General features: G+C 36.5%; 2 protein-coding genes across 9 annotated transcripts; one reads left to right on the top strand and one right to left on the bottom strand.

The window, feature by feature from the left end:
- Positions 1-33,581: 33,581 nt before the first annotated feature.
- On the top strand, positions 33,582-110,576 carry SMARCAD1 (SNF2 related chromatin remodeling ATPase with DExD box 1). Of its 6 annotated transcripts, none has more exons than XM_045791991.2 (24): positions 33,582-33,706; positions 34,354-34,562; positions 48,083-48,260; positions 56,692-56,863; positions 59,804-59,870; positions 65,110-65,213; positions 73,121-73,222; positions 74,306-74,387; positions 75,828-76,219; positions 84,953-85,152; positions 90,625-90,715; positions 93,073-93,172; positions 93,853-93,912; positions 94,017-94,092; positions 95,222-95,357; positions 96,076-96,213; positions 97,934-98,029; positions 98,125-98,242; positions 98,461-98,582; positions 100,269-100,457; positions 101,075-101,193; positions 102,643-102,825; positions 104,036-104,145; positions 108,762-110,576. In XM_045791991.2, exons 2-24 carry the CDS (start codon positions 34,373-34,375, stop codon positions 108,821-108,823), a joined length of 3,087 nt encoding a protein of 1,028 aa, XP_045647947.1. In that variant the 5' UTR covers positions 33,582-33,706; positions 34,354-34,372; the 3' UTR covers positions 108,824-110,576. The 6 variants fall into 6 exon arrangements, with proteins under 6 accessions (XP_045647947.1, XP_045647939.1, XP_045647956.1 ...); XM_045791983.2 differs by having other exon boundaries at positions 34,324-34,562; XM_045792000.2 differs by lacking the exon at positions 33,582-33,706 and adding an exon at positions 33,827-34,041.
- Positions 110,577-111,540: 964 nt separating this feature from the next.
- On the bottom strand, positions 111,541-139,826 carry HPGDS (hematopoietic prostaglandin D synthase). 3 transcript variants are annotated; one of them, XM_045792040.2, is made up of 6 exons: positions 139,785-139,822; positions 132,079-132,220; positions 125,306-125,398; positions 124,656-124,765; positions 118,529-118,627; positions 111,541-114,520 (listed from the first exon to the last, which is right to left on the bottom strand). In XM_045792040.2, exons 2-6 carry the CDS (start codon positions 132,209-132,211, stop codon positions 114,356-114,358), a joined length of 600 nt encoding a protein of 199 aa, XP_045647996.1. In that variant the 5' UTR covers positions 132,212-132,220; positions 139,785-139,822; the 3' UTR covers positions 111,541-114,355. The 3 variants fall into 3 exon arrangements, with proteins under 3 accessions (XP_045647996.1, XP_087720108.1, XP_045648003.1); XM_087863982.1 differs by lacking the exon at positions 139,785-139,822 and adding an exon at positions 138,898-139,060; XM_045792047.2 differs by lacking the exon at positions 125,306-125,398 and having other exon boundaries at positions 139,785-139,826.
- Positions 139,827-144,179: the final 4,353 nt, after the last annotated feature.

Below are 144,179 nucleotides of genomic sequence, written 5' to 3'. Positions count from 1 at the left end.
ACTCAATGTTTAAGACAACTAAAATGTACTAACAATTCAAAAACATGAGTTATTAACAATTTAATAATACATGTAATGAACTATTTCATAACATATATCATCTATTAAAAATTATTATTTATCTTGCCATGAGGAAATAGTAAATCGATTATTTACCTTATTGAGTTAGGAAGATTATTTTAAAAATATATGATATTTTGATGTCATACAGGCTGGGTTTGTTTCCTTTTTTTCTTGGAAGCATGTTATTGTGGAGACTGTCTTATAATTTTCAGGGTACTTGTACTGCCGTAATTTAAGTGATTTAAAACAAATTGTATTGAATTTTACTGTATACTGATACTTTAACGCTTTGGCCTCCGCTTGGACCACAATTATAACATTTTGCAGCTATTGGTTATTTTAATTACAAAATACTGCTGAATGATTTCATCAGAGATTGACGCATTACTTCAACAAGGATTGCTACGCATTAACATCAAGATGCCTCCCAGCCATTTGACAGTTCCTCTCCGCATCTCCCCAGGGCTTTTTACTGCCACACCCTAGGGCCGAAAAGCAGGTTTCCAAATCAGCCTTACTTAATTCTTCTCAGCAGCCTTTGCTTTTTATATATTCGCTCATTCAACAAATTTTTACTGAGCACCTCTTATGTACCAGGTATGGGGAATGCAACAAATACGTACTATCTCTAGAAGGTAAGAGTCTAGGAAAAATATATAATTAAATAAGTAATTACAACAGTGTAGGCATTGTGGGAGCAGAAAGCAGTGAGGCATCAACAGGTGTAAGTGTTAGACTAAAGCATTTCAAAGAAGGGTGTCAAAGTTGAGACTTGAAAAATGAAGAGAAATTAGGAAAGCACCAATTAGAGTAGTTGAAAAGAAAAAAAATATATAGGAAAAAGTTCAGAAATGAGTGACACCATCAAGCTTCCAAGGTAACTTTCCAGCAGTTCAGAATGGTTTAAGAATTGAGTGCAAAGGAGGAGATAGGGCTAGAGAGAACCAAACGGGTTTTGAAATGCCTAATGAGCTGTTCTATGGAATTTGGATCTTCTAAGGGCAATGGAAGTCTTTGAAGAGTTTTAAGCTTTTTAAAACAAGATAAGACCTGTGTTTTTAGAAAGATTAAGTAGGTATTTTTTTCCCTTTAAGGTACTTCTCAAAACCAGGCAACCTCCAAAATCCTTATAATCATGATTCCCATAAACTTCAGCAATTAATTTTAAATATTTGACCTTTTTTCCACTTGAAAAAGAGCTATCCCAGGGCAATAATCAGTCCCATCTGTTATCAAGTGATCAATTTGCATGAGGAGCTTTCTTGGCCAGGAGCTTCCAGAAGCACTGGGTCAAGGACCAGGAGTAAGAACAACTGTTTTTAAAAAGCTCCACTTTGTAAAATATTCACCTTTAAAGAACTAATGGTGCCTTTGCAGGCATTCCTGGGTGGCTTAGCTGGTTAAGCGTCTGCCTTCAGCTCAGGTCATGATCCCAGCATCCTAGGATCGAGTCTGGAATAGGGCTCCTTGCTCAACAGGGTGTTTGCTTCTCCCTCTGCCTGCTGCTCCCCTGCTTGTGCCTGCTCTCTTGCTCTCTGACAAATAACAATAAAATTTTAAAGAAATAATGGTGTATTTGCACCATGGAATGTTATGCAATCATTAAAAATAATGAATGAGAGCTATTGACCTGGAAAGGATTCCAGAAATACTTCTGAGAAGAAATGCAAAATGCACTTAAGTGCCTCCATAATGCCATTTTTGTAAAACCATGGCATCCCACCATGTATGTATGTGTATATTAATATACGTATGTGTATGTTTATATGTTTTAATATGATGACATGAGTCTTTATCACAGGATCCGAGCTGAGTAAATTCCCTCCCACAAACTGAGTTGCCATTTCCTTTTGTTATATATATATATATTTTTTAAAGATTTTATTTATTCATTTGACAGAGACAGAGACAGCCAGCGAGAGAGGGAACACAAGCAGGGGGAGTGGGAGAGGAAGAAAGCAGGCTCCCAGCAGAGGAGCCTGATGTGGGGCTCGATCCCAGGACTCCGGGATCATGCCCTGAGCTGAAGGCAGACGCTTAACGACTGAGCCACCCAGTTATATTATTACATAAGTACACATTGTTATATTTTGTTATATTTTTTTTGTTATATTTTTACGTAAGTACACATTTGACTACACAAAGCAAACAAAAAGAATCAAGTAAAAACCTCACCAACCAACTGCCACCAGGAATCTCAGATTAGTCCTGATTTTTAAAAAAAGATTTATTTATTTATTTATTTATTTATTTATTTATTTGAGAGAGAGAGAAGGAGATTGAGCGCACACACAGGAGCCAGTGGAGGGGCAGAGGGAGAAAGAGAAAGCAGACTCCCCACTGAGCACAGATCCCCATTCAGGGTTTGATCTCGAGACCCTGAGATCAGACCTGAGCCAAAATCAAGAGTGCGACACTCAACCAACTGAGCCACGCAGGCGCCACAGGTTAGTACTGATTGTTTAATAAATACGTATATGTGTCTATATATATGTATATATCCCCCTTAGATTATCAAATGACTCTGCTACCTTACTTATTGCATTCTTCACAGCTCGAGTCACCTAATTACTGAAAGTAGGGATCCAAGGTATTTCAGTTTGCCCATACATTTCAGAATTTTGATTTTCGTGACACACTCCTTTCCTTCTACAATTGCTATATAATATATATGAACATATTTTAATTATTTTTAAGGTATAAAAATTATTTTTGATATACTTATAAATCATGTTTATTAGAGAAAATGCCAATCATTTTTATGTTCATATCCATACACACATGTATATGATGCTTTAGAAATGCCTTAATTGAATCATAAACGCACTATTTTTTTCCCTAATGTTTACCGCTTTGTTTTTGTTTTTGTTGTCCTCACTACATCCCTCCTACATTTTATAGCAGCAACCAAGGTTATGGAATAATAACTGCAAATAGAAAAATAACTACAAATAAATGACTTACCATTACCAGAACTGTTGAGTGCTTTATGCATATTAACTTACTTAACCTTTGCAACAATCCCAGATGGTAGATACTATTGTCCACATGTAATAAATGAGAAGACTCAGGCATTGAAGGATAAAGTCACTTGGCCAAGATCACATAGGTGGTAGGTGACAGGAACACTTTTAAACTCATAGTTCATGTTCCACAGGCCATGCACTGACCACTATTCTAACCCCCCACCCGCAAATTGACATAGCCTTCCATTTTTGTATCCATGCTCATGCCATCATATGCAAACATATATACACATGTACATACATATACGGACACATACATACATATATGAACAGGAATGTATGGTTTTGCAAAAATGGGATTATGGAGACAGTTTCCTACATTTTGTATTTCTTGCATGCAGTCATCTTATTTTTATTACTGCAACATTCTTTTACATTGAGACCTTCAACCTGGCACTCCTTGTCCCCCTTAACTACTCTACTTTATTTTTTTCCATGAACTTATCACCTTTGAAGACATAATTTATTGTATTTATTATTATTGACCTTGTCCCAATATAATGTAAGCTCCATGAGGACAGAGAACATTGTTTTATTTATTGAAGTATCCCAATAGCCTGGGATGGTATCTGCCACATGAAAGGCACTAAATAAATATGGGTTGAATAAACATACAAAAGTGAGCATCAATTATCTATCTATCTACATACATATATCTAGTTTAAAAATAATTAAAAAGTAAGAAACTACAAACCTCTCAGTTCAAGAAATAGGGCATTAGCAGCACTCCTAAAAATTCTTTATATGGCCACCCCAGCCACGTTCTCCTCTGTCATCATTATTTTTTTTTCCTCCAATGCATTCCTTTTTTTAAGTAAAATTATTTAATAATATGTATATATTTTTTATATTAACTGTAGTTGACACACAATGCTACATTAGTTTCAGGTGCACAACATAGTGATTCCACAAGTTTATATGTTAATCTATGCTCATCACAAGTATAGCTACCATCTGTCACCATACAACAAACACTATTACAATATCATTGACCAGGTTCCCTATGCTGTACCTTTTGTTCCCATGCTTATTCTATAACTGGAAACATTTATCTCCTACTCCCCTTCACCCATTTTGCCCATCCCTTCACCCACCTGCTCTCTGATAACCATCAGTTTGTTCTGTATTTACGGGTCTGTTCCTGCTTTTTGAGTTTATTTGTTCTGTTTTTTTAGATTTCATATACAAGTGAAATCATATCGTATTTGTTTTTCTCTGACTTATTTCACTTCGCGTAATATCCTCTAGGTCCATCTGTTGTTACAAATGGCAAGATCTCATTCTATTTTATAGCTGAGTAATATTCCAGTGTATATATACACCATGTCTTCAACCATTCATCTATCAAAGAACACTTGCATTGCTTCCATATACTGACTATTTTAAAGAATGCTGCAATAAACATCAGGGTGCCCATACCTTTCAAACTAGTGTTTTCCTTTACTTGGGTAAATACCCAGTAGTGGAATTTATAGATCATATGGTATTTCTATTTTTAATTTTTGGAGAGACCTTCATACTATTTTCCACAGTGGCCGCACCAATTTACATTTCCACCAACAGTACACAAGGGTTCCTTTTCCTCCACATCCTTCCCAATACTTATTTTTTATCTTTTTTATTCTAGCCATTCTGACTAATGTGAGGTGATAGATATCTCATTGTGGTTTGACTTGCATTTCCCTGTTGATTAGTGATGTTGAGCAACTTTTCATGCGTCTGTTGGCCAACTGAATGTCTTCTTTGAAAATATGTCTATTCAAATCCTCTGCTCATTTTTTAATCAGGTTATTGTTTTTTTGGTGTTTTGTTGCATAAGTTCTTTATATATTTTGAATTCTAGCCCTTTATCAGATATGTCATTTGCGAATATCTTCTCCCATTCTGTAGGTTGTCTTTTAGTTTTGTTGATTGTTTCCTTTGCTGTGCAGAAGCTTTTTATTTTGATGTAGTTCCAACAGTTTATTTTTGCTTTTGTTTGCCTTGCTTTAGGAGACATATCTAGAAAAAATGTTGCTACAGCCAATATCAAAGTAATTACTGGGAGGAGTGTTCTTCCAGGAATTCTATGGTTTCAGGTCTCACATTTAGGTCTTTAATCCATTCTGAGTTCATTTTTGTGTGTGGTATAAGAAAGTGGTCCAGTTTTATCCTTTTGCATGTAGCTGTCCAGTTTTGCCAACACCATTTATTGAAGAAACTGTCTTTTCCCCATTGTATATCTTTGCCTCCTATATATTATAATGCCTGAACATTTTAAAATTAAAAAAAAAAACCTGGTGTAGCCTATAAAGTTTAGATATAACACAGCTGTGAACTCACTTGACCTAGGTGACTTTTTTAATGTTAGAGTTTAAATAATCATCTTTATGGTAATTGTTCTATTTCCGTGGTTCTTATACTTTAGCGTTCTTGTTAAGACACAGTAGTAAGCTCCATTCACAGAGTTTCTGATTTAGTGGGTCTGAGAATTCTACTTCTAACGAGCTCCTGATGATGCTGATGATGCTGATTGAGGGACCACACTTTAAGAACCATTCGTCTCCATAAATAAACTTTTTTTTCCTCGGTTTTCAAATTTGTAGCTATGAAATTTCACATAATGGTCTCATTATTTCTTTTCTACATCTTGATCCATAGTAATATCTCCTTGATCATGTCAAACCTCATATATCTTTGCTTTCTTCCATTTTTCCCTAGTCAGATTCTATTTGAATGCTTTTTTTTTTTTTAGAGATTTTATTTATTAATTTGACAGAGAGACACAGCCAGCGAGAGAGGGAACACAAGCAGGGGGAGTGGGAGAGGAAGAAGCAGGCTCTCAACGGAGGAGCCCGATGCAGGGCTCGATCCCAGAATGCCAGGATCATGCCCTGAGCCGAAGGCAGACGCTTAGTGACTGCACCACTCAGGTGCCCCTATTTGAATGCTTTTATGAAAGAAAAGATTTTGGATTTCTTTTCTCCTATCAAATATGTTTTGTTACTATTTCCTTAATTTCAGCTTTTGTTTAATTTTTTTGTTTACTTTTTCAGAATAAAGTTCCTTTATTTCTCATCTTTAGGATTATTTTTAAAAGTTTTTTCAGGATACCTGGGTGGCTCAGTCAGTTAGGCATCTGCCTTTGGCTCAGGTCATGTTCCCAGGGTTCTGGGATCGAGTCCCACATCGGGCTCCTTGCTCAGCTCTGCTGTTGCCCCTGCCTGTGCTCTCTCTCTCTCTGACAAATAAATATTTAAAAAATCTAAAAAAAAAAAAATTTTTTTTTTCAGAAAATGTAATGCTGAACATGGCAAAGGTGCATTCTAATCAAATCTTTCTGTAAAGGAAAAGTCAAATCAAAGATAGTCTCTTGGTAAAAACAGAAATATTTATTTGCCTAGACACATAGAAAAATCATTTGGCATAAGGTCACTAGACTCAAATCTGGTGGTAAGTAGATTGGTGACTAGTAATTAAATATATATTGTGGTAGCCAATGATCCAAAATGGTCCCAATGATCCCTGCCTCCTGGTTCACATATTCATGTATAGTTCCCTCCCACATTGTAACTAGGATTAGTTTGTGTGACCAATGGAATACAGCAGAAGTGACGGCATGTCAGTCTTTTTAGATCACTTACTCTGGCAGATGCTAGCTGCCATGGCCAGGCTCACTAGTGAAGAATCAAAGCCTGCATAGAACTGCATGAGTGAATCTTCAGTACTACTTGAGTATTGAGATAATGGTAGCCTCAGCTAAAAACCTGATTGCTATCTTATGAGAGTCCCTGAGCCAGAATCACCCAGCTAAGTCACTCCCAGATTCCTAATCCTCATAAATGGTGTGAAATAATAACCCACTATGTTTTGGAGGATAATTTGTTATGCAGCTATAGATAACTAATACACACATTTTCTACCAAAGTTTCTGGGACTTAAGAAAGTATAATTTACACCAATCTAAATAACTAGAAGAGGATGAAGCATGGAAGATTATTAGAATATTAGAACATTTAGGAATATTGTATGTTTTACTATGTTGGAATCTAGATACTTGTACAGGCAAAAGAATAGTAACATTGCTATAGAAACAACATTCATTACATACAGCCTTTCTTTTGTCTTCAAGAAATATGGTTATGCTGCTTTAAACATTTCAAACCTACTTTTCTTCCTTCTTTTATTTTTTCCAAATTAATATTCATGTAGAAACTCATCTGAGACTGACAGTCTGGATTCTAGTTTACAATTTATAGCAATGCAGAACACCTACTTTTAATGATGCCGAACAATCTTTGGGGACAGGTCCTAACACATGTGCTGCAAATGTTTCCAAGACAATAATAACTATGTCAATTTCAAACAGGAATGTGTTAGAATGGGGCTATGTGCCAATATTTGTTGAAAAACTTAAAACAATCATGAATCAATGACCAAAAAAATTAGATTTAAAGGAAACTGTCCTGACAGAAAACTACTATCTCGTATTATTACATATTTTTTCTTGTATATGCTAAAATTTTATTTTGAGATTATGTTGTATTAAACAAATCAATGTATTTTAAAATTTTGGTAATCCCCACATCATCAGATGATTTTGTAGATATCATATGGAACGGAAAAACAAAAAATTCTTGAGTTACAAATAGAAGTACAATAACTTTATGAAACCAAAGAACAAGGAATTTACAAGACAGCTCATTAGCCTCAAAATCCCAAAATGGATTTCAAGCACTAGGAATCATTCAACCTACGTTTTTATTTACAGATGTGAGCCCAAGTAATAATGATGGTAGGTAGTATTTTACTGAAGGTTTATATATGTCAAGCATATGCACCCACCTAATCACCCATCTCTACTTCTGATTTAGTCAATCTTATTTTATCCTTTTCTTTCCAAAAGCAATTATCACTTTCTAATATACCACATAATTTACATATTTATTAGACTATGTTAGGCTAAGTGATTTACCTACTTTCTTTTTTTTTTTTTAAAGATTTTATTTATTTATCTGACAGAGATAGAGACAGCCAGTGAGAGAGGGAACACAAGCAGGGGGAGTGGGAGAGGAAGAAGCAGGCTCATAGCGGAGGAGCCTGATGTGGGGCTCGATCCCATAACGCCAGGATCACGCCCTGAGCCGAAGGCAGATGCTTAACTGCTGTGCCACCCAGGCGCCCCGATTTACCTACTTTCATACAGCTTGAGCTGGGATTAGAATCTGGATTTCCTCATATTCATTTGAGTCAATCCAGTCAACAAATATCTGAGAGACTATCATGCATAATGGAATCCATCCAACAGGCCCAATTGCTCCTTATTTTACAGGGAATATTCTTTTTTTTTTAAAGAAAAATGTTTTAAAAATTATTCTTAAAGTTTTTATTACCTGAGCGCTTATTTAGAATATGAATGCATATTGTGAACTATTTTGTTACTTGAATGTGTCTTTTATTCTGACTCTCTTTCAGTATACAGAAATGTATGTAATGAAATGTCCCTTGCAGTATCAGTTCTTTTATCTTAAAATGTTGTCACGTTTATAGTTAGCTTTGTGATTAGGAATTGGAATTCAGGCATGGTAAAGACCTGTTTGGTTTGTGACTCATGGTGTATAGATTTTGGGTGGCTTGATGCCTCTGGCAGTTCAGACCTGTAATGACAAAGTCACTGCTAGAATAATGATTTTTTTCTCCTCATTTTAAAATCCTTCATCAAATGAATAAGTATACTTAAATAGTTTAACTTAGGTAAGCTGATACGGCAAAAATATAGATTTGGGATTATGCTGTTAACATGCCTTTCCCATCCTTTTCACTAAGAGCTCACATTTAACCAACTACATTTTGATACCTATTTTTCCCTATAATTTAATCTTAAAACTCAACCCTAAATATCAAATGTGTTTTTTTATGCCAAAGTATTAAAGTACATTTATATTTCTATACCACCTTACTTCTCATTTAATACAGTTAAACTTGACGAGTCTTAGTCTGAGCTCAAGTCATTGATTCCTTCATTCCCAAAATATTTATAGAGCACCTATTTTAAAAAGCACACTTCAGTAGGCTCTGTCATGCAGCTTAGAGTCCATGAGGGGTGACAGAGAATTATATAAGCAATTATGATACAGTATGATAATGACATCTGGGAGGGAAACCCTGTATGATCTAAGAACACTGAGAATAATTGAAGGAGGACACGAAAGGCAGTCCTAAATGAATGCGTTAAGACGTCAGAATGCGAGGAATAGTTTTTCAGAGCAAGAGAACAGTTTGTGTAAAGGCTAGGAAGGGAGAGAGAAAACAGTGCACTGGAGGAACTGAAAGTTCAATATGATTGGAGTAGGGGTGGAAGGGTCATGCTTAAATATGAGACAGGAGAGAAATCCAAAGATCAAGGGCCAGAACACCTAGAATCCTATGAGCCAAGCTAAAGATTTGGTACCTAAGTCTAGAGCTATAGAGTCATATAAGGGAGTAAAGCCGATGTGATATCCTTGCAGAATGGATTAGATATTGGCAGACCAGGCTGTGGAGGCTAAACCCAAAGAAGGAATTGAAGATATAAAGGGTATTATCCAATTGAGAAGAAGAAGTGTGGCATTTGGAATGGTATTGAAGAGTCTAATGATTTTGGTAGGAAGAGATGGAAGTAGATACTGCAGACAGAATGTTTGGAATTCTTGAATTTAAGGCTAGTAGTAATTTCATTTACTAAATAGGAATCAAAAGACTGTTGGGATATGTGGCAAACACTGTCGATTGGCAACATAAAAGCATTCTTAATCCCTCTTTCTCTTTGGCACCTCCTATATAAATCCAGGAAAACCAGGTTCTCATTTTCTTGGCCTCCCTTTGATCTCAGGGGTAGACACATGACCCAGTTCTGACGAACTGAGAGGGGTAATCTTCTGAGGGCTTTTTATCAAGGATATGGAAAGAGAGCTCACTGCACTGCTCCTTCTCTCCTTTTACCTTGAACGTGAATGTGATGTTTAGAATTGTGCAGCCCTCTGGCAAACAACATAATACAAAAAAATATGTGGATGAAATGCTGAGGATACTGGAGAAGAAGCTAGAAAAGTCTGGATCTTGGATGATACTCTGACCAATTCTGAGACCAACAATTAGTAGTCTTCTTGTAAAGAAAATAGGAAATGACCTTATGGTTTAAACCACTGTTAGTTTTTCTGTTTCTTCCAGGAAAAGCATTTCTGAACAGGAAACTGAAACAGGAAATTAGTTGAGGGAAGGAAGACAGGAAGGAATAAACTGGTACCAAATTAAGACTTCTGTGTCACGCAGAAATGGCCGTAGATATGGTTTCTGTAGAATGAAGAAATGTTCTCCAATTCCAGAACTGTTTCCTCATTTATTTGCTGACGTTTCAAATTCAAATAACTTCCTTGCTGCTTTGATCTTTCAAACCAGAGCCTTTTATTATGTAATTAAAGATCAAATTTAAACTGCAAAGATATATGGCAGAAATAGCCACTGACAGTGTTGATAGATTATCTCATTAGTTCAGACACCCAGGAAATGAGTCCTAGAAGCCTGAAGCTGGGGAGCAAATGCATGAGGACTGGAATATTGACCCTTAATCACATATACCTTGAACAGATAGATTTCATCCACACTTATCTTCAGCCCCCTTTGCAGAAGACACAGAAACATTCATGACTTAGTGCCTAAAGTGCAGATACAGCTTCCAGCCAGAAAGTCTTATCTCATCTCTTTGTCTGTCTTCTTTCGACTCCTCCTTTCGGGATTCAGCTCAATTAACTCAGTTACCATAATCTTAATGTAGGATATCTCCCAATAGCCGCAAAGTTAGTTTTATGGTTTCTGTGCCACCAAAGTATGTCACTTTTATCTTTGTAATAGCACTTACCCTGTGGTAATATTCTGTTGACAAGCTTGTCTCTACCATTTGATAATAAGATTTTTCCCTTCAGGGACTAGATTTTATTATCTCTGTATCCCTAGCATCAAGCATTGCAACTAACATATAAAACATACAACGATGGGACAAAAATCAAATCAGTGGCTGGCAGGAACAGGGGAAGTGGGGAGAAAACTGGTAATAGACAAGATGGAACTTTTTGGGGTGATAAAAATGTTCTATATCTTAGTTGTGTTTATTTCATTATTTTTTAAAGATTTTATTTATTTATTTGAGAGGAGAGAGAAAGAGAGCACAAGTGGGATGATGGTCGGAGGGAGAAGCAGACTCCCTGCTGAGCAGGGAGGCCGATGTGGGACTCCATTCAGGAACTCCAGGATCATGACCTGAGCTGAAGGCAGACGCTTAACGACTGAGCCACCCAGGCACCCAGTGGTGGTATTTAAATGACCACATATATTTGTCAAAAGTCATCGAACTGTATACCTAGAAGGGGTATATTATACTGTATATAAATTATACCTCAGTATAAACATGTATTGTAAAAAACTATGTAAGAATAAGGAAATGAACATGAATGAGTGCAAAACACATTGATACATTCACCAGAGACTTAATTCTCTCACTATGCTTAGTTTTTTTAAGCACCATCTAAAACCAAGGCAATGTTTAGCACCAATAAAACTTGAATGGTGGGCATTTTAGGAAAGCGAGTGAGATTTCTGAATGGAGGTACTTCTAGGAATTGTTTATTCTATATAATTTGCCTAAGTAGAAAAGTGACTGGTCAATATGTATCATTTAGAGACGTTAGTCTTGATTCTAGCATAGTATTGAAGTAATTCTTCCTAGTACACTAACTCAGATGTACTTTGCAGTCAGTCTCGGAAGTATCTTATGTTGATATTAAGAGGAGAGAGCAAGTGTACTATAGAAATTTCAAATGAAGCCAAACTCTGCACATGTAAAACTTACAAAATATTTTGTCTACACTGCATTTTATCACATTAGATTTCTGATCTTCTTACATATGTTTTAAGATTATCTATGTGTCTAGAGAGTTACCCTTACACACTTTTAACATGGTAGTAATCTGACAACAAATTAAACTGATGTTGAGTTAGAGTTATAATAGTTATTACTAACCTACTGGGGTGCCTGGGTGGCTCAGTTGGTTAAGCATCTGCCTTGGGCTCAGGTCATGGTCTATCAGTCCTGGGATTGAGCCCTGTGTTAGGCTCCCTGCTCAGTGGGGAGTCTGCTTTTCCCTTTCGCTCTACCCTTCTCCCCCCGCCCCTGCTTGGGCTTGCTCTCTCTCTTTCAAATAAATAAATAAAATCTTATAAAATTTAAAAAAAAAATTACTAACCTACCTTAGCTTCATAAAGACTTAAGTTTAGTTTCTCTTAGGACATAAATGTAAATGTTTACTACTTCTAATCACCAGTGAAAGATGGTATAGGACTATGCAGGTACGTACACACAGCACCCATTCCACCCTTTATGATTTTCAGTCTCTGCTCAGAAAATGCACAATCCTAAAATTAAAAGTGAAACTTTAAACCTGTATAGAGTGTTGCTGTACATTACCTGGAGCAATGTCTGAGATCACATAAAGTTCACAGTTGTTTCATTTCTTCTTGCTCAATTTTTTAAACCCAGCATCTTATACAGCACCTCTGGGGCAGGTTTGGCCCAAGTCTGTTTTCCAGTTCTGCTTCTTACCAGCTATAACATGGGCTGAATTATTACCATTTAATCTTTCCAAGAGTCAATTTCTTCATTTATAATATGTTAAAAATAACATCTTCATGATTATAATCAAGATTAAATGAAATGATATATGTCTTTTATAAACATAATATGTTCTATTATTTTTATCCTGGATTCTTATCTTAGGGCTTGGACAAATCAGTAACTTTGTTTTTTGTAACTAGTCATAGCACAAGCTTGTTTATTTGGTAGAATGAAAAGTGAACACGGGGAAATATCAGAGATGTATTTAATTCAACCCATATTTATTAAGCACTTACTATACACGTAAGTATTATGGTAGGCACCTGGGACACAATACTTTCCTGAAGTTTATTGTAATATGACTAAGTCTTTTTTTTGGCATAAGTAAACATTTTAATGTAGCATATTACAGATGGGGCATTTCAAGCCATTTATGAGGGGATGCGTTTTTCCAGTTGTTTTCAAATTACACCTTGCAGGGAGGTGGGAAAGGGGGTATGTGCTGCTGGCAAGTTGCAATAACTCTCATTCATTCCCATTTCAACCATATTGGTCTGTACATAAGTACATATTGTACTTATTGGTAAGTTGATCTAAAGGGTTCTGGACCAATCTCGTATGAAGGTAACATCATTTTTTGCATGGACCAGGAAGAATTGGGTGAGAAAATAACATTTGAAGAATTTGTCTTTCAAACATATTTCTTTTGAAGAAAACTTCTTCACTGAGAGTCTTTCATTTCCCTCCCCTTCTAGGAGTCGTGAACTTCAGACCCTCTGCTTCTGATACCCATTCCCTTTAATTCTCTAATATGACTAAGTCTTATTTCTGTTTTGCAATGAGGAACTAGGGCTCAAAGAAAAAAATAAACCAAATAATTATTTCATTGGACTGTGTAAGGATTATATGTGTAATGTATTTATGAGAGCCTAATATAGTTCTTGGTTTTACAGTTAATGGTCAACTACATTGAAACGTCATCTAGGGAAAAATGGGTGGCTGTTCCTGCAGGCCTCACCATGTTGTGGTTATCATGAGAATTTTGTAGGTCCAGAAATCCTGATTGGTGATTGTCATTATTGAACACTGATTTCACCATCTGACACATTCAAGTGTCAGACTAGACCCTCCCCGCCAAACACACACACTTCCTCCCCCCTCCTCCTCCTTCCTATCTCAAGGGAACCAACATTTATATCATTGTCCATTCCAGAATTCACCCCTCTCCTGGCCAACACCCTTACCACATGCCAAGCTATTGACAAATCCTGCCAGTTCCACTTCATTATTTTGTTTCAAAATCCATTCTATTTTCTCCATCTCCACTATCAATACCCTGGTCTAAATCACTGTTACTTCATGTTTGGAAGAGTACAACATCCTACCTGAAGTTCAGTAGGCCTTCAGACTTTTTATCCTCTCTCTCCCCAAATGTATAAAATATAATGTATAAAAAATAATGTACTTAGTTCCTACATATATCTCATTTAGATTCACCAGTTAACATTTTGCTACAATTGTTGTGTTTCTCTTTCTCCCTCTCTCTACATTTGTAAATTTTTCTCTCTGAACTTTCTCTCTGAAAGTAACTTGCAGACATCATTAACCCTAAATGTTTCAGCCTGAATTTCCTGATAAGAATATTATGCTATGGGACCCCTGGGTGGCTCAGTTGGTTAAGCATCTGCCTTCAACTCAGGTCATGATCTCAGAGTCCTGGGATGGAGTCCCACATTGCGCTCCATGCTCAGCGGGGAGTCTGCTTCTCCCTCTGCCTGCTGCTCCCCCTGCTTGTGCTTGCTCTCTCTCTCTGACAAATAAATAAATAAAATCTTCAAAAAAACCCAATATTATGCTACATAAACAAGGTATCATCATTACACAAAAATTAATAATTCCATTATATTATGTAATGTAATATGTAATAATCCATATTCAAATTCCCTTAATTGTTCCAAAAATGTGTTTACAATATGAAAATATCTTCCTTCTCCCATCTAAGATCCAATGAATATTTACATATTTCATTTATGTATTAGGTTTCTTTAATTTTTTTTATTTAGAATACCCCATCTCAAGATTTTTTGGTTTTGTTAACATATAGTGTTATATTAGTTATATTAGTTATTATATTAGTTATGTTAGTTCCACACGTACAGTATAGTGATTCAACAATTCTATATATTACTCAGTGCTCATCAAGATAAATGTGCTCTTAATCCCCTTCACCTATTTCATTCATCCCCCCATCCCCCTCCATCTGGCAACCATCTGTTTGTTCTCTATAGTTAAGTTTTTTATCTATTTTATTCCTTTTTTCCTTTTTGTTTCTTAAATTCCACATACAAGTGAAATCATATGGTATTTGTCTTTCTCTGACTGATTTACTTCACTTAGCATTATACTCCCCAGATCCATCCATGCTGTTACAAAGGGCAAGATTTCAATCTTTTTAATGGCTGAATAATATTCCATTGTGCACACACGTGTGCGCACACACACACACACACACTACATCCTCTTTATCCATTCATCTATTGATGGACATTTGGGCTGCTTCCCTAATTTGGCTATTATAAATAATGCTGCAGTAAACATAGGGATGCATATACCCTTTCAAATTAATGCTTTCATATTCTTTGGGTAAATACAAACTAGTGAGATTAGTAGATCATATGGTAATTCTATTTTTATTTTTTTGAGGAACCTCCATACTGTTTTATATAGTGGCTGCCTCAATTTGCATTCCCACCAACAGTGTACAAGCATTCCTTTTTCTCCACATCCTTGCCAACACTTGTTGTTCCTTGTGTTTTTGATTTGAGCCATTCTGACAAGTGTGAGGTGGTTCTGATTGTGGTTTTGATTTGCATTTCCCTGATGATTACTGATGTTGAGTATCTTTTCATGTGTCTGTTGGACACCTGTATGTCTTCTTTGGAGAAATGTCTATTCATGTCTTCTGCCCATTTTTAATTGGATTGTTTGGGGTTTTTTGGTGTTTTGTTGATTGCTTCCTTTGCTGTGCAGAAGATTTTTATTTTGACATAGTCCCAATATTTATTTCTGCTTTTGTTTTCCTTGCCTCAGGAGACATATCTAAAAAATGTTGCTATGACTGATGCAAGAGAAATTACTGCCTGCGCTCTCTTCTAGGATTTTTATGGTTTCAGTTCTCACATTTAGGTTCTTAATCCATTTTGAGTTTATTTTTGTTTATGGTGTAAGGAAGTGGTCCAGTTTCATTTTTTTTGCATGTAGCTGTCCAGTTTTCCCAACACCATTTGTTGAAGACTTTTTCCCACTACATTTTCCTGCCACCTTTCATAAGGTTAATTGAACATATAATCACGGGTTTATTTCTGGGCTTTCTATTCTGTTCTATTTTCCATGTTTATTTGATTCCAGTACTGTACTGTTTTGATTACTACAGCTTTGTAGTAGAACTCGAAATTTGGAATGGTGATATCTCCAGCTTTGTTCTTCTTTTTCAGTATTATTTTGGCTATTCAGGGACTTCTGTGGTTCCATATAAATTTTCCATTTGTTTGTTTTAGTTCGGTGAAAAATGTTGTTGGTATTTTGATAGGAATTGCATTAAATATGAGGTTGCTTTGGGTAACACGGACATATTAACAATATTTGTTCTCCCAATCCATGAGCATGGGAGACCTGTCTATTTGTTTGTGCCATCTTCAATTTCTTTTCATCAATGTTTTATAGTTTTCAGAGCACAGGCCTTTCACCTCCTTGGTTAAGTTTATTCCTAGGCATTTTATTCTATTTGGTGATATTGTAAATAGGTTATTTTCTTAATTTTTATTTCCGCTGCTTCATTATTAGTGTATAGAAATGCAATGGATTTCTTTACATTGATTTTGTATCCTGCAGCCTTACTGAATTCATTTATCAGTTCTAGTAGTTTCTTGCTGAAGTCTTTAGGGTTTTCTATATATATAGTATGTCATCTGAAATAGTAAAAGTTTTACTTCTTCCTTACCAATTTGGATGCCTTTTATTCTGTTTACTTATCTCATTGCTGTTGCTATGACTATGAGTACTGTTTAGAATAAAAGTAGGGAGAGTGTACATCTTTGTCTTGTTTCTGACCTTAGGGGAAAAAAACCTCACTTTTCCACTACTGAGTATGATGTTAGCTGTGGGTTTTTCATATATGGCTTTTATTATGTTGAGGTATGTTCCCTCTAAACCTACTTTGTTGAGGGTTTTTACCATGAATGGGTGTTATACTTTGTCAAATGCTTTTTCTACATGTATTGAAATGAACGTATGGTTTTTATCCTTTCTCTTATTGATGCGATGTATCACATTGACTGATTTGTGAATACTGAAGCACCCTTGCATTCCAGGAATAAATCCCACTTGGCAGTGGTGAATGATTTTTTTAATGTATTGTTGGATTTGGTTTGCTAATATTTTATTGAGGATTTTGCATCTATTTTCATCAGAGATATTGGCCTGTAGTTCTCTTTGTTTGTAGTGCCTTTACCTGGTTCTGATATCGGGGTAATGCTGGCCTCGGAGAATGAATTTGGAGGTTTAACTTACTCTTCTATTTCTTTGGGAATAGTTTGAGAAGAATAGGTATTAAGTCTTCTTTAAATGTCTGGTAGATGGGGCACCTGGGTGGCTCAGTCGGTAAGCATCTGCCTTCAGCTAAGGTCATGAACCCAGGGTTCTGGGATCGAGCCCTGTGTAGGACTCTCTGCTCAGTGGGGAGCCCGTTTCTTCCTCTGCCTGCCGCTCCCCCTGTTTGTGCTCTCTCACTCTCTCTCTGTCAAATAAATAAATAAAATCTTTAAACAAACAAGAAAATAAATAAATGTCTGATAGAATTCACCTGTGAGGTCATCTGGTCTTGGACTTTCGTTTGCTGGGAGTCTTTTGATTTCTGATTCAATTTCATTGCCGGTAGTCGGTCTGTTCAAATTTTCTATTTCTTCCCGATTCAGTTTTGGGAAGTTAGAGAGTTCTAGGAATTTATCCCTTTCTTCTAGGTTGTCAAATTTTCCAGCATAAAAATTTTCACGTTCCCTATTAGTGGGTAAACAATCCAATGCTTGGTGAATTCTGTTTCAAAATGATAGTAATGCGGACATCGAAGGATCAAAAAGCAACATCACTATGAATGCTTGGCCGCCACAAGCCAGTTATCCCTGTGGCAACTTTTCTGACACCTCCTGCTTAAAACCCAAAAGGTCAGAAGGATTGTGAGGTCCTGCTTTCACAGTCTGTATTCATGCTGAAAATTAAGATGAAGCAAGATTTTGCCCTTCTGCTCCACGGGAGGTTTCTGTCCTCCCTGAGCTCACCTTAGGACAAAAATTTTTCATAATAATTCTCTGTCAATCTTTTGTATTTCTGTGCTATTGGTTGTTATTTCTTTTTTTTTTTTTTTTTAAGATTTTATTTATTTATTTGACAGAGACAGCCAGCAAGAGAGGGAACACAAACAGGGGGAGTCGGAGAGGAAGAAGCAGGCTCCCAGTGGAGCATGGATCCCGATGTGGGGCTCAATCCCAGGACTCCGGGATCATGCCCTGAGCCGAAGGCAGACGCTTAACAATGGAGCCACCCAGGCGCCCCTATTTCTCTTCTTTCATTTCTGATTTTTTTTACTTGAGTCCTCTCTCTGTTTTTCTTGATGAGTCTAGTTAAAAATTTATCAATTGTATTGATTTTTTCCGAGGAACCAGCTCCTGGTTTCATCGATCTATTCTATTATTTTTTAAAATTTCTATTTCATTTATTTCTGCTTTAATCTTTATTATTGCCTTCCTTCTCTTGGTTTAGGATTTTGTTTTTTCTTCTTTTTCTATCTCCTTTAGCTGTAAGGTTAGGTTGTTTGAGATTTTTCTTGCTTCTTGAGGTAGGCCTGTATTGCTATAAACTTCTCTCCAAGAACCACTTTTGCTGCATCCCAAAGATTTTGGACTGTTGTATTTCCATTTTCATTTGTCTCTATGTGTTTTTTATTTACTCTTTGACTTCTTCGTTGTTTAGTAGCATTCATTGCTTAGTAGCATGTTGTTTAACCTCCATGTATTTGTGTTCTTTCCAGATTTTTGCTTGTTGATGATTTCTAGTTTCATAGTACTGTGGCCAGAAAAGATGCATGGTAGGACTTAGATTTTTTTGAATTTGTTGAGTCTTGTTTTGTGGCCTAATATGTGATCTATTCTGTCCTTGAAAAGAATGTGTATTCTGCTGTTTTAGGATAGAAAGTTCTGAATATATCTGTTAAATAAATCCTTCTGGTCCATTCAAAGCCACTGTTTCCTTATTAATTTTCTGTTTGGATGATCTGTCCATTGATGTGAGTGGGGTGTTAAAGACTTCTACTATTGTATTACTATCGATTAGTTCCTTTATGTTTGTTAGTAACTGTTTCATATATTTGGGTATTCCCATGCTAGGTGCACAAATATTTATAATTATTATATCTTCTTGTTGGATTATCCCCTTTACAATTATATAGCATCCTTCTTTGTCTCTTGTGACAGTCTTTATTTTAAAGTCTTTTTGGTCTGGGGCACCTGGGTGGCTCAGTCAGTTAAGTGTCCGACTCAGTTTCAGCTTAAGTCATGATCTCAGGGTTGTGAGACAGAGCCCTCCATAGGGCTCTGTGCTGGGCATGGAGCCTACTTAAGGTTCTCTCTCTCCCTCTCTCTTTCTGCACACCCTCAAAAAATTTTTAGAAATTAAAAATTATAAAGTCTATTTTGTCCAATATAAATACTGCTACCCTGGCTTTCTTTTCATATCCATTTTCATGATAAATGCTTCTCCATGCCTTCACTTTCAAGCTGCATGAGTTTTAGGTCTGAAATGAGTCTCTTGTAGGTAGCATATAGATGGGTCTTTTTTTTTTTTTAATTTATTCTGTCATTCTATGTTTTTTTATTGGTGTGTTTAGTCTATTTACATTCAAAGTATTGATAGGTATGTACTCATTGCCATTTTGTTACTTGTTTTATGCTTGTCTTTATAGTTCTTCCCTGTTCCTTTCTTCCCTTGCTCTTTTTCTCACAATTAGTTGGCTTTATTTAGTGATATACTTGGATTCCTTTCTCTGTATTTTTTGCATTGTATATAACATCTTCTGCGTATAGCAGTATATATTAAGTTGATGGTCATTAAGTTTCAACCCATTCTTTACTACTCTCCCCTCAACGTTTTAGATATAAGATGTCATACTTTACATCTTTTTATAACTCCCTTGACTGATTTTTACAGATATACTTATTTTTACAGCTTTTGAGCTTCTACTTTTCTTACTCTTACTTATTGTCTTTCTTTTCCACTTAAAGAGTCCCCTTTAATATTTCTTGTAGGGCTGGCTTAGTGGTCATGAACTCCTTTAACTTCTGTTTGTCTGGGGAAACTCTATCTCTCCCTCTATTTTGAATGATAATCTTGCTGGATAGAGTATTCTTGCAATTTTTTTCCTTTCAGCACTTTGAATATATTGTGCCACTCTCTCCTGGCCTGCAAAATTTCTGTTGAAAAAACAGCTGATAGCCTTATGTGGGGGGAGAGGGGGTTGTGCTTTTGTACTAACTGTATTCTTTTCTCTTGCTTCTTTTAACATTCTCTTTTTATCACTACTTTTTGCCATTTTAATCACTGCCTTAGTGTAGACCTCCTTGGGTTGATTTTGTTGAGGGATCCTTCTGCCTCCTGGATCTGGATTTCTGTTTCCATCCCCAGATTCAGGAAGTTTTCAGTGATTATTTCTTCAAATGAATATTCTGTCCCCTTTTGTCTCTCTTCTCCTTCTGAGATCACTATAATGAGAATGTTATAACGCTCTGGTGTCATTGAGTTCCCTTAGGCTATTCTCATTTTGTATTATTTTTTTTTCTCTCACCTGTTCAGTTTGATTGCTTTCCATTGCTCTGACCTCTAGGTTTACTGATCTATTCTTCTGCTTCCTCTAGTCTACTATCTATTCCACCTAGTGTATATTTATTTTCATTTATTGAGTACTTCATCTCTGACTGGTTCTTTTTTATGCTTTCTATCTCTTTGTTAGAGTTCTCACTGATGTCTTCCACTCTTTTCTCAAGTCCAGTGAGTATCTTTATGATCATTACTTCAAACTCTCTATCTGGCATATTACTTATCTCTGTTTCACTCAGGTCTCTTGCTGTGATTTTGTGCTGTTCTTTCATTTGGGACATATTCCTCTGTCTTTGCATTTAGTCTAACTCTCTGTGTCTGTTTCTCTGTGTTAGAAAAGTCAGCTACATCTCCTACTCCTGAAAGTTGTAGCCTTATGAAAAACAGGTCCTTCTAGTGTCCTGCAGTGCAGTGTCCCCTATTCACCAGAACCTGGTTCTTCAGGGGTGTCTCCTATGTGTGTTGCTGCACACTGCTGTTGTGTTTTGGCCACATTTCCCATCAGTCCAGTCATCTGCAGTGGCTTTCTTTGCCTGTTGTGGGCAGTGTTTGGTCCCTGTGGTGTTAACGGATCAGTCTGGGACTTGAGTTAAGTTAGACAAGACATTTGCCAGAGATGCAGTAGCACCAAAATGCAGGGCACTTTCCCTGTGTTGTCTCTGGAAAAGCCTTCCTCGGTGGGTGGGGCCTGCAGTCGAACCAACTGTCTGCCCCAGCACACTGCTGGGGGCACAGTCAGACTAGTGTGGTTATCCTTCCTTCTACCTGAGACAGGAGTCACTTTGGAGTAGTGCCGGCTTCTGTCAGGGCTGCTTGCACACTGTTAGACTTGTGTCACTGCTTTGGATAGGCTTTGGCCAAGAGTGTATTGGATGGGGCAGATCTGCAAAGTGCACAAAGGCAGGACATGCAGTGTTAGCAAGGTTGCATGCCTGTCCTCTGCAAGAGGGGACCTGCAGCCATGGGGACTGAGGCTGTCTTGGTTGGAAAGGGCAGATTCACAGATGTGCAGAGGGTAGGGAGAGGGTCACACAGTGTAAGTTAGGTAGTGAGTGTTAACACCTTGCTGGTTTCCCCAGGTGGCTGTGTGTTTATGCTGGGGGGTGGGGAAGGCAAATGGCACTTGCCAGCTCCTTTGTTCCTGGACAAGTCTCCCATTAATCTCTGCCCCTCCAGCACATCTTCTGAGATTAATAAAGAAACCTTCCTCTGGTATTCTCCAGATGTTTTTCAGACTACCATTTCTATGCTATATCTCTGCTTGCATATATCGTTACTTTGAAACATTCAGTTCACACATCCAGTCCAAATTTTCCACATCTGTACTAGTGGCATCTCATTTTTTTGTAGTAATGCTTACCACGAAATTATCCTTTTACATTTGCCATTCTGCAAATATCATTTTTCACCATATATTTAACTCAAACTGTATCGTTATAATCAGTTCTTTATATAATTTTTTTTCTTCTTGAATTGGTCTTTACAAAGATTTATCAAAATAAAATAAGTTATTCTTTTCCTTCAGCCATTTCAAATTCCACAAACACTTAACAAAATTCAAGATTCTTACTGCCAGATCTACTTAGGCTTAGTCAAAACACATTTCTGGGGATAAATTCCATTTTCACATTTTACATTTTTGTGTGACATATGTTGTCTGCAGATTGTTCCTACTTAGTTATTTGATAATATCATAAATGCTTTACATTATACATGTCTATATTCTTAAAAGTAAAAGCATTACTGAACTAAAGACATAGGTTTCAATAAAGAGACATGGTGATATATTTATGGTCATTTATAGGGAGTACAAGGAATTCTTCATAAGAAAGCAATTTCAAAATTATAAAGTCATTATGAAATTAAAGACACCTGATCCCATCTCTTCTGTTGATTAGTGGTGTGATATTCTTTCAATTTCCTCATCTGTAATGGAGTGAAAATAGTACCCACACTAAAGGGTTTCTGTGAGTTAAATTTGAAATAATTCATATTTAGGTCAGGGCCTGGCATATAGCTAATAGCAAGTAAATATTTATGATTTTTAAAGTGAAATTCACCTCATTTCGGAATTAGACTCCCAGTAAGCAAGTTTTTCCAGAAAAGCAATTATGGTAGTTATCACCATATAGCAGGTAATTATCAAAGGGTGAAGCATACTCAATATTTTTAATCCCCTAAATTGGTTAATAAGGGTTTCAACATAATAAAGTCTACATACAAAAAACCCACAGTTAATATCACCCTCAATGGGAAAAACTGAGAGCTCTTCCTCTACAGTCAGGAACAAGACAGGAATGTCCATTCTCACCATTGTTATTTAACATAGTACTGGAAGTCCTATCCACAGCAATCAGAAAACAAAAAGAAATAAAAGGCATCCAAATTGGCAAGAAAAAAGTAAAACTTTGCAGATGACATAATACTCTATGTAGAAAACCTGAAAGACTCCACCAAAACAAACAAACAAACAAACAAACAAACAAAAAACTGCTAGAACTGATAAATTCAGTAAAGTCACAGGATACAAAATCAATGTACAGAAATCTGTTGTATTTTTATATACCAATAATGAAGCAGCAGAGAAATTAAGGAATCAATCCCGTTTACAATTGCACCCAAAACAATAAGATACCCAGGAATAAACCAAACCAAAGAGATAAAAGACCTCTGCTCTGAAAACTATAAAACACTGATGAAAGAAACTGAAAATGATACAAAGAAACAGAAAAACATTCCATGCTCATGGATTGGAAGAACAAATATTGTTAAAATGTCTATATTACCCAAAGCAATCTACACATTTATTGTAATCCCTATCAAAATACATACAGCATTTTTTACAGAGCTAGAACAAACAATCCTGAAATTTGTATGGAACCACAAAAGACCCGAATAGCCAAAGCAGTCTTGGAAATTTATTTTATTTTATTTTATTTTATTTTATTTTATTTTATTTTATTTTATTTTATTTTTTTAAGATTTTATTTATTTATTTATTTGACAGAGATAGAGACAGCCAGCGAGAGAGGGAACACAAGCAGGGGGAGTGGGAGAGGAAGAAGCAGGCTCATAGCAGAGGAGCCTGATGTGGGGCTTGATCCCATAATGCCGGGATCACGCCCTGAGCCGAAGGCAGACACTTAACCGCTGTGCCACCCAGGCACCCCTGGAAATATATTTAAAAAAAAAGAAAGAAAGAAAAAGAAGGAAAAAAAAAAAGCAAAGCTGGAGGTATCACAATTTCAGACTTCAAGTTACATTACAAATCTATAGTGATCAAGACAGTATGGTACTGGCACAAAAACAGATACATAGATCAATAAAACAGAATAGAAAACCCAGAAATGGACCCACAACTATATGGTCAATTAATCTTCAACAAAGCAGGAAAGAACACCCAATGGGAAAATGACAAAGTCTTCAACAAATGATGCTGTGAAACCTGGACAGCAGTATGCAAAACAATGAAACTGGACCACTTTCTTACACCATACACAAAAATAATTTCAAAATCAATGAAAGACCAAATTGGAGTCATGAAACCATTTCAATCTTAGAGGAGAACACAGGGAGTAACCTCCTTGACATTGGCCACAACAAATTCTTTCTAGATATGTCTCCTAAGGCAAGGGAAACAAAAGCAAAAATAAACTATTCGGATTTCATCAAAAAAAAAAAAAAAACTTCTGCACAGGGAAGGAAACAATCAACAAAATGAAAAGGTAACCTTTGGAATGGGAGAAGATATTTGCAAATGATATATCTGATAAAGGGTAAGTATCCAAAGAATATAAAGAACTCATAAAACTCAACACCCCAAAAAATGAATAATCCAATTAAGAAATGGGCAAAAGACATGAATAGACATGTTCCCAAAGAAGACATACAGATGGCCAACAGATATATGAAAAGATGCTCAACATCACTGATCATGAAAGAAATACAAATCAAAACTATAATAAGCTATCACCTCACATCAATCAGAATGGCTAAAATAAAAAACTCAAACAACAAGTGTTGGTGAAGATGTGAAGAAAAAGGAACCCTCTTGCACTGTTGGTGGGATTGCAAATGGGTATAGTCATTCTGGAAAGCAGTATGAAGGTTCCTTAAAAAGTTAAAAATAGAACTACCTTAAGACCCAGAAATTGTACTACTAGGTATTTACCCAAAGAATACAAAAGTACTAATTCAAAGGCATAGATGCACACGATATTCATAGCAACATTATTTACAATAGCCAAATTATAGAAAGAGCCCGTGTCCATCAATGAATGAATGAATAAAGAAGAGGTACACACACACACACACACACACACACACACACACTTTGGAATATTACTCAGCCACAAACAAAAACAAAATCTTGCCATTTGCAACAACATGGATAGAGCTAGAGAATATTATGTTAAATGAAATAAGTCAGAGAAAGACAAATACCATATGATTTCACTCATATGTGGAATTTTTGAAACAAAACAAATGAGCAAAGGGAAAAGAGAGAGAGAGGCAAACCAAGAAACAGACTTTTAACTATAGAGAACAAGCTGATGGTTAGCAGAGGGGAAATGGGTGGGTGGGTGGATGTGTTAAATAGGTGATGGGCATTAAGGACTGCAGTTGTCATGGTGAGCATCAGGTATTGGGGGGCAGTGTTGAATCACTATATTGTACACCTGAAACTAATATTACACTGTATGTTAATGAACTGGAATTTAAATAAAAACTTTTTTAAAAAAGGCACATACAGGGATGGAATCACCATGAATTCCACTAGTTACAAGGATTGAGGACCTTTTTGTCATAATTTCTCAATGTAAAAAATAATAATTCTTCAATGTGAAATTCGCAGAGCAGGAGGAGTTCCATGAACTTCCCGAAATTATGTACAATCTCTCACATGCATATGCAGGTTTTACAACCTGCTATTTATTTATTTATTTGAGAGAGAGAGAGAGAGAGAGAGAGAGAGAGCACACATGTGTGTGCAAGCATGGAGGGGAGCAGAAGGAGAGGGAGAGAGAGAATCTTAAGGAGGCTCCCCGCCCAGTGCAGATCCCCACGAGGGGCTTGCTCTCAAGACTCTGAGATCATGATCTGAGCTGAAATCAAGAGTCAGATGTTCAACCAACTAAACTACCCAAGTGCCCCTCCATGTCTTTTTAAAGATCAGATTCTCAAGAGAGTTTCATGACCATCCCCTCTAGCTCAGCACACTAAGAATTATTACTCTGGGAAAAGAAGTATTTGCTTACAAACTGGTAATATTTGTCTTAGTCTTGTTACCAAGGAAGGAAGATCTACTTAGTTTTATGACTTGGTATCTTGTCTTTTCCATTTCATATTTGTGTGTGGGAGGTAAGAGTAGTTTACACAAGTTTCCATTACCAACTAGGTGTGGTTTACATTTTTAAGATATCAAGTTAAGAAGGGATCCAGGTTTGCAAATCCCATTTTTAATCTTTGCTTATTTTGTTTGGTTTCTTATTTAATTCAAATTTGGAAGAGTTTCTGTTTCCTTGAATTGCTTCATGGTTTTATTCTGGTAAATAGAAAACAAAAAGAAATAAAAATAAAATTTCCACAAAGTCTTTCTTCCCATTTAATGAAGAAATTTGAGGCTTCTATAAAACATTTTCACTGGGCCTATTTCAAAGCTAACAAGTAACAAGATTTTGGCAGCTGTATTAGTCAGGGGCCTATGGAGAAAGAGAACTGGTAGGATATATATATATATATTTTTTTTATATATATATAGTATACAGATTTATTATGAGGGATTTGCTTATTCAACTTTAGAGGCTAAGAAGTCCCTCTACAAGCTGGAAGTCCAGGAAAGCTGGCAGTGTACCTCCAGTCCAAGACCCAACTGTCTCAGGTCAAGCAGAGAGAGTGAATTTGCCCTTCTACATTTTTCTTCTATTCAGGCCCTTAAAGAATTAGGCAATGTTAACCTACATTTGTGAGGGCAATCTTCTCTAGTCAGTCTACCAAATCAAATATTAAACTCTTCCAAAAACACTCTCAGAGACACACTTAGAAATCTGTTGTACTAGCTAAATGGGCATCCCTTAGTCCAGTCAAATAGATACTTAAAACTAACCATCACAGCAGCTGTACATAAATATTTATTTTAACTTAAAAGGTGAATTCTATCCCCATAGGGATGCTTGAAGCAATCATTTATTTCTGAAATCTTAGTCCCACATTTGAATAGTTCTGTTGACAAAATTCTACTTTATATTGTTATTCTAGGAACTTTATCTTAGTTACCACATTGAATCACCTTATACAAATTAGAAATGATAATGCTTTTTTGTGACTAAGTATATATTTCTAAAAAGAGGTGCCTTTAATTTCATTTGTACTACCGAGAAAGAGAAATTAGATACTATTGTGGGAAATAATTCTTTTGGCAAGGAAGGCAGAGAGAAAGTATGAGGACACACAAACTAAGTATTAAATGTTGATTTCTGGACTCAGCTACTCCAAACTTGAGGTGAATAGGAAATGAGCCTAAGATTTCCAGACAGTTTCTCAGTGTAGGTATTTGGAGACAGGAAAATAAGTAACATTTTACTTCTAACTGGAAGAATGAGTATATTTGAGACAAAAATGTAGGGAAATATTTGGATATGTTCTAATTATTATCTATTACTGCATAACAAACTAACCCCCAAATTTACTGGTTTAAAATAATAGCCATTTTATTTCATCTTACAATTTTGTAGGTCAGAAATTTGGGCCAGGCTTGCTGAATGATTCAAATTTTATCATTTCTTTCTCACTATTTGGAATACTTTTGTAAAGAAACATTTCCTTCATCTATTATTTGATTACTTAGTAGAACTGTTAGAGTAAAGGCAACATAAAAGCTTAATTTTTTTCCCACACACATCAGTTTTCATGATACTGAATTGTTTTTTCCTTTCACTTTCCACAAAATCAACCACGTTTTTAAAAATACCACAAAGAACTCATGGACTTAAACATATTTGATGGCTTTCAAGTAACTGGAATTTTTAATCTTCTTCAAGTTGAAAGTGCTCCATCTTTGGCCAGTAGTAGGAGCCTCTTCAAGTTAGCTCCTGAATCTTCTTGACATAATGTTAGTGGTCTTTGATAACTTTCTTGCTTTTGGTATAGGAAGATATTTCCTGTCCTAGAATGGTATCTGTTCTTTTTCCAAGAAGTGTGTGAGTGTGTGTGTGTGTGTGTGTGTGTGTGTGTGTATTAAACCTCACAGGTTCCTACAGATATCTAATTCAAATAAAAGGCCACTCTGCATTCTAGGATTTGTACTCAAATCTTCTTCTTTCTTTCTTTTTCTTTCTTTCTTTCTTTCTTTCTTTCTTTCTTTCTTTCTTTCTTTCTTTCTTTCTTTCTTTTCTCTCTCTCTCTTTCTTAAGATTTTATTTATTTTTTTGAGAGAGAGAGAGAGATCATGATCAGAGGGAGAGGATAGAGGGAGAAGCAGACTCCCCACTGAGCAGGGAGCCTGATGCAGGACTCAATCCCAGGACCCTAGGATCATGACCTGAGCTGAAGGCAGACACTTAACCAACTGAGCCATCCAGGCACACCACACTCTAACTTCTATCACATCTGTATCTCCTGTCTTCTAGTTGAAAATCCTGTAGAAACAGGATATAATGGAGTTATTTATTTGCTTTATTCAAAAGTATACACACAAAAGTCTCAGAATAACATTACTAATATACTTACTCCAATACAATTACTGAAAAATTAAAAAAAAAATTTCATATGTTCCTACCACTCACTTCCAATTTTAAGAGGTGGGCACTGACAGATCATATAACCATGACATGCTACTCTTTCCCTTTTAAACATCTTATTGTCTTTGTTCTACAAATAACTATATAGCTAATGCTCAATATCTGTCCTTTTGTAATTGTTACTATAGACATTTTGGTTTTATGAAGTTTATTCTTTAATAAATTCTGTAGGAGGGCTCATGAAAATAATATCCACAGAGTTCTTGCATGATGTTAAGAGTCTGCTTTATATTTGAAAAGCACTTTTACTCGATAAAAAATCCTTGTATCACATTTTATTTCTTTGAGCCTCCTATATACAATATTCCATTTTCTTTCAGCATAAACACTTGCTGTTGAAACTGTGATTGTAATATAATTTTCTTTCCTTTATAGGTCACTTACTTATTTTTGTCTAAATGTTCAAGTAATTAAAAAAAATTTCAAGTCTTAATTTTACTAGACTAGGTCTTGGTATTAGCCATCTCAGTTGATATTCTCAGGTAAATGATGTGCTCTTCCAATATATGGTGTAAAATCTTTTATATTTTCAGAAAATGTTTTTTGAATTACAGTTTTTAGTTATTTCTTCCACACTTTTGCTTTGTTTTGGATTTCTTCTGTAATGATTCCTATTATAATTATGTTGGATCTTCTTTGCTTATCTTCAATATTTATTATTTTCTCTTGAAATCTATTTATCTTCCTATTTTTATGTTTTATGTTTTCCCTTTTCAACCTCTCTTTCTCTTTAGGCATTATCTGTTATATTTATTTAACTACATGTTACATCTAGTTTAATCTTCATCTCTATTTTTTTTTCTTTTACTTTTCTTCCCTTCTTGAGTTGGGAAGGGAAGAAAGCAAACTTTGATGCTTTCTTTTGTTTTGTTGTTTTGTTTTGTTTTTTAACTCTGATTTAAGGGGTGCCTGGATACTCAGTTGATGGAGCATGCAACTCTTGATCTCATGATTTCAAGCACTACACTGGGTGTAAAGCTTACATAAAAAAGTGAAACAAACAAAAAATTTAAAAAAAATCTGGTTTATATTGTTTTTCCATGATGTAATATTTTGAAGATATTCAGCTTATTTTAAAATTTATTTGTGGGGGTGCCTGGGTGGCTCAGTCAGTTAAGCGTCTGCCTTCAGCTCAGGTCATGATCCCAGCATCCTGAGATTGAGACCTGCGTCAGGCTCCCTACTCAGCCGGGAGCCTGCTTCTCCCTGTGCCTCTGCTCCTCCCCCTCACTCCTGCTCACTTGCTCTTGTGCCTGTGTGCTCTCTCTCAAAATAAATAAATAAAGTCTTTAAAAAATAATAAAAAAATAAAATTTATTTGTGGTTATCTGTATACTTAGGCATTTTATGTAGTTATTAGTATCATTCATTTACTTAACACATATTTATTGAGCATGTACTATGTGCAGACAGGCATTGTAGCTGGAAGTTGAACCACCCTAGCCAATCAAGATTATTGTTTGATGCAACTAAAATTTTGTGGTTGTTATGCAACAAAATATTGATGAATACAACATACTTATAATTATTAAGTCCTCATTGTGTTTAGTCTCAATAGAATACTTCTAAACCATGAATTCTACATTCTTGACATTCTCATTCTTGACCCTATCTCCTGGATTTATGTTTTTAGGAACAGTTTAATGAAGACATTATCTTCAAGGAATTAAAAGTTTGCAATTTTTTTATCCATAAATGAATAACATATATATAATCTAAAAAATTACTGAGTCACAGTCTTTTCCCTTCAGATCTTTGTAGTTGTTTCATTATTACCTTCTGGCATTTAGTTTATTCAACAAGTTTTTTTTTTTAAGATTTTATTTATTTATTTGACAGAGAGAGAGAGCAAGCACAAGTAGGTTGAGCAGCAGAGGAAGAGGGAGAAGCAGGCACCCCACCGATCAGGGAGCCCAACATGGGGCTTGATCCCATGACGCTGGGATCATGACCTGAGCCAAAGGCAGATGCTTAACCAACTGAGTTACCCAGACACCCCATTGAACAAGTTTTTGACTGATTTTTTTTGTTCCTTTGGAGGCTGTATGTTTTTTTCTGAAAAAAAAAATTGTAATACATTTTTTAAATTCTTGAAATTAAAAAAAAATTCTTTAGGACATTTTTAGTGTTTACTTTTCTTTAATTGCTTTTGTCTTGAATCCCATGAGTATTTTCATTTTCAGACTAATGAGAGCTCATGAACATTTTCTATTACATAGTTTCATTATATGTTCTGCTCATTTTGTGTGTTTTCTGTTCTTTGATTTTATTAATTCATCAAAGTTTGCTTCTCAGTCCTCTGAATCCTATACTTACCATTTCTTTAAATCTCACTGATTTCACCTCTTCATCATTTTCCTCTTCATTCTAGGGGGAGAGGTGGTTTTCAAATTTTCTTCCTTATCAACAATTAAATGTTTGTAGTCACTTTTTAAAAAAATGCTAGGTGTATTGAGTTGTAACTTATAAACAGTAAGATGAAACCTTCTTAAGTCTATAGTTGAGACTAAGATTTCACAAATATATTTGGTCACCACTATAATCAATGCACTCTGGGAAAGAGTAGAGTGAGATAAGCAGGACACAAAGGATTGAATTTTGGAAAATGATCCTTTTGAGGGTCAGAAGGAAGAAAAATCAGAGGACTAGTTTTTAGCCTCAATTCCTGCTATCATTCCAGAAGATTTTAAGTACATACAGAGAATCCTTCTACCCTTTTGCCCTCTGTTATGTGCTGAATTGTGCTCCCCCAAATTTGTATGTTGAAGTCCTAACCCCTAGTATCTCAGAATGTGACTACACTTGGAAATAGGGCCTAAATTTTTAAACATAAATACAGTTAACAAAATGTAAAAATAAATTATGTTTTATTGTCTTATTTTGAAAATGACCTGAAATTTACTCACAAGTACAGCAGGAAGATTACATACAGACATGGGGAGAAGATGGCCAAGTAGAGAGGCTTGAAGCAGATCCTTCCCTCATGGTCCTCAAAAGCCAACCCTACCAACACCTTGATATCAGACTTCCAGCATTCAGAGCTTTGAGAAAATTGAATTTCTGTTGTGTAAGCCATCCAGTCTGTGGTACTTTATTATGGCAGTCTGTGTACTTTGTTATACATTCCCTTAACCTTTTGATTCACAATGAAGCAGAATTCCAATCATGGAAAATTCCAATTCTCCCAGGTCAGTGAATGCTACGGAACCATCCCACCCTTAGAACTGGGTAAGAGTGGCTCCTGTACTGCTATTGCTTTATAGAACACAATTTGGCTCTTTTCCTGCTAAACCGAACCCCAAAGAGCAAGGAATCTGTGGGGCCAAAAAGACAGGTTCACTCAGAACCTATGTCTTCCATTTTAGACAATACTTTTGAGTAGCTGGTCTTTGAAATTTCTGCTCACAGTCCTTCCTGCTAAGGGCCAACAGTGCTTCCAGTATCTAAATCCTTAGACCCAACAGTATCTAAATCCTTAGACCCAACATGTAGTAAAAAACTCATAGGCCCAAGAGGTGGCGAAGCAGTGGGGTGGGAGGAGGCTTGCCAAATAAAATACAGGATACCTTGTTAAATTTGTATTTCAAACAGACACCAAATAAGTTTTTAGTACTAGCAAGTTCTAAATATTGCATGGCACATACTTATATTAAAAAGGTATTATTTATATAAAATCCAAATTTTACAAATCAGCCATTTTTTTTAAACAATATAGGAACCCTAGCTGGGGTCATAGTTGGGCATTTGAGCTGGGTGTCCATATGCATAAGCACAAGGCCCTTAATGGTATCAGACTGAGTGGGCGGACATGGTACAGGGAAGGCAGGACACATGCACCAACCAATTCTCCTTGAATCACCCATTCTGTCCAACACAGGAATTCTAAATTCAACCTGGCTTTCCAGGTCATTTTCAAAATAGGACAAGAAAAAATAATTTATTTTTACATTTTGTTAACTGTATTTATGTTTAAATATTCAGACATATGATGTTTGGGTCTCCATTTTCACTCTTGCCCCAGCTGTACAAATGTCAAGGGGTTAATATTGTGTTGCAGAAAATTGCCTTAAGAGGCAATGGTGTCATCAACCGCATTTAAAAGATGAGGAAACTAAGGCTTAGAGAAGTTAAATACAATTTGCTCAAAGTCATTCAGGTAGTGGAATCCATTTTCAATGTTAGATCTGTCTGAATATAAAGCAAATACTCTTCTTAAAAATTACATGTACTAAATGATTACTGTAGTTAATATTGTATTGCGTATTTGAAAGTTGCTGCAAGTAGATCTTGGAGCAAATATTCTTTATCACCAAAAATAATTTACTATATATAAGTTGATATATCTTTTGATCCCATCAGTTTACATGGGTGCATAAAGCTGGTGATATCCCATTTCATGGGATATCAAAAATAGTTATAACGAAATAGCAATTGTTCAGGCTTTGATCCTGAATTTTATGGATCTAGTCACTTGATTCTAAAGTGTGCCCACATTTGATAAAACTGTTGGTTCATGTTATACAGTTCAAAACACTGATTTATAAAATAGAATGCCGATTTGTAGTAATTTTTCTTTAAGGGAAATGCCAACCAGAGGATCAAATTAAAACACAGAAAACTGCCTGTTAGCCTAATGTTAGAAGAGAAAGGGTAAATATTCTCAAGGTAATATTTCCGTCAAGATAGGTGAATTGTCATATTCCACTCTAAGAATAATCCAGCCAACAGTAGGGAGGCAGTTGATACCCTCTGAAGCTCAACATACCCGGGTTTTTACTTCTTAAATTTAACATCTGCAGGCCTCAGTTTCCTTATTATGTAAAAAAGTCTTGTTGAAAGGGTTGAGATTATTCATGTAAAACTTCTAGCACAATATTACCATCATACCATGTATATATTATACAAAATAGTATACATTATAAATATCAAATACTATATTATTTATTAGTAGTATGCTATTTATTGGACTGTGCAATTTATCATTGTTCTATTTAACAACTCTCGCTAACCTGGAGAAACAGGCCATAAGCGCGCTTCCCAGGCGTAGAGGCGGGTACGAGTTACCATGGCAACAGCGCGCGCCTAGACATCTTCCGCTCGCGCGTCGCTGGGGAAGAAAAAAAGCCTAAGCTGCGTGTTGCGTCATCACCGCGCGCTCGTTTGGGCTCTCCGTGCTGTTTTGGAAGGTCCCGGCCCGGCTACCGTCGCCCCCCCGCCAGGAATTATTTTTTCTTTCAACCTTTGTTACATCGCATCGAGCCTGCAAGACTGTAAGTACTAAAGAAAGAAAGAGGGCGAGCGAGTGAACATTAAAAGAGATGCCGCAGCACACTTCCCACCTCTGAACCCTCCCTATGTTTTCTTGATCCTATCAGCTTCCTCTCAGCTGGGATCGCGCCGCGTCAACTTCCGGGCGGGTGCCCGCCAGCACGGCCTCCGCCGCTCCCCTTCTTTGGCCCCTTTGTGTCCCCGCAGTATCGAGGCGCGGGCCCTGGCACGTCCTTTCTCGAGGCAGGGAGCATCGTAGTGCAGGGAGCCTCTCACTGTGGGCGGGCGCGCGGCCCGCAGGGGGGTTAGAGTGGGGAACGTGCCTGCGCGTGCTGGGGTAAGAGGAGGTTGCACGAGGGTCAGCGTGTGGTTCGAGGAAGGCGGGGCGGGCGGGGAGGGGGGAGACGAAGGGTAGTAGAAAGAGCAATGGAAATTTTTAAAAAGATATCCCTGTCCACCTTCTGATTATTGTGGCCTAACAATGAAGCGCAGCCATAATAGTCATCCTGTGCCACTGGCATGTTTGCGTGCTCTTAATTGCCTTGGGAATGAACTGCTAAGGCTTTGTATTTTATATTGTTTTCATGGCCTCTTTTGTCTTTTTATTTTCTTCCTGCAGATAGTTCATTTAAAGCTCTTAATTCCACAGGGTGGTGGTTTCTACCAATATGAATCTTTTCAACTTGGATCGTTTTCGCTTTGAGAAAAGGAGTAAGATTGAGGAAGTGCCCGAAGCAGCCCCTCAACCCTCCCAGCCTGGCCCTTCTTCACCAATTTCTCTTAGTGCTGAAGAGGAGAATGCTGAAGGGGAAGGTAGCAGGGCAGGCACACCTGATTCAGATATAACTGAAAAAACAGGTGAGTTACAATGTTGCAATTTGATGTAGCATCAAGAGGTATTTTTAAAAGATGAAAGGCGGAAGAGATTCTAATATTCTTTATGTTGTGCATACTAATACATTGTCTTCCACCTTGCCCTTTAAAATACCGCTTTGGGGACGCGAAAGGCACCATATACCTACCGTCAACTGAGCATCCATGGCTTCTTGAGCTTTATATGAGTTCTTGGAATATGGCCCAATGATGGAAGTTGATACCTTAATTTAATTTAGGTCACCCTTAGGTCAGGATAGTTGCTACTGGAAGAGAAACTAGGTGATTCTGACCAGTGATGGAGACTTTGAGTCTGTTGTTTGGCCAGGTGTTTACATTCATCTCAGTATATTTTCAAAAAATATTGCTCACTTAATATGAACCAGACTTTACTCAAGGTGCCTGAAGACAGCCTCTGGACAAATGAAGAGCAGATCACATTCAGATTTTGCCATCATTTGACTTCCTGGAGCTCCCCAGGGTGTGAATGAGTAATTGGTATTCTTCAAGGTGAAAGAACCATTTTTAACCTCTTCAGGAGATTGTCACAGACAATGGGATTTGAGAGGAAGCCAGAAATTAGCATTTCCATTTTAGTCTGTGTTCTTTGAACAGTTAACAGGATATATTTGAACTCTTATGTTTTAGGCACTGTGCCGAGTGCTTCACATTCTCTCATTTAATTTGCACAGCAGTTCCACAAGATACTATCCATATTTTGCAGAAAAGAGACCCAGAGAGGTTAGGTTGTTAGGAATTTGATAGAACTGGAACTCAAATCCAGTCAGTCTAGTTCCTGAACATAAACTTTTAATTGTTTACATTACGCAGTTTCTTATGAAGGGTAGAAGGAATATTAGAAGCTTTATTTTAATGGTTATTTTAGTGATACCTTTTTTTTTTTTTAAAGATTTTATTTATTTATTTGACAGAGATAGAGACAGCCAGCGAGAGAGGGAACACAAGCAGGGGGAGTGGGAGAGGAAGAAGCAGGCTTCCCAGCAGAGGAGCCTGGTGTGGGACTCGATCCCATAACGCCGGGATCACGCCCTGACCCGAAGGCAGACGCCCAACCGCTGTGCCACCCAGGCGCCCCTAGTGATACCTTTTTTAATAAAAAACTCAGTATTTCCCAAGCAGCTTTTACACTGATGTGGCCCTGACAAGATTGGTCACATGTCTGTCTTTATCGTTGGTGTCTTACTTTATTTGCTAGTCTTCTATTTGTACCAGTGATGGCAGACTCCCTACACATTATAATTTGAATAATATTTAAAAATCTTTGGGCATAATTGGAAAATGGGGGAATGATTTGGTAGGTTGAATTATGTGGTAATGAGGAGTCATAATTTTGAAAGGCTTTGTTTGTATAAAAGGTTCTGAACTCGTCCAGATTCTGTGAGGAACCACTGAAGCTTAGGAGTGCTGTCTCTGTTCGTTCTTTAATAGGTGTTTACTTTGCATAACGTGCTGTAGTTAATGTGTAGACGTCCAGACACTTTAATATTTTAACAATAAATATATGAATTTGTTTCTTACGTAGTCAGAGAGAGCTGGGAAGGCCAGCATGTAGTCATGGGATTTTGGGTCCTTAAAAATCTCTACTGCTTCATTTTAGTTAAATGGAACATTGGACAAATTACTTAAAGTCTGAGATTAACATTTTTTTCATCTATAGAATAAAAAGCACTTTGTAAACTGGAACACAGTGGAATGTTTTATTTATCAGTATTAGTATGTGAAATTCTTAATTGTCTCTTCTGGTCAGAAGATGCTGCGGTACCTTTTTTTTTTTTCCTGTTTAAGGAGATTTCATTCATCTTTATTGGGATTTTTTTTCCTTCGTATGTAAATTCCTCTTATAAACTGAGATTGTCTTTAGGAATCACATGGTTAGTCTTAATGACATTGGGAAATAGGAAAATTAAGTTTGTTCTGGGAATGGTGAGAATTTGTCCTACTAGGAATAGAGAGCTTTAAGAAAAGATGATTGTAGATGGTACTGTGAATTTGGGAGAATCTTGAAAACGAAGGCTAGGTGTCGTCGGTTTTACATTGTAGTTACTAGAGATCCATTAAAGCCTTCACAGATAGAAGGGTAAAATGATGAAAGAAAGTTGTTTTGTTAAAAAAAAAAAATCAGTCTGACAGTCCTTAAGTTTTGAAGGGAGAAAATTCATTTACGAAGTAGAAATAACAGTAGAAATGGAGAAGAAAGAGATATGAGGGATTTCAAAGAAAGGGCTAAGTTTTACAACCAAATCTGTGCGAGGAGTGAGATAAATAAGAATTTTAGTTTCGGGTCGTGTGGGTGGCTCAGTAGGTTAAACGTCTGCCTTCAGCTCAGGTCATGATCCCAGAGTCCTGGGATCTAGCCCCACCTTGGGCTCCCTGCTGAGCAGGGAGCCTGCTTCTCCCTCTTCCACTCCCCCTGCTTGTGCGTGTGCACATGCACGTTCTTTCTCTCTCTTTTTCTCTGTCAAATAAATAAAATCCTAAAAGAATTTTAGTTTAGGTAATTGAAAAAAAAATGGTAGTTTTGTACATCAGAATATGTATAAAGTACCCATTCTAACCTATTGGGCATGCCTTTAAAAATTCAAATAAGAATTAATTGTTCTCTCCCCCGTTTAGCATGTTTGATGAGACCTAAGGCAACTTAACATAGAGGTGGGGAATTCTGAATTGAATGTTCGAGCTTGGGCCTCTATATGGGACGAGATACTGAAGCTGGTTTAGGATCCTCACTAGATACGGTGGGATATGGATTTTGGCCTTACTACTTATTCTACCATTGTGTGATAATGCTATATTTGCTTATTTAGTGTTAGGGTCTAAATCAGGTCTAAATCATCTATTTCTTAAATAGAGTAGAAATTGTAAAAATTACCTGTCATGACTTTTTTAGCTAACCCTTTTAATTTTACCAATATTTCCTGCCATTCTCTTTCAGTTACTGTGCCACAGCCACACCTTTTCTTAAATATGCCAAGGACAGTGCAATCTTTCCTTCTTCCTCTTTGCTCTTCTTCCTCCAAGACCCTTCCTGCTGATATGTGCATATGACTCTGGGCTTAGTGAAATATTTACTGTCTTTAGAAGCCCTTTCCCTGATCACACTCTCTGAAATAGCAACTTCTCCCCCCGCCCCCAGCTTTACTCTTCTGTGTTTTTCTATGTAGTACTTATTTCTACCCATGATTCTATATATTTGTGTCTCCCTTATTAGGGCATAAGATCCATTTGAGCGGAGACTGTTCTATTCACCATTGCTCAGAGCAGTGACTGGCGCATAGTAAGCTCTTAGTAAATCTCTGTTGAAGGAAGCGGTATTGGGTGATAAGTGGGCGATGCTAGTACTTTATACAAATTTTTAAAAGTAGCCTTCCTCTTTATGATCTTGAAGCAGTCCCATAGCCATCAGGCATTCTTCAGCCGTGATTACTTGAAACTGCTTTTGATGCAGGATGGTCTTCCTTCATCCAGCCTTTGGATATGAGGGCATACACTTAACTTGTGGGCACCTCTCCCTCCCGTGTTTATTTTGCCCTGTGGTGTCCAGTTATTAATGGTTATTGCTTGCTTACACATTGTTTTTTTCTTTTGACCTTTTTGAGAGCGCAGCGGGGTTTTGAGGGGATAAAATAATGGCAGATGAGTGAAAGAGGAGAGAGCTTCTTATGTTTTATGCATAAAGAGTAAAAATAAGAGCAAAGCTGGATCTTAAAGAAACACCAGGAGGAAGGGACTTATAAATATATATAGTTGAAATAGTACAATGTAATAATTCAGGAAAATATTAAGCAGTGTAGAATTAACAATCCAATACAGAAATGATTATTCTTCCTGGAGAGGATCAGGAAAGGTCACAGAGAGATGACTTTGACTGGATCCTAAACAATGAATCAGTGCTTATTTGGTGAACAAAAGATGAAAATATACATTGCTTAGAAGAGCGGTGTGTCTGTGGGAGGGGAGGTTATCTGTGGAAGAGGTGGTTTAGGGCAGGTAAAGATGAAACTGAGAAGATACGTAAACTGCTGGGTTGAGGGCGTTTATATGCTGTGCCAGGAAGGATGGACTTTTTGGTAGACACCAGAGAGCATTTCAGCATGGGAAGACCGTTGATGAAGTTGTTGAATTAATTGAAGCCTAAATGTAGGTAAATGATAGTGGGATAGAGGAGGCATTTTAGAGAAGTTTTATATTTCAGTATTTGATGATATTTGGTGATCAGTTAAATGTAGAGGGTTTAAAGATAAACTCAGATGTTTCTTGCTTAGACAGCTGGGTGATGGGCACTGTCGACTGAATTAGGCAGTGCATTTAGGAGAGATAATTACATTGAGTTCAGTTCTCCTGTTTCAGAAATGAGGTCTGGTAGAGGATTAAACATTAGTTTTGTAGCTCAAAGATGGTTGGAACCTGAGAAATCAACTTTGGGAGGGTCATCATTGTGGAAGTTAACAAAAAATATCCCCAAGTAAGGCATATAGTAAAAAATAACAACATTTAATGGTGGGCAAATGAAGGTAAACCAACGAAGATAATAAAGGATAACTTGAATAGTTCTAGAAAATGATGGTACCCTGAAAACTAAAGAAAGACAAGATTCCAGTTTTGTGTATAGTGCACACTATCAGATACTATAGAGAAGTCAGATTGGATGGGGACTGATGAGAGACCACTTTCCTTGAAAATTAAATGTTACTGTTGACCTTTAACAGACAGTTTCAGTAGAAAGGTAGGGAAATGAAGACTGGTCTTTCGAGAAGGAACAGAAAACAGTTTGATGGTACAGTAGTGTCAAAAGAAGATGTTTCAGGATTGTTGAAAATTGAGTGTATTTGTTGGCCTAGGGAAAGATGCTAGTGGAGAGGGAACGGATGAAGGGAGGGGAGGTATTTGAAGACAGGCACCTAGGGCATGGGAACAGGTGCACAGCTGGACTGTTTAACGTTGCAAAGGAATAGAGACACTTTTTGCCTGGGGAGGAAAAGTGATAAAAATACATGGGTTAATCAATTATTTTGAGGTTGGAATGGAGCAAAGTTTTAGTAAATGCTTAATTAATACCTTTCCCTGGTGAAATAGAATCAGTCTCCTAAAATGATTGCCATTTCAGTGTGGTGGTCATGTTGGAAGTAACAGTTGTTAATAAGAAAATTTTGAAATTATTCCAGTTAATCAAAAAGATTCCCCCCCCCCAAAAAAAAAAAAGCTTTCCAGAGAGCACTGCTCTGTCATACAGATTGTAGGATCTTGGGTAAGACACAGCATTTTTGGACTTCACCTCTTTTCCCTAGATGTTCTCTGAAGTCCCTGCAAGCAGTAAAATGGGTATGATCCTTTGAATAATGGAGCCAAGTGTATCATTTTAACATCATTATTCTGTAACCATTGGGTGATACTCAGGGTTTTTTTTTTTTTTTTAGTTGTGTGTGGCCAAAATGCATATCATCACTATATCTTTGGATAGTTATTCTGGTTTCTTAATGACTGCAAGTGTTAGTTGACAAGCAGTACTTGGTAGAAGGCTAAGTGCTAAATTATTCTAATAGAAGAAAGTACAGTGAATACTCATGCTTAAGTAAAAGTCTTAAGTACATTTACAGTGTATACTTTCATCTGCGTTTTCCCTTCTCTACCTTTTTACTCTCCATGCTTAGCTACTGTTTTCTTCAAAATAAAATATTATATATGAAAGATGCAGTATTGTATAATGAAGAATATTCTATAATCCTTTAGTTTTGGTGTTTATTTTCACATTTTTTTCTGCCTGTATATATTCCAGGTTTTTGTTTTTATGTATATTATATATTTATTTTTGCTGTTCCTCAGTTTTTTTTAAATGATGACAGTGTCTTATATAGATATATTATAATTCATGCAGTTTCCCATTAATGGACATCAGTTGGTTGGGTTTTTTCATCTTTTTTTTTTTTGCTATCAAGAGAAGGCTGTAGTGACCATCCTTTTACACAGATTTTTTAGGTTGTGTACAATCTGAAGAAAAATTCTTGGAATTGTCAGATTAGAGCAAATGTTAGCAATATTTTAGTAATTGCCAAGTACCATACACGGAAGTTTTACCACTTTGCACCGGACTACAGCTTAGTTTTTAGATGTCTCCTTTTTCATACTAGGCCAGAATATTGGAAACCTTTTTAATCTTTACCAGGGAATTAAATTGTTTTACTTTTATTCTTTACTTTTAAGATTAAGTATGCTTTCATAAGTGTATTAGCGTTCTGGACTTTTTCTTTGTTCTTTTTTCTTTTTTTCTGATAAATGATTTGTAAGTTTTTTATTCTTTTGATTCCTTGTTGTTTGTCCTAGAGAAATTTTACATTTTCACGTGGTCAATTTGTTTATTCATTTCTTTGATGGCTTCCAGGGTTTAGGTCCTGATCAGACTGGCATTCCTTACTATCACATTATAAATATTTTCATCTGTATTTTATTCTTACACATCTGTGTTAATTTTATTTTTAATTGTAAGATATACATAAAATTTACCATCTTAACTGTTAAGTATACAAATCACAAGAGTGTTAGGTACATTCACAGTATTGTTCAGTTAATCTTCAGAACTCTTTTCATCTTGCAGAAATGAAACTCTGTACCCATTAAACACTACTCTCCTATCCCCAGCCTGTGGTAACCACCCTTGTACTTTCTGTCTCTGAATTTGACTACTCTAGGTACATCATAAAAGTGGAATCATACAGGATTTGTCTTTCTTTTTTCTTTTTTTTTAAGAATTTATTTATTTATTTGACAAAGAGAGACACAGCCTGTGAGAGAGGGAACACAAGCAGGGGGAGTGGGAGAGGAAGAAGCAGACTTCCAGCAGAGGAGCCTGATGTGGGGCTCGATCCCAGAACGCCGGGATCACGCCCTGAGCTGAAGGCAGACGCATTACGACTGAGCCACCCACGCGCCCCAGGATTTGTCTTTCTGTGACTGGTTTAATTTCCCTTTGCATAAAGTCTTTAAGATGCATTCATTTTGTAGCATGTATCAGAATTTCCTTTTTAAGGCTGAAAAGCATTCTGTTGTATGTATATACTACATTTTGTTTATCTATTCATCTGTAGATGGATACTAGGGTTGCTTTTACCTTTTGGTTATTATGACTATTACTGCTATGAAGTGTGTGTACAAGTATCTCTTTGGGACCCTACTGTTACTTCTTTAGGGTATATACCTGGAAATGGAATTCATATAAGAAACCATCACATGTTTTCTTTCCATTAATACCTGCACCATTTTACTTTCCCACCAGCAGTGCAGGTGGGAAGGGTTCCAGTTTCTCCACATCCTTGCTAACACTTGTTACTTTCTTTTTTTGTTTTGATAGCCAAACTAATGGATCTGAGTCAGGTTTTGCATTGATAAGCAAAGTAATGGATATGAGTTAGATTTTGTGTTGATTTTTATTTTAATCTTGAATCTCATCTGGAATTTATATTATTATAAGGACTAAAGAAAGGTTGATACAGTTTTCTCCTTTGCTCATTATTTGTCATTTACTAGTCAATTGTTCCAGAATCATTTATTGATAAACCTTTTTTCTTATGAAACATCAGTATAGTCTAAATTCTCATGTATATTTGCATCTCATAGGCCATTCATCTATTTCTCTAGTTTTATATTTGTTTACCCCATTATTTCAATTCTTGTAGTTTTAAGGTGTTGTTTTTTTCCTCCTCTCTGACCTGAAACTTCAAAGAAGTGGTTTCTTTGGCTTTTTTTCCTTTCTTAAATTTCCAAGTGGCTGAAATTTGCTTCAGTGTTCTTATTAACATTTACTTCTAATCGTACTGTTTTATGACTAGAGAATGTGGTCTATAGTATTTCTGTTTTGGCTAATTTACTGAAATTTTCTTTGGGGCCTAATTTACCATTAATTTCTGTGAAAGGTCTAAGACTACTTGAAAAGATGACATAATCTAAGTATAGATTAATTATGTACCAAATAACAGATGAATTTTATTTATATAATTTTATTCAAACTGTAGATCACAAACCTTGTGTCATAAACTCAGTTTCTTGGATCCTAATTACATGCAACTGTTTTTTAATGGAGTAAACAGAAAATTATCGAAGTATCACTGATAGAAAGCCTCTGAAACTTTTATTTCAGTTATATGTGTTTAATATCATATTTAGGGTCATAATCTAAAATGTGTCTCTTACGGTGGGTCCCAATCAAAAATATTTGGAAAGCAGTATTATAAATTGTCTTATTTTTGTGCTGTCTGTAAAGAGCTTGGAAAAGAGTTAAAGCCTCATATTTGTCTCTTGAGTTTTTGCCTATGTATCCTGCAGTGTTTATGTTGAGATAATATGTTAGTTATATTTTTGTTGTGGATCTAAGTTCTGTTATTAAACAATGTGTCTCTCAAGTTAAACACTTTCGCTTTGTCCAGTAACAATAGCATGGCTTTGTTTTTTTTACATTTTTCCCTTTTCTCTTGGCTTACACCTGAGATGTTTCAGAAGTTACTCTTCAGTCTTTTATTAGTGTATTCTTTGTCTTCTTTAGAGCTTTCCTCAGAGATTTATTTTTTAGAAGATGCTATTGGTATTTCTCTTTCTACTGTGACATTCAGGCTGCTCAGATTTTACTATTTTGGTTACCTTTTAAAATGGTAAATCAGTGATGTGTTTTACTTAGTATTCAAAGGAATTGCCTTGAAAGTTAGTTGCCATGTTAGAGAATTGAACCATGTAGAGCAACACAACTAGACGATGACAAGTGACACAGTTCTGTAAGTCTTCAGGACAGATATAAAGGTTTATGTATTTTCATTCTACTTTGGAAGATAATTTTTATTTACGGGCTCTCAAATTAATTTGGACTACTTTGGTGTGAGCTCATAATCCTAGTACTGATTTTTGTTTGTTTTTGAGAGGCCCTTGATCTTGGACCCTTTGGAAAGGTGAAACCACTGTCAGACTTAAATCTTCTTTTGTTTTATGGTGGACTTAGATATGAGAATGGGTACAAGCATACTGGAAAAATTTGGGATATAAGATTGTATTCTCTTGTGCATACCATTAATAGGGATTTTAGTTTGGAAAAACTCCCTGGAATCTTGGTGCCTTCTTGCATATGCTAGTGATGTAGGTTCCCATTACCTTTTGGTAATAGAAAATATTGATCTTCTGTCTCTAAAATATGATATGCTTCTTTGTGGTCTTTGTATGAAAGAATAGACTGTTTTCCCTTATGTTCCTGTAGCATTTTGTTTATTCCTTTCTCATGGCACAAATCATATTTCATAACAGTTATTTGTGTACATGACTACTTAGCTCTTGTTTCTCTAGGGCAAGTTGAAGTTTTTTCCTTTAATATTCGCTACCTCCTGGTACAGTGCCTTAAGCACAGGGGCAGTCAGCAAATGTCAGAATTTAATAGTAGCTGATGCCTTCATAATTGTTGCAGCGTTTCACTATTCTTTCATTTGTATTTTTCTGTTTCCTCTCTCCCTTGTGCTGCTGCTTAAAAGTGCTTATTTGGCTTGGGTCAAAAACCCATCACTGCATAGTTTTGGCCATTGCCTCTTAGCTATTTTTGGTTTTGCTTACTTCACAAAGTGCAAACAAACAAATCTTAAGCATTAAGCATTCTAATTCTAAATTATTCACTGTATTGGGAAGTTGATCTTTTTATATAAACAAGCTCTTACTGTGTCCCATCAGTTTTCAAAGTGTGGTTTGTGAACCTTTAGGATCCCTAAGGGCAAACTACTTTCATAATAATACTAAGATACTACTTGCCATTTTACTATGTTGATGGTACAAAAGCAATGGTAGATAAAACTGCTGGTGCCTTAGCACAAATCAAGGCCAAGACTCCAAACTGTTCTAGTAGTCATTATATTCTTAAAATTTTTTAAATGTCAGTTTCACTTAAGAATGTTTTTGATAAAGCAGTAAAAATTATTAATTTTGGTAAATCTCAACTAAGCAGTAGATGTCTTTTTAATACCTTTGTGAAACAAAATGTGAACCAGCCTTTGCTGTATACTGCAGTGTGTACAGGGGTTATCTCAAGGGAAAGCATTTGAACAGTTGCTTGCAGTTCTGATTTGAACTTGTCATTTTTTTTCACCGTTTTTACTTAAAAGAATGACTGACAAACTGTAGTTAAGCAGACTTAGGTATTTAACAGACATTTTCTCAAAAATGGACAGTGATATCAAGGAAATAACTGGCCGTATGTATTGCTAGTGATAAGATTCCAATTTTCAAAGGAAAGTTTGGATTTTGGACTGTGAGTTTGACAATCCCCAGATATTTCAAGATCAATGGTGATATTAATAAACCTAATTTTTTTGATAAAATATCATGAAATGTGTCAACATTTGGAAGATCTGCATTAATCAGCAAGTGAACTGGTACTTCCAAATGACCAGTGCACACAATGTTACAAAATAATGCATGGCTTAAAGGTCCATTCAAGTGCAAGATAGACCGGTGGATTTAAATGTAATAGAACACGAAAGTTTATTCATATGGTTTCAGATTCCACATTGCAACTGACCTTTAAAAAAAACAACTACCACCTGTCAAATTTGGGTTAAGTATCAGAGAATATCCATTGTATTGTAAAAAGGTTATGAAAATACTCTTCCTTTCCTAACTGTGTAACTGTGTGAGGCATGATTTTCTTCATAAACCTAAACAAAAACAGTATATTATAATAATTGAATTGCAGAAACAGATAGAACCTAGCTGTCTTACGTTAAACCTAAGGTTTTTACAAATATAAAACAGTGCCACTCTTCTCACTAGATTGGGGGGAGAGGGATGGGATGAGGGGATATAGTTTTCATAAAAATTTGTTATTATGTAAACAGTTTAATAAAGTTTCTTAGTTTCTACTTTCTAATATGGTAATCCAGATATAACCAACATAAGCAACATAAGCAAAAGCTCTTTAGGGTCCTCAGTTTTCAAGAGTGCAAAGGGTTCTGAGTTTGAGAAATGCTATTGTATTGTAACCTTCCCTTATCCTCCGTATTATCAAACTACTTCCTCTGTTAGTCACTTACCAGTTGGGCTATGGGGATGTCACTTGGTTCAGAGCTGTGTACATGTTTAAGGTATATTTTTAGGTAGAGATAATATAGGTATGTTTAATGTATAATCTATATAATATAAAATATGTATAATATATAATAAAAATATAATATATAATACAATACAAAGTAATACATTGTATGTAGTATATGTGTGTGTATATGTATAATGTATATATTTTGATGGTATATATTACATTACCAGTAAAAGCTCTGAGTAATTGAGTACATGATGGAGAGTAAGCCAGACGTCTTTATTTTTTTTTCCTGTCTTGTTAACTAACCACATTAAGCATGAGTTTTAAAAATTGGTATGTCTTCAGTGTATATTTTGTATTATCTGTATAAAATAAGAGAAAAAAAAAGTGAGAGAAAATCAAAGATGAATATGTAATCAAGTTCAAGAAACTGTAGTTCTCCTAATACTCATTAACAGATTTTTTAGGACTCTTCTCCTCCAGACATTTAGGCATTTAAGTAGCGAACTTTAAAAAGATTTATTATTCATTTTGAATAAAGAGATTTTGAAGAAAAACAGACAATGTAAAATCATTCAAAAAGCCCTTTGAAAATATAAGAAAACAGGATGCTGGTTAACATGTTTAGCTGATATGCATTAGCTTTAGGTCAGATTTTTGATACAGTGAATATCTAGTTTTTAATTTTATGTATGATTTTTGATGTATCAGGAGCACTTTGTAAAAGCAGAATCCATATTACCCTGATACTTCATAGGAGTTGGGCTTTAATCTTGTTATTCACATACCTGTCAGAATTTGTAAGTGTCTTCATGTTTATGGCAGTTAATATAGCTATGATTTGTTCCAGTGCAGAGTTCTTCATCCAGTTTCTTCACTCAACATTTATAAAATTGTTCTGTTGGAAAAAACGTGATTTGCTTTTCAGTAGTGTTGACAGGACTTCGTCATAGGAAGTAAAATATCATTTTACTGCCCTCCAGGTTAATAGTAGTCATATAGGCCGTGGTTAATGTTATTTACAAATACAGCTCATGAGCTTCATTATAATGATTGCCAGCATTCTGTGACAGGTATTGGGGATGGCCTAAGAGTTTTGGAGTATAAGGATTTAGACCTTTATGCATGGATTTCCGATTTGTTACTTCTCCTATATGACTTTAGACAGGTTGTTTTCTCTAAATCTAGTTTATCTATAAAATGGTGATGTAATGTGTACCCTCAGGATTATTGTGAGGATTATAAATGTGCATCCCTTGAGACTTGAGTCTGACTTAGAGAATAATTAATGGCAGTGATTGTTTTTTTACATTGACACCTTTGAACTAAAGATTGATCCGGTCATTGTTTTTTAAAATACATTCACTAGACCAAGGCATTGACTACTTTTAATATGAATTTCTTAAATGTGATCTTTTCTTTGTCACATATGTAAAGGAGAATGGTGGTTTTGCTGGGAGAAGGGAGAATAATTTTGGAACTCTGCTATTGAAGAGACCTTGGTAAAATATTTTATTCACCTGTTTTGAATGAGCCAAAATTTTTAGCCTGTGAGGACTGCCATAACAAAATACGTACTGGCTGCCTTAAACAACACACCTTTATTTTGTTACACGTCTGGAGGCTGGAAACCCAGGATCAGGGTTGTTTCTTCTGAGGACTTTCTCCATGGCTTGCAGATGGCCACCTTCTCACTTTGTCCTCACATGGCCTGGCCTTCTTGCACACATCTTTTGTCTCTCTTTTCTTATGACATCAGTCATAATAGATTAGAGCCTCCACCGAAGCAGCCTCATTTTAACTAAGTCTCCTCTTTGAAGACCCTGTCTCTAAATGTGTTACATTCTGAGGTCCTGGGGGTTGAAACTTAAGAATTTTGGAGGGGCCATTATTCAGCGAATAACACCAACATTTGCGTGTAAGGTAATGTGTATTGAATACGGGCTATGTTACCAATGACCGAACTAAATGCCTAATACATATCTTTTGATTTTATATTCACATGACCCCTGTGATTATTAGCATCTCTATTTTACAGGTGAGGACACCGAGGTTTGGAGTGATTACATAACTTGACTAAGAGACAGGATTGGACTATAAGTATTTTGGGCTATAGTGTCCATGTTCATTTAGGCCAGAACTGGGTACTAGGAAATTAAAGCACAGAGAGAAGATGATGACATTTTAAAGCACAAACCTCTCTTTTGCAGTTTCCACTAGGGTCTTGCAAGTAGATTAACCTGTGAAACGGAAAATCATTTAACATCAGCCCTGGTCTGACTATTAATTTTTTCTTTAAAAACTGGTGGGAATTTTTGGTTTTAGGGTGGAAACAGTGAACAAATTAGAGACTTTAGCACATGATTATAGTTATCAAAAACAGATTTATTTTCAAGTTGCTCAGAATGCCTTTCTCCTTTTTTTTCTTTTGCAGAAGATTCTAGTGTTCCAGAAACTACAGAAAATGAAAGAAAAGCTAGTATATCATATTTCAAGAATCAAAGAGGAATACAGTATATTGATTTGTCTTCTGATAGTGAAGATATCGTTTCCCCGAATTGCTCCAGTACAGTTCAAGAGAAAAAATTCAACAAAGACACGGTGATTATAGTGTAAGCAGCTTAATAGATTCATTCATTATACTTGTCTATGTAAGAGGTTTTTCAAGAAAAAGTTATTTAATTTGAAAATTGGTTGGTGACTTCTCTCTTTTTTTCTTTCTTTTTTGCCTTTTCCCTATTGCATCTTGGTTATTTTTCCCTAACGTAGAACTGTAAAGAGGTAGTGTGTGTGTGTGTGTGTGTGTGTGTGTGTGTGTGTGTGTTTCTGGGTAACACTGATTTTTAATAAAAAGTTTAGTGAGAGCAGATAATTTAATTTTTTTAATCCTCCATAGAGAAATTTTTTTAACATATACCTTTGATCATATATAATTGCTTTATGATCTATTCTTGAGTCCCAGAGTCAAATAATTTTAACATTTTTGGGGCACATTTCTGTGGAGTAGCTTGGAGTTTGTATTATAGTCAGGTAGAAAGACAGTGAACAAATAAACAATGTAGTATGCAAAATAATAAATATTATGACCAAAAGGGAAGGAGAATAATGGAGTTCAGGGCCAGGGGTAGGGGATGTGATTTCTAAAGAGCAGAGCTGGAAAGAAGCTTTATTGAGAAGATGATGCTTGAGAAGAGATCTAAAGGGGGTAAGAAAGTGTGAACCATATGGATATGAAGGCAGAGGGCAGGAGCGGAGTATTCTGGCACTGGAAATAACTTGTTCAATGACCCTGAAAGTGGTATTATACCTGATGTTTCTAAGGAAAGTAGGGGGCAGATGAATCAGAGAGAGGGACCTAACTAAGGTCACAGGGTAAGCAGCGGGGTAGAAGAGGGATTTAATTGTTAGGCACATAGGCTATTTGGCTTTTACTCTGAGAAAGCTAACGAATGGAGTGTATGGAGCAGAGGAGTAAATTATTTCACTCACATGCTTTAAAGGTCTTTGAGACTATAGGGGAACAGTACTAGAAGCATGGATACTGTTGTAATAATGCAGGCAAGACATGATGGACACTTAAAGAAAGCTCCTGTTTATGGGGATGGTTAGAAGGGGTTAGAAACAGTATATACCTTGAAGGTAGAGCAGAGAGGTTTTATTGTTGGATTTTGGGTGGGAGAGAAAGGAGTTAAGGGTGACCCTAAGATTGGCCTGAACAAGTGGAAGGATGGAGTTACCATTAACTGAGATAAGGAAGACTGTTCGGGGTGTGGTATGGGTCCTCCTTTTGAAAGGAAAGATTGGCAGTTCAGTCTTGAACATGCTGTGATTGAGAAGACTGTTAGACATCTAGGCGGGAGATGTCAAGTAGGCAATTGGATTTGTGACATTTGAGTTTTGGGTGGAGATCTGGGTAACATCTAAATTTAGGAATTGTCAGAATACAGATTTGATATTTAAGGTCATATGATAAGATGAAATCACCAAGAGATACTAGTATACCTGAAAAAGAGATCTCCTGGTTGAAGGATTTAGGCCAGGGAAACTTGGGATTTTAGGAACAGAGAGGTAAGGAGAGATCTGTAGAGGTTCTAAGAAGGAATCGTTGTTAAGGTTAAGAGAAAAGTCAGAATGTTGTGTGCTCAGAAGCTAAGTGAAGAAAATGCGGCCGGAAGGAGCCAAGAGATCGAGACTGTCTGCTGATAATGAGAATTTCCTCTTAAAATGAACTTTTTGTAAATAAGCCATAATGAACATGCCTTTCTACTGAAATTCACTCTGAAATAAAAAATAGTGAAGATCCTGCATGGTTAAATGTGTTAGAGTCACATTTACCTGCTAAGAACAAGGTAGTTTTCTTACATTACAAGAGAAGCACTTCAAATTCAGAAATACCAATTAATATTGCACAGTACACGTATCTAATGTACATTACATATTTAAATATTACCAGTTAATCCCGATAAAGTGCTGTTCAGAAGTACTGATTTGTAAATAAGTACTATGCTCTAGAATGCTAATCAGTATACCAGTTTCTTCGCCAGGAAAGTATTACAAGGAAAAGTCAGCTCGACTAAGTGATATGCTTAGTAATGTAGTTGTTTTACCTTCTGGTGCAAGTTCCTTATCTTGTCATTGATGGGTAACAGCGTGAGGTTAGGAACGAGCAGTCAGTCCTTGGACTGTTTTTTAAGTAAGTACTTCATAGCAATTTTTTCCTCAGTATCATGTTGGAGTTTTTTTTTTTTTTTTTTTCAACAGTATCGTGTGTCTTTAGTCTCATTTAATCTGAAACAGTTTCTCAGCCTTTTTTTGTTTTTCACGTCGTTGGCCTTTGAAGGTTAAGAGGCCATTTTTTAAGGAGGTTTCTCAACTTGTACTTACCTGATTTTCTTCATGATTAAATTAGGGTTAAGTGGAAGGAATGCTACCTCAGTGTGTCATGTTACAAGGAACATTGATAGCAGTTTGTCTCTTTATTGGTGAAGTGATCTGGATCACTCAGAAACCTGCCAGCGTTCTCCCTATAGAGTTACTGTTTTCCCCTTTGTAGTGATTAATGCTACAAAAGGGAAATCAGGTAATGATCTTATTCCTTAGCAGACTTTCACTCAGTAGTTTTAGTATCTGTTGATGATTCTTACCTGAATCAGGTACTTAAATGAGGGTTGTGAATTTGTGGTATTCTAATTAACATTTCAGATCTTATACTTTAATTATTTGGTATGCTAATATAAAAAAGGGTTTTCTATTTTCTCCCCATTTATTTATATGGTATTTATATAGTGTAAGTAAATATCAAAATGGAATCATAGATACTTATTTGTTTAGCGGGTTGTAATTCATTTACTGTCATTATTCATTTTGGTGCTCAAATTGCTAACTTTTGGCAGTTGAGGGCCTTTTTAAGCAGGCTCTGATTTTGAGAGGTTCCTATCATTTTATGAGCCTTTCCCTCTGGCAAAAGATGGTCCAAACTCATACTGTCCCTACCCTAGGCCTGAATTTAGAATTAGCCATTTCTCCAAAAAACACTGGTTCCTTTTATATTTTTTTACTTTTTACTTTTTTTTTTTTTTTTTGGCACTGGTTCCTCTTAATAGAGAATGGTATTTGGAAATCTGGGGACTAGGAGTGTTCTTTCTTTGCTATTGGGCAAGGCAAGGGTTGTATCATTGTCCTTTTCAGCTATGCGGGCTAGGAAATATGAGGGGAATGTGTGTGTGTTGCTTTTTGTGTGTGTGTTTTTAAATCACAAGTTTTTAATGATAACCTTTAATTCTAATCTACCACTACAAGGCTTTTCCTTGGCTCTCCTTCTATATTTCCTTTTCTGACATTGAGAACTCTGGCTTCTTGCTTGTCAGTTTATTTCTTAACTTGCGCACTCATCCAGTATACATAAAATAGTTTCAGATTTGCTGTGATCATACCACTTGACCATTAAGCCTACTAAGTAGAGTTCAAAATTTGTTTATAGGTTTTGTCTTTAGATCGAAGGTATATGGTCAAAGTATTGGGATTATCTAACGTTTTCTCTGTTATTCATTTAAAATATAGTTCAGTTCATTAATTTCTGTTTGTATTCCTTTTAAGGTTTTTTCTTTATCCCTCTTTTAAATTTTATTTTTGAATATTTAAAATATTAAGATTTCAGAAATCAAAACTCTACATGGAATGTGCTTAGAAAAGTATTACGTCTCTCCGTTTTTCTTGTAATACCCACTGTCATCCCACCTCAGAACTAACCAGTTTAGTTTTTCATCATACTTTTTCTTTCATGTATCTTTTTTCTTTTTTCTTTTCTTTTCTTTCTTTCTTTTTCTTTCTTCCTTCCTTCCCTTTCCTTTTCCTTTTCCTTTCTTCCTGCCTTCCTTCCTTCCTTTTTTTTTTTAAAGAGAGAGAAAGAGTGCACCTCCATGTGGGGTGGAGGAGAGACAGAGGTAGAGAAAGAGAATCTTAAGCAGGCTCCATGCTCAGTGTAGAGCCCTACTAGGGGCTCAATCTCACGACCCTGAAATCCTGACCTGAGCCAAAATCAAGAGTTGGGAGAGTTGGACACTTAACCAACTGAGCCACCCAGGCGCCCCTCTTTGTTCTTGTTTCTTACACAAAAGATAGCACACTACATGAATGCATGCATACATACATACTCTTTTGATACTTGTTTTATTCACTTAGGTATAGATCCTAGAAGTCGTGTCCGTTTATAGAAACCTATATTCTTTTTCATACTCCATAGTACTGCACTGTGTGAATGTTCCATAGTTATAATCAGTACCCATGAATGGGCTATTTTGGTTATCATTTCTTTTTTTTTTTTTTTAAAAGATTTTATTTATTTATTCGACAGAGATAGAAACAGCCAGCGAGAGAGGGAACACAAGCAGGGGGAGTGGGAGAGGAAGAAGCAGGCTCATAGCGGAGGAGCCTGATGTGGGGCTTGATCCCGGAATGCCGGGATCACGCCCTGAGCCGAAGGCAGACACTTAACCGCTGTGCCACCCAGGCGCCCCTTGGTTATCATTTCTTAACCTTAACGTTGACAGTTTGGGCCAGACAATTCTTTGGGGGGCTTCTTTCCTGTGCATTGCAGGATGTCTTGCAGAATCTGTGATCTCTACTCACTACATGCTAGTAGCACCTCCCTAGTCAAAACAAGCAAAAATGTCTCCAGGCATTGCCACGTGTTCTCTTGGGGTAAAATCACCCCCCTTTTGATAAGCGCTGGTGTTGATAATAGAAACTGGCAGTTGATGAAATCTCCTAAGAATTATTAGTAGACGAGAAGGAGCTGAAAAGATAGAATCCTAGGAAACACCAGCAATTCACAAATGTGAACAAAAGGAGGAAAGCCTTCTTTGGAGATTAAGGACAGGTGAAGAGGTAAAGGAAAATCAGAAATACTAATGTTGTAAAACCGATGGCGTGAGGGTGGGTGTAGGGCCAGATTTTCAGAGATTTGTCAGCAGCGTATGGGACTACAGAGGAGTAGATAACCAGTGAAAGGTTTTTATTACATTTGACATTTTCGAGGATATTATTGCCTTGGTAAAAACAATTTCATTGAAATCGGTTGGGCAAAAGGTAATAAAACATTGAGAGGAGAACTATACAGGAAATGAGCAAGTAGATAATCGGTCTTATAAAATTCGTTAAGGAGAGGAGAATTTGCTTATTTCCGTGCTTGTGTCCACAGTTCCTAGAGTTCCTGGCACATGGAATTAGTTAGTTAATGCGTCTTGTCTTGAGCTCATTGTAGGCTTGGGAGGAAGAGCTCAGGGAGAGAGAGGAGACTGGGAAGAGAAGATAGTAGATGGTTGAAGCAGGGTCCTGTAGGAACTAGAAAGGGCTGGAATCCCTTAGCACTGAGAGGGGACTTTACCTTCAGTAGAAGGGAAGAACTTTATCTGAGACCAGATAAAAGAACACAAAGTAGTCAGCTCTTGTTTTTGTAGATTTTTTTCTTTTATTTTTAAATTTTCAGGCATAAAATAAAATAATAGACAATGAACATTCATGTACCTACCACCTAGACTTAACATTTGTTAATATTGTTAATGAAATAATGTTTGCTTCATTGTTTCATCTATTATTATTATTGGCCTGGAGTATTTTATTTTATTTTTTCTTTTTACATTTTTTATTATGTTATGTTAGTCACCATATAGTACATCATTAGTTTTTGATGTAGCGTTCCATGATTCGTTGTTTGCATTTAACACCCAGTGCTCCATGCAATATATGCCCTCCTTAATACCCATCACCAGGCTAGCCCATACCCCCAACCCCCTCCCCTCTGAAACCCTCAGTTTGTTTCCCAGAGTCCATAGTCTGTCGTGGTTCATTCCCCCTTCTGTTTACCCCCCCTTCATTCTTCCCTTCCTTCTCCTACCGATCTCCCTGCTATTCCTTGTGTTCCACAAATGACTGAAACTATATGATAATTGTCTTTCTCTGCTTGACTTATTTCACTTGGCATAATCTCCTCCATTCCCATCCATATTGCCGCAAATATTGGATAATCGTTCTTTCTGATGGCTTAGTAATATTCCATTGTATATATGGACCACATCTTCTATATCCATTCATCTGTTGAAGGGCATCTCGGCTCCTTCCACAGTTTAGCTGTTGTGGACAATGCTGCTATGAACATTGGGGTGCATATGGCCTTTCTCTTCACTACATCTGTATCTTAGGGGTAATTACCCAGTAGTGCAATTGCTGGGTCATAGGGTAGCTCTATTTTTAACTTTTTGAGGGACCTCCACACTGTTTTCCAAAGTGGCTGTACCAATTTGCATTCCCACCAACAGTGTAAGAGGGTTCCCCTTTCTCCACATCCTCTCCAACATTCGTTGTTTCTTGCCTTGTCCATTTTTGCCATTCTAACTGGTGTAAGGTGGTATCTCAATGTGGTTTTGATTTGAATTTCCCTGATGGCTAATGATTTTGAACAATTTTTCATGTGTCTGTTAGCCGTTTGTATGTCTTCATTGGAAAAGTGTCTGTTCATATATTCTCATTTTTTGATTTGATTATTTGTTTCTCGTGTATTGAGTTTGAGAAATTCTTTATAGGTCTTGGATGGCCTGGAGTATTTTAAAGTAAATTATGGACATTCCAACATTTCTACCCCTAATACTTGGTGATATGTCTTTCTCCTCCCCAAAACCCAATGCCAATCAGTGATCAGTTCTCTAATATCATCTAATTCCCATTTTATATTCTTGTGTTTTTTTAAATTAAGTTTTTATTTATTTGGGAGAGAATGAGCACAAGTTGGGGGAGGAGCAGAGGGAAAGGGACAAGCAGACTTGGCCCCGAGTGCGGAGCCTGACTGGGGGCTTGATCCCACGACCCTGAGATTATGACCTGAGCTGAAACCAAGAGTTGGTTGTTTAGCCAGCTAAGCCACCTACATGTCCCTACATTCATGTGTTTTATACCAGCTTTTTCAAACCAGGATCCAAACAAGAAGCATCCACTGTATTCACATGTTAAAACTCCTGACTTTCTTTCGATCTTAAAGGGTCCTCTCCCCTCCTCTTTTTTAAGGATTTTAACTTACTGAAGAAGTAGAATCTTTTCTTTGAGAAAATAGTTTTTTCTGATTGTTTCCTCATGACGGTATTGAATTTATTCCTCTCTCACATGTATTTCCTGCAAGCTGAACAGTTAATCCAAGGCATGGTAAGATTGGTAGTTAGTATAAATATTTAGTACAGCAGGAGGCACACCAGTTCATCCCACCAGATTGTGAATCTGATCATTAGGTTAAGGTGATGGCTAGCAGAGTAAGAACCTTTGAAAGTGGTTTTCTAGGGCAGAAATTGTGAGAAGATTCCGACCTGAATGCTTTCATTTTCTCCGTGAACTAGGTGGCAAAATTGGGAATGTGACCAGAGTGAGGCAGAATGAGCATTAAGAGTTGAGGACATGAAGAATGAGAGGTCTGGGTATAATGGAAAGGGAGATGCTCGTAATCGCATTCAGATACTGAAGGACATTCCTTCTGGAAAGGAAGTGATTTATTTTACCTTGTTACTTTGGAGCATTTTCTCAAAAGCCGGGTTCAAGAAGTCAACCTAGAAGTCTGTTAAAATACATATTCCTGGTCCTTGGGGATCTGTCTGCTTTTAAATATTTTGGGGGATGCTCAGGTAAAACTAGTATCCTAACCAGTACAGCTGAACTAAGATGAATAGATACAGTGAATTATTACAATACAGATTCTGTATATGTTTCCCAAAATAGATGAGCTGTATAGCAAAGTCTGCATTCTCTGACACTAGGAACGTACTTAACTAAATTCCCAGCTTGCTTTCTCTGATCCTTCTAACTTCTGTCCATTTGTTCTACTTCTATTTTCTGATCTCCAGAATGGCTACCATGGTAGAAAACCAAAATTTCCAAATGAGATTTTTGTTTGTTTGGGAGATAGATTATTAAAATTTGGCTCCAAATGTCTTTTATAGGATTAACATATAACTTGAGGTGGAATGAGATTAACGTTAGTTGTAGAGTAACACCTCACACGGAATAAATGCTCCTTGTCTGCTGAAGAAATGTTTTCTTCTTGGCAGAGATTCTGGTACTCAGTGGGACCATTAGGATTTTAACACTTAGATTCTGATCAGCTAGGTAGGCCATGAAAATGCTTTTATCTTTGTAGTAATGTAGGCTTTATAGTTTCTCAAGAGCAACCTGACAAGGTTCATCTGATACACAGAGTAGAGTACAGGTAAAAAAAGGAAAGATAAAGTGGGCATGCAATACATGTGTGTACCTTAAAATAAATGCCAGGTGTTTTATTGTTCTTTTCCATCCCACCCCAGGTAATATGAGATATTTTTAAAGTATGCTGACTCTGGGAATGTAGATTTATATATATAACCATACTGAAATGAAAAAAGTTTTTAAATCTTTGACAAAGTTTACATTCTTATTGAAAAGAATTGCTGTATTACATATATATATGATTCTAATAAAATAATAGTAATACATCAAAATACTGTTTTTTTCCTCTGAAAATATTTTTAGTTCTGAGCCATCTGAAGATGAAGAGTCCCAGGGCCTTCCTACCATGGCAGGTAGAAATACTGATGATATTTCAGAATTGGAAGACCTTTCGGAATTGGAAGACCTTAAAGACGCTAAACTTCAGACCTTGAAGGAACTTTTCCCACAAAGAAGTGACAATGATTTACTTAAGGTTATACCCTTTTATAGTAATTGGTTATTGTAGCTGTAATGATGTTTTTAGTACTGTATTTAGTGGATAGTCATTTTTTTAAAGAAGTCTTATGTGAGGTAATTAACTTTTATTTTATGTAGTAAAAGTAAATGCCAGAGATTTACTTTTTGGGAGTCTTAACTTTTTAAATAGGTAAGGTTATTCACCTACAAATAATATAATAATATATAATATTTCCCTTAATAGCTCACATAGCTTGTGAAATTTTTTTTGTGCTTAGTTCTGAAGTAGGGACTCCCGGTCTCCCACTAGAAACTCAGAAATGTCAGGAGGCTTTTTTTTGGTGGGGGGGTCTTTATAATGACAAAGGGTTGCTATTGATAGTTAATACCAGGGGACCAGGGACACTAAACGCCCTGCAGTACTGAGGGTGGTCCTGCAGAACAAAAGAATTATCCTGTGAATAGCACTCTTGCTGAGAAACATTGATTGAATTATATACAACAAAATCAGTGGCAGTATTTGGACTGTAGTAGGTATCTTTATAAGAGCACATAAAAATTGACCATTCAATTAAATTTCAGGTAGAGAATAAATCTCTGAAGATTACTAGTTATCTTCATCAAATAAATAGGTTATTTCTAGCTCGATCACTTAGTTGAATGACCCTAGGAGGATCATTTAATTGCAGGTTTATGTTTTTCACATTTGTATCTGTCATGACCACCACCATCTCCAGTCTGAACCTTAGGAGGTACCATATCTGTATGGGGTAGGCAGGTAACTTTGAAGTGGTGGGCACTGGTATATCGTAGAGCATATGCTCTTTCTGAAATGGGTAGCTGCTGTCTAGTGCCGGCAGGATATGGCCATGTGATATTAATGGTGGCCCATTTTTATTAGGTTTCAGAGTTTCCAAATAAAGTGAAAAGGCTGTTATTTACTGTTGATCAATTTAATAGCTTCCTTACCTACTTGAAGTGTTTAATTTAGTGGTTTTTAATATATTTACAAAATTGTGCAGTTATCACCATACTTTAATTTTAGAACATTTTAATCTTTCCAAAGAGAAACTTTTTAAACAAGATTTTATCTGTCCGAGAGAGAGTGTGTCCATGAGCAGGGGGAGGGGCAGGCAGAGGGAGAAGCAGGCTCCCTGCCTGGCAAGGAGCCCTATGTGGGACTGGATTCCAGGACTCCAGGATCATGACCTGAGCCAAAGGCAGACGCTTGACCAACTGAGTTTCCCAGGTGTCCCCAAAAAGAAACTCTGTATTCATTAACAGTCATTCTGCATTTCCCTCCTCTTTCTTTAGGCAGCCACTAGTCTCTGTCTTTATAGATTTGTCTATTCTTGACATTTTATATAAATGGGATTATATGTGATCTTTTATGATCTGACTTGTGAACTGGCTTCATTCACTTAGCAAAAGGGTGTCAGGTTCATCCATGTTGTATCAGTACTTCATTAACTTTTTATGGTAACTTTTTTTTTTTAAGATTTTATTAATTTGAGAGAGAACATGAGAGGGGGGAGGGGCTGAGGGAGAAGCAGACACCCCACTGAGGAGGGAGCTGGACACAGGGCTCAATCCCAGGACCCTGGGATCATGACCTGAGCTGAAGGCAGCCGCTTAGCCAACTGAGCCACCCAGGCTGCCCCTATGGTAACTAATTTAAAGAAGGAAGTACTATGCAGGCTAAACAATGTGTCTGAACTGAAAGTGGTGCTGGACCTGCTAGTTTTAAATAAATAGAATAAATTACTACTATTCTCCGTTATCTTTAGCATGAATCTTTTTTTCCCCCAAAATAAATTTGATACCTTCTTACTGTTAGCTAAATGAAACTTTAGTGGTATCTTGAGTTTGCACCCTGCCAGGAGTGTTATTTTCCTCTGGATGTGATTTTTTTCTAGAATAAGAAGACAATAAATGTAGCGACTAGTAACTACAGGGGCTGCTTATAGTGTTGGAAATAGCTTCCAACAGAATAAACATGATGGAGTATTAAATATTCAGAGGAACAAATCTCTGTTTAAAAATACTTTAGCCTGATTGCTAATTGTTCACGTAGTTAAGAGTACTTTTCTTCTGTAAGAATATTTATCTCTAATTTTATAATTACAGTGGGAAAATAAGATTGATACACAGAATTTGTATGCATATTTCATTAATCACTATTTGAAAATTTAGGGAATTTAGTGTATCACTGCGAAGCAGAGCACTCTTGAAGTACTCTGCAAAGGCTCTTACACCCATATAAGATTTCAAGAAGCTGTAACATACAGTTTAGTCCTAGACTTAATAAGAATATGCTTTGACTGTTTTGAAAATGAAGAGAGGCTTACAGGATATTAAAGGATCCAAGATTAGGAAAACTAGTAGAAGAGAGCACTCTTAACTGTAGCAAGGGAAAAATATAGGATGTTCAGTTTCTTTTGAAATGCAGAATGTTATAGATCAGTACAAAAAATTATATATTGAGGTTATTAATTATATAAATAGTATATCAGTATGTTCTTGAATAAATTCAGGCAATTCAGAAATAGAGGAAAAATCAAAAAAGAACCTTTCGTCCCACTCATCTTAAGAAGTATTAGATTTAAAAAAATGATCACAGACTTGTGGTTCATTTTTTCATAAATAAAGAAGGAATAATTCAGATGTCTACTAGTATCCCTCCTCCTTCTCTCTCCATTCTCTCTCTCTCTCTCTCTCTCTCTCACTCTCACTGCGTGGACACATAAACACATAATAAGTAGGGAGTTTTTAAGGTTTTAATGTAGAACTTTGCAATTAAAAATTAAAATAAAACTTTGAATATGCTGTATATATTCACTACATAGGGATGACGAATAAGTTCAGTAACATTTTAAGATGTGCTTACATTGTACAGACTTATGTGAGATAATTCTTAAAGTGTTATTTTTAAAACAGTCTTTTCTCGTTCTGTTAGTTGATTGAATCAACAAGCACTATGGATGGAGCAATTGCTGCCGCCTTGCTGATGTTTGGTGATGCAGGTAGGCCTCACTTCGTTTCTAGCCATATCGATTTATTAGTTTTATAGTAATAAATATCTTCACATTTTTAATAGTTGCTCTGCAATTTTCCAAGCACCTTCATGAATTCTTACAGGAACCTTATGAGTTATTAATAGCTTCAGTTTTTTTTAAATGAAGAAACTGAAGCTGAAGAAGGTTAAGTGACTTACCTGAGGTCATACAGCTATTTGGGAACCAAATTTTTTAGGCTGATTTTTTTTTTTTTTCCCCTAGGGAGGGGGCAGGTTTTCATTGGTAATTTTGCTTGTTTTCTACAGATCAAATCTCATAACAGTGAAGTTTTGGAAGGTATATTTTCTTTCTTAAGTGTCCTTTCTAATTGCATTGTGGTTTTATTTACAGGTCTACAAATCTGAGTCAGTAGGAACATAATGTCTTGTGGAAAGTCCTAGCTGGTAATCAGCATTCCTTCATTTAGTAAATATTTATGCTATGTTCCAGGCTTGGGATACAAAAATAAATGCATTTGAAGGAGCTTGCAGTATAAAAGCACCTCCAATTTTTTTTTTTTTAAAAGCAAATACTGTGTTGGGTTTTTTTTCCCCCTAACTTATATATACCAAACAACTAAAAATAACCTAATATCCCACTACCAAAAAAGTATTTAAGGAGTGAAAGCAAACCCACACTCCATTAACCACTCTTCAGTTTGCTTTGTATCATTTTCAGCTTTTCCTATGCTTGTACCTACCATTACACAACACACGCGCACACTTTTAATTAGGAAATGCACTAATGGTATTGGTTTGCCTTTTTTAAAAAATCACTTGATGATTTATCATGGATAACTTGTCAGAACAATCAGATTTATCCAATTTTAAAATATGGTCCCATAACATTCCTCTATAACTACCCATATTACTGCTTTATTAACTATTTCTCTGTTACAAATTAGCATTTAACTTCCATTATTTTGTTATTATAGTACTAAAGTAAATACCCTTATAAGGAAATCTTTATGTTATTATTTCTGTAGACTAAATTTCAAACTGGGATGCTGAATCAAAGAATATACACATGTGAAAGTTTAATATGTACTTCCATGTTACTTTTTTAAAGGTTGTGCTAATTTGTTTTTTCATCAGTATTGTGTAATAAATGCCCATTTCCCTCAGTGGATTTTTTAGCTTTTTAAAAATTTTTGAAACTTTAAAATATATATGCCAAAATAGAAGATCGCATAGTGTGTTCCCATGGGCCTGTCACCCCTCTTCAACAAGTATCTACCTCACTTTTACCATGAACTAAGTAGATTCTATTGGAGTGCATTCCAAAGATGAAATTGTTTCATTCATATGCAGTATTTTAAATCTTTCATTTTCTTCAGTTTGAGCAAGGGAATAGTATGGTGTTGTGTGGGTGCTATCTACATAGGACGTTAAGATTCTTCATTTTCTTCCACTTACTAGCTGTGTGACCTTGGGCAGTGTTGCCTAACTCTTCCATGTCTCTGTTTCCTTAGCAGCAAAGTAGTGTTATAATAGTACTGAACTCATAGTTTGTTGTGAAAAAGTGATAAAGTTAATATAAATTTCTTCCTGTAGTGTGTGGCACATAATAAGTACTATGTTAGCAGTCGTTTGTTCTTACGGGCCATCTGATGATAGAAAATGGTATAGGAGAAGGTTGACTGTATTTCCTTCATTACCATAGCCCTAACACTTATTGTAAAAGTTTCTGAAAAATGGTAGACTCCTTGAACATTTGCTGAGTTGCAGAATGGTTTGGGAAATTTTACATATACTTTCTTGTTCTTGTGATATCTCAGCATTTGATAATCTTTCCAAATTATGTAGAAAAAAACTTTATTCCATAATTGTGTCTAGTCTTTTTCTCTTAAGCAACTTATATCATTCAGCTTACTCATTATTTTAACAAATGCTTATTGTGCATCTACTACTAGGTGCCACATGCTATTTTAGGCATCGAAGATACATAAGGAAACAAAATGGACAAAACCTTTGCCTTCATGGAGTTCACAATCCTCATTAAATTTGAACTTCATCTGAGTTTTTTTCTTCTTCTCATTCTTACACTGTACACTGATATTATTTCTTATTTAAAAATATTTTCGGGGCACCTGGGTAGCTCAGTCGGTTAAGGGTCTGACTCTTGATCTCAGCTCAGGTCTTGGTCTCAGGGTTGTGAGTTCAAGCCCTGCATTATTCTCCATGCGCAGCATGGAGCCTATTTAATGATAGTAATAATAAAAAAAAAAATAAATATTTTCAAGTGGAAAGTTACAAGGAAAGAAGAAATCAGGGTTTTCTTGTTTTTAAAGTAGGCTTCCATGCCTCATCTTGGAATGGACTAGACTGTCGTATCAGTCATCTTCATCTTCATCTTTATTACTTTACACTTCTGAGGTGATGGAGAGAATGACAGCTTGGCCTCACCAACATAAGATAGCCTTCAATATACAGTATCATTAAGACAGGAAACTATTTTGGATATATTAGGATAGTTTTCCCAAAAAAGGCCTTTTTAAATATCTGTAAGATATTTTGGACCATTCTGTACATCATGATGTTGGATATTGGTTTTAACACAAGTTATAATCTCTTAACAGATAATATTTCACATATTAAAAAGTACGGGTACCTTTTATGCACTGCTTTCTGAAAGTTTTCGTTTAGGGATACTAGGTTACAAAAACAAAAAATAATATATATATATACAAAGTTTTTACCCTGTTTTAAAATGTAATAATAAGAATTTATCGGTGTTGTCAGGAGTCTAGCTATTTCTTCCACTTCTCTATGTTTGTAGAAAAATAAGCAAAACATTTTTAGGTGATTGTGATCCTTTTATATTTCTGCTTTGTAACCTTTTCATTTATTAGAGACATCTTTCCATGCTTATTGTTAGAAGTCTACCTTATTTATAAGAGTGGGATTTATGCATATATTCTGATTTGTTTAATATTCTGGGCATTTAGACAGAATTCTTGTATGTATACTTAAGCACACATTTCCATCAGTTCTGTCGAATAAATTCCTAGAGAAGGAATTGTTGGACTAAAAGAAATCTAAAATTCTGAGATGTATTATTTACATTGCCTTCCAGAAAGGGCATAACAATGCATAATGTTTAAAAGTGCCTTGTTGCCTGTGGTCTGCTTAGAGTGGCTATTTACTACTCTTTTTTAATGGATAAAAATACTGGTATTTTTAAATTTTACCTGTTTTTTAATTATTAATGAAGTTTAGCATCTTTTCATTTTCTTTTCCTGTTGAACTGCCTATATGTGTTGTCTATTTTCCTTTTACAGTTTTATGTTTTATTTTTTATTGTTAAATACTGAACTTAGATGAAATTCATTTTCATCTGGGGTATGAGGTACAATTTTAACTTTTTTTTTTCTGAAATTGATGATGGGTGCTCCCAGTAAAAGATGGGAATTTATGAAACACAATTTGGAAGTGATATTCAGTGGAAAATATTAGTTTGTTTTCTTTGGATATATGCAAAAAATTTTTTTATTAAAGTATAGCAGTGTTTCATGAGTTTCAGGTGTACAACAGTGATACAACAACTGTGCCTTACGCTGCACTGCCACACAGCGCAGGGAATATAGTCAGTGATAGCATTGTATGGTGACAAACGGTAGCTACACTTGAGGTGAGCACAGTGTAACACAGATACATCCAAATTTTTAATTAATTATAAATAGAGTAGATTTAGATGTAGGCAGCATTGTGTGCTGTTATGTAACCTTTTCGTACTAAAATTTTAGATTTGCATTTTCTCCCCCACATTTTCAAATTTTTTGCCTGTAGCTTCTTTAAATACATGTAAATATTTGGTGTCATAATATTAACAAAAAGGAAAGATGTTTAAACAGATAATTAAGGTTGAAGAATCCTTTATTGACAAAACAAAGTTTTTGTTCTTTTAGGAAAGAAACCTGTCTAGGTGACATGGCATAAATCATCTAGTTTGAAGTTTTTTTCAGACTTAGACTATTACTAACACTGCTCACCCTACCCCAATAAATAGATGGGTAATAACCCCTTTTTAAAGTGGATAATGGGAATTAGTTGGTTTCTGCAGAATGCACATTTACTTTATGAAATAAATTGGAAGATAAAAATTTAACCATTCACACTTACATGAAATTATACTTCAAAACGTTAATAACATTTGCTCACTTTGTTACAACTATACTATAAAATTTTTAGGCTTTCAGCTTAAAAGCTGTCATGTTTATATTTAGTTTGAATATTGTACTTCTACAAGTTTCATTTCTAACAGCAAAGTTAGGGTACTGATTTAATACTGTACTTTCGTAAGCTTTAGCAGATGGTTTCATATTAGCACAGAAGTATGTCTGAGGAATTCGCTTTCTGAAAGTAAAAGTATATAAGAAATAGATAAATGTATTCAAAGTACAAATATGTAATATAGCTTCCTTTTTTAGTTTAAGATTTTATTTTTACATTGTCTCTACACCTAGTGTGGGGCTTGAATTTACAACGCTGAGACTGAGTCATGTGCTCTACCTACTGAGCCAGCCATGCGCCCCTGTAATATAGCTTCTTAAGGTCGTGTAGTTTGAGCTTTTCTTTCAGTTATGACAGAATATGTAAATTTTCTATCGCTGTTAACAGCTTCTGTGTTACACTCTCTTGGTTTTAGGTTAAGAGCATTAATCGCTTGAGCTGTCTATATATCACTTCCTCCTCATTTGTTAAATGAGAAAGACTGTTACCTACTTTGTAAGTGTATTGTGAAAGATTAATGAAACAACCGTTAATAAAAGCCCTTTGCAAAGGCTGGTACATAGTAAACAGTTATTGGTATCAGTGATGGTATTCAATAAACTGTACTTGATAGGGCTCATTTTTTTTTCACTGCTGAACACTCAGTCACTGGGGAGAACCCTTTCCTTTCAATATTGCTCTGTAGAATTACCCGTCAGTTTAGTGATTTATGTTATTGTTAAATAACATGATGGTTTACAAATAACATTATTACAGTGATTTCTACTTTTGAAAGACTGATAAGAGTCTCTATTTTTCCTTTAATTCAGTTGACATTTTTTGAGTACACATGATATGTAGAAGAAATAACATTGGACCTGATGTCAAGAGAACTGTCTACACATGTATTCATTGTAATAACATTTTTGCCTTTATTTTGCATTAATGCTTCTTATAATAACTGTGCAGACTTTGATTGTTCTTCTCTGTTTTAGAAGGTGGTGGACCCAGGAAAAGAAAATTATCTTCTTCTTCAGAGCCATATGAGGAAGATGAATTTAATGATGATCAGTCTATAAAAAAGAAAAGACTGGATCATGTAAGTTACATTTGAATTGCAGTATCAAAATCAGCTGTTAGGCATAGAATATCTTGAATCTGTGAATATTAGACCTATGTGAATCAGTCCTTTTTCACAACCAAATCAGAATGTGTTTGCATTTCCTTTACGACTTCTTGCTTTCTTTTTAATTTATCTGGTATTAATTGCTTATCTCTGAGTTATAAAATCAATTATTAATGATATTCTAGTGGCATGATGAAGTAACTTTGGGAAAATATACTTTTAATATATAGTTGAACACTTGGGAAAAACAGCTGTTACCACCACCAGCACCATTTCCTCCTCCTCAGTGATAGTTATTTATAATTCTTCTAGATGACATCTTTGATATTTAACTGCTTATCTAAAAATAATTACAGTTATGCTTTTATTGGGTTACTCTATAGTTTTCCATTAACTTTCTACGTTATGAGTAGAACTACTGAGAGGCCTCCCAGTGGAACCAGACATAGTCTTCCTGTCTGCATTCAAGACAGCACAATTTCTTCTTGGTAATCAAAATCAAAATCAGTTACCCCAACTAGTATAGTAACTTTTTGTTTTAACCTATAATTTATTTATTTATTTATTTATTTTTTAAAAGATTTTATTTATTTATTCGACAGAGATAGAGACAGCCAGCGAGAGAGGAAACACAAGCAGGGGGAGTGGGAGAGGAAGAAGCAGGCTCATAGTGGAAGAGCCTGATGTGGGGCTCGATCCCACAACGCCGGGATCACGCCCTGAGCCGAAGGCAGACGCCTAACCGCTGTGCCACCCAGGCGCCCCTAACCTGTAATTTAATGGTATAAGAAGCCCAAAGTAGCCAGGGGGCAATCTCTAACCCTAATTTAATGAGACTGTTGTTAATGTCCCTACATAGAAACATTTTTTCTGAAGAACTAATACTGACAGGAAGTAAAAATTCTGTGAGTGGGTTTTTCAGGTGTAGTATAACAGCTGTAGTGTAAGACACTAGTCCCAGATTATATAGATCTATATATAATGGCTGTGGGGAAAATGGCGTCATACTGATTGCTGATTCAAAGTATTTACTTTCTTCGTACATCCTGTTGAATAACACATCAGTCTTGGGTGTTCTCTATAAGATCATTTGCTGAATTTTCACTAAGTGGTACCACTGTTCTATAAGCCTGCTGCTTCTAAGTACTGAGGCACATGGTGAAATCACTGAACTTGGGCATGAATTCATTGATGCACTTTTCGTAGGTCCCTGGTCAGGAACATTATGGTGTCACAGTGTACTATGTGAATTAGGTTTTCTGTATATCTGTATATGATATGTTAGTTTCCTCTTTCCCAAACTTCTGGTCTCTGATCTTTTACTCTCCTTCTTGGTTTCTGTCCATAATATATCATAGCTCTGTACATCTAGCCATCTCTTTCTATACAAATTGGACATAAGATGTATTGCCCAACATTGTGCACAGGGCTACTCTTTAAAATGAGGTTAAATCATAGCAGTTATTTACTTCACTTCGGGCTTCTTCTAACAGTATATAAACCTCTTGAAAAAAGTTCAAGGTTTTCCCTCATTTTATTTGATTATAAAGAATTCCCAAAAGTGCCATAGATACTGGTTGAAGGAGGGGTAGCAGTAAAGCAGAAGTAGGTACAATGGGAATCTGGGACTGCTGTACGTGCAACTTACTTATGCCTCCTGAATGTGCTCAAGTTCAATTTCAGTCTGCCATTTTGATGATGGGTTGCTGCCATTCATGCTCAGTTTTAGGCTTGGTAGATCAGATCGTAAGATCATGTAACAGCTCAGGTCTCATGGTCATCTGATGTCCCATGGTCAACCATTCTGTTCCTATCAGGACTCCCTATCAAGCCAACAATTGTTTCACAAAAAGAGATCAGTCCATTCGGTTTTTAAAATGTGAATTTGTTCCAGTGCAGTAAAAAATGTTAAACAGCAATTTTAGTGTAACCTAAATTTTGTGTTACTTATGTACTGTTTCGTTCATGAGAAGTACTGGGTGAACACAGAACACTGTACCCAGCTGCACTGGGCCACATAGGAATACATAAAATGCACGCACCCCAGACATCTACTGGCTGCCTCATTTTACCATGTTTATTATCCCATGAGGTGGTATTTTGCTATTCTTTCACATTGGTGAACTTTTCTATTTGGAAAAAAAGCACCTATTCAGCATCCCAAACATATCTAAGGACTCTCGGTCAAAAATACCGGGCAGTACATAGAAAAGGAAAGTTTAAGTGTTGAAGAAAAGCTTGAAACAGACATTTGGGAAGAAATGAGAATATGTGCTATATCCTGAGCAACAGGCATAAAGGAATCCACATTGTGGAGCATCAGAGACAGTGCCACAAATACAATACTGCTGGACTGTCATGAAATGCTGGGAAGTCGGTAAGGATAGGCGTAAAGAAATAGGAGAAAAGAAAATTGTTGAGTGTTTGAATTAAAGATCAAAGAGTAAAAAAGTCAGGAACAAGCTTTTCCGTATGGATCTTTATATACAAAGCCTTTGTAAGGAAATAATTGTATCCTGCAGAAGTAGCTTCTTTTGGTGCCACTAGTGGTTGCTTCAGTAGTTTCAAACAGTGCTGCAAATTCCTAAGCCATCAACTGTCACACACAAGTGATGAGTGCGGATGGGAAGGCTGCAAAAGAATTTTCCAGGTGTGATATACAGGTAAGCTAAAGGAAGCAACTGTACACCAAATTAAACTCTCAGTTTTGATGAAACAGGTATCTGTTATGAATGCCTGCCTTCCAGGTCTCAAATTTGAAAGACAGAAAACAGGAATTAGGGCTTTGAAAGATAGCGTTACTGTGATGTTCAGCACTCGTGCCAGGTAGAGACTTAGAGCTAAAACCAGTAGTAGTTTATTACTCACCAAACTGAGCTGAGCCTTTTAAAAGACATAAAGTCAGCCTTAGAGTTCACTACAGGTATAGGAAAAATGGATGGATTGCCCAAATCTGCATTGATATTTTTACTAAATTCTTGTTTGTTGCAAGAGAATTATTGTAAAAACAAAAACGAATGAAAAAACTTTCCTTAAAAACTCTTAATCATCAAGCCTGCCTATTTACAAAAACTGAACTCAACCCCATTTTCTTCTTTTTGCCTCAGAAGACCACCTGTCTGAGATAGCCCTGTGATAAAAATGTAATTATAGCATTTATGGCTTACTGTTTAAAGTGAGCATTTAAGATGCTAATTGCTATTACTGAAAGAATGCAGATGTGGTTATAGAATTTGGGAATAGATTGCACATCAGAATGTTCATTGCTACCATTGTAAAAGCCTGGAGTGATAAAAGAGTGTTTGCATTATGTGTGGTGGAAAACTCTCCTTTACTTATTTGTGATTTTGAAAGATTTTGATTCTTTAGAGAAGTTTTTAAAACCTAGAACAAGCTGTTGATTTAGGAAAGCAGGTTGGGTTTGAGGAAGTAGAAACTGGAGATGCTGAAGAGCTCAGGTCCCACTCTGATCATCTGACCACAGAACTCTTGCGGTAATTTGCTGCTGCTGGCCATGTGGATATGGATGCAGAAGGTGATGACGATGGTGAAGACTAAAAGGCTTAACACATCAAGTTAGCAGGTGTTTTAAGTGTTACTGAAAACAGTTGTACTGGTTTGAAAATAATGGCTTTAATGCTGAACGTAGTAAGAATCATGAATAGCATACAGTTGAATTTAGAACCATAGAGACGGGGGCGCCTGGGTGGCTCAGTCAGTTAAGCATCCGACTCTTGATTTCAGCTCAGGTCATGATCTCAGGGTTGTGAGTTCAAGTCCTACATTGGTCTCCGAGCTCAGCGCTTGGTGCATTCTGCTTAAGATCTCTGCCTCTCCCTCTGCCCCTCCCCTGGCTTGCACGTGTATTTGCTCTCTCTCCCCCAAATAAATAAGTTTAAAAAAACCAAACAAACATATGGATAGCATTAGAATAAAAGGAAGGGCTAGTAAAGGAGCAGAAATATATATTTGTTTATTTTATAATTTCTTATATTTTCAGCCAGTATAGCAGAGATAACACAAGGACAGTGAATCATGGCATTCCATAGCTGGTGTTAACATATTTGTTCATTTTCAGATAACCCTTTTACCACTTCACAGTAACTCAGAAGCTACAATCCTTCCAGGGCTAACACCCCCAAGCAGACTTCAGTTCATATTTATTGTATACATATATTTCTTAACCATTTAAAGTATGTAAAATTGTGCTACCCTGTTTTAAGGATCCTTTCTCTTTTTTTTAATGTGTCACTGATGAAGTTTTTGAATATTGTGCCTCTAACGGGATTTTTCTTAAACACTGTAGTTTATTATTTTAATGATTTTGCACAGTGCAGTAATTTTGGAAACACATATGTCATGTAGCAGAACAGACTGTAGTTTTCAGCAGAAGGACATCTGACCTCGCTTCAAAAGCTTATGGGTCTCTGCTGTGATCTTCCTATTTGGGCTTTCTAGAGACACCGTACAGCATCCTTATGAGCCACAGATTCTTTGAGAACATTGCATCTGCTTGTTGGTTATGAAGCCCAAGCGGCAGAGCACCTTGTACTGTATCGTGGACCTGCTACAGAGTTTTCTGTTAATGTGGGCCCCATTCATAACTGTGACAGTGTTAAGAGTTAGCTTGTAAACGGATTAAGCGGCACACACCATAGTGAAGTATACCTTGCCTCCAGTATTTGAAGGAGGCCGACCAAGTGTTGTGCTTCTTCCGTAGAGTTAAACAGTATATACCCTTTTTCTTTCCTTTTTTTTTTTTTTTTGAATGGCATTTGCAGCATGCCCCAGATTGGATCACCCATAAAATTCATGAAAGTGGTGGTACCCAGAATTTGAGGGGGGTTATTCCCCACTCTTTGGCATGCATGTATCTTACTAAGGTACCTACTACTTCTTGCCTACCAAGTCCAGTCATTGTGATGTCTTTAGTGTAGATGATTGAAGTGAATTCTGTGGACTGTGTGGGACTGTCAGTCCTAGAATACTGTATAAGGAAAGAGCAGGAGAGTTACCATGGCCCTAAAAACAGTGAAGGTGTATTTATCACTGACCCTGCCCAGATGAAAGCGAGTTTCTTTGGCTTGTCCTTTCTAATTGGGATGGGGGCAATGAGGGACGAAGCATCCGACAGATTGATAACTGCACAGTTTTATTGATTTGCTCCAGTAAAAATACCACATCTGGTATGGTAGTTAAAATTGGGGTTATCACCTCTTCATTTATGATAACCTGAAATAATCCCCCAAAACCCATCATCCAGCTTTAGTATAGGCCAAGGAGCCCCATTACATTGGGTTGGGATGGGGATAGCCATCTCTCATTTCCTTCAGGAATATGGTATTGCTGCTGTTTGTACTTCTCTTCCCCTTGCTCCCCCTCTACCCCCTCCTTAGTTTTAGGAACTTGGATTTGGTTTTTTTCCTACATTAATGGCCCTTACTCTACAGGCCAAGGAGCTAATATGAGATTGCTGCCAGTCCTAAAGATGTCTGGTCCAGTTCTGCATTCTGGAATGGGAAAAATAACCACAGATTAATTTATAACCCTACTGACCACTGAGAAACAGATTTAGGCCCAAACTGTGTATCACCTGTCTTCTCTAAAGCTCTAGTGTAACCACTGGATTGCATAGGTATTTTAAGTCACCAGGGATTAGCAGAGCTGGCAGAAGTGTTAAATCTGAGAGCAGACATCAAATGAGAGGTATACCATCTTCTGAATGTTTAATTTGTGCTATCATATATTTGATTCGCAAAAGATATTTTACTGCTTTCCAAATGTCAAACTTTTTTTATTAAGGTAAAATTCACATAGCATAAAATTAACCATTTTAGAATGAACAGTTCATTGCCAGTCTACCACCCCTATCTAGTTCCAAAATCTTTTTATCACCTTATAATAGCATGCCATCCATTTTAAGTCATTTCTCTCCATTCTCTCATTCCCTCAGCCCCGGGCAGCCACCAGTCTGCTTTCTGTTCATGGATTTACCTATTCTGGATATTTCATGTAAATAAAAGCACACAATATGTTATGTTTTGTGTCTAGCTTTCACCTAGCATAATGTTTTTGGAGGTTCATCCACATTGTAGCAAGTATCAGTACTTCTTTTTTTATTTTTATTTTTTTAATTTTTATTTTTTTTAAAGATTTTATTTATTTGACAGAGACAGCCAGCGAGAGAGGGAACACAAGCAGGGGGTGTGGGAGAGGAAGAAGCAGGCTCCTAGTGGAGAAGCCTGATGTGGGGCTCGATCCCAGAATGCTGGGATCACGCCCTGAGCCGAAGGCAGATGCTTAACGACTGTGCACCCAGGCGCCCCAGTACTTCTTTTTTTAAGGCTGAATAATATATCATTTTATGTATATACTTAGTTTATCCATTCATTCTTTGATGGACATTTGATATATTTAAAACAGAGAGTGTGCTCTGTGAATGACTAAGGTTTAGGAAACATTTGCATAGTAGAAAAACACCAATGTACGGTTAGACACCTAAGTTTCTGTTCCTGCCTCAGATAGTTATTACTCATCTGTGACCTCTAAAAGGTTTGTTCCTGGAGTTTCAGTGTCTTCAGCTATTAAGCGAGGATGGCAGTATGAATTTCTGAGGGCTTTGAAATGCTTTCGCCACATATTAGTGTTTTATTCCCCAGCTCAAAATCTTTTGCTTTCTTAATAAAGGCTGACCTTAGTTTCGCGCTCCAGGCCAAATGCAGTATTAGCTCTGATTTTTCAGCCTTGTAGCCTACCCATAGTCTCTGTGCTTCAACCCAAATGGGCCATTCACTATTCTAAAAACACATGCAGTTTTCTTCTTCCTACTTCCGACTTCCATAATATTCTATTTGCATCTGTCTTGTGGAACTCCATCATATACCTTTGTGCAGCAGAGGTATCAGTCACAATTTAGTATTTCTATTTTGTGTGGGGAAAGAAAAATAACATTTAGTTGTTGGATAAGAAAGGAGGTAGAAGAGAAAACAGGAGGCTATATTTTTCTTTATCTTGATTATATGGCATGTGGTACAGTTCTAAGCAGAATTAGAGAAAAATGTTTTTTGACTGACTGAGATACAAGATTTTTCTTATGCATGAACCCAAGAATCTTTTTTTAAAAGATTTGTTCATTTATTTTGAGAGGGAGAGAGAGAATTTCAAGCAGATTCCCCACTGAGCCTGTCGTGAGGCTTGATCCCACAACCCTGGGATCGTGACCTGAGCTGAAACCAAGAGTCGGACACTTAACTGACTGAGCCACCCAGGTGCCCCTTAAATGTGGAATTTTAACCAGTTTCTTTAAGTCAAGTTAAGTGACAAAGAAGAAAGAGATTGTATGAGTAACTATAATTATTGCCAGATTAATGTTTTGGTTTCACGTAAGTTTCTTTATCATTGTGTTACTCTCATGTTATGGCTGAACAATTAATACTTAAGCCATTCTGTGAATCAGTACCAAATGAAAAGTAAACTTTTTTCTCAGTATTTGAAATTTGTAGAGAGGTATAAAATTGTGAGCAAAGATGAGATATTTGAATCATTTTTTTATTTGCCATTAGCAAATATACTTCAATATACCGAATTATTTAGAGTAATTTGAGGAACATTCTGGTCTTTTAGCAGATTTATCTCATTTTGAATGCTTTATGAATGAAGTGGGGGTTATCGCATAGGCAGTTAGGTTTTTTTGTGATCATAAAGTAGCCGTATTTTTTATCCTTAAAGATAGAAATTTGTCCGTTTTCACAAGAAACAAGAAACATTTTTGGTTTCTTAATGCGGTAAGTTCCAAATCAAGTCACATAGAAATGTAATTGTCTTAAGACTGTTAACATTGTAGAATATCTCCTTAAATGGTTCTTTTTTCTTTCCATTAGGGAGAAGAGTCAAATGAGTCTGCAGAATCTAGTAATAATTGGGAAAAACAAGAAAGTATTGTATTGAAATTGCAAAAGGAATTTCCCAATTTTGATAAACAGGTAGGTGGTTGTAGACAGAAATTTAATCTGTGTACTAAATATTTGGTACAAATATTTACAACAAAATAGTGTTCGAGATAAACTGGAAAAGCTTAGGGTGTGTTTTGCGTTTTCCTAATTAAATATACTCCTTTATCAATATTATAAAATACTTTTATACTGCTTGTTAATTCTTCACGTTGTTTATTTACCTTAATTGCTAACTGTATCGGCATAGTAACTATAATCATAATAAACATAACAATTTGGACTTATATATGAAATGTGAATATGTAGAAAGCCAAGTCAACTGTTTCAGCTTTTTTCATATCTTGTCCTTTAAATTTTTTGTTAAGAATTTTAAAGCGTTAGGGGTGCCTGGTTGACTTAGTCAGAAAAGCGTGATTCTTGATCTCAGGATCCTGGGTTCGAGCCTCACATTTGGTGTAGAGATTACTAAAAAAATAAAGAAACTTAAAAAAAAAGAATTTTAAAGTATAATACTGCATTTCAGTATTTTAGTATTCTATAAGCTTTGTTCTACTTGCTAAGTAGTAAGAATACTTCCAGAGTCTATATATAAAGATTCATGCCAAGCTTGCTTCTCTTCGAATCACCTGTTGTGTGGAGAAGCACATTATTTGTTTAACATTTAGAATATATTCACACTCGCATTGATTTATTCAGCTGTATGCACAGGTAGTACATCTGAGTTCTGATAAGCTAAATGCAAAATCTTGTTGTTATGTTGGTTCTTTACATGTGTTGAAACTATTATGTTTTGAAGTTGGCAGTTTGTAAAAAGCCTAGCGGCATGGTGAAGTTTAATTGAAGAAACATTTTTGATCCTCTTGTGGTCAGAGCACTTCATAGGGAGAGTAGAAATGCAGAAAAAGTCTAGCTTCCTTTCCTTTGAAGACTTACAAATTCGCAGAGGTGAAATTTTATATACACAGAAAGCATTTTTAAAGCTGCATATAAACATGTGAAATAATCAGATACGAATTTTCAAGTGATTTACTTAATTTTAAAAGAGCATAAAAATTTTTTTTACAAGTTGTTAATTTTAGATTTTTAATAAAAAGATCAATGACTTATTTCTAGGAACTAAGGGAAGTACTCAAGGAACATGAATGGATGTACACAGAAGCTTTAGAATCTTTAAAAGTGTTTGCAGAAGACCAAGGTAATTAGCTCTTCTGTCCTGGAAAACACATACTTCCTGTTATGTTCTGTATTTTGGTATATAAGAAAATGTACACCTATTAGCTAATAATCAGAAAATGGGATTATAAAAAATCTTGGAAATAATGATGTAAAAAATTTTTAAATGACCAGTTTCCAAGTGTTTTGGCCTGTTCTTTAATGGCAGTGTAAAGTGAAATAGTAAATATCTTTTTCCATTTGGCTTTTTTTTTTTTTTTTTGATAGTTAAGGCTACTTTTAAATTGCCATGTTTTACTGAATATAAAAGGAACATTTTTTGTATTTTAGCAGCTCGCAGGATGGCTTTTAGGATGGCTGGTGGTTTATAATCACTGTAAAGTAGGTATCCTAGCCTGCTTCTTACATGAATATCAGAAGCACCAGTATCAAAAACCTAAAAGATGAATTTCACTGGCATGGCAGAAAGTCCCTAAACCTGTACTGGAGCACTTTTAACTTTCAGAACTAGATGTTAGAGGAGAAGTAGTGAAGAAGAGTTGAATCACATGTTACATCCTTATGAAGAGCTGATCTGATTGATTCCTGCTTGATTGCAAAACCAGCTTAAAAAGCCCAGTACAGTGGCTTTAGGGTTTTTGGTTTTGTTGTTTAATAAGTTCTTTTAAGAAATATCTTAGTACCAGCGCTCTTGATGGCACAGAGAGTGATACTGTGTGGAAGAAAGAAAGCCACCAATATCACCAATTCTGCATCTGAAAATGATTCAAAAGAGATAGATTATGAATGTGAAGAATTAGAGGACTACCTTATCCAATTTATTTTTCTCTTTTATGTATGTACAAGAATGAATGTATGGTAATCAGTGTGTATGTCTGAGAGCTCTTCGAGTAAGTAAAACAAACATTCTAAACAGTAAAGTATTGTGTTATAGATTAACTGGTAAGAAATAACAGAGTTCTCTTCAATCACAGACATCTTAGAAATCTATGGAGTATGATAGGTTAACTAGTGATAAAGTAGCAGTGTTTTTAAATAATAGTATATTTCAACAGATGGACATGGTGATGGAAAATTAATCTAATAGGGATGGTTTTAATTTAGGTGAACATGTTTTTGCTATACGTCAGTGTTGGCATGGAGATGGGGCTGCTACTAAGTAGCACCTAGGATATCTCACAGAATTGCAGCTGCCATTTGTATTCTCAGGACCTTTGTTAGAATATGGGGGGTTTTATTCTTTTTTTTAAAGTTACTATCTGTTTTTGAAACTATTTCAACTCATTGTACAACTTCCACTTCAATATTTCTCTTTAAATCATATCAAGATTTAACAAATTATGGTTGAATTCTGTATTCGAAAGGAAAATAACATGTTTAGGTAATTTTTTATCTTATTTGAGGGCTTATATTTTTATATTTAATTTATATCTTAGTCATTTTTGTCTTTCTTTCTACACAGATATGCAGTATGCTTCACAAAGTGAATTTCCAAATGGAAAAGAAGCTTCTTCAAGAAGTCAGAATTACCCTAAAAATGCAGCTAAAACAAAACTGAAACAGAAATGTTCCATGAAACCACAAAATGGTTTTAACAAGAAACGTAAAAAAAATGTATTTAATCCTAAGAGAGTTATTGAAGACTCTGAATACGATTCGGGCTCTGATGTGGGTAGTTCACTAGATGAGGACTACAGTAGTGGTGAAGAAGTGATGGAGGATGGCTATAAGGGTAAAATTCTTCACTTTCTTCAAGATGCTTCAATTGGTGAACTTACTTTGATTCCTCAGTGTTCTCAGAAAAAGGCTCAGAAGATAACAGAACTCCGGCCCTTTAACAGTTGGGAAGCTCTGGTGAGGCTACATTATTTTTTTTTCCTGTGTGTGTGTGTGTGTGTGTGTGTGTGTGTGTGTGTGTTTAACTCACAGTACCGTTTATAGTCAAGGTGTCTTCAGCCCAGGGAAGCATAGATGGGTGGCCTTATCCTGTGTAGAGGCAAACATTACTTTCATTGTAAGCCAATAGTATTTCAAATAGTGTCATATGACCTAATTTTGAATGAATTAAGGGGTGATTTTCCTGAAAAACCCCAAGCTGATTGGCTGGGCATACTGTCACTCATTCTTTTGCATAGAAACTTGGTTCATTTCACTGCAGAAGAAGAAATTAGAGCTTACATTTAGGAAGGAGTTGTTTGCTAGCCTGTTCTGATCTGTTATGCTGAGACACCATGCAGAAAGCAAGAATGTGGCAGAAATTTTACTACAGCTACTTGAAGAGCAATAGCAACGTCCAGGGGAGCTCCATGATTCAAAATGCCAGCCTAAGTGTTTTATGCTTCACTACAAAAGAAGCAAGAGTTTATTTTCTTTCTCTTTGAAAAATGACAGCTCAATCTCTAACATGTTTTTCTTGGTTAAACAACACGGCCATTTTGTGGCATGTAGCAGGCTGCAGCGTTTTTAATTGGAAAAGATAGAAAAGTGTGTGAAGCCTAGGATTCAAGCGTTAGGTGAAGGGAAGGCATAAGTAACTGGTAAGTACAATTTGCATGATCATTTTATGGAATTCGATTTCCTATAAACAAGCATTATCCAAAATACTTGTATTTTGAGTTTTATAAGTGTCAGCAGTGAGCAAATTTTATTCATACAGAGTGATAAGAACTCTGTCTTTTAAATTTTGCCTTGACTTTTGTGAGTATGTGGGCTTTTATAGCATGAGTTATATACAGGCCCTGCTGTGAAAGCAATATGGATTTAGAAGCTTTAGAAGATGAAGTGCCTCTTGAAGCTTTAGAAATGTTAAGGAAGATTTATTCCCTATCTTAGAGAGTAAAGTTGTTTTGTGGTTAATTTTATACTTGTGACAAATCTGTAAGAGCATAAGTTCCCTTAATAAGTGTCTTTAAACTGGTAGTATGGGAGGGTCCCTAAACAGTGGTTCTAAAAAGCATTTTTTTAAAAATTAAGATATTTGAAAAATAAAGAAACAACATTACTAGTATTTCGTAGCTTAAAAAAATAAAATAAATAAAGTCATTCTTTTTGCCTAAAGCCTTTGCTTTTCCAGAGAACATCTGTTAAAGCAGGTCCTTTCAAAACTTGTTCGGCTTTGCCTGAGTGATTTATTTGTTGAAGTATTTGCTGAAGGGCTTTCTTGTTCTTCTTTTCATTCTTTTCTTCTTTCTTTTAATCTTTAATGGTCTCCTATGTTATTGCAGAGTCAGTTGCTCAGGCTTGTTGGGATTCTAATTTATTTAATAAGGAATGCAATTATCTACACCACTGTATTTAGTAACTGTAACTACTTGCTCAAATATCTTATGGTAAAAGTAAATTATACCAGACTTATATGTGCCAGATGCTTTTTAAAAATATTCAACTTAATGTGTAGAAAGCATATTTCCCCTACTAATTAATGGCGTAGTTTAAATTAGTCTCAACATGAAATTTTTGTAGATTATGCTTTGCCTACATAAATCTACTGTATCTTTCCCCCTCTCTAAAAATTGAACACAAAGATGATATTTTTTGCTAGCTGTTTATTTAAATGTTGGTTATTTTATGTAACATTTAAAAAGTAAACTTGCTACTTGTCCTGAAAGATGTAGGTAAATGAAGAGTTTTTGGAAATGAACAGTTAACATTGGCACATCTGTGTTTATAAGCTTTGAATTTTAATTTGTGTAGAACTTTAAGCTTCTACTTTCAATCACTTTAGAATTTTCGGTGTGACTGATTTAGAGAACAATTTCATTTTAAAATCATCAAAGGTAAAAATAAATGTTCATCCTAGTAAAAAACTGTATATGATATATTCCTTTCCTATTATTCAGAAAGGTTGTTTAATGTACATATAAATAACTTCAGAAAGAAACAAAAGAGAAAACATTTACTTTTGTTTTCATAGCTACTGTTTTTAGAAATTCCTGTGAGAATTAGTTGAAAATTTAATTATGACACTCAGTCATACTTTGATGAAAATTACATGGCATTGTATATTAAGAACAGCATGTAAATGTCTAGTAAAGTCTTAACATTGTTGAAGCTTATTTGGTCTTAAGGATTGGGGAATTTGTCAGAACTTCAGAAGTCATTTATATTTCATTTAAAAATGCATACTGAGCCAACAAATCAAGTACACATACGTTTTAATTACAATTTTTGTTGAAACTGAAGTCTATAACATTGGTAGGTTAAATGTAGTCATTAGTATTTCATTGTCTTATAAAAACAGTTTGAATGTGAAAATTATGTTTGCAGTGCCGTTTAAAACAAAATTAGAAAAGTACCTCAGTTATGACTTTCCTTGTCAGAGAATTACAATTTTTAAACATTAAATGCTGTAGGATATTCTAGTCACCCTATTTTACATGAGTAAAATTTATTTAACAAAATAAGTGCATTGTGTATGAGAGTGTTTGTGTTTGCAGCTTTACACCTATTGTTTTCTTTGAATCAGAATTTAAATACTGTTTGTCAAATTTTTTTCATAATTTTTCCATCTTATTTTTCTGCTTAATAGTAGTAAAGTATGTGTTTATTATAAGAAACCACAACATCAAATCCTGTAGACTTTGGAAATACAGCAAGCCAATGATGTCAGTTTAACATTTACTGTTAAGGTGGTAAAATTGGGATTTTAGTTGCCAGATTTCACGCATTTGATAGCATCAGTTCACCAACCACTTACTGAGTTTTTGTTTAGCCTTGTGCAAATTAGGGTGGGGACACTGTTACATCTGTGATAATCCTATGATGTTGCATCTTTATACTTTAATCAGGATGTGATGTATGCTGACCAAAGCAAGATTCATGAGTTACTCATTCATGGATAACTCAACCTAAGAACTTTTTTCATATATGCATCTACTTCCTTAACATTTAGGTTGGTGTAGATGCAGTTTTTCTTGATCGTTAACCACATAACCCAGGTTTTTTGTTCATGTCAGAAACACTTTATGCTCCTCATTGTGCTGTTTGCGCCTGCCAGTAACTTGGACCACCCGTTTTCTTTTTTACTTTGTTTTCCTAGTTGTTATTATAAACTGCTTAAGTTTGTCACTTAAAGCATTGTAATGCCTGTTACTTCCTGATAGGATGATTTTCAGTAAATTCAGCATTTTAATTTGTGTTAGTTGATAAACATTTATAAAAAAATTATAAATGCATTTTGAGCACTTTGTTGGCTGCTGCCATGTATTTATATCTGTGAATAGGATTAGGACTCTGTCCTCAAAAATGTTACTTGTTAGGTGAGGGGGTAAATCTGGTTTTAAACAATTCCCCACTTCCTATCCAAATTCAAAAATATTTGTATTGTAAGAGTGACACTCTGTGGTGGGAGAGAGGTACTTCAATTTGTGACTGTTGTTAAAAGAAAAGTCTTTAGAGTGATACTTGAGTTTTAAATCAAAGTGATTGTAATCAGGGCCATATTGATATTCTTTTTTTTCCCACGCTATTATCCAGCAAGTAGGAGTTGCTTTCTTTTTTTTTCCTTCCACCCGAAAAATAAGAAAAAAAGGCTTTATCACTTTTTGAGGAATGATTTTTCTTTGTCTAAAATAAAACAGTACCTGCAATAACAAAGAAGAAAATAAGCGAAAATTCTGCCAAAGATACGCACCACCTGAGACTGTATTGAGCATCTATTTGTGTGTCGATTTGTATATTTCATATTATATAAATAGGACCGTATTTTTTATGCTCATGAGCAAACTTTAGATTTACTAGCAGATCCTGTATTTACAGAGTATTTACATTTCTTAGATCCTTTTTTTGTTGAGGCTAAGTAATTTATAGGATTCTTACATGCATTTTGTCTTCAGAAAACAGTAACAACAGTGGAGTGTTCTTACATATTTCCTTAGTGCCAGCTGGCCTGTCTGTCTGTCTGTCTCTCTTTCTCTCTCTCTCTCTCACACAAAAACATACACCACTAATGAAGATATTGTGGAATTACGTATTGAGATTTTTTTAAGTTTTGATTTTTATTATTTATGTATTTAGATTAGCAAGTTAAATAATTCTACATGCTGTTCCCTCCAAAAATCCATATCCATCCCCTTCTCCAGCCGGTTTCCCACACTGCAAATAACTGCTCTCACTTCTTTTGTCTGATTCTTATCATTTCCATATCTCTAGGTAATATAAGCATAAAGCTATTTTTTATTTTTGTTTTAAGTCTTATTTGTTGACATGACAGTATAACACTGTGGTGAGATTAACTCTCATTGTCAGTCTCACCTCCCATGCCCATTTCCTGTTCCCCGGTCCTACTAATAGAAGTTAGTAATAGGATAATTTTGAAGATCATTGTTTAGTTATCTACACTGTTGTCACTATATAAATGCCTTTCTTAGCTTAGCATTTTGTTTTCTCTAGGTATTAGTTGTCTTGATTTTTCTGTTTGCTTAATTTTCTATATATTTATTATTTCAACTCTAAAATTTTCCTCAGTTGTCTAAATTTCCCCTCAGTTTTTAGGCACTTCAGGTATTCCATCAGTTTCATCTTCCTAAGAAAGTCTCCTCAGGATCTTAATGACCTGCTTTGGTTTGCACTGGTTGGATTTTGGGCCTGCTATTCATCTGTGGCTTTGGGCTCTCATTTCCCTGACATCCTCAGGAATCCTTGTCTCTCTCGCGTAGGATCTCTTCTTCCTGAATTTCACGCATGCCTCTTTATTCCCTTGGTTTTATGAGTACATAGTAAGAGGTAGAGGTGGGTGAATTATATAGTGGAGCTAGATGACCTGGCTTTGCATCCCAATTCTGACATTTCCAGCAGTTTATCTGACCTTCAGCAAGTTCTTATTCTCCATTTCTTCATCTCTAATGGGTGTAATCATGGTACTGACCGGTGGGACTTCTAAGGATTAAATGGAGTAAACGCCCATTTAGTTGCCCAGTTCTTAGAAAATGTTAGCTGCAGATATCCACAATATTTTGCATGGGAAGTGTTGTGTATGTTACTAGTGAAATGCTAAGAAACTGTTACAATTTTCTTGAATGGAACTTTTTTGGGTAAGTTTTTCTTTATTTTAAAACTCCTTCTGGGCTTTTAAACAGATTTATGGCTGTTTACATTGCCCACAGTCAATTAGGACGACGTTTTTCAGCCTTCATTGTGGTAATTTGACAAAATTCTGTCCAATGGGATGTAAGCAGAAGTATATTAGACTTTTGGAAAGTGTCCTTAATAGGATCCCTTTTTCCTGTTGATTAAGATGTCATTGCGGTGGCAGGAACCCCACATATTGAGGATGTGAAGCAACAAAGTAGAAAAATCCTTGACTTGGGAACCATCATACCAAATCTGAAGTGCTTCTACAGGTCTTCATTTACATGGAAGAGAAATAAACGTACGTTTTATTTAAACCCCTGATTTGGGTTTACTGTTAACTCATAACTGGACCAAATCCTAACAACTTTGTCTTTTAGTGAAACTTTTTCCTTGAAAATCTGGCGTTTTACATTCATGGACAGTGTATTACTACTAGATAGATTTAAATTCTAAACTAGCAGCAATAATTTGGATCATCTCTAATGTCGGGTTATATGGGAGGAAGGGTAGGGACAATAGGAAGCGCCAGGAAGATAAATTTTGACTTCAGAAATAACCAAAATGTCAAGTTCATTTAAAAATCTTAGTAACCGGGGCGCCTGGGTGGCACAGCGGTTAAGCGTCTGCCTTTGGCTCAGGGCGTGATCCCGGCGATCTGGGATCGAGCCCCACATCAGGCTCTTCTGCTATGAGCCTGCTTCTTCCTCTCCCACTCCCCCTGCTTGTGTTCCCTCTCTCGCTGGCTGTCTCTCTCTCTGTCAAATAAATAAATAAATAAATCTTTAAAAAAAAAAAAAAAATCTTAGTAACCAACTCAATCTGATGCAGTATCCTGAAATAAGAGTTACCTTCTGTACTCTCCTTTATTTCCCCTACAAGAATTTCAAACATACAACTTAGAATAGTGTGGTAAACCGCCATGTTCTCATCAGCTTCTTCAGTTCCTGGCTGATGTCTGATCTTTTTTCATCTTTATCCTCATCCACCTCCTTCCTTCTCATACTACTTTGTAGCAAATCTCAGAGTTCATTTTATCCATAAAAATTGAAATATATATAAAAAAGATTTTTTTCCTTAAACTAAACTACATTGTCACACCTAATAAAAATCATCAATAATTCCTTAATATTAGAAAATATCCATTCAGAGTTCAAATTGTTTCTAATAAATGCCATAAATTTTTTTTCTGAGTAAGTCGAATTAGAATCCATTAAATAGGGTCCACATACTGAGATTGATATCAGTCTTCAAGTCTCTTAACCTATAGGTTTCCCCATCCCTCTCTCTTCCTCTAATATCTTTGGTGAAGGAACTGGATCATTTGTTCTACAGCTTCCCTGTCTATATTTTTCTGCTTATACCTCCTTGGTATAGTTTAACACATTCCTCTGGATCAGGTTTTTCTGTAAAATTACAACTGGAAGGTTAAATGCTCCTACCACTCCTGTACATGGTTGTTGATACTTTCTTTCATCAGGAGGATTATGTCTGGTGGTTTCTTTTTTTGTAATGTTAGTTTATCTCTTCTCTAGATTCTGACATAATTGATCTTCTTTGGGTTATAATAGTTCTTTCTTATTTTTGGCCTTATTACTCTGAAAGAACTTTCTAGATCCTAGATTATATTAGTCTCTTTGGGAAGTGCCCATGAAATTTTGTTCTTTCCCTTGTAATAGAAGCCGTTACACTTAAAATTATGGGTTGCGTGTCTTGCCCAATGACTATAAACCACATAAGGACGGGGACTGTGTCTACGTATCAGGTGTCTTCACCAGCCAGTGTACTATTTTCTAAAAAATTAGAATATAGTAAATGGTAGATGTTTACAGAAAAAAAATTTTGTTTTTTTAAACTTTTAAGGTCTTTTTGTTTTGTTTTGTTTTAAACTTAGGGAGGTACTAATTTTAGTGAAAAGAAAACAGTATGGACTTTGAAATCTTACCCTACTTGATGACCTTGGAAATTGAACCTTGGTTTATTCTTCCAGAATTGGTGAATTGATCTTCGTTTATTGTGAAGATTTAATGAGCTAGTGAATAAAAGAGCTATCTAGTAGTTTCTAGCACATACATGGTACACAGTACATGTTTCTTCTTTATTTCCTGGTTATTCTTGTTCTCTTACACACGTACACATCACAAACCTACATTTACACATTTACCCCCAACAGGCATTAGATTGGGTTTCTGATCTATAATTTTAGAGTTCCATTTAAAAATTTATTTATTTTTAAAAAAAGATTTACTTATTTATTGAAAGAGATGGAGAGCACAAATGGCAGGGAGTGGCAGAAGGAAAGAGAATCCTCAGGCAGACTCCCCACTGAGCACAGAGCCCCAATTCTGGTGTGGCACACCTTGGGGCTTGATCCCAGGACTTGGTCCCAGGACCCTGAGACCATTGACCTGAGCCAAAATCAAGAGCCAGACCACTTAATGAACTGAGCCACCCAGGAACCCTAAAAATACTTAATTAGAAGTTCTAATAGAGGGGCGCCTGGATGGCTTAGTTGGTAAAAAGCATCTGCCTTGGGTTGGGGTCATGATCCCAGGGTCTTGGGATCGAGCCCTGGCATCAGCCCAGCATCGGACTCCCTGTTCAGTGGGGAGTCTGCTTCTCCCTCTCCCTCTGCTCATCCCCCTTGCTTTTGTTCTCTGTCTCTCAAAATAAATCTTTTAAAAAAAAGTTCTAACAGAACCTCCTTAAAATCTTCAAGGCACTGATTCTTATATATCCTGGTGTTTGTCTATAAATCTTTTCCCTGGAAAGCACAAAGTGGGAGATCACATTGTGATTGTTAATGTTGCCCTTCTGAAGATGTAAAATCGTGTGTAAGTAACTATTTCACAGTGCCATTTTGTGAAGTGCTAGTAAGGTTTTGTTTTGTTTTTTAATCCTGCTTTGGAATAGATTGGAAATTTTATTTCTTTCCAACCTTTTCTAGATTAGATATGAAAAAAGTATATCATTATAATGCATTTTTTATGAACTTATCTTGTATATCCCGTAAGTGTTGGATTTCTATTACTTGAGCTTCTCTGTGAATTTAGATACGCTGTGATCATATGTTCTGAAACATAATATGTCATAGTCATGGGAAGGGACGAAAATGAAGGCGAGATTTTAGGTATACAGTTATTATACTTGGTGCCATTCCTTTGGTGATAAAGATGAATCTGAGATTTTTTTAAAACAAAACTTCATAGAAGACATTAACGATTACTTGAGAGTTTCTTCTATAAGAGAACAGCTACTAGGGGCGAAGTAACTTGAGATTGTGCGTTTTGGGGAGAAAGATAGATTTTATTTCAATATGGTGAGTTTGACTTATCAAAGAGAAGCATGGAAATTCAAATGTAGACGTGAAGAAAAGCTTCTCTTAGCACTTGATTTAATGTCATTAGTAAAAGTTTAATTAAATTAACAAATTTTTTTCCCTCAGAAAGAAAGAAATTGATACTGGATTTTTATTTACTAGGTCTGAACTATTAAATTATTTTTCTTCTTATGCCATAGTTCACAAAGATGTCCAAAACTAATGGCTTATCAGAAGATTTGATATGGCATTGTAAAACACTGATCCAGGAAAGGGATGTAGTTATAAGACTTATGAACAAATGTGAAGACATTTCAAATAAATTGACAAAACAAGTTACGATGCTCACTGGAAATGGAGGTGGATGGAACATAGAACAACCCTCCATTCTAAACCAGAGGTAATATTTGTTGTACTTACCTGTTTCTTCCTTTATCTCAGCTGTATAAAAATTCTGAACTTATTTCTGTGTTGTGCCTAGAGAACTTAAATGTGGAAGTTTTATGAAAACTAATGTTAGAAGGGAAGCCTCAGGTTTCCTGTAATGACACATAAGTGATATAGGAATTGTTTTTTATCAATACCCCCCCACCGTGCCACGGGTATTTTACTCCATTATATCATCATAAGTTAGAGGGAGCAAATGTTATGATCTTATGTGACCTGTTTTCCTTGTCTCATGACAGATAATTTCATATATAATCACAAAAACTGAAAAGCTGGTTTTAGCTATCCCTTTACACAGTATGGTGCTTCAGAAAGTCAGCTGCTTAATTACATCAATGAAAAAAATTTAGCTCAATTTCTTTTTAGTCATAAATAAAATGAAATGATTAGACTATCCTGTATCTGTGATGTAATGTTTTAAATGCTTTAAAAAGCCCATATTTTTTAATCTCTTTTTGGAGTAGAAACAATCAGAAATGAAAAGGACACTTATTAAATAGATTATATAAGGAAGGATTATAAAAAGTGTATTTCCCAAAACTGCTGTCAGTGAAATGCCTTGTCAGAATTCTTACAAAAAATAGACACTAAATTATTTTCAATAAAAACCTCATACAACAACCAGTACATATTAAAATGTCATTTTATAATTGTGAACTACCCCCATTTTGCATGGTGTTGGGATACTGGGATGGGGAGATTGTTTTGAACTTCCCTTAAAAGTTTATTTTTAAGTGGTTTGGGGGCTCAGAACTATTTAGAATACTTCCTTCTTAAGAAATGTATAAAATTGTTTACTGTGATACTATTTATAGTGACAAAAACATAGAGACAATCCAATTTCCTAAAATCAGAATAGAATGAATTATGGTATGAATAGTTAGACTGGATTACGGTATAGCCATGCTATGTAGTGTTATGCAACATTAAAAATGAGTTACATCTGTTCAGAATATTTCTGATAGGCATTTAATAAATTAGCACTAGGGCCTCATTAAAATTAATTACCTTAGTTGATGATTTTATTTACTTATTTTCGCATTTTTCTAGTTAATGATCAAAGCATATTTGCTGATCATTGGTTAATTAAAAGTCAAGGTATGGTTACTGGCCTTTAATAGTAAGCTACAATCTTTTCTGTGCCCTTCTAGGGTGCTATGGGATGGTGTAGGGAAACGTGATGCAGCTCCCACAAAGAAGCTCTTTTCTCTGTTGCGTAGAAAGAACTATGGCCATGTCAGCAAATTCATCTCCTAAAAGTGTAGTTGGAGCTGCTCCTTCTTGTTCTACAGCATTGGATATGGGGAGTTCTTCACTCTACAAGACTTACCCAGTTGAGTCTACTTTATCATAATTTGGATTTTAAAAAATCAAGTGCTTTATTGCATCACTTAAAAAATTTCTCTCTTAAACCCACATCCACAAAGTCCTGTTACTTGTAAATAGTATGATCAGGTAATAAACTATCCTTTCCATTAGGCGGAGGAATTTTTTGATGAAATATATGATAGATGAGAAAAATAGCTCTTTTTTAAAAGTGCTCTAGCCCAAAATATAACTTTTAAACACCTGTGTGATAGTTTCTTTAGAGTTTATTTAAATGCACTTTTAGGGGGTGAAATTTGTTGTCTTGGTTTTTATTTTTAGCCAAGGTAAGAGTTACACAAGCAGTTTTACTTGGTATACTGGCCAGGCATCATCGCTGCTTAGCACAGAGACTTGCAAAGGAGTTGCCTTGCCTTGGGAAAGGATTCATTAGCATGGAGGAAAATGATCAGCTAACCTGATGACTAAGCTATCCTGCTTTTCTTAACAGAACCAATTCCTTGCAGTGAAATTATGTTAACTGTTTATTTTCTTATTACAAATTTATATGAATTATAACAAAAAAATTGCCTTTTAGAGATTAGGGACATACAGACATACCAACATCCTTAATAAAAATAAAGTCTTGGCAGAGGAAAATAAAATGTCTCGCATATATCTCAAAACCATTACATTCATAATTTTTATTTTAAAATGTCAAAACTAAAGATGCCTAAAGTTAAAATATAATACTGTGAGGGAAAAGGAAAAAAAAAATCAGTGTTTCTCCCTCTTTATTCCTACCATTAATGTAGCCATCTTTCAGACCTTAGCTTTTTATCTAAAATGTATTGGGTTTAAATTGTTTTAACTGAAAACGTTTCTCAGTTGCTCAGTATACAATATATTTAATTATATGTGTCCGGTCTTTCTGGGCTGAATCTACCTGAGGTTTTTCTGTTTTGTCCTCAGCTTGACAGGATCGGTTTCTCTCCTGTTGTAAACAGTTGCTATGAAGCCATTTGACAGTGATGTGAATGCAAATCAGTACTGCAGATGTGATTGGACTAACAAAGTACTAGGATGGAAATATTTTAGTAGTTTGGGTACTACTCTTAGTACAAACTAATGTTGTGGTAGTATTTTCAGCAACTGTGTTGGGACATAAACTTTTGGTCAGCTAGTATCCCTAAACTTGTTTCATATGAACTACTTGCAACAAGTTTCCCTAAACTATTCCTGCATTTTAAAATCAAAGTTAGCATGTTGTATGGACTCCTGTTGTTTCCATTTCAGGCTTTTCTCACCTTTCAAAATAATTTTGATACTAGTTTCTCTGGCAGGAGATTTAAACCCAGTTTAATTTTCACTCTGAAAAGAAATCATAACTGTTTGGAAGGATTTTTTTCTCTTAACAAAACAAGTACCTTCAAAATAACATGCTGCCTCATTTCCTTTTATGATCTCAGAAAATTTTAAATCATAAAATCATTTTTTCCCGTAGGAGGTAAGATAAACCTTCAGTTTAAAGGTGTTTATAGTCCGCTAATGAGAAGAGAGCACTTAACTAATTCAGAAGGCCTGGGCCTCAGTTCTTGCCATTTGGGTAACCCTGGACAGATTACTTTCTTACCTGTAAACTGGTGTTTGGGGTTCATATGCAGTCATGAAAATTCTTAGAAAACCACAGAATGTCATAAATTGAATAAATGGAAGGTACGATTGTACAACATCTAAGTATTAGACCCTGCTAGAGAAAGAATACAGCTGCCCTGTTTTAAAAATTTGTCATAACAAGTGAATTAGATTTAAAACGTCCTTGTCAAAATTGCGTTTTCATTGATCTTTTGCATTCTGAAGAAAGGATATGTTGATGGGCAGCACCCTTGGGATACTAAGCAACAAAAAGTTTCTTGTAGCTTAGATAAATCCAGTAGAGAGCACATTCACACTCAGATATACAGATATACACACAAACAAGCACACATACACACACACAAATACTTGCAATTTAAAGAAAATATTATAACAAAACTATTGAATGTCCTGATCAAAAACAGCCACCAGAGCTGCTTTGTGATTATGGATGAGACCGTTTTATTTGATCAAAAAATTCTATATAGTAGATGCTTCTCAAAATTCCTTCATCACTTTTTGAAGTTTTGTGTGTAGTGAAGAATATTCTAACAGTTACACTAGTTTCTCAATATTTCTTGGCTACTTGTGATAGATTGATGTTGGGATAGCATACTGGCCCCTTGATGCATTCATAAATGGTGTGCTGTGCCTAGGCTTATCAAATTTCATCATTTTCGTAAAATGGGATCTTATATGTGTGGGATGACTGAGGCCTTGGGAAGGACTCAAAAATAATAACTCAGTTTTGACCATAGAGTGGGTGGGTCAGAGAGAAAGAACTTTTTCATGTTTTGCTGTTGAAGGGATGAGGTCTGGATCAGACCTGGATTGGATACTGTCTTTGCCACTGCAGACATGGATTTGGATAGCTATATGACCTTGGACAAGTAACTTACCTTCTCTGAGTCCCAGAGATGGTCTCATCTGTAAAATGGGGGTCATAATTTTACTTGCTTGATAATGTAGATTAAATGAAGAAATAATGCATATCAAGCCCATAGCATTGTGACTGGAATAGAGTATATATTCCAATATTAGTATTTACTTTCACCATTGTAGAAAGAATTCATTTGGATCTGGAAATTAAAATATCTATGATAACATGTTTTATATTATTATTACTTTCATAGTGGCAGTAGAAATTATATTTGCCAAGAAGGCAAAGATATTTTTAAAAAGGAACTACAAAGACTTCAGTAATACTGCTGATTTTTTTCCTACCAGTACTTTTAATTTTTTTTTAATGAGAAATATTGTGCAGATTGCATACCTTACAGTTGAAGCATAGATTCTGATTTGAGATGGAAATTTTTTCTACCCCCGCTCGTTTACAAACTGTTCTAATTAATGTATATTGATTTTAGGATTTGGCCCTTAACTACTTTATTATACCATAGTTATGTCCAGACCCCTTCCCAATGTGCAGTTAGGATGTATGTAATAGGAAATTAAGGGGACAGGATAAAAGCTGGAGGACGAGAGGCGCATGGCCTTATCCTAGCTTTCCATCTTAATATGGGGTGTATGCTTACCTAGCGAGTATGAATAAACTTCCGAATGAGATAGACTTCCTTAGTTCAAATCTTAGCCTTCCATAAAACACTTTGTAGCTCTGCAGCCTCAAGCAAATTACTTAGCCTCAGGCTTTTCATCTGTTTAAAATTATGATAAAAGACAGTCTTTATAGGATGTTAAAAGATTAAATGAGGTGGTGCTCGAAAATGATATTTGTGTGTCTGTATATATGTTTGGTAATAACTGCTATTAGTTTTTAACCACTTGAACTTTTAGGGTAAAAAATACTGTTTTCATCCATTATGACCTTCCATATTACCTTCCAAACAAGTTATCTCCAAATTACGTCTTTACAAATTAAATGAGATTTTGACACTGTCTTGCTACTTTCTACTCACTGATGCTCGTTGATGTCTAGCAAATTTCCATTCATACATAGTTCAAACACAAATATACACATACATACACCTTCTAGAATTACACATTCCACTGATACTAGAGGTGATTGACATTTATTCAGTCATCCCAGCAAAGGCAAATTAAGCTTGTGTTGTCCTAATACTTGAAGTTCCTTAATGTGGTGGAATTCAAATCCATACACTACCATTTTCTAGTAGAAATATTAGGTTAGTAATATGTTATCATAATATTCTGATCTTTTATGGAATTAATTTGGTAGCATTACCTTATGACTGAATATGGAAATGTTTTTTTTTGTAATTCTTATAGCCGGAAAAAAAAATCAACACAAAATAAAATTTGAGAAAATTGAAAAAAAATGTATTGTGTTTTGGGCTAATTTTCTTAACAAAGTATAAATCGCTTGTATACATAAGGTAAAAGGTAAGACTAGACATAGGTATTTCCGTTTTTGTATGTGCTGTAAACTTAACAGTCATGTCAGAAAGCTAGTAGAGAAAACTATTAGAAGTACAAATCCGTAATATTTAATAACTCTCTTTACCAGTTTGTCACTCAAGCCCTATCAGAAGGTTGGTTTGAATTGGTTGGCATTGGTACATAAACATGGACTTAATGGCATTTTGGCAGATGAAATGGTAAGTAGAACTCTGTTTCTAGGATTTGTCATTAAAAGGCGCTCTTGCTGTCATTTAAAAAATAAAATTTTCCCTTGACGCCTGTAGTTTACTTGCTCTCACTTCAGTATTTTAAATACCCCAATCACCCCTTCTAATTTTCTGTTGCTTCTCTTAGCTCTAGCCTCCTCATTGCCCCCCAAAATGAAAATGGTCTTTCTTTCTGATTATAAAATTAATAAATATATGTGTTTTAAAAATTAGACTGCCTTAAAGTACAAAAAAAATCAAGATCACTCATATTCCTACCGCTTTGAAGTAAGTATTATTTTGATGTATATCTTTTCGGATTATTTTCTTCTGCAGGTTTGTGTGTATACATACATATATGTGTAAAGTACTAAATGAGATTTTGTTATATGTGCTTTTCTGTAGCTACCTTTAAAATTTATAGATACGTATAAATCCACACATTTACCAGCAACATCATTTCAGCCATTTTACTTTTTTTTGTTAGCTGTCTCTGAGTCTTTTTTTTCCCAAATCACATTTGCTTGAAACTAAGCTTAGAAGTTCATTACAGTGTAGGTCAGGTATTATCACATAGAAACTTGACCTTTACTCTATCCTAATGTCCTTCCTCCTTTAAAAAGTTTATTAAAAATTAGTCATGTGTAGTGGAGAAAATGTTTGTTAAATACACATACATTGTATGTTACATTATTAAAATAAATAGTGCTCTTTATTCTGTAGTTGGCTTCTAGTAGTCTCTTGTACTTTAAGACTACTCCCACACAAAAATCATACTATCATCATAAGAGAGATGCTGTTTAGCTGATAGAAAACTAAATAATGTATATGCATGATTTCAAAATAGTTATAGAATTAGATACAGAACATGACAGTTGTGGAAAGCTGGACTTGAGAATCAGATCTAGGTTTGGGGCCCCAATTTTGGCTTTCATGGGCTAGTCCTTACCAAATGAGGTAGAATATGTAAAACTTTTTGTGACCTGTAAAGCACTGTATTTATAAGTTAGTGTCTTGCTTGGTCTGCTAGGACTCCTATAATAAAAGACCAAAGACTGGGTGGTTTAAACAACAGAAATTTATTTCTCACAGCTGTGGAGGCTTTAAGTCTATAAGACCAAGGTGTTGGCTGGTTTGGTTTCTCCCGAGGCGCCTCTCCTTCATTTGCAGATGGCCACCTTCTCACCATGTCCTCACATGTCTTTTTCTCTGTGCGCACACATCCCTCGTGTCTCTTTCTCTTACGATGGGGATTGAGTCCCCATCCTTGTGATCTCATTTAACCTTAATTACCTTCTTAAAGGCCCTGTCTCCAAATATAGTTGCATTGCGGGATAGAGCTTCAACACGTGAATTGGGCAGTGAGGTCAGTTCAGTTCTTAACAGTTGGTAATGTTTGGCTCCTCCCCAGTAGCCTTTAAAAACAAAAAAACAAAACAGAAAAAAACACCTTCATTGATGTATAATTTACTTGTAGTAAAATGCACAAATGTTCAGCTTGGTGATTTTTTTTACATATGTGCACCTGTGTGACCACCCTCCCCAGATCAACATTTCCATTATCCCAGAAAGTTCCCTCATGCTCCTTTTTAGTATTACCTCCACCACTATTCGGACACCTATAACCATAGATTATTTTTTCAAATTTTGAACTTTATATGAATAGAGCCATATAGTATATACTGTTTGTTTCTGGTTCATTTGGTGCATGATAAGGTTACTGAGTTTCATCTGTTCTTATATGTATCAGTAGTTTGGTGTTTTACTGGCATGCGGTAGTCCCTAGTATAAATATGCTATGACTTCATCCATTCTCCTGTTGAAGGACATTGAAGTTATTTCCAGTGTTTGGCTATCATGATAAAACTACTGTCAGCATTCTTACTCAAGTCTCTTTGTGGACATGTGTTCTCATATCTCTTGAATATACTCTTAGAAGTGAAATTGGTGGGTAATAGGGCAGGCACATGTTCAAATCCAATTAGCCGTTGGCACATTGTTGTTAATCTATCCAGTATGTATTAAATATTTGCTTTATATAAAACAATTACCAAAATTATGTCCTTTATATGCATTGCAGAGCTCTTCCATATTAATGTGTGTCCCATTTTTAACTAGCGGTTAGGATACATTCTGCTCATTAAACTTAAGTTATAGTTATCATTTGGAGATTATGATCTGTTTCATCTGTCACTGAGAGCTAAGAACATGGTAGAATTCTCATAGGGTTGCATTTTGGGGAATCAAAAGTAAATAAAACCAGAAATACTATTTTTCCTTTTGTGTTTTCCAGTATTTTTTGTTTGTTTTTAAATTTCATATATTGTCTTTTAAACATTTAATTTTAGGGCCTAGGAAAAACTATTCAAGCCATTGCATTCCTGGCATACCTCTATCAGGAGGGTAATAAAGGTCCTCATTTGATCGTTGTTCCAGCGTCAACTATAGGTTTGTAATACTGTGAACAACCATACTTGACTGTGTAGTGTTTATACAGGGAGAAGAAAAACTGTGTATGTGTGATTTCTTAGTTTGTGGAGGTGAATATTAACTCCGTGGTCTCCTTAGACTTTCCCCCCTTTGCGTATGTGTGTGTATGTGTGTTTGATTGTACAGGAGGTCTTTTAAAAGAAAATATCTCAAATACAAGTCAGTTATTCAGCTTTTAAATTATTATGCCTCAAAGGACCATCGATAAGATCATTTGTTTTTGTAATACTTTTAAAAAATTATTTTAATGAAAAAAATTGTTTTAATGACTTACCAAAAGAAACAAGTCCTTTTAAATTTCTAATTAAACATTTATGGAATCAGAGAGTATACAGTTCATTCCCACTTAAATTAGATTGACTGTAGACTAGAATAAGTGAATGTATGTATGAACATAATCCAAAAAACTCTTTAAATTGAAGTTTAGTCATTCTGTAAATATAATGGTTGGTCCTCTTCCTTTTGTTTTATGCCTCCTCAGAATTATTTTAAACATCAGGAATAAAATTGTGAAGGGTCTGTGATTTTTTAAAAATCTTGTATTATTTTGTAAAAGAAAAGTTTTTGGATAGAACTCATTTCACTGCATACACCTAACCTGTTTAGCAGATGCAAGTAATACCTCTCTTGTTTCCTAGACAACTGGTTAAGAGAAGTTAATTTATGGTGCCCCACTTTAAAGGTGCTCTGTTACTATGGTAAGAGTGTCATTTTGCTTTAATTGGAAATTTCTTTAAAATCCTGACATATAGTAAAGTACATTAAGTATAATCAATATGTGTGTGTTGTTTTTAAATCGTAGGCTCTCAAGAAGAACGTAAACAGATTAGATATAACATCCATAGTAAATATGAAGAGTATAATGTAATTGTGACCACGTAAGTATTGAGAAAAAAAATATGGGGGCAGAGATATTGTGTAACCCCTATATTTACAAAAAATATTTAAAATACGTTAGTAGTAACATGAAGGAAAGGTCAGGCTAAGAACTATGCAACAAAAGTGATGGAACGACTTATGTTGAGTATTCAGGCACTTTTTAGTTTTTTACTAGTACAACAGGTGACTGATAGTGGTTATATAAAGGTTTTTGTCCATGTGATCGAAAACATAGTTTTATAGGACTCTTTCTGTTAAACTTCAAGTAAAATTGAAGATATCCCACTAAAACGATTTGTAATATTTGTAACTTATAAATGTTAATTATTATTAATAATTAAGTATTAAATACAGTGGAATCTCACTCTAAATGAAAAAACTGAATTAAAATAGAAGGATGGGAAAGAAAATTTTGAATAAGTTAGTCATTCCTCGGTGGTCCGTTTAGCATAAATATGTAGCAGAGAACTTAATGCTGTCATGTTACTTTTTAAATATGGGTTATTTCAAGTTCATAGGTTATTTCAAGTTCATATTAACTGTCAGTATTTAGTTATTTCCATCTACTGACTTCTGTAGGAGGCCATGATTAAAAGAAGAACCCATAATTCATCTTTCCTACATAAAATGGACTTCATTTTTATATATAGTATAGTACTGCTAGCTACTATTAACTCTTTTTTCATGGATATGCTCTACTAGTTTAATACAGTAGTATTATGTTCTTAACAAATGTCTTCATTTCATGTCCTTTTTTCCCCACTTTTGTTCTGAAAATACAACAGTTTGTGAAGCAAAGTGTATAACGATTGCAGATAACGTGTAAATTATACCCAAATTGGCTGCTTCTTAGTTGTGTAGAAGTTGTCCAATTATGACATTAAAATTTTCCTTTACCCACACATTGCAGCTTTTGTAACTTGGTTACACGTAGATAATAATTGTATACAAGCGCATCAGTATTTATTTGAACACCAACAAGATCTAGTGGTATCTTTCAGGTACTGGATACTAGAAATGTATAATAAGTAAAAATCATTGTAGAAAACATTAAGTTTCACTATGGTCCAGGCTCTTAAAGGTGTAACCTTAGAGAGTTTTTTTTGTTTTTTGTTTTTTTTGTGACAGGTATAATTGTGCAATCAGCAGTTCTGATGATCGTAGTCTGTTTCGACGGCTGAAACTTAATTACGCGATTTTTGATGAGGGCCATATGCTGAAGAACATGGGCTCCATCCGCTACCAGCACCTTATGACAATTAATGTAAGAGTATTTTGTGAATTTTTCCAATTATAATGAAGTTATGTGTTTTAATGTATTTAGTATTTTATATCGGGGGTCAGCGAACTTTTTCTGTAAAGGTCCAGATAATAAATATTTCATGCCTTGTGGGCCTTCCTCTGCGACTTGTTCTTTGCTTTTGTTTTTGTTTTGTTTCGTTTTCTTTTATTTTTTTTATTTTTATTTTTTTAAAGATTTTATTTATTCGACAGAGATAGAGACAGCCAGCGAGAGAGGGAACACAAGCAGGGGGAGTGGGAGAGGAAGAAACAGGCTCATAGTGGAAGAGCCTGATGTGGGGCTTGATCCCATAACGCCGGGATCACGCCCTGAGCCGAAGGCAGACGCTTAACCGCTGTGCCACCCAGGCGCCCCTCGTTTTCTTTTATAACCTTTTAAAAGTATAAAAACCATTTTATTAGCTCATGAGCCTCAATTTACCAACCCCTGTTCTATGTGATAAACTTTATGAATATCAAATACAATCCAGTTATCTACTTATAAAATGAAACCATTAGTTTTACATACTTTACCTTAAAATACAATAGGTGATAATTTTTCTGAATTACTAGTCTTTCATCACAGAATGTTACATTATTAATAATGGTTTTAATTTTTTTTCTCTTTTCCTGAAGAGTATAGACAGGAAGGACTTGGCTCTTTAAAACAAAGAAAGCTAATCTCAATTTTACTTTCACAGGCAAATAACCGTTTGCTGCTCACAGGCACACCTGTACAGAATAACCTGTTGGAGCTCATGTCGCTGTTGAATTTTGTTATGCCACACATGTTTAGTAGTAGCACCAGTGAAATACGAAGAATGTTTTCTTCTAAAACAGTAAGCATAAATTTATATTTTCTCCCAAATATGTTACTTTATGTTTTATATAGGCCACTCTTCTGCCTTTTTTTCTTGTTTTCATAGTGTATACGTGATATCAGTTAAGTAGTTGATATCCGTCTACTTGCATGACTTGGGAAGTCTGCCAAAATACCATGGGAAATAAATTGGTGACTTCTGTAATTGATATCCAAAAGTCTTGGTTTTAATATCTTAATTTTCTGCAGTGACAATTTTAAATTAGTGGAGTGTTCAGGTATATAATATGTGGGGAAGGTTTGGTCATTGCATTTACCTTACTAAAATTTGGTGAATTAGTAGCATTTCTTTGTAGGTAAACTGTAGAACTGGGCAAAGGTAGACTATCCAGAAAATTCCTATACTGGGAAAAATGTTTTGAAATAAAAGTCCATAAATTAAAAAGTAACAATTTTTTTAAAAAGTCATTTATTTTAGAGAGAGAGCGCAGGTTGGGGGGCGGGATGGAGGGGTGAGGCATGCAGAGGGAGAGGGAGGATTTCAAGCAGACTCTTGGCTGAGCCCATGACCTGGAAGGCCACGACCTGGAGGCCACAACCTGAGTCAAAACCTAGAGACGGACGCTGAACTACTATGCCACACAGGCATCCCAGAGTAACAGTTTCTTACAGTTACACAAAGAAATTCTATATATAAGAGAATCTAGTTAATTTTCTCCATGTTGCTTAGAAAAAGTAGAGTAGAGGGATGCCTGGGTGGCTCAGTTGGTTAAGTGCCTGACTCTTGATTTCAGCTCAGGGCATGATCTTGGGGTCATGAGATCAAGCCCCGTGTCAGGCTCCACACTCAGCGTGGAGTCTGCTTGAGATTCTTTCTCTCCCTCTCCTTCTGCCCCTCCCCGCTGCTCACGCATGTTCTCCCTCTTTCTCTCTCTGTCTCAATAAATTCAAGAAAGGAAAGGGAAAGGAAAGGAAATCTTTTAATAGAGAAAAAGTATAGTAATAGACTTCAGGAAGTCCTACTAAATTCTCCAGTCCTGCAATGTTTATATAGATTCTTGCCTCTCTCCCAAGTCACATGTATTTTGCAGGAATTCTCTATGATATTCTTCCACTGCAAATTAACTGCCTTTTAAACTTTCACTAATCATTCCCACTTGATGGCCTAGTAGATGATAGAATATGGAGGACTTCCTCACATCTTAGAGTAAAATTCCACTTCTTTAATTCTCCAGAATTAACAAGCCTTGACAATCTCAACCATCCCTGTCTTTTAAAACACATGGTGTACATCACCTGCACTAGCTTTCTTTTGGGGTCATTTTTCTAGAAATAAATACAAGTTTTCTACCTGTTTCTCTTTCTCTTCCCCTTCTCTTCTCCCCACCCTGTTACACACACACACACACACACACACACACACACTCACACTTTCATGAGAGCTGTCTGGTAATTTAGTTATGACTCATGAGTTATGACTTAAACTTCTGAACACCTTCCTAGGACAGTTCAGTTTTATTCGCTCAGCAGAGTACATGAAACCTCAAAATACATATGGAGCTTGAAGAAGTAGGCTAATAGCCCAGAGTTGAAATGTGAAAGTCCATCTAGAATGAAGTGCGTTTCTGTGGAAAATAACTCCGATTGTAGTGAGGATGATTTTCATGTTCTGTAATATTGTTAATGGTGATCATTTAAATCATTAATTTCTGAAAGGACGTGTTCTTTTTTTTACTTAGAAATCAGCAGATGAGCAAAGTATATATGAAAAGGAGAGAATAGCACACGCAAAACAAATTATAAAACCGTTTATTCTCCGAAGGGTAAAAGAAGAGGTAACTTATCTGCATACTTATTATGATGATTGTTTTTTAAAAATCTGTTTTCTTCTTTATTTGAATGATCTGCTTAAACTGTTTTCCTTTCTCAGGTTCTCAAGCAGCTACCCCCCAAGAAAGATCGAATTGAATTGTGTGCAATGTCAGAGAAACAGGAGCAGCTCTATTTGGGTCTTTTCAACAGATTGAAAAAATCTATCAACAACATGGGTATAATCTGATTTTTACAGTTGCATGTGAAAAATAATCCTGTACTGGGGCTACACGTAGTTTAGTCATATTATGGTGGGATTTGCTCATTTAAAAAAATTAGTTACAATTTGAAGAAACAGTTTTAAGCTTTTTGTTTGCATTGAGATGTATTTCAGCAGACAGCTGTCAACTTAGGTTTTGTTTTTTGTTTCTAATGTGTGCTCTTTGGATCACAGAAAAAAACACAGAAATGTGCAATGTCATGATGCAATTGAGAAAAATGGCCAATCATCCTTTATTACATCGCCAATATTACACAGCTGAAAAGCTCAAGGAAATGTCTCAGCTTATGCTAAAGGTAAGGATTTCATGTTATGCTAACCCTGACCTTTACTAACACCGTTAAACCCCGGGTTAAATGATTAGGCTGGCTAAAGATCAGTTGAGCCTAATGAGCATATTGATCCGTTAACCCCATAGTTAAGAAAAGTATTTTTAAGACAAAGTTCAAGATAATTTAAGGGGGAACATAAGAGCCGAGAGGATGGATGGTCTGTATTAGGAGTCAGCAAACTATGGCCTTAGGGCCAAATAAAGTTTTATTTTAACACAGCCAAGTCTTTCCGTTTCTGTTTGTTCTGACTGCTTTCTCAATACAGACATACCTTGGAGATACTGAAGATTTGTCTCCAGACCGCAGGGGAGTCAGATGAATTTTTTTGTTTCCCTGTGCATATGAAAGTTACATTTATACTGTACTGTAGTCGATAAGTGTGCAATAGCATTATGTCTAAAAAAGTATACATACCTAAATTAAAAAGTACTTTGTTGTTAAAAAAAATTGCTACTGTCATCTGAGCTTTCAGCAAGTTATAACCACTGATCACCACAGCAAATATAAGAGTAATGAAAAAGTTTGAAATATTTTAAGATTTACCAGAGACACAAAATGAGCAATATTGTTGGGAAAATGGCACCAATCGACTAGGTCAACACAGGGTTGCCACAAACCTTCAGTTTGTGAAAAGCACATTATCTGTGAAACCCTTACACAAAAAAAGTGAAGCAAGGTATGCCTGTACAAGGGCAGAGTGGAGGAGTTGCAAAATTGATCATTATGCCTACAGAGCCTACCTCAGATATTTACTATCTGGCCCTTTACAGAAAGTTTGCCAACTCCTGACTGAGACTGCCATAATGCACTTCTTTATTTTACCAAAAAGATACCTCAGATTTTATGTCCAGGGCAGTGAGTTGTTTTCTCCATTTGTTTTCTTCATTTTTTTCTTTATTATATTTTGTCTGTAGTTTATTATTAATCTTTATTTTTGCCTCATTCTCCCTTAGCACCCACCCATAGTTCTCCTTTATAGATAGATCTTTGTGTTAAAAGCAACTGTTTGGGGGCGCCTGGGTGGCTCAGTCATTAAGTGTCTGCCTTCGGCTCAGGGTGTGATCCCAGAGTCCTGGGATCGAGCCCCACATCAGGCTCCTCCGCTGGGAGCCTGCTTCTTCCTCTCCCACTCCCCCTGCTTGTGTTCCCTCTCTCGCCGGCTGTCTCTCTGTCAAATAAATAAATAAAATCTTAAAAAAAAAAAAACAAAACTATTCGCTTTTTTAAAATTTTTATATTATTTTAAATTTATGAAAAATGTTAAGCATGTGTAAGTAGAGAGAATTGTGTAATGAAATCCTTTTCCCATGTAACCCTCACCCATTTTTTTTTTTATACAGTTATTATCTAGAATGACACTACTCTTGTTTCATCTAGACCACACCCCAGGATTATTGTGAACCAAATTCTAGACATTACTTCATCTCTAAATATTTCAGGGTATTGTCTCTAAAACAATAATAAGGACTTTTCCCCCTTTATTGTACCTAAAATAATGAATATTATTTTCCTTTGTTAAATTGTACCATGTAACATGTGCTGTTTAGCTACTTAATATTTTATCAGATGTGAACAATTTTATTCGAGTGTTGTGGTCATATTATAAATTATCTTCATTTTGAAGTGCGTATGGTTCTGTTTTGTTTTAAGGAACCTACACATTGTGAGGCTAACCCTGACTTGATCTTTGAAGATATGGAAGTTATGACAGACTTTGAATTACATGTACTTTGTAAACAGTATCGACATATTAATAACTTCCAATTAGACATGGACTTGATTTTAGATTCTGGAAAATTCCGAGTTTTAGGATGCATCTTGTCTGAGTTGAAGCAGAAGGTAATAAAGAAGAATGCTACTCTTCTTGTATTTTTCCAATTAGTTAAACTTCTTTAAAATCATTCTGGCATGATTTGACTTTCTTAAAGTTTTAGCCTATGTCTACTATACATGTTTCTAGAAGTTAATTCTTTGAGCATTTAGGGATATATTTGGGGATGTCTTTTCTTGATTACTTCTCTTCTGTTGAGTCTGAGAAAGAAAAACAAGTTAGTAGAACACATCTGTATTGATGCTTTTAAAAAATAATCTTATGTGTCATTTCATGAGTGACAATCTGTATGATTGCCTCAAAATTAGTATTTTGAGGATACCATGTTATTTAAGTACTACTACCATTTACATGTGAAACAGCTTAAATTTATAAGATCATAATCCAAATAGTACTTTTGTACTATTGTTTTCATGAACTGTCCTTGAAAATCAAAACTGAGAATTAAATTTTAGGTCTGAAGTTCAGAAGTTATGGTAGTTTATTTATATATAAGCTTGTTATATCTATAACAAGAATATTACCTTTGCTGTGAGCACTTGATTTTTATTAAAAAAGCAGTTGATCATTAGATACTTATAATTTGATTTTTCCATCTATCTAATCCATGTATGTATTTTCACAGGGTGATAGAGTTGTATTATTTAGCCAATTTACCATGATGCTGGATATTTTAGAAGTTCTCTTAAAACATCATCAGCATAGGTACCTCAGATTAGATGGGAAGACTCAGATTTCTGAAAGGTTAGTATACTTCACTTTAGTTTCAGAAAATCTCCACCTCAGCTTCAAATAAGAGTAAATGTTGGAATTGTAAATGTGTGTAAAGCATTTGATTGAATTGTATTACTTTTGAGTCTTCTGTGGTGTTATTTCAAATCGTCTTAAGATAAAATTTTCTAAGTTTTTGATGTGAATTGCACAGAAATCTATCTCAATATCTAATTAGAATGTTTTCCTCTTTAAGATTCATTCAGACCCTGGAAGCACCTTACCTTTAAACCAAGATTGTTTAAAAAACAAAGACAAAGATTATTTTAAAATCTTGGGCTTTTCATATTTTAAGAGTAATTGAATGAGTTCGGTTCGTTTATTTTTTTAATTCTCAAAGATTAAAAGATTGTCTTAAAAAAAGGAATACCTTCTCTAGTGTGTTTGGTTTATTTTTTTATCAGCTAGAATGGATTTTTTTTTCCTGCATTAAGGATGGAAGTCATGCTAAAAGAGAATACACTGTTCTAGTTTGATCTTGAGATCTTTAGTTCATCTGGTATCAAGAGCAGCCGCTGATAGACTTCTCAGAAGGCTAAAGATTGAAAAGCCATATGCAAAATTTAGATAAGCCAGAAGTCATGAAACGAAGGAGAAAATAACCTTGGAGGGGGCTCAGGTGTTTAGAACAGCAGAAAGCAGTAGTTCTCACCAGGTCTCCCCCAGAGACACTTGTTAATGTCAGGAAACATTTCTGGTTGTCACAACTAGAAAAAGAAAGGAGTCGTTCCTGGCATCTAGTGGGTGGGAACCAGGAATGCTGCTGACAACCCTACCAGGCACAGGACAGCCCCACGACAGAGAACGATCAGGCTCAAAATGTCAAAAATGCCAGGGTTGAGAAATCCTGGTGTCAGGAAGCTTCCAGTGAGGTGCCAAGCAAGTCCAACCTTGTGTAAATACACCACCCACAGAGATATCTGTATCCATTAAGAAGGAAAATAATGCCTCATTTGGTGGCCCTGACTATACATTTCAAACAGAGGAAAACAATGGAACCAGTGAGTCAACAAAGTCACTGAGCAACTACTAGACATCTAGCCTATCCAGGGAACTGTCAGGGGAAGGTCTCCACCCTGGAGGCAAGACAGCCAGAGAAAATTATACTATATCATAGCTGTCTTTTGGTGACCACTTATCTCTGAGGCACTGTTCTAAACACAGTTTATTTACTCCTGGCGACCCTTTTAGCATTTCTCAGACCTGAAACTTGAATTAAAGTGAGAATTAGTAGAAAGAGAAATGGTATAGAAAAGAAGGTGAACTTGGAAGGTCTTTCAGTAAAGTAACTGCAGGAAAGGTAACTATATTGCCAAGAGCATGTATTTACATCTTCAAGGTTTTTTTCCATGTAGCGTGATTGTTTTCAGTTTTAGTTACATACATTTTAGTGAAATTTAGCCTAATATATTTATCTTTTAGGATTCACCTAATTGATGAGTTTAATACCGATATGGATATCTTTGTGTTTCTGCTGTCAACAAAAGCTGGTGGCCTAGGAATAAACCTCACTTCAGCAAATGTTGTTATACTCCATGATATTGACTGTAACCCGTACAATGACAAACAAGCAGAAGATAGATGCCATAGAGTAGGCCAGACTAAGTAAGTGTTTTGAGTTGAAATTTATTTTTAACCAAATGTCAATCTAATTTGTACAGAATAGTAGGATATAGTGTGTCAGTGTCCTCCTTCAGTTTTTGTGTTTTTAGCAAAGCATGGCTGCTGATATATTTTATACCAGCAGTGTTGAATATGAACTTCACTATGTGACCTATTCATTTTTCTAGTAGTTAAAGCAAAATAACCTCCCACCTCACCCCAATTAGTCCTGCAGCTGATGAAAACAAAATATTACCAGGGGTTCAGCCCTTTTGAAAAATATTAGTTAAAAAGGCTTGTTAGGGGCACCTGGGTGGCGCAGTCATTAAGCATCTGCCTTTGGCTCAGGGCGCGATCCCAGCGTTCTGGGATGGAGCCCCACATCAGGCTCTTCCGCTGGGAGCCTGCTTCTTCCTCTCCCACTCCCCCTGCTTGTGTTCCCTCTCTCGCTGGCTGTCTCTGTCAAATAAATAAAATAAATAAATCTTAAAAAAAAAAAAAAAAGGACTTGTTAGACCACTTAAGAGTCAGATAGACAGTAATATGTATATTATTGCTACCCTACTGTCCTATAGGAATTACATTATTTGAGTTGTAGATATTTTAGGTGAAGGTTCATTTTGACATTTGAGCTTAAAGAGGTGCCAATACCTATAATTCAACTCTATTTGCAGATGTCAGTAGTGAATAATCAATGTTTTCTGTGTGGAGTGTGTTACTGTATTTCCAAAAGATACTGACAAATTCATTTATGAACCACATATTTATCTGTACCTATTATGGGATTAAAACTTGCTGCGTAATCTTTGTACTTCACTACACTTTCTTACTTTTTATACTGAATTATTTAGTGGAATCTGACAAAGCATGTTCCTTTTTACTTATTTTTATTTTTATTTTTGTTTTTGTTTAACATGTTCCTTTTTTAAAATGAATACCTATCTGAACCCAGAGTGTTTGTTGTAATAAGGTTTATAAGTAATTTTTGGAGTACAGATATCTTGGATTAATAAGAAAGGTCCTTTAAAACTTACATGCTCAGAAAACATCAATCCCAAGTTTGAATAAAAGGGGAATTTAAGGTTATGGATATATTCGTTACACAATCTTCAGGTTATTCTTATTGAACTCTAAGACGTTTTATATAGCTTGTATGTATCCAAATAGTTTTATATTAAGTAACCAATGGACGTATCTTCTATTTTCTTTATAGAGAAGTACTAGTTATAAAATTAATAAGCCAGGGGACAATTGAAGAATCCATGCTAAAAATTAACCAACAGAAATTGAAACTAGAACAAGATATGACCACAGTCGATGAAGGTAAGTTGTTTGTAAGCAGAAACATCAGTATTTATTTATATGAAAAGGCATCAAATTGGCAGTAGCAAGGGATTAACAAAAATGGCCCGAATCTTTAACTGGCCTACAGTACAGGAAAAGCATGCTCATTTCAAAAGTACTACAATAAATAACTAAGATTAGGTTGCCAGAATTGATACAAACACTTGATTTTGGATAATTCTGTCTCTTCTATACCTTATCTCTTGACACCAAAACATCCCCCAAATAAAACTAGATCTATACTTTTATTCACAATTTTATAATTTACTTACTTCATAAGTAATATAAATGAATCCAAAGAATTAAAATATGTGGTATAATATTAATTTCTTAAGAACTGTAACATTTACATTTTCATTTTGACCAGCAAATACTGCACTAGAGTGCAATAAAATGCATTTTTTTCCCTCAAAAATGTAGTAATTTCAGATTGAAGTTGGTTGGGTACTAGAAAGAACCCTCTAAGAGAATCTTCATTCCACCTTCTTGAAAAGAATAATTTTTAAATTAGGTTTTCTGTTTTTGAAAAGATAATACATTCACGTAGTTCAAGATTCAAAAGATGCAAAAAGCAAACAAAGGCCTCCTCACCCTGTCATCCAGTTTCCCCCTAAAAGTGACATATTGACTTTTAGCATGTGACCACTTATTTTATGCAGATGGAAGTGAGTATATGTATTCTTTTTCCCTTTTACACAACTTAGCATGCAGTCTTTTACATCTTTCTTTTCTTATTTAATGTTAAATTTAATTGGACACAAGCTTTTTTATCATTATTCTAATAAGTAAGGATATTCCTAATGTTGATCATGGGTCATTTCAATTCAGCAAACTTCCATTGAATATTTACTGGGTCCCAGTATTTTGCCGGGCACTCTGTAGTATAAAGAGTTCAGTGTATTTTAATCTGTCTTTGAGAACAGAGAGAAAAGAGAGAGGGATGTATGGTGAAATTAGTAGGTGTCCTTCCTATGTAGCGTTTATTTCAGGGTGCTTCAGGTTGGGGAGGCAGGCATTGAAGAAAGTTTGAGTAGAAGCAACTGTGATGATTGTAACTTAAACAATTACTAGGCTTTGTGTGGAGGTGGCAACTTGCCAATTTCAGATTAGCTAGCGAAAGCCATAGAAGGCAGATTCCACAGCACATTTTTTCCTGACTGTTTTGTTAGGGCATCTTTGCAAATTTTGTAGAATACCTGTTCTCCTTTAGCACTGTTGCCACCTACCCAGATACATAGATTTTATTCTAACAGTAAGTCTTTAAATAGAACCATCATAGTTAATTGGGGATTCAGCAGTTTGATTGTTGGACTCCCCACTGTCTTTAACTACATAAGTTGTTTCTCATGGGCTAGTTCATTTCCCTAGGAACATATTCAATCTTTTGTGAAATGTGGGAGATAGAGTATAAACCTACTGACACATTATTAGAGCTAAGGAGAAGCAGGGAAGGAAGGAGGGCTGTTGTCATATTTATATAGTTAATTTTCCTGTTCCAGTATAGTTTCACTGTCTTCTACCATGCCCATATTCAGCATTCCTCTGATTCAGACTTTCCAAAGAATAAACCTTCGTTTGTGTATCTGGGGTAAATGGCTGGCTCTGTTGGGCAGGCCTTAGATGTTCTGCTCTTCAATCTGTTTTAGCTCTGTGTATTCCCCGTCTTTTGGGAGCCATGTATTACCTCTGTGTCTTGAGTTGGGGCGGGGGGTGGGGTAGTTAGATTCTGAGTATGAAGTAACCTTCTTGCATTTTCTACCTGTGCTCACTTAAGTTTTTGCTCTATTCTGCTAAAGTCAGCTTCCATTCTTCCATTTGCTTTTCAGCTTCCAAAATTTGTTGACAGCTCTCTCTTCACCGTTGTCTTTTTCTTTTGTTCTTTCTCTTTTGTGTAGTGCCCCTGATTTCTTTTTCCATGGCATTTAATGGTATTTCAGATGAGACCAGTGTATATCCAGTCATGTCTGGTCATAATTCATGTAAATTATTTGTACTTGTATGAATTTGTTTTGTCTTCAGTTTTACCTGTTATTTTCATATCAAGTATCTCTTAAAATAGCAACTTATTTCAGCTATGTTTTTAGGCTGTTACCTTTGAAGCGTTCAGTTATAAAGAATCGTTCCCCCATTTATTACTCTTTCTTTATGTAGGAAATTTTTCTCTGTCTTGTTAAAGCTATTTGTATCAGTTTTTTCAGTATGTGTTTTATTTGGTAGGCTAAGAACACAATAATGCCTTTATTCTCTTAACTGTAATGATTTTGGCGTTTGCTTCTGGTTTTATTTAAGTAACTGGACACTGTCCTAATGAGAGTACATGTACCCTTTTCATCTCTCACAGTGAGGTTCTTTTCCACTGTAAGCAAGAAGTATATTTGTAATTGAGTGTGTCTGTGCTTTATGTTAACAATCTGTATGCCTCTGTTTCCAAGACACTATGAAAGATAAGTATCATGATTCCTCTCAGAAATGCTTGTCAGATTTTTGTGTTTCTAGAGCTTGCTTTATTTGTTCTAAAAGTGCAGTCCCTGGACCAACAGCAACAACATCACCTGGGAAATTGCCTTGAGATGCAAATTCCCAAGCCCAGCTCTATCCCTACTCAGTCAGAAATTGGGAATGGAATTCAGTAATCTGGTTGGTGTTCTGATACATGCTAAAGTCAGAGAACCCCTGCTTTAGGATAAGAATTATGGTTTGGGGGTGTGTGATTTTTCTTTAATCTCTTAATGTGATTATATTAATAGATTTTCTACCTTTTAAAACTCTAATATGGAAATTTTCATGCAAAGATGTTGAAAGCATAGTATAAATGAATTTAGCAGTTGTAAACATTTTTTCTAACATCTAACTTTTTTTCCCTCATGAACCATTTCAGTCAGTTGTAGACATGACTTGTCATTCTGAATATCTTAGCATTCCCTCTAAGTTGCCACAATACCATTACATCCAAGAAAATTAACAGCAATTTCCAAATATTATCATGTTTTCCCACTTATCCCCCAATGTCTTTTATAACTTTAAAAAAAAAATCCAGAGTTCACACATTGCATTTTATTGCACCATATCTTCAGTATCTTCAAACTTAGAAGAGTCTCCTCACCCCTTTTCCTTCTTTCCACCCTTCCCTCCGTTCCCAGAATACTGAATCTCGTAGAGCTTTGTTGTCTTGTACTTTTGGATTCTTGTCTTACTGTCTCTGGAGCTGTCTGATTATTTAGTTGGGTCAGTTAATTTAGGACAAGTTTCAGGTTAGATTTCATGGGCTAAGTCTGTGGATGAGCTTCAAGGCAAGGGTGTCAGTGAGCTTGATAGTTTATGGAATTGTTTGTGTTTCTGTGCATGTGTTTTTTTACTGAAAGAAGAGTAGATAAAATACTCATAATTTTAGATTATAACTGGGGTGTGTATGTGTGACAGAAAAGTGATTAGTTTGGCTGCATTTTAGCCACAGCTAATTTATAAAATTATCCATTGCTTTGAATGTACGAATATTTATGAATAGTCAACTATGCCATTGTCACTATAAACTAATAAAGCAGTTCATCTTTAAACATTTTAAGTGGTTAATTGACACAAGATGTTTTCCTGCTTTAGAAAATCCTGGGGGCACCTGGGTGGCTCAGTCGGTTGAGCGTCTGGCTCTTGGTTTCATCTCTTGGGGTTGTGGGATTGAGCCCCGTGTCGGGCTCCATGCTCAGTGAGGAGTCTGCTTGAGACTCTCTTTCTCTCTCTCCCCCTCCCCCCCCACTCGCGAGCGCACGCTGTCTCTTTCTCTCACATGAATAAATCTTAAAAAAAAAAATCCTGAATGCTTCCTGCGTAAGTGTCTAGATACTGGAGTCTCATTTAATTGAAATATGGGGCAAACATTGGGAAAAGGTTATTTACGTGGGCACTTTAATCTTCAACTGGTGTGCCATATTCACAATTTTGTTTAGGTATGCCATGTAAGTCTAAGTTAGTGATTTTATCTTTGGATTGAAAGTAAGGGTCTAGATGCACGATTTGTTTGGTTGTCTTTGTTTTCACTATTCAGTTTGTTACAGAAATGGTTTTATTGAGTAAACCTGAGTAGTAAATACTGTGCGCTATATGAATAGAATATGATCCAAATTAATACGTGCCTATCTTTATATATCTATATTTATGTTAACTCAGAAACCTAGCCTCTAGATTACTGTGCTGGTAATATGAATATGAGCACAGAGGAAATAGCCCTGAAAATATGTAGGGATTTGCAAAGGTTGTGTTGTTTTGTTTTGTTTTAGATTGATTGATTGATTGATTTTAGAGAGAGCATTCACAGTGGGGAAGGGCAACAGGAGAGGGAGAGAGAAACTTAAGCAGATTCTGTGCTGAATGCGGAGCCCCTCACAGGGTTTAGTCTCAAGACCCTGAGATCTGGACCTGAGCCAGAACCCAGAGTCAGGTGCTTAACCGAATGTGCCACCCGGGCATCGCTCGTGAAGGTCTTAACAAGGAACGATACTAAACTGGGCCTTGAAAGATGATTAGGAATTCACCAAAATTAGAGAAAATATATTTCATAAAATATTTTTATTAAACTTTCAATGCCCCTTTCTGACCTGCAGGTGACGAAGGGAGTATGCCAGCAGATATAGCCACATTACTAAAAACGTCAATGGGCCTGTGAAATTAAGAATTGTGAATTCCTAATTGATGAGGAAATATCAACTTGGTGCACTCAAGGACATTTACATTATGATGACCATGGGGTTTATGAACATTTATAACTTTTTATAATTTCCATATTACATTTCTCATAGTATGGACAACTTTTTGCCACTAACTGAATTCTCCAGATGCTCACATGTGAAATTTCAAAAAAAAAAAAAAAAAAAAAGCCACAAATATGTAGTCCTGAAGATGTTGAATAATCATTTTACAAAACAGTTTTCTGAATGGGGATTAGTTGGTGATTGTTTGTAACAAATATGCTAATGCTTTAGAAATGTCAGTATTTTTGTAATTATTTCTACCTCCAAATATATATATATTGTCTTTCACTGGATAATGTGTGTAGATTTTTACATGTGCCTTATTTGACAATGCTTATGTCTTGTTTTTCCTTGTCTCATTTGAAGTTCTTCTTTTGTTAGTTTTAAGGATGCAGCTGTATAGATGATATAGCTTTCATTTTATTGCTATTTGAAGCAGATGTTCACCACTGTCAACAAGAACTCAACCTGAATTTAAAGGTGGCATTCCATTTACTAACACCCCCAGGTCCTTCCAAGTACTTCTGTTAAAAAAAAAAATTTGTTTGGCTAGGCACTAAGTTGTTTTCCAGTGAATAGTAACGAAGAAGCCCTTCTCTTGCTCCACGGATTAATGCCTTCTGTTCATTTCCCCACTGCACTAATTGTGCTTATTACTCTGCCTCTTCCTGTGCATGTTTTCATTGATTTCCCTTTGGCTTTTGCTTCTCTTGAAACTGTTGCCCAGTCACTTCTGCTCCAGTTCTCTTTACTCTCTGAATAGTAGTTTATTCCTGCCATGTCGCCATGTATCAGCGAAATGTGGGTAACATTTGTCTAGCCTGGCAGGACAGATTAACAGGCTGTTTCACTTCAAAGCAGACTGAATGTGACTTCATATTAAGGCAGCGTTAGGTACTGCATGGAAATAGGTCATTAACTTTAAACACTTCTCAAAATATAATTTATCAGTTTCCAGAATTTCCAGTACAGGACCTCCTGAAGAGAGAGCCATTGTTCAATTCCAATTCAGTGTGGGTGACAAAGTGAAATTTAGAAGAAGTAAAGTTGTCTATTTGATATTTACTCTTTATTAAATCTTTCTTTACATTTTTGCCTGTCAGTCTGTCTTGCTGTTTTTATTATACATCAGTTTCTTTGTATAACTTGTGAGTTTCATGTGTTTTGTTTTTATTATGTAAATATCATTATAAATAAACTTATTTATAAATCACAGACTTGTTAATTTTGGAGATTGTACTTTCAAGACATCCTGACTGAGATGCTAAGGTCATATAATCCTCTGGAGTTAGAAGAGTAATGAAGCTCTCAAGGCAATCTTCAGATGGTATAGACTCTGCAAACTCATGATTCAGGAGATTTACCCAATCTTGAAGATACAGTGAATATAATCGATATATTTTAGTATAATGGGGCTAGAAGGAATCTGCAAATATTATTACTACCTCCTCCTACATCGCAGGACCCAAATCACTTAGATGGCTGGAAATACTACCTTTCAAAATCTCATAATGGATTTCTTATAACTTTTCTGTGGTAATGTGTCTTCAGTGATAGGCTGTTTCTTTTGTTGTTATTAGTCCATATTATCTTTAATGAGATGTAGTTGGGTTCTCCCTGTAATGCTCTATTATGTCTTGGGCTTAATAAAAATATTTGTGATCATAAGTTGTATTTTCACACCCTTTTTAATCGTTCTCCCTTTACCCTTAAAAATATAGTGTTGAGCACAAATGAGATCATTTGTGCCTAATATTATCTGTTTCTCAATAAATAGGAATTTATTACTTAGGATATATTCCCATTAGTCTTTTCCCTGGACTGATGTTCATGTGAACATCATAATCCATTACTAGTAGTATGTGAAGCCATGGGTGGAATATCATCTTGACCAACTGAAGCAACTTTTATTTTTTTAATGCAGTTTATAAGGAGTAAAAGATTATGCCTTATGTTTCATAACTGTATTCCTGATCCCATAGACTTGTAACTTTACACCAACAGATATTTATATTGCAACACTACTGTTGTTTCTAACTGTTGGTGTTACTTGTAGAGGTTAGACAGGAATATTAGGAGATTTTGGTTTCCATTTGTGTGACCCTAAGCAAGACACTTAAATGTCCATAAAATTAAGGAACTAATTCTTTTAACTCTTCCCAAAATGTGTGTTTTCTGATTATAATCTGCAACTCTGATTCATTCGTATTCACTCACACTTGTTCACTTAGCAAGGAGCCATTTATTTTGGGTACAGGATGGGATGATGGAATGTGTTTTCCCTTCAGTGAAAAAAGATGGCCTAAAGGTTAATGATGATGCTATGACTGAAATGAAATATTTCCTTATGAAACCTGTGGTTGCATTTTATATTTGAATTACGATTTGTATAAACAAGTGGAACTGATGTTACTGTGAATTTTCATAATGTTAGATAAGCATGGTAGTTCTCGCTTTTACTGAATTCTGTTTTCATTAAAGCTTGTCAGAATGTAATTTTATGGCAGAAAATGAACATGCATAAGAGGAAAGAAAAGTTACTACCCTCATTATCTAGAGTATTATTTTAATTTCTATTGTGAAAGGTAATTGTTTTCTTTAAATTGCCTTGATAACATGATACAGTATTTTGCAATGAGATTCACTTATAACCTGTTACCATTTATTAACAGCCACTAGCAATATGAAAATGTGATCCAAAGAAGCAAGTTACTTGGGAAATGTATTTTGTTTTTATGGTAATCCTTAATGATGTATAAAGTATTTAACATCTTTTCTCCTATTTCGTAGAACGTTGTTAATGATGAAAGAATCACCCTAAACAAAATCATACTTAGCCCAGCTTTCCTTTTCTTTTTCTTTTCTTCCCCTACACCCTCTCCCCATTTCTGGCTTCTCAGCCATGTTCTCCTTCCTCTGTCCTGCATTTCAAGTATATGCCGTCTACTTCATTAGTCTTTCTATATATATAACATGACATGCTAAGATTAGATAATCCAGTATTAATATTAACATGCATATTGAACTAAAATATATTCCAGTGCTATAATTATGGTTTAAAATGGGTTGAGGGATAATCTGTAGTTACTTGGAAGATTTCTATTTAAATGGCTTGTTTGTATGGGCAGTTCTTGCTTTTCGTGGTAGTGTGGGACCATAGAAATGACTGCAGGTTGAAATTGTGCAAAATAATCTTAGTCATTGGAGAAAACGTTCTATGACTTTTAAAGTTTTTTTCTCAACACATTAAAAACTTTGGTTATAAATGTTATAGGTAAATGAAAAAAGTAGTAAAACTAATTTTAGTAGTAAAAGAAACTGATAAAGTGTATTACTTTGGTAAAAAAAAAAAGTATTAAGAATAGTTTTAATAATACCTTCGTGTGTAACTGCAAGTGAGCATTCTTTTTATACCTTGGCAAATTAACATAATTCTAAGTTTGGATCACCTTCCAACATTTTATTGTATTTCCAGTGTCATGAAATGTCCCTGCTTTTTTCTTTTGTATTAAACTTCATTTTTTAGGGTTGTTTTAGGTTCACAGCAAAATGGAGCAGAAAGTAAAGAATTCCCATATACCTCTGCCACCACACAAGTACACCCACCCCCACTATCAGCACCCCCATTCCAGAGTGGTACATTTGTTACAATCAGTGAATCGACATTGACACATCATAATCACCCAAAGTCTGTAGTTTGCGTTAGGGTTTGCTCTTTGTCTTGTATATTCTACGGGTTTAACAAATCCATCATCGTATACAGAATAGTTTTACTGCCTAAAAATTCCCTGTACTCAACCTGTTCAACCCTCCCTTCCCCTTTGCCCCTCACAGCCACTGGTGGTCTTACTGTCTCCATAGTTTTGCCTTTTCCAGAATGTTCTATAGCTGAAACCATAACAGTTTACAGCCTTTTCAGATTGACTTCTTTTACTTAGTAATCTGAACTTAAGTTTCCTCCATGTCTTTTCATGGCTTGATAGCCCATTTCTTTTTAGTGCTAAATAATAATCCCTTGTTGGGATGTACCACAGTTTGCTTAACCACTCACTGTAAAAGGGCAACTTCCAAGTGTTGGCAATTCCCAGTAAAGTTGCCACAAACATCCATGTGCAGGTTTTTGTGTGGATCTAAGTTCTCAACTCATTTGGGTAAGTACCAAAGAGCATAATTGCTGGATCATATGGTAAGAGTGGGTTTAGGTTTGTAAGAAACTGCCGAACTCCCTCCCAAGTCGTCTTTATCATCTCCCATTCCTATCAGCAGTGAATAAAAGTTCATTTTGTTTCACATCCTTACCAGCATTTGGTGGTGTCGGCGTTTTGAAATTTTGCCATTCTGATAGGTATGTAATGGTATCTCGTATTTGCATTTCCCTGGTTACATATGATGTTGAGCGGTTTTTTTTATATGTTTATTTACCATGTGTATATCTTCAATGAAGTGTCCAGTTCTTTGGGCCATTTTGTAATTGGGTTCATTTTGTTGGATTTTAAGAATTCATTGTGTATTTTGGGTATAGTCCTGTATCAGATAGGTCTTTTGCAAATTATTTTCTCCCAGTCTGTGGCTTGGCTTCTCTTTCTTTTGATCTCTGTTCTTTTAACGTGAAGCTCTTTGCCAGTCTCACCTCGTCTGGTTGTTCATGTTTGTCACAGCCATTTCCCTCATTTCCGTGTTTGCTGGGTTCTTGCAGCTACATCTCTCGAGCCCCTTGGACTGCAGCCATGTCAATGTTCTCTTAGCTCTTCCCATTTATGTGCAATTTGAATTTGGCTCCAGCATGGTCACTTTTCATTTCTTTATTGTACTTTCATCTTTGTTGATGAATTCCCTTTTTCAGTTATCCACTTTTTAAAAATTCCTGAGTGGGCTTGTCACTGAGAAACAAGCAGGCAATGCAGCTGCATGCTGCCGTCTGCAATGAGTAACAGACGTGCGGTGACCAAGCGCTAACAGACTTCGAAAGAAGTGATGTGATTGGTCGCTGGTCATGAAGTGCGTCTGCTATTTACATAGTGATTTGGGGAGCACAGAGCTAGCAACGTTAATACTTTACGCAAGTACAGCTTAACTCCAAACCATTCTGGGGGGAAATGTATATGTTCTTTAACCGTCGTGACTGAAATCCATGCATGTCGAAACCCATGAAACGTGAGCCCTGCCTGTATTGTAAACCTTTTCCTCAGTTGCAAATGATGTGAAATTATTCTAAGGGAAAGGTGGGTGGGGCAAAAAGTATACTTGAAACTAAGTGCTCTTTTTCCCAAACCTCTTTTTTCCTTTTTTTTTTTTTTTTTTTTTTAAACGCAGAATATGGCAAAAGTGAAAGACGTGGTCGAGCTGGGGAAGGGAGTGTGTAGATTACATGGCAGGCTGGTGTAGCTTCTTATCTGATGGAAGCCATGCTATGAAGAACAATAAAGCGTAGAGGCAGCTCGCATTACCTAGAGTTTGGTTTGGGGCCTTCGTTGGATCCAGTCAGCGATGGCAGGAATGGCTTGAACTTTCTTCCGCAGTGTTACCAACCTGGGATGGATGTCCAGCAAGTGAGGTTTAAAGACCAAAAGTGTGGTACTGCAAATTTCCCAGTAGAAATCTGCCCAAGTTACCTAGTTTAAAGGAAACAAATTGCCATTTGAACACAGAAGGCATAACTTACTAAATCAAGAATAGTTTCTTTTTAATTCAAAATTATCTGTTACTATGAGAGTGGAATGAGTATATGATAGAAAATTACAGATAACACCATACTCCCAAAACCCAGAGCTTGCTACCATTAACACCTCTTTGCATAATAGGTAGTGTGTGTGTGTGTGTTTTCTAAAATGAGATCTTACAGTACATACTCTTGTAACTTGATTCAATCTCCAGCCCTCGGTGACAATACGTTGTTATCTAATACCCAATCAATACTTTTTTATCTGAACAAAAAATTCCCTTTATAGGACAAAGCAGAATCCATTCCAGGAGATGCATTTCTTCTATTTATGCCCCTCAACTCCCTTTTACTGAAGATTTCACACTAGTCCCAAAGAATGCCCTGTCTTCAGGATTTGTGTATTTATTTCATCTTATTTATCTTGTTCCTTTCTTTTGCAGAGTATAAAGGGATAGAGTGCAAATTATCCCTAGAGAGTTCATAGTTGCAAGTTACATATTTTGGACTAACACATTATATTGCATAACCTCAGAAGACATACAGTGAGCATTAGTGGATTCCCCAAGTGTAATGACAGCCTGGTCCTACCCTTGTACGCTTTTTCTTCGTACAATTTTTTCCCCCTTTGTGACTAGAAACTAACCTGGCTGACATTACTTTGACTCCAGATGAATACCCATCAAAGAGTGAAGTTTAAATGTGGCCTAACCGTAGTTTTATTTATTTTAAAGATTTTATGTATTTATTTGACAGAGACAGCCAGCAAGAGAGGGAACACAAGCAGGGGGAGTGGGAGAGGAAGAAGCAGGCTTCCCAGCGGAGCAGGGAGCCCAACGTGGGGCTCGATCCCAGGACCCTGGGATCACACCCTGAGCCGAAGGCAGACGCTTAACAACTGAGCCACCCAGGCGCCCCCGTAGTTTTATTAATGTGTGGAATTTGTAATAATGCTAATTGCTAGTGTTTTATGAACCTGCATACTAAACACCCGTCAGCAAGAGAGTATGGGTTAGAGGATTCAGAGTTCAGTCAACACATATTTATGGTGTACCTACTGTGTGTGACGGGCAGGTCTAGGTGCTGGGCTGGACTGGAGAGCAAGATGTGACACAGGCCCTTTGCCGGGTGCACGTTTAGTTTTAGAAGCCAGAAGACAAACACTTGGAAACTGGTAGGGATGATGAAGAAAAAGTGAAGTGATGGGAAGGACTCTCAGGTGGTCATGGAGGGAAGACCTTTAAGTGTGACATTTAAGACAAGGCATAAATGAGAACAAGATCCAGACAGGCAGCAGTCTGCATACGAAGCCGCCTAGGCAGAGGGAACAGCAGGTATAAAGGCTCTTAGGTGGAAGTGAGCTGTGTGTCGGAGGAACAAACAGAACAGCAGTGTGTGTGTGGAACACTGAGGAAGGGAGAGAGTGCTAAGAGATGGGGTCAGGAGGGTAGTTTACAGAAGAATCTTTTTTTTTAAAGATTTTATTTATTCGACAGAGATAGAGACAGCTAGTGAGAGAGGGAACACAAGCAGGGGGAGTGGGAGAGGAAGAAGCAGGCTCATAGCAGAGGAGACTGTTGTGGGGCTCGATCCCATAACGCCGGGATCATGCCCTGAGCCGAAGGCAGACGCTTAACCGCTGTGCCACCCAGGCGCCCCTACAGAAGAATCTTAATAGAAAACAGGGGGGGAAATTTTAAGCCCTTAGAAATTGTTCCTTCAATAGGGCAGGGAGAGGAACATCTTAGGAAAGTCTGTTGGGTATAACTCCCAGTGCTCATTGCAATACGCAAACAATGAAGCGTGGAACGCTACATCAAGAACTAATGGAGTACTGTATGGTGACTAACAACATAGTTTTTTTTTTTTTTTTAAGTCTATTGGGGAATCAACAGGAGGAAATGAAGAGGCATGTGATAAGGTTGAAAGTTGAGAATAAAGATGTGGCAAGTATGCGTCCCTGTCACCCAGAATAAGTCACAAGAGTGCTGCCCAAACCAGTCTGTGTCTCTTCTAGAGACACTTCTAGAATGCAGTCTCCTGGAAGGCACAGACTCCGACCTACCACAGCATCTGAATCCTGTTTGGATTTGAGTCTTTGTCCGTGTACTTTACAGGTGGCGGTGTGCTCCTCTCTCAGTAGTACGGCTGTAGTAGCTGGTTGTCTCGCTTTTTGTGATACAGTTATTAATGCCTCAGTCTGTTCCAACCATCAGGGGTTGGAAAATGGTGATAGTTGATTTTAATCTCCCCTTTTTACTTCCTAACTGGCATACTTATATGAAGACAAACTGCCCTTCAGTTTTTGTTATCTTGAGGTCCAATTGGCATAGAAGGGAAAGGCAAGATAAAGTATTAAACCCCCCAACTTTTTAAAAAACAGTTTTTAGAGTAATAATTTGTCTCCATTATCATCTTCCAAAACTAACCAATGAAGTTCTGTTTGGTTTGAGGGTTTGCATGTGTGTGTGTGTTTGGTTGTGGTGGTGGGAGTGGTCATCATACATTCGTGGATTCATTCATTTTGATTCATTTCAATCCACCGCTCTTAATATTCTTCGCGAAGCTTGAATTGTCCCATATTTAGCCAATGGAAGCCTCTTCAAGTTGACTTTTGAGTCCCCAGTTCAGTTGTCTTTGATAATTTATTTGCTTTGATATGACAAAGTGTTTCCACTCATCTCTTACATTTCCTGTCCCAAACTGAGAACGAGCCATTTCTCCAAGAAGCCCTGGTTCCTTTTAATATTTAGAGACCAGAATCTGGGTCCTACGGGTGCCCAGGACAATGGGGTTGGTCATTGTTTCAAGGAAAAGAGATACAACATGCTTTTTTCTTTATCCTAAGATACAGTCAGTACATCGGGACCTTATGTTGTATGTACATATATATAGTTCACATCCGGGGATAGAATGTTTACTTAGTTAGCTTCACTGACCTTACAGCTCTATCTTCTTTCTCCCACTCTGAAGATCCTGGTTCTCAGTGACATCTACATATTTTCTAACTGCTTTACCCCAAAATATACTCATGTCAGAAAAACTAATAAACCAATATGACTGTACCCAGTACCACTGAGAATACAGTTACAAGAACACTCATTTTATTGTGCTTTGCTTTATTGCACGTCGCATATGCTGCCTTTTTGACAAACGCTTGGGGCAACCCTGTGTTGAGCAGATCTCCTGACAGTATTTTTCCAATAGCATTTGCTCACTTTGGGCCTCTGTGTCACATTTTTGTAATTCTTGGAATATTTCAAACTTTTTCATTATTACAGTAATCGGTGATCAGTGATTACAACTCTGAAAACTCGGTTGATTGTTAATATTTTTTTAGCAATAAAGTATTTTTAAATTAAGATATGTACATTTTTTAGACATAATGCCATTGCACACTTACCAGATTACAGAATAGTGTAAACATAACTATTATATATACTGAGAAACCAAAAAATCCATTTGATGTGATACTTCATTGCTGTAGTCTAAAACCAAACCCATAATATCTCTCCAATGTATGCCTCTACTAAAAATGGTATAAGATTTCTATTTTTTGGTTCTGAGAGAATATAAGATGTATAGTCAAATTGCTGTGTTTTACAAATGATGATATTTCTTAAAATGGTTCTCCTCACTAATTGAGTACATAGGTTCTTCTCTATACACCTCACACATCAATTTAACATAGGTTCATTTGCTTCACTTTACTTTTGCTTTGCAATGTTAGCTTTTTAAAATATTTTTGTTGTTTTTATATAATTATATAAAGTATTTCAGTTCATAGTTCCAAAGTTAAGTCTACCAAAACGGGTTTATTCAAAGAAGTTGAGCTTTTATGCCTTCTATCTAATCCTTCCTTATGGGTAACTTTTTTTTCTCAGTGAGTCTTTGTAAGTTTTTGGTTATATGTGTGTGTGTGTATATACTTGTATTTTTTTAAGACGTAAAACATACTCACAGAGTTACCAACAAGCCACTCCTTTTCCCCTAAGTATGTGTCCAAATCTTGCAACAGATGAGGTCCATCATATGCAAGTAGCTCATTAAACACCTGATTCTAGGAGAGGAAGAAAAAGATCACTTTAAGGATAATAGGAAAACAACATGATTTGAAAAGGAAGTAGATTTTTCCATCTTTATTCTTCTGCATGAGTTCAGAAAGAAAGAGAAGTAGCTATATGTTCTTGGTGGTGGTGTTTTTTTTTTCCCCCCAAATGTACGACATTATGGAGAGTGAGTTGATTCTTTATACTTAGTCATTCCTTTGTTACTCATGGATTAAAAAATAAATACTTTTGTGACCACTTCTTACAGTTTCTTCGTTTATAATGACCAAATATTTCACCCATAAAATCTTTTCATGATTTTTATCTTAATTTTTATTAAGAAAAAATGATTCCATTATGTTTTTACATTTCTAAAATCATCCTCACTCTTTTTGAAGTGAAATAGTGTAACTGAGGGTTAAGAAATTAATTTTATTTTGAAAGGCTAGGCTCCTTCAGTTGGGCAGTCTTACTTCACCATCGCACTTAATGGAAGTCATCTTTTTTTTTTTTTTAAAGATTTTATTTATTTATTCGACAGAGATAGAGACAGCCAGCGAGAGAGGGAACACAAGCAGGGGGAGTGGGAGAGGAAGAAGCAGGCTCACAGCGGAGGAGCCTGATGTGGGGCTCGATCCCGGATCGCCGGGATCACGCCCTGAGCGTGAAGGCAGACGCTTAACCGCTGTGCCACCCAGGCGCCCCTAATGGAAGTCATCTATCTAATGAATCCTTATGCTCTCAGGCTTTATGGATCTTTTGTTGGCTCGACATTGTGCCTTAGTATGAGGTTTGTCTGCCTTGAGTATTATCTACAAAACCATCAACTAGGTGCCCCCTTTTGATATATTATGTAAGGTAACATAAATATCCTTGGAAGAGAAAAATTAACATATATCCATTTTTAAACATTATCTGTGTTTTTCCTTGAATCTCTAAAAGATTAAATAATTTACTCATGGCCTCTTTCTTTGTAAGAAGTGTTTGTATATGAAAATTCTGGCTGGTGTGTATCTTGGATATGAAATGTAAGCCAAACTCAAAGATACTATAAAATATGTGTATATACATGATTTATTAATAATGAGAAATGACCTATAATAAAATCCAGCCTTTATTAAGTGAAGTCAGGTAGTGGAGAACTACCTCACCAACTTGCTGATTGACTTTCTGTTATTACTGTAACTTAGCTAGGTAATAGAGATTACTGCCATATAATGCCTTGTTTGTAGAGTACAGTTTATAAAAGCATCATTACATATTTACATCCATTTGCCAGATTTTACAAACTGAAACTTGGGAAGCTTCTTATTATTTTGACTTTATATTCTTTCCACTGTTCTATACCACCTACATTCATAAGGTTCTTTCTCTATGGTTAATATGTTCGTAGTTTAGAACAGTGTGAGTTCTTCCTACACATAATTTGTGAGATGAGAGGCAATGGGCCTGGATCCGTGTGGCACTTACCATAACCCAGCTGAGCTCAGCATCAGGTGGAAAGGTGATGGCCAATTTGGCTTTCCTAGAATAGCTAGAAATGGAATGGAGTTGAATGGAACAGAATGTTGCTGCTGGACAGCTTTCCAAAGCTTTTGTATGCTCACCTGTATCATTCTGTTACTTCTTCTAAGCATTTCCACAACTTAAGGTACACACACAGACGCTTGTGCACGCACATGCAGTGCCCAATAAAAATCTTTTCTCTGTATTGACTTCTCTTGTGGCCCAGGTTCTCTATATGTTTGGTGAATCATCCCAGTGACTCATCTCATCTAATGATATGTAAATTACTAACCAACATAATCACTAGTATTTAAGAGTCGTCGTAAAGAATACTCACCAAAATAACATAAAGAAGATGAAAGATGACTATACATATCCTTTTTTCCAGATGTGTACTTTTAAAAATGCATTTCTTGATAAATCTTAGATAGCCACTCTTACAGTTGGTAGACTCAGAAATTTCCTTCCTCTTCCTCTGGAGAGTTCTAAGTCGGGAGGTTTTTCAGCCTGAGAAGTCATTGCTACAGTATTCTATCGAATGACTTTTAGAGGAATTATGTTTCTTCAAAGCACCATTTTTAAATCCACACTACCAAAATCATTTAGAGTTGGAAATGCGCCGCTGGCATTTCTTCAATCCTGCTCATCCTTCATCCTCCCCTCCCCATTCTTTCCATGAGGAAACTGGAACAGACAGGTTGAACAACCAGAGAAACACTAGTGGTAAACTCACGGATTATCAGGGTGACCAATATCCACAAACATATTTTCCCTTCTAAATTTTAATTTTTTAAAAATTGGAAGTGGAATTTCTGGCAATTGATACTGAAACATTTATAATTGTTTGTGTTTGATAGATTTTTAGGGCACCTATAATAAGAGAACTATGTTCACTATCCATCCATCTTCACTGTTACCAATATTCTGCTTTTGAAAATTTTGCCTGACCACAAGGTGGCAGCAACGCGACCCGCTACAGGGAAACTAGGTGAGGAAATGTACTAAAACTATGCGGGGGTTTTTTGTTGTATACTAGCCAGGTCCTCCTTATTAATCAGATAGTATGTAGCCAGCTGCAATATTTCTGCAACGTGTCCTTCCTTCATATGATTTATTTATAAACTTGGGATTGTGTCCTGTGATTTTTTTTTTTTTTTTTGAGATAGGAGGTACGTAAGAGCATTGCTATTCTAATAGAAAGGTAGAGTGTTATCCTATCTTAAGCATTCAAAGAGTATTTTCCTCTGGGAGGTAGCTTCTACTATGGAGCCTCAGCCACCAAAGGGTACAGAGTAGCAAAGGGCAAGCCCATAAGTCGATAGACTGCAGATCAGTGTGGCCTTTGGCATGTGAAACAAAAAGCTTTAGATCCATTTTTTTAAATTGGACGTTATGTATCTATTTGTTTCTGCATTTGTAAGGATGTGTAAAATCTAGATGCCATGTCTGACAAAAGGAAAAACAATGAGCAGTGAACTATATAACACTATTAATTATATATGTTATAGTTATTAATATACTAGATAATATAATTATAATATCTAATATTTGTTGAACACTTTTGACCTAGTCATAGGTACTCATGCTAACATTCAATCCTCCCAACATACTTCAGAGTAGATTCTATAGTATCCGTACTTTACAAAGAATTTGAACTACTGCTAGGTAGTTATGTGACAACTAGTAAGAAGGGAATCGGAATTCAAGCCTGGCAGTGCGACTCCAGAGCCCGAATATATTGTTATATCAAAGCTGAGCTTCTATCTTAGACTTTGCTCTGCTAGTCATATATTCGTGTGTGTGTGTGACACACCTTACATTTATATCAAGGAATCAGTTAATGTGAATACTTTTATGTTCCAAATATCTCTATTGAAATCAGAAGTTCCTAATTAAACAAGTAGTATTTAGCATAAATATGCTTAAGTCGATTGACAAGGCCGCCATTTGTTTTGTGCTGTAACTTTTGGATACAGACCTTGAGCTATGCCACATACACAAACACCGACCAGCTGCTGGCCCGGTGGCCCTACAACCGGTGGTTGAGAGCGCAGAGTCGGAGTCGGAGTGGCTGGAATTTGAATTGCTTGTGAATACCACTTTCCAGCCAAATAACCTCGTACAACTTACTTCGACATGAACCTCAATTTCCCCATGTGGGAAAATGAAGATAATCGTTTCTCCCTAAGGGATGCTCTGGGTCTTAGTCACTAATTTAACAGGAAGTATGCATAGGTGATGAGGCCATGGGTCTGGGCAGCTCCATAACCACTCTGATTCTGAGCTGCTTCATCTGCGAAGTGAGCAGGGCGACAGAAAGCACATAGCCATGAGAGGATTGGCAGGACTGGCTGAGAGCAGCCGCGGAAAAGGGCCCGAGCAGCATCGGCGCGTGCTGTTTGAGGAATCAGCCCTTGCTGCCTGCCGTTCAGCAAGTATGTAGTGCCTGCTACCGTGGTGGGGGTGGGCACAGGAGCGAGTCGTGCAGACGTAATTACTACCCTCCTGACACGTTCTACCCGAGGAGACGAATGAATATATCTTAAAATACAGATTGTGATGCGTGCCCCCCAGGAAACCACTAGGGGGCTGTAACGGAGCATAACCTACAAGGTCTATTTAGAATTCTGGATAAAGATGATGGATTTGCCACGTGTATATGATTTTTTTCATCCCCAAACCACAGTAAATACATGTTTTTGAAAAGACAGAACCCACAAAGAGGTGGAAAACAGCAGAGGAGACAAGAGAAAACAAAATTCGAAGCTATAAAGCAAATGGATGCTGGTATCTGCAAAGGGAAAGCTGAAAAACAATACTGTCTACCCCATGTAACCCTCAAATGATTCCGGAAAAGGCAGAATACATCTAGAATGGGGAGTAAAGAGGTAAGGGAGGGGATAATGTGAGGAGTGGCGGAAAGCTGTGAAAGAAGTAGTTTTAGCATAAGATTTCCTCCTTCATCTTACACTGCTTGACACATGCCTCTTCCCCATCTTTAGCAGAAGGCTGGAGAGAGGGAAATCGATGGTCTGTGTGTCGGGAGCTGACATTCATAATCCCCTTCAACATAGGGGATTAAATGACTATATGCGTACTGAACGTGAAGTTCGGAGACTCGCAGCCTTCTCTTTGCCGAATGTTTCCCAGAACACTGGCAGCCACACCTTTATTTCCAGGCAAAACAGCGCAAGTCTTCTCTAGGGACTCTTTCTAGTAAAGAGTCTAGTAGTAGAGACGGTAATATTGGGAAATACTTCATAAATGGCCTGGTGATGCTCAAAATCAGCACCCCCTGTCCACATGCCCAGAGCTTTGGGTAAACTTTTTAGTTTTCCTATTCTTTATCATAGATTCTAAAGGGTGGTCTGACTCCTGGGAAAAGACAGAGACCAAAACAAAGAGGAAAAATATAATAGAGATTACAGGATGACAAGGGTCCACAGGGTTTTTAGGGTGACCAAACCAGACTGCAGCAGTGTATGCACAAGACAGACATATCCATGCTGTCCGTCATCATTACACCTCTTGTCATCGAGCCTTCATTTTAACTTTGGGAATCCTGGGGGATGTGCCCCAAATGAATAAAGAAGTAAGCAAAGACAGAAGCTGGCATCCAGGAAATAGGACTCCAACTCAATGAAGGACATCCCTGGGATGGCAGTAAAAGGAAGTCCAGTGGGGACAAATGTGCAGAAAACCTAGACAGCGCTGCAAAAGAGAGGGGATCTCAGCTGGATCTCTCCAAGAAAATAGTGGACGTAATGGATAATCTGGTATCACTGACCTTGTGGAAAATTTTATTGATGTGGGAAGGTTCAGCAATAAGTGTAGAAACAATTAAGCAAATGAAGGAAAGGCAATTACTAATTTTGAGGAGGTAAAGTGAGCTACGAAATAAAGTCAAAGTATACCACGACTGACAGTTCTGTATGATATGCCTGGGGATACTAATGTAACAAGTGACTATTGATTTGGCCAAAATGCTTTGATATCATTATATTGGTGGTTTGGGAAAAGGGAAGCAGAGACAATGATTATATAAGAGATAAATTCTTATTACTATAATAATAAGTCCAGAGAGACTATCTAAAATTAGTGAACCAAAGATAGCTGGATTTACATGTCCTAAAGAAATAGCTAAAAGAGTTAAAAAGAAGGTGGTATCTGAGTAGGGGTTAACATGAGGAGGTAGTGCAGGAAATCACCGTATTTTGTTTTAAATTTTTAAATATAATTTGATATTTTAAAACTATGTCTTACTGTGATAAAAAGAAACTTTTTGAAAAGATTATTTATTTGAGAGAGAGAGAGCACAAGTGGAGAGGAGGGGCAGAGGCAGAGGGAGAAGCAGTCTCCCCGTTGAGCAGGGAGCCCGATGCGGGGCTCGATCCCAGGACCCTGGGATCATGACCTGAGCCAAAGGCAGATGCTTAACCGACTGAGCCACCTAGGCACATGATAAAAAGGAACTTTTTAAGCACCCCACAAGTAGATATGGTTAATATAGTAATAACAAAATGATCACATTACTTTTATATCCTGTTTTTTCTCTGCCCATGGAAAACGTGACATGAAATCGTCCAGTGTGTCCACAATCGCATCAACTTGACATTGTTCCAATTCTGTGTTTCCAGCCAAATCTATGAAATAGAAACCATTTTATGCCATACAGTGGTTTTAATTTATTATATTAAAATGTTATTTTTTAATAGACAACATATTCTTATGGTTCAAAAATTCCAATCAATATAAATCTGTATCCAATGAAAGACTAACTTCCATCCCTGCCCCCATCCATCTCATTGCACTCCTTTACCTACCTACCATATTAGTAACCATTCTATTAGGGTTTTTTTTTTTTTTTGTATTCTTCCATTATTTCTTTATGAAAATAAAACTATATGTCCCACTCAATATATGCATTCCATATATCCTACAGATCTTTCCTTACAAGTTTGTTAAGAGCATCCCTGCTCTTTTGTCAGCTACATGGGACTCCTGTAAGTAGAAGCGCCACAATCCATTTAACTCGCCTCAGCTGATGAGGTGTGTTTCTTTCGTATCTTTTGTTTCATTCTTTACACTGTACTGTTCAATTATAAAGTTATTTAATGCATAATGAATATATGTCATGTATTTTTTTCAGTTATCAAAACTCTTCAACACAATAACCATATTACCTGTGTTTTTGGTCAGGTATCTTGCTATTGCTAGGCTCTGGTGAAGTTTAAGTCCGTCGACTTCCAAAATGGGGATTTTACCAAATGGAAGAGCTTAAAATAAAACAAGCAAAATATCAACTTCCATAACAACTTCAAGTAATACTACTTCCATTTTTACTGGAAGTAAAAATTTGTTATGGAAACAAATCATGATTTTAAAGTTACAGAATTCCTGAATATTTGTTCTAAAAGGGATAATAGGCACCCTCTAGTAGAATCTTGGTCTTTCAGAAGAGGAGTTGTTAGAAGTCCTGCCACAGAGCTCGTGGCAGCACGAGGTCTAAAGCCCAGCTTTACGGTGATACAATGTACTAAACTGTGTGTTACCTCATAGACTTACACATGCTTACCGCTTACCTTTTAAAAAACCTTTCTTTTAAAGCTTCATTAATTTTTGTGACCTAGATCAGCAAGAACATTAATCATTCTTCAAAACCATAGTCTGGGGTGTCTGAGTGGCTCAGTCCTGGGTTAAGCATCTGCCTTTGGCTCGGGTCATGATCTCAGGGTCCTGGGATCGAGCCCCATGTGGGGCTCCCTGCTCAGTGGGGAGCCTGCTTCTCTCTCTGGCTCTCCCCACTGCTCGTGCTCTCTCTCAAATAAATAAATAAATAAAACTGTAATCTGAGGAAATGGAAAGTTTGATTTATATATTGAGTTACGGTCAGGAACTTAGCCTAATTCTTCTTTTGAGGAGGGACTCTGTGAAATATATAGTAAGGCAGCAAGCAATTTGTACAACTACAGGGCAGCCTCATAGCAGATCCTACTCTGTTTTCCTATCTAAACTTATTATATTTTGTCAGAGGGTAACGTATGATTTTATAGAAAATTTCTAAGTTGGAGATAAATAAGAATAATTCTACCACATAATTATAACCATTTGAATACTTTGCTTTCTCATATATATTTAAAAAACAGCATCATAATGTATTTGTAAACAACTTTTTTTTTTTAAAGATTTTATTTATTTATTTGACAGAGATAGAGACAGCCAGGGAGAGAGGGAACACAAGCAGGGGGAGTGGGAGAGGAAGAAGCAGGCTCATAGCGGAGGAGCCCGATGTGGGGCTCGATCCCATAACGCCAGGATCACGTCCTGAGCCGAAGGCAGACGCCCAACCGCTGTGCCACCCAGGCACCCCTGTAAACCACTTTTTTAACTTGATAACATCTTTTTGAAATCTTTCCAAATCAGTGAAACATCACCTTTTTAACGGCTACTATATTTTGTCACATGTATTGATCACAATTTTTCCAATCAGTGCCTTACTTTGGGAAATATAATTATTTTGGAAAGAGAGAAAAGAACGAAATGCCACTCATAATCCCATGACCCTAGAGCAACTACTAGAATCAACCTTCAAGTGTCTTCCGCATGCACATTAACTAAGATGAACTGCAGTTCACATCAGGAGTGAAAACATCTTTGAGTACTTACCTCATGAGTGTGCCGAGTGCTGGTCCGTGTGCCTGAGATATTGCCGTGAGCAAAACAGAGCCCCAAAGCCAGCCGGCCCAAACTGTGATGCCTCATTTGAAGCAAAGTATGGGATTAGGAATTAACATGCCTACCATTTTGAGGGATGCCTCCTTTATGCTAGGGGTGTACTACGTATGTACCGTACCCATTAGGTTTTCTAGTACTTACAACAACCCTATGATGTAGGTACTAACTATTATCTCATTTTATAAATGAGGAAGTGAGGTGAAGAGAGGTTATATAAATAGTCCAGGTCACACACCTGGTAGAGGTGAGATTCAAACTGAGTCCAGCTGGAACCTTTGCTCAGCTGTTTTCATAGTTCTCAGAGCCATGTTTTGAGAATACATTAAAAATCAGAGCAAACCCAGAGGATAGTATCCAAGTTAGAGAAGGGTCTGAGAACCACATTTGATAAGGTTTGGCTGCAGAACGTGACACTCTATACTGAGGGGGACAAAACAAACAAAGACAAAACAAACCTAATAGCCATCTTCAAATATGGTACACCTATCAAATGGATGAAAAATTTGACTTATTCTGACTATCTCTAAAATGCAGAACTACAACTAAAAGGTCCTTTAAAAGGGGGCAGATATTAACTCAAATGAAGAATAATTATTTTTTTAGCCTTGGAACCACTGACGACAGAATGTGTTTTCCAGTGAGATGGTAAGCTTTCAGCTACTGGCAGCATTTGAGCCAAGCTTGGGATAATTGCCAACAGTTGGAATATTCGGCTGCATCTAACAAGAGGAAATTTAAGAAGACAAATGCCAAGTCCTTCATTAGCTTCCAGAAAAAAAATAATAACTTTGGGGTTGTTGGAGGTGTAACCAAACAGGAGCACCTGTCAAACAGCTTTAAGGAATTAGGGATGCTGAATATAAGGCTGTGTGATACGGCTGCCAGGGTAACCACTGTGATCGTGGTAAAATGTCTTTGGACAGTATCTGGACCCACACTAGGAATGGTGGTCCCACTGTGCTCTGTGCCGTTCCTATGCCTGGAACAGTGTGATTCCCCATGCACCGCACATGAAATGGTGGACATAAGTCCAACAGGATCTTGTCCTTCTTGGGTAGTGAGGAAATCCAAACCAAGGGATAAAAATGGATCACTCAAGGAAGAGAAGAGAGTTGTCCCTTGGACCTACTTTGCAGATCTGATATAGTCCACGGGAAACAGTATCTAAGTCAAGAAGCGGAGTCAGCACTGGGAAGTGTGGGCTGATATTCTCAATGATGCTCAGAGGAACAATCGCGCAAGTTCTAAAAGTTGATAGCTGGAGGGATGGATGCATGAGCTAGCTGGGACTCAGTTCCGTATTCAGCCAGTGACCTTTATCTTCACTCAGAGTTATTATCCTTGAACTATCTACACAGCAGTGGCTTTTTTGCTATGTCCTAAAGATATTAAATTGCTTCAAATAATTGGATGTGAAAGAAGGAATGAGCTGTTTCCCACGGATTAAAAGGATATGTCCAAATCCAGTATATGAAAGCCACGAGGAGATAGGTTTTAATTTTTTATAAGGAAGAGTCTTTTAAAAGTTTCCCTCCTTTCTTCCCAGAATTTCACTGAGACATTGGACATCCTAAACTTACTGAGTCTCAATTTTTCTAATATTTTTCTCTTATTTTTTTATTTCTTTTTCCTATTGTACCTTCTGGAGGAGTTCCTATTTTTTTTATCATTTTATTGATTTGTTTTGTCTGTATCAAATTTTTAATTTTCAAAGGCTTTTTGTCTCTGAACATTCCTTTTTATAGCATACTTGTTCAGAATGTATAGAATTCTTCTCTCTGAAGGCTTATATTTTTGAAGTTTTTTCTTGCTACATCACCCTGATGCCCTCAGCTGAGTTTTTTCTCCCTCTGCTTCTTTGTTTCTGTTTCACATTAGAGGCCTTCTCACAAATGTCTATTCATTTTTGGTTTGCAATTCCTGGTTTAAATAAGCGAAAGGACTAGAAGCTAATTGGAATCTCCATGTACACGGGATTGGGCTGGCCATGTCATTGAGACTCCCACCTGTTCAGTGTCTGCCAGATATTTGATTGATCAGCTTCTCCCAAGAGAGCTCTTCCTGCCGGAGGGATACTTGTCTGGTTGTAGCATTCTGACTGTGGAGCAGGAGATAAGGGCTTTGGGTCTCACGATTGAGTTTCTAGACTTCCACCAAATCCCACCTATAGTATTGTGTCCTCAGGGATGCCTGCGGTCCTACAATCCTCTGGTCCATCCTCTGTTGAGAGTAATCTCCATACTTTTTCCAGGGCAGGGAAGGGATCTCGAGGTCTTGCCGCTGCTTCACATGCTTCTAGTCAATCCCCTGGGGGTTCAGCTTTTAGAGCTCTCTGTTGCTACCAATTCCTGAGCCTTTTGGGGGCTCCCTGGAGTGATTCTGCTTGACGTCTCCTCTACCAGGCTTATATTAGGGCATCACTGGCCTACTTAGTCACCTATCATTCTTCGACCTGCTTTTCAGCTTTAAGAATTTTGTGCTCTCTTATTCAAGTTTGATGTCTTTGTCCTTGCAGGGCTTTGACTTTTCTTAAAAGAAGTACTTTAATGTTATTTGAAAAGAGAAAAAAAATGTCAACACCTGTGCACAGTCCACCAGATTTGACCTCAAAGAACTTTTATTTTTAAAGATTTTATTTATTTATTTGAGAGAGAGAGAGAGAGAGAGCACGTGCTTGTGCACAAGCGGGGGGAGGGGCAGAGGGGGAGGGAGAAGGAGACTCCTCACTGAGCAGGGAGCCTAAATGCGGGACCGATCTCAGGATCCGATCCCAGGACCCTGAGACCGTAACCTGAGTCTTAGGCAAATACTTAACCGAGCAAGCCACCCAGGTGCCCCAACCTGGAAGAACTTTTTAATAGAAATATCCAATGATATTCTAGGTTATCACAGAGGGGAGGTCATTGAGGGTTTCAAACACCAGAGAGCATGCCTAAATCAGATAGAAGGCGAGGCCAGCTAAAATTTGTAATAAACTGTTTACAACATCTATTTTTTCCGTTTTTTCTCAAAGCAATAAAGTCAGCATTTCCTGGCTTCTCCTGCAGTAATGTGTGACCATGTGAGTAAGTTCTTGCCAAGGGGCTATAAGCAGAAGTGAGATATAAAACTCTCTGGTCATGCAGTTGAAAGAAAGAGATGTGCCTCCTTCCCTCTCACACTTCCTGTGAGCAGGACTGTGGAAGGAGACAGGACTATCTTATACTATATAAATAAGACAACCAACTAGGGGTGACAGATCAACAGAAATCTTTGACCACTCTGTAGAGCAGAACTGCCATATCAGCTTGGGCTTTTATGCAAAAGAAATAAATTTCTATCCTCCTTAGTCCATTTTTATGTTGAGTGTCTGTTTATTTTTTTTTTTAATTTAAATTCTAGTTAGTTGACATATGGTTCAATGGTTCATCATTTACATACAGCACCCAGGGCTCATCATAACAAGTGCCCTCCTTAATACCCATCACCCATCTAGCCCATCCCCCACCCACATCCCTCCATCAACCCTCAGTCCCTATCGATAAGAGTCTCTCATGATTTGTTTCCCTCTCTCTCTCTCTTTTTTTTCCCCTCCCAAATGTCCATTTTGTTTCTTAAATTCCACTTGTGTTGGGTGTCTGTTAAAGCATTTGAAACTATATACATATATATCCATCTATGGATAAAATTAAATTTCACCTATTTTATATTCACAGAATTAAAAATCCCATGTACAAAATCTGATAGTGGGGGAAAGTTTGGGTATTAATGAGAAAGTTTCATGAGAACAGGAAATAGGATATTCTAGCCCACCAGGCTACAGGGCTAATGATTTTTAAGGAACTCATGTTTCCAAAAGTCATGTGGCAAGATGTATTGTTAATATGCCAGTTATCATGGTGTTACTGGCATTATCTAATGTGAATAACCTGGGCTACTGTATGAAATTGACCTGTGTTTGAAAAATAATTCTACCTTGCTAGGACTGTGAACCTGGAAAAATTACATAAATTCTGTGTGTTATAGTTATCCCAACGATAAAATAGATACAATAATACATCCCATGAAGTCGTGCTGGAGAAATTAAATGAAATCCACCAGATGCCCAAATGTCTTCAAATACTCAATAGTTGTTTTCTTCAACTTCATCTTTATGCAAATTTGTAATAATCCCAGCACAGAAATGTGAATTTTAGACAAATAATTAATATTTAGTTAGTATTTCTAGGCAGACATGATGGACAAAAGAATTAGCTCATCTATCCTTTCTTCACTCTAAAAAGAAAATAGCACCTAGAGGATGATGTACAACTTACTGAGAGCCATACACTTCTTACTGTGATAATATTTCTAATTCTCCCCCTTTGTCCTGAGTGCTAACTAGCATGTTTTCATTGGATTACACGCCCAATTTGTCAATTTGCTCTTCCTTCTGATCAAACATCCCAGTTTTGTTCACATATTCACCCTTCTTTTGAATAGTCACATACTTCATGAAAATTGACTCCAACCCCAACTTCTGAGGTAGACTAGAAGGTTCAAGGTTTTTCCCATCTGCTTGCTCAGTGACTGGTTCAGAAATGGACATGTCACCCAGTCTGAACCAGTGAGACATGACAAGTTTGCCAAGGTCTTCTGGGAGTTTTTCTTCATTCTTCTGGGAACTCTTAAGGAACAGCGCTCTTTCTCTCTTTTTCATATACCTCTTGATGCTACTGTTCAAGGCTATGGGGCTGAAACTGCAGCAGACTTACTGCTACTAATGTCATGATGCGGCCACCACACAGAGGAGGAAAACTGGATAAAGCCATCTCTCGAAACCTGTCCTGTTTCTGGGTTTTCAGTTATGTGAGACAATTTCCTTGTTATTTAAGCCACTTTGAGTTTGGTTTTCTGTTAGAGCAGCATATCTGATTCCTTGTCAGAAGATTGTAGATATCTGTAGTAAGCCTATCCAATTCAAGTTGTCAAGAACACTCACTTCAGTCTTCCCTCTTTCAGCTCTTATGACAAAGCTTCTTATTGTTTATCGTTATATATTCTTTCTGTGAGGTTTGTGTTTTCACCTTGAAAAGGAAAATTTGGGCCACATAGCATTTATTGAACTTGCTTGAACTGCTGCTTCTCAATGTAAAGCTACATGAGATTTAAAAACCTCTGTAGTTTCATTTCCCTGAGGAAAGACGGAACGTTTTGACATATTTTCCCTACATTTTCATAAACTGTTACTTGTGCCACTTACTTGATTTGACCTCAGGCCAATCAGCTTGTTCTATTCTGTGGTCTTCATATTTTATGTCCAAATAAGCAAATATGTAACGAATTATTTCGGCTCTCCCCCTCATATTAAAATAAATGAGTTTGTAGTTTGGCATGGTGTGATTCTGGAAAAAGAAAAATTGAAAGATTATTGTAACAGCCCTCTAAAGATGTTTCAACATTTTTCTTTAGGGACTTTTTCAAAACTTTATGGCATCTTTTGAGATAACTAGACATATTAGAGAGTATTTCAAAACCTGAATCCTAATAACATATTGGAAGACTTGACAGAAATAAGATCATGACTCTGTCTTTAAGAATTAGCTGGATGGGGCACTGGGGGGCTCAGTCGGTGTCTGCCTTCAGCTCGGGGTGTGATCTCAGAGTCCTGGGATCAAGCCCCCGAGTCAGACTCCCTTTTCAGTGGGGAGTCTGCTTCTCCCTCTCCCTCTGCCCCTTCCCCCACAGCTCCTGGTCTCCCTCTCTCTCAAACAAATAAATAAAATCTTAAAAAAAAAAAAAAAGAACTAGCTGGAATATTCCAGTGAAATAACCAGACTCAAATTTTACTTATAAAAAAATTCAGAGTGAGAGGCTGTCTATACACCAACTGTCAGAGGATAGAGTCCAAAACTTTCCATTTGAAGCTGTTTTTGTCCTGCCTTTACTCACTTGTAATTTGACATTTGGTTTATTGTTGGCTTTGGTGATGCAGCTGAGTTTGTGAGGACAGCTGGATAAGAATTTCAAGAACAGGGTACATGCAAGAGGAATGTGGGCCAGCCTCGCCAACCTGAGCGGGCCATCCCCTCTCTTCTCTCACCCGTGGCATTTCCCTCTGGGACTCAAAGGCGTAGGGAAACATTGCTCTCATTCTTTTTTACGGCATCCATGCTCCTGGGTTCTATCAGATTACTAGCACCATACAAACATAGTCCATCTTGGTGACCTTGCTGGGTGGGTGGGGGCAATGGTAAGCCTATGTCTCCATTCCTTCTGTAGAGGAGCAAGGAAGAAAGAAAGCAACTTCTCTTACATTTCGGAGAGTTTGCTAATACTCACTGCATTGGGTAGCTGTAGGTCATCATAATTTTTTGAGTTTTCTGTGATTTTGTATCGTCTCATTTTCATTGTTTAGAAATAATTAATGATTTTAAGCAATGGTAGTAGCATGGACTGTAATTTGATAATGATCCAGCAACTGAGAAAGAAACATCTTCATTTGAAATTCAGCTCTTCCACTTCGTTGCTATCTATCTTTGGGCTAGTCAACAAAATCTCTCTGAATTTCAAAGTCCACTTCTTATAAGTAGAGATACTAATATGGATTTGGAGATTTAATGAGGTAATACATGTAAAGCATTTAACACAATGCTAAGTACTTAATAATTATTAGCTATCGACGATATTAACTTTGAATTCATTCTGTGGTCAAGAATAAACACTGTGAATACAGTACACTAAAAATAAATAATAATCATAGTAATTACATGAATAGAAGTCATAAATAGCATTTATTTTAAGTGGTAAGTATTAATAGTTCATTCTCTGCTAAGGAAGTCTTTCAAGGATATTAATGGAATATTAGATAGAAAGAAAAGTTGGGCTAAAGCCTCAAAATAAATTCTATCTGAACACATTACAGGGATGCCTGGGTGGCTCAGTCACTTAAGTGCCTGCCTTCAGCTCAGGTCATGATCCCAGGGTCCTGGAGCTGAGTCCCTCCTCGGGCTCCCTGCTCAGCGGGGAGCCTGCTTCTCCCTCCCCGTATGCCTGCCGCTCTGCCTACTTGTGCTCTCTCTCTGTCAAATAAATAAATAAATAAAATCTTTAAAAAATATATTCAAAAGCACATCACATAAAAGGTCAAACACAAACCATAAAAATCTAGATTGCCAAGTTCATGCATTCACAGTGTCTGTCTATGGGTGACTACAAAGAACTGCCGATCTAGACCCCCCTCAAGATCCAAGAAATGATGATGCTGGTGATTTCTGGTGGATCCATTTCTCTGGGCCTTGGTTTTCCCTGTCCAGGTGTTGCAGGTGGAGGTGGTGCTCCTTGCTAGAAACAGTCATTCTGAACATCCCATGCCCCATCCCACTCCTGCTAGCCAGTCCAGTCTGCACCCAACTGACACGTGGCACCTGCCACACACATCACTACGTGAGGAATGCTCTCTGTAGAGGGAAGAATTCACTGGTATGAACCAATGAAAATGCCAAGATTTACAGCCCCAATTCTTTGGGGGAGAAATATGCATAGATGGAGTTCAAATGTGGAGTAAGGACTAAATGAAGCTTAGTGTGGGGCTTAGAAATAAATAATCGGAAAAATAGAAGAGTACAAAAATGGTCAATAAAAAATGTAAAGTAGTAAGCTTCCTTCTGAAAAAAGGAAATATTTATGTAATCACAATAAAGGGAACATTCCTATCTAGGAAATAAAAAGCATAGTAGCCACAATTCCTTGACCTATCTGTTTTAAATCTCAAAAGAACAAAAAAAGCCTTCAGAGTGGAAAAAGTGTCATTCTTGGTTGCAGTTTTTATTTGGCAAACATTTTACACAACTTCTCTTTATTGATTTTTACTGTCATAGGTCAATTTTTCCTCAGCAGCAAAGAAATGATATGTATTTTCCTTACGAACATTATATGAATATATAGATTCATAACATCCATTATGATCAATATTAAAAATTAAACGTATAACTTTTTCTCATTTGGTCAAATGCCATGTAAATGTCAGTGTCTACCTCCTCATTCTGCATGAAAACATAGGGATTGTTTGTTGTTGTTCATTCACAAAAACGTGCTGCTTTATACTGTGTTTCACTCAAGTAAAGAAGACATTAAAAAGTCCTTAGCGTAAATTGGCAGCTATCTATGGTTCTCGGCAAATATATCTTTAAATCTAAGATGTGGCACAGGTCCGTGACCATCTGACAGATGCTTCTCTCTCCTGCTAGAACATCCTTTCAACAGTCATAACTCATTAATGAAGCTGTACTTGCACAACACGTTCCTGTAGTCACTTGCATAAACCAAGTCTGGTTTCTTGATTTTTACAGCTACGAACTTCCACACTTGAAGACTTCTGTTTTTCAGGGTATATGTGCACATTTTTATAACATGGAAAATAAGCCAATGTAAATGCAATTGGCAACATGGATTCTTAAAATCCTTTCTATATTTTATAAAGCTGTTGCATAAAAACTAACAGAAGAGGGGTGCCTGGGTGGCTCAGTCTGTTAAGCGTCTGCCTTTGGCTCAGGTCATGATCCCGGAGTCCTGGGATTCAGCCCCAAATCCGGCTCCCTGCTCAGCGGGGAGTCTGCTTCTCCCTCGCCCTGCCCTCTGCTGCTCCCCCTGCTTGTGCTCTTTCACGAGCACACTCTCTCCCTCAAATAGATGAATGAAATCTTAAAAACAAAACAAAACAAACAAAAAAACTAACAGAAGAAATTCCATGTTTGTATGGTGAAAATTGATAAGGAAATTTACAATGTAAGCTAATGATCACTATAGAGGACAGTGCCTAAAAAAATGTTTTTTCCTCTTACTGTATTTAGCAGTATATTTCTGTTACAATAACCTCAGTTTGTTAAAGCCCTTCTTTCATGAGGATGATGGGTTAAAAGGATGAAAGTAAGACATATCCTTCTTCCACCAACGGACGCAGTGAGGGATAGGCTCAAGGGCAGAGCAGGTCAGTGGCAAAGGGAATGTGTGATTTTTGGGGTCACCCCTACCACTTACTACATGAATAGCTTTGAGCAAGTCACCTGTCCCTAGCTTTAGTTTCCTCACCTGTAAATGGTAAAGCAGGACCCCTAATTCTGAGAGAAGCTGTGGCCATCCATGAGGGTAGCTCCTTCAGAAAAAAGGAGAATAAAGTCCCCACACAAGTGGGAGACTGTGTAGAGATGCACTGCTTGAAACTAGGGCCTGGCAGCCTTCTATATACAACTTTTAAAAGGTCAAATTGTAAACCTCTAGTAAAACTGATGGAGAAAATGTATGAAAAGTCACAAAAATTATTATACACAAAATGGGGTCATAACAACAGATGAAAAAGATCATTCAACATCATAAGCTAACATGGCAAATAACTTTATGTCCCTGAATCTGAACACTTACATGGAAAAATTTTGAGAAATATGTAAACTCACATAATCACATAAAGAAAAAAACCCTTGAAAGCCTGCATTTAACACTAACCAGTAAAGAAATAGAATTGGTAGTTAGTTACATTCATGAAAGACACCAGGCCCAAAAGAAAATAGAGTCTCTACAAAATCTTAGAGCAAACATCATACATAACGGGGAGCATTTTCTTTAACGTCAGGAATAATGAGAACCCCACTATTACCCTTACTATTCAACATAGTCCTGGATGGCCCAGCTAACTCAGTAAGGTAAGACAACAATAAACAACATACGTAAGGAATGGAAAGGAAGAGACAAAACTGTCCTCATTTGCAATCAAAGTTACTGTTTGTATTTAAAATTCAAGAGAGTCTGTGGATAAACCTGAGCCTAAATTTCAAATGGAAATGCTAAGCACCAAAATACCCAAGACAAATTAAGAGAAGAGAAAGAGAGGATTTGACCTACCAGATTGCAAGACTTCTACATAAAACCTTGCAATGAGGGTAATGTGATCTTTGTTCCGGCCCAGACATCTAGAGGTGCATAGAGTCTGGAAACAGAATCTCAGATATATGACAGACATGCCATTACAATGGCGACCTAACAGGACCAGACTGAGACAAAGAGGAAAACTATACAGCATTAGATCCCAGCTTCCCATGATACATGGAAATACCACCCCGCTGCATGATAGACCTAAGGATGCTTTGCCTGGCCTGTGCAAATTCCAGTGTCAGGTTGTTCCCTGTGAGCTTCATTTCTGAGCCCTTCCACTGTCACTCCATGTTAAGAATCCCATGTAGGGAATGCTGCAAAACATTTCCTGAGATGATACAGGGCAGCAATTAAAAAGGTAAGCTGATTGTACTTAATGCTTTCCTTTACAACTCAAACTAACCACTGGCTTCCTTCCACTCTGAAGAAAGTCATTTAAAGTTCCTGATTCAAGGGGTGCCTGGGTGGCTCAGTCAGTTAATTAAGCGTCCACCTTCGGCTCAGATTATGATCTCAGGGTCCTGGGATGGAGCCCCACATTGGGCTCTCTGCTCAGCTGGGAGCCTGCTTCTCCCTCTCCCTCTGCTCCTCCTCCTGCTCATGCTTGCATGCTCTCCCTCTCAAATAAAATAAAATAAAATCTTTTAAAAAAATAACATTCCTGATTCATCAGATAAATAAAAAACCCACTAAGAATTGTGTTTGAAAAATAAGATACACGGTTTCTCAAAGAACATATGAATGATGACTCATAAAACCCATGCATAGACGCTTTCACCTGTGAACTCAGACAGATGGACCCATTAAATGCAAAAAAGATTGAGCTTTTAATATATGCTAAACTTATTTAGAAAGAAATCTTTTACATGGAAAATAATAGTGTTTTTGAAAAGTTCTGTCTTGGGGAGCTCCTTTCTTTCTCCTGGTTTGTAGCTCTTTTTCCTTAATGTAACACTGGTACATTTCAACTGATTAGCGACCACAAAACACGGGAGCATTCAACCCCAGGGGCAACTGTAATGCAGTCATTGATAAAATACAAGCTATAATAAAACCATTTCATTTTAACTGAGCTGATGTTCTAATCTGTATGTTGCTGTAAGCGCACAGTAAAACAGTATCAAAAATGTTAATGTCTGTGCCAGAAAGGAGATAACAAACCAAATTCACCTCTGACAAAGGAGGCAATTATTCATTTACTATGTTACATACCTGCAAGATTTCAGCAAGTAACTGAAAAAAGGAGTTGAATTTTTGGAGTAATTTTGATGGATAGAAAAACTTACAAATAAGGAATTAAGTATTAACCATTTTACAAGTTGCTTCAAAACCTAAACACTATTTACCTTGACTTTACTCATAAAAGCGTTGAGCTACATGAGCTCTTACTCTTAAATAAAAGGAACATCAAACATACTCAAGAATTCCAGATAGTTTTATATATGCCTAGTAGTAATGCAATAACCTCTGAGTCTGAAATATAAAAACAAAGATTACATGTGAATTTGCCGACAGTTCTTTGCTCTATCTCAACTTGACCAGTACCGAACTGACGAAAAATGTACCGGCATAGAGCGTAATGTTTGTGATCCCATCATAGACACTGTAGTGTGTTGAAATGTAAAAATTGGATTTAGAGAGAAATCACATGAGCTGCTATTGTCTACATAAGAACTTCTTGCACAATATGACATTAAATAACACACTGCATTACCCACTAACAGTTGGTGGTAAGGAATGTTGCTTTCTCTCCTTCACAGGTCCCTGAACATGTCTAGTTCGGTTCTGGAAAAATTACCAGGTTGGAGTTGAATTGTAGGACAATAGAGAAATATAAGCATTTTTGTTAACTGAGTAAAATATTGATTTCAATCAAACCTCGAATGTTTAATTTTGCATTGGCAAGCCAGGATCTCTCTTTTCCCACCAAAGACCAACTAAATATCATTTTAAATAGTTGCCTCACATTAAAGCCAAAGCAAGAGGAATAATTGAAATATCCTTTGGGAGCTGAGAGCTCAAATTCTTAGCCTGGGGCAAATGCCTTAAATTACCTTTGAAACCAAATGATGATAGAACACAATTCTTGGCAAAACATGGAGATGCTTCAACAAAATGAGCCTTAAAGTGATAGAAAATATTACAAAGAAAATACCTAAACAGGGGCACCTGGGTGGTGCAGTCCTTAAGCGTCTGCCTTCAGTTCAGGGCATGGTTCCGGGCATTCTGGGATCGAGCCCCACATCAGGCTCCTCCTCTAGGAGCCTGCTTCTTCGTCTCCCACTCCCCCTGCTTGTGTTCCCTCTCTCGCTGGCTGTCTCTCTCTCTCAAATAAATAAATAAAATTAAAAGAAAATACCTAAACAGAAAAGAAAGAAAGAAAGAAAGAAAGAAAGAAAGAAAGAAAGAAAGAAAGAAAGAAAGGGAGAGAGAGAGAAAGGAGGAGAGAGAGAAAGGAGGAAAGAAAAAGAAAAGAACTTCTCTACTGCTTCACACATCGAAAACAGTGGGGAAAATTTTGGAAGAACAGAATTTTCCCTTCAGTACTGACTGCATTTCTTATGTTAAAATCTACTTAAAGGATCTTTAAAAATCTCGTAAAATCCTTCAAAATCTTCAGCACCTACATGTCTCTTAGAAACAAATGTTTGATTTGGGGGCGCCTGCGTGGCTCAGTCAGTTAAGCGTCCAACTCTTGATTTCGGCTCAAGTCATGATCTCAGGGTTGTGGGATTGAGCCCTACACTGGGCCCGGCATGGAGCCTGCTTAAGACTCTTTCCCTTTCCCTCTGCCCCTCCACCTACCCTCAAAAAAAAAAAAAAAAAAAAAAAAAAGAAAAGAAAAAACAAAAAAAGAAACTCCTGTTTGATTTCTACCTGGCCACTAACAGAAAGGCTCTGAATGAGAGCTGAAGGAGTGGCACGGTGAAAATAGGTATCCATTGCTCAGTCACACACAGAATATCACAGTAATAAACACTAAGATGAAGAAAGAACACTATCTCATTTCTCATCTTTGTAGAGTTCAATCTTATCACTTACTTGTGCTATGTCCCCATGCAGTCTCTAGTATCCTCTATGCTCTCATAAGTGACTGCTTCTTGGGTTTATATGATGAGTAAGTGACAGTCACAAACCAATGAGAAACGAAGGGACTTACTTCCACCTAAGTCTCTTCCTTCATTTCTTAGATGAAATATGCCTGCCAAACAGTCCAATCCTGCAAAGACTTCTGGTTATTCTTGGCATTTTATAGGATCTCTGTAAGTAACCTAACACATTTGCATTCAGTTGGTAAAATCAGAGTTACAGGTGCTGATGTGTGCCTATGGCTACATGCTCATCTATGTTTAAAACTTTATACCGTAGGCTCCTGGAGAATGAGAGAAAGTGAACACAAGTAAGCCTTCTTTTCAGATATGCACGTGGCTGGCTTCCTCAATTCATTACATCTCCTTGGAGAATGCTTGGCTGACCACGTCCTCACCAGGACCCTCCTCCAACAGTCTCATCCTTCACCTGCTGTGTGTTTCTTCTTTACTGTGTCTGACAACATAGTGTGTTTTCTTGTTTTCACCCTCCCCCAGCAGAACGTGAGTGCCCTAAATGCAGGCAGTTCATTGTTCAGTTTATTGTGTTGCCCTCATGACGGGAAGGAATGCCAGGCACATCATAGGCACTAATATATCTTTGCTGAATGAATGATCCCAATTTATATTTCCCCACAAATCACATTTTTACAAGGACTCCTTAAGTTCTCATTGCTGTTAGTATATTTCGTTTACGTTCCTTTTCTCAGAAGAGCCATATTGTTTAAAGCAAACCTGGAGTGCAAGATTCTAACAAACCTTGTTGAGAATCCTTATACAGATTTGTAACAAATGCCTAATTGTTTCAGAAATTTATTTTTTTTCACTCCAATTAATTCCAGCTGTAGTATTGGGACAGCTCAGTGAAAAGATCTAGCAAAATACCTACCTGTGCATTGTTGGACCCACAGATTGTCCATGAAACATTTTAATGACAGGCTGGCTTTCAACTTCCAGACAATTACCCTCACAGGCAGCAATAGCAACCTATCAACATGTAATAGTTCCTATGTACATGCACTTTAAAAAATATATTTACATCCATTGACTATAAGCATAAGAAATGAAAAAAATATAAATATTAGTCTGTTTAAAAGTTTAATTAGGATACAAATACAGACCCTTATTCACCAAAAAAATCTATGTAAGTCAAAATTAAGTGCAAATGAAATAGGAGCTCTACAAAATTAGCATATTATATTTATCTTTCACTGAGTTTTAACTTACATTTTGAAAAAATCTTTTTTGCCCTCACCTCAATCACTTTTAACCCCTATTTTATAGATGAGGAAACAGACATAGGGAAATTAGATAAATTGCCTAGGGATTTGGGGCGGGATAAGCTAAGATCAACACTTACGTCTTCTGATGGCATATTTAATATTCTTTCCCTATATTAAGTATGCTTCAGTTTTAAAAAAATCAAATACGCAAGAAATAGCACTTTTCCCATTCTCTATAACAATGCTCTGTTTTACAACCCATTTTTATTGGTTGGAGGAAGACAAAGCAACCAATCATTGACTAAGGAGGAGTGGCCCTTCGATTCTCCATCATCATCAACACGAGCTGTCCTAGATGTGGCCCACTGTCCTTGTGTGCACGGCTCCCTGCTGCGTCCGCAGTATCCTCATTCTGCCACTCTCTTGCCCAAATGTGGCAATTTAGTCACTTATAATGCTGCCTAAAGTTGCAAAGGCACACCACCCAATAGCCCTTTCTTCCAAGCCATTTCTTCCACCTCCCTGGCAGCACAGTATGGTCCCAGGCCCCTCTGCTCTTAGGAACAACCACACATTGCCCCTCCTCTTGCTTCTCCCTTCCCCGGCCCAGGTGGGCAGGCTTTAAGCTATCTCAGTCTACCACCGCTCTGGGACTTGGAGAAGGTTACTAACGTTTCTGTGCTTCAGTTCCTCCACCTTTAGATGGGAATATATTCTACAATAAATATTTAGTGAGTACCTAATCTTTGCCAGGTACTACTATTTTGAATAGTAGAGGTAAAGCAGTAAACAAAAACAGACAAAAATCCTTGCCCTCATAGAGCATTTTTTTTTAAGATTTTATTTATTTATTTATTTGAGAGAGAGAGAGAGAGAGAGAGAGAGAGAGAGAGATACCGAGGGAGAGCAGAGGTGGGGAGGAGAGGGAGAAGCAGGCTCCACACCGAGCAGGGAGCCCCATCCTGGCGGATCCCAGGACCCCAAGACCATGACCCTGAGCCACCCAGGCGCCCCCCTCATGGAGCCTTCTTAACAATATTAGTAACAACAACCTTATAAGGTTTTGGGAGCATTACTGAGCGCGTAGATGTGTGCTTAAAAAGACGCGTGCATCACCTCCATGCTTACCCTGAGGTGACGGGTGTCAGCGATGGTTAACTGCCGCTGTTAGCGGTCGGTCGGGAGGGAGGGCGGGCGGTTTCCCTTCGCCAGAGTCTGCGCAACAGTCCTTGCCGGCTCCGTCGGTAGGCCTTGGAGCTAAAAGCCAGAAACAGAAGCAGATGCCAAACAACCTGCACTTTTACCCCGCTTCACCCTCTCGATGAAACGAGCTGAGTCAACGGTCTGCTTGAACGTGGGGACGGTAGAGCGGGAAAGGTAGTGTGAACGCCCCTCACGCATCATCTGCCTTCTCTCCTGGCCAGCGCGGCTTTCCGCACGCCGCGTGCCCCTCACGTCGCGTACGGCGCGTGCCCCTCACGTGCACCCCGTGCGTCAGATTGGAGCGCGTGAGAAAGAGCATGAATAAGCGTGACGGTCTGTATGATAATGTCCCCACAAGCTTTTGAAGGACTGTGAGAACGTAATTGAATATACCTTCATTTTTCTCTGGCGGCTCCGGAATTGGAGCCCTCTTGACCCCGTGGTATTTAATTAGAGAGTTCCTAACTGCCTTTCAAGATACAACATTGACTCAGAGTCCCAATTTGTTCTTGTTTTTCTTATTTTCCAACCAACGCACTCATGTGGTCATCTAAGGCCCTGATGAAGACTTCCAGCCTGGACTGACTGCTTACCTGAAATTGGACTCTCAACACTACCGCTTTGAGCTCTGGAACCTCCCGCAGACCAACACGCTCTGCTGGCATCAGCTTCCTCATCTGTGAAATGGCAATGATAAAAATCATTCTGACTTCTCAGAGTTGAAAGGATTAAACAAGTTAATGTATTTAAATCATTTAGTACATTGCTTGACGTGGAGTCACTGCTTGGTAAGTATCAGTAGTTATTACAGATTCCTTTAATAATAGAAAAATAGGGGCACCTGGGTGGCTCAAACAACTGCCTGAAGCTCATGTCATGATGTCGGGATCCTGGGATGGAGCCCTGTGTGAGACTCCCTGCTCAGCGAGAGCCTGCTTCTCCCTCTCCCTGTCCCTCTGTGCTCTCTCTCTCTCAAATAAATCAATAAAATCTTCTAAAAAAAATAATGGAAAAATAAATGTAATACTTAAAAAGTTGCCCACATATCGGTTCCTCTTTTTTTTTTTTTTTTTGGTAAAGGGGAAGTGTTCAAACATACCCATTTCTACTTTTCCAGCTGCTCTGCTGATGGAGAAAGAAAGAAGTCTCCGGGAGAAACCCACAGAGCTTCCTTACTCAGCTTCCTGATATCCTTTTCAGGGCTATTTGAGAAAGTTATTTGAGAAACTAAAAACATCAGGAACTAAAGTATTTAAACCTGGGAAGGAGCAGTCAGGAAGTGAAGAATATGTTTCTCTTTCTGCTTCTAACCTATTTGAGTATTTGAAATGTGCCTCCAAATCTTTAGTGTCTGTTTCCCAGATTTCAACAGGGATAATGCTATTCTTACCTGACTTTTCAGATACTGTGAAGAATCATACAATAATTATCTCCAAGATGGTCAGTAAATATTTTTCTGCCTAGCCTTTTGGCTGAAAGAGGATTCCCAGAGGTAAGTAAATAATAGTCATATAAATAGCTAATATTTTTTTAACTGTTTCCTGTGAGCCAGGCATTAAGCAAAGTGCTTGGCATGTATTATCTCATTTAATGCCCCTAAAATAACATCATAAGTGGTGTGCATATGCTTGAGTATGGTTATGTAACTGCCCAGGGCATGTCATGAAAGCATTTCCAGATGCAAAATTCCTTGAATATTTTAATCTTATTCATGAATTTTCATGTTTATTCTTCTGCCAAGAGTGGGGGAAATAAACATTACAACAGAGTAAGTTGACTTGCTTTTTAAGATTTTTCCAGAATCAATTACTGTGCCCTCTATATCATTACAACATACACTGTGGGAGGAAGGCACACCTTACATCCTCCTCTGCCTTTACCCTGTCCTGTTACCCAAAAGCATCTCATCTCCTCTCAAAACC

Source organism: Ursus americanus, chromosome 8 (assembly GCF_024610735.1).
Source record: "Ursus americanus isolate L20-20 chromosome 8, mUrsAme1.1.p, whole genome shotgun sequence".
NCBI classification, from domain to species: Eukaryota; Metazoa; Chordata; class Mammalia; order Carnivora; family Ursidae; genus Ursus; species Ursus americanus.
The sequence above is the reverse complement of the archived record's forward strand: the minus strand, read 5'-3'. Positions and strand labels throughout refer to the sequence as shown.

Coding starts and splice junctions, on each gene's coding strand:
- SMARCAD1 (XM_045791991.2), top strand. CDS start 34,373: ATGAATCTTTTCAACTTGGATCGTTTTCGCTTTGAGAAAAGGAGTAAG. Junction 94,093..95,221: donor TATAATGTAATTGTGACCAC/GTAAGTATTGAG, acceptor TTTTTGTGACAG/GTATAATTGTGCAATCAGCA. Junction 101,194..102,642: donor AAGACTCAGATTTCTGAAAG/GTTAGTATACTT, acceptor TTTATCTTTTAG/GATTCACCTAATTGATGAGT.
- HPGDS (XM_045792040.2), bottom strand. CDS start 132,211: ATGCCAAACTACAAACTCATTTATTTTAATATGAGGGGGAGAGCCGAA. Junction 125,399..132,078: donor TTGGCCTGAGGTCAAATCAA/GTAAGTGGCACA, acceptor TTTTATTTTAAG/CTCTTCCATTTGGTAAAATC. Junction 114,521..118,528: donor AGTGGCTTGTTGGTAACTCT/GTGAGTATGTTT, acceptor CCTTTAAACTAG/GTAACTTGGGCAGATTTCTA.